The 133,481-nt window shown below is 28.5% G+C and overlaps 5 protein-coding genes across 7 annotated transcripts; all 5 read left to right on the top strand.

Annotated features, from left to right (window-relative positions):
* Window positions 1-26,594: 26,594 nt before the first annotated feature.
* Window positions 26,595-28,907, top strand: LOC100208151 (DIS3-like exonuclease 2). The gene has a single exon (XM_065809307.1). It carries the CDS (start codon window positions 26,595-26,597, stop codon window positions 28,905-28,907), a length of 2,313 nt encoding a protein of 770 aa, XP_065665379.1.
* LOC100211666 (DIS3-like exonuclease 2) lies at window positions 28,761-31,937 on the top strand. The gene is made up of 2 exons (XM_065809957.1): window positions 28,761-28,881; window positions 29,217-31,937. Exon 2 carries the CDS (start codon window positions 29,264-29,266, stop codon window positions 31,655-31,657), a length of 2,394 nt encoding a protein of 797 aa, XP_065666029.1. The 5' UTR covers window positions 28,761-28,881; window positions 29,217-29,263; the 3' UTR covers window positions 31,658-31,937.
* Window positions 31,938-32,803: 866 nt separating this feature from the next.
* On the top strand, window positions 32,804-65,169 carry LOC100215268 (splicing factor 3A subunit 1). Of its 2 annotated transcripts, none has more exons than XM_065809954.1 (17): window positions 32,804-33,045; window positions 33,586-33,624; window positions 38,065-38,202; window positions 38,290-38,330; window positions 38,603-38,700; window positions 41,853-41,931; window positions 44,196-44,276; window positions 44,364-44,426; window positions 45,198-45,288; window positions 49,471-49,542; window positions 49,618-49,694; window positions 49,932-50,057; window positions 57,937-58,255; window positions 60,494-60,731; window positions 63,563-64,268; window positions 64,902-64,973; window positions 65,062-65,169. In XM_065809954.1, exons 1-17 carry the CDS (start codon window positions 32,895-32,897, stop codon window positions 65,161-65,163), a joined length of 2,493 nt encoding a protein of 830 aa, XP_065666026.1. In that variant the 5' UTR covers window positions 32,804-32,894; the 3' UTR covers window positions 65,164-65,169. The 2 variants fall into 2 exon arrangements, with proteins under 2 accessions (XP_065666026.1, XP_065666027.1); XM_065809955.1 differs by having other exon boundaries at window positions 32,826-33,045; window positions 49,932-50,061; window positions 57,941-58,255.
* A 9,500-nt stretch (window positions 65,170-74,669) lies between these two features.
* Window positions 74,670-113,512, top strand: LOC100207385 (origin recognition complex subunit 4). The gene is made up of 11 exons (XM_065809953.1): window positions 74,670-74,892; window positions 75,612-75,702; window positions 75,835-75,904; window positions 81,454-81,539; window positions 81,873-81,921; window positions 84,122-84,374; window positions 100,578-100,647; window positions 108,911-108,997; window positions 109,832-109,940; window positions 110,544-110,639; window positions 113,225-113,512. Exons 1-11 carry the CDS (start codon window positions 74,714-74,716, stop codon window positions 113,476-113,478), a joined length of 1,344 nt encoding a protein of 447 aa, XP_065666025.1. The 5' UTR covers window positions 74,670-74,713; the 3' UTR covers window positions 113,479-113,512.
* Window positions 113,513-121,650: 8,138 nt separating this feature from the next.
* LOC136087372 (uncharacterized) lies at window positions 121,651-128,658 on the top strand. Of its 2 annotated transcripts, XR_010641752.1 has the most exons (3): window positions 121,651-121,933; window positions 122,497-122,581; window positions 126,794-128,658. XR_010641752.1 is itself a non-coding variant. In XM_065809952.1 (2 exons), exons 1-2 carry the CDS (start codon window positions 121,882-121,884, stop codon window positions 127,195-127,197), a joined length of 456 nt encoding a protein of 151 aa, XP_065666024.1. In that variant the 5' UTR covers window positions 121,808-121,881; the 3' UTR covers window positions 127,198-128,658. The 2 variants fall into 2 exon arrangements, 1 of the variants encoding a protein (XP_065666024.1); XM_065809952.1 differs by lacking the exon at window positions 122,497-122,581 and having other exon boundaries at window positions 121,808-121,933.
* Window positions 128,659-133,481: the final 4,823 nt, after the last annotated feature.

Genomic DNA, 133,481 nt, shown 5'->3' with positions numbered 1-133,481 from the left:
ATATATATATATATATATATATATATATATATATATATATATATATATATATATGTATGTAAATGTATTTATATATACACATACACACACACATATATATATATATATATATATATATATTTATTTAATAATAACTAAATATATGTGTGTTATTCTTAAATATATATATATATATATATATATATATTTAATAATAACTTAACTTCAATCTTATAACAGTAAATTAACGAAAAATGATAATAGCAAAATTTGTTTTATAAAATTCTAAACAAGTACTTATTAATCAAAACTGTTTTTGACTGACAGTTTACCAAGACAAAGATGAAAAATCAAGTAACATACGCCAGATTTTATTAAATAAAAGTGAATCTGTTTTATAATTACCATAATTAATTATCGTGTGCCAATAATCTGGCACATTCTTTTTTCGAGGCCCAAAAATCGGTTTGTGCCAACACTGGAATAAGGGATTCCTTAACGTATACAAGCGCAGCCTTGTCTAACATTTTAATCGGTGCTTTGCCTGCACTGGCCGGCCAACGATTGGTTAGCCAATACTGGCGCAGTACTTCGCCTGTTGTAAGTAAAGGCGTAACACAAAAATTTCCGATTGGGTAGTTCAAATAGATTCTAAAAAATTTCCATCGCTTTTATTCTCAATAGTTTGATTATTGCCTCTAAAAGCCAATCCTCGAGAAGCCTTAAACTTTGCATCTTTAACATTTCGTTGCAAATTTTTTTTTATAACATATTTTTGTTAAGCTCTATTACACAAACATTCTAAAACTATTTGCGTTAACTATTTAGTCAATTCGCATAAGGTTTGGTAATTTCTTGATGTTGAGCAGAGTTTTTGTGGTTTGCTAGTAAATCAGTATGTTTTCAATTGTTGAATCCATTGTTTAAAGGATTAGATTATAAACTGTTGTTTCAGATAATTTGCAATGGACGCAATAAACTTTTCCGGCTGAATTGGAATGTAACGGACAATTTTTTTTCTGCTTTCTTTTGTTTTTTGTTTTTTTTAATTTTATTAATTTTCATATTGGTCGACGTATTCCATTTTGCAGCACTAAGATGATCAAAGTATTTAAACTTTCATCCAATTTAGCTTCAACTGCTTACTTTGTTTGATCTATGCATTGATTAGATATCGACAATTCTAAATTCTGTGAACCACTTTCTTTTTCTACAACTTCTTGAAATTGTTGTGCAACAAATTCATGCTCCTCGTTTCTATTTAAATCTGAAGATCTACCTGATAAACTTGAAAATCAGTTTTTAAAGATGGAATGCTTGTTGATAAATCATTCTCTTTGCCTTTTTTTTTCCTGGGCTATTTTTCGGCTTTCATAACTAGACTTCATTTGCCTTAGTGAATTCATTTCTCTCAAGGGAATTTCAAAATATTGAAAATAATGTTCATATAAAAATTATCATTGTTGTTATCAAAATTTACAATATATTTGAATAAAAATCAAAACCTGTCAATGAATTTAAATTTAGTATAAGATAATAAAGTTGAAAATTTTACTTCTCCACTGCCCTCAGGTTTGGACAGGTGGGCAAACATTTTTGGGCTTTTTTATTTCCAGGCCTCCATCATCGCAATTTTTTGCAAAAAAAAAAAGCAAAGAGAATGATTTATTAACAAACATTTCATCTTTAAAAAATTAACATACTTGTACACTTTATCTTAACTTTAACTTTTAAAAGATTTAAACAGTTTTGACTTTTAATAAATTTTATTTTTAATTATTAGAGGCTAGAGCACGCTTCTTGTGGTGCAGGCTATAGGATTGATTATTATGAAGGCTTGTTAAGAAAACTTCCTCAATGCCCGAAGTTACTCTCGGTGGCACTGTGTATATATATATATATATATATATATATATATATATATATATATATATATATATATATATATATATATATATATATATATATATATATATATATATATATATATATATATATATATATATATATATATATGTATATATATATATATATATATATATAACACATATATATAACACATATATATAACACATATATATATATATATATATATATAACACATATATGTTTATAATAGCTAACAAATACAAACTCATATGGTTGTTAGCGGTTGCAAGTTCGAGCTTCGTTTAACATTGTGCATCTTACATAAATTATATTTCAACAAACCTAGATTGTATTTATTATTTTTTTATTCATGGCAGTGCACAGTGGGCCAGTAGGTGGACAAAATGGGAAAAATTTTAGTTGTCTAATCTTGAAAACCTATTTAATTTTAGTATCTACATATATTAGGAGAAATCTATTGATAATTTATTTATATTAAATCCCTTAGTTACCAGGACTCTAAGCATTTGAATATTGAGATAAAATAATAAAAAAAAAAAATTATAAATAAGTAATTAACGGTGACACCAACGTTGTGTTATATTTCAATTACATCTACGTTTTTGAAACAAAAAATTAGTACATGTTATTCTAGAGTATTTAGAGATAAGAAAAACCAATGTGTGAAATAAATTTGTCATAGCATGTTATCTCAGTTATACTTTGAAAATCACAGATTAAAAAAAAAAATTTCTTAAGAAACTTATTTTTTGCCGCACAATAACTAATAATTACCACAATTTGCCATGTGTTGTCTTATATTTATTTGAGCTAAATAATGCTTCAATCGAGTTTTAATTGATTGCTCGTCCCCTTAAATCCCCGTTCAGATATTATGTATGTTTTAACTTGGTTGCTATGGTACTAAATTTTGCATAGCAACAACTCATTTTTACATTAACGTTGTTTTAACAGTATTTTACTTGCGCTAAATACACAATATTGGGTTATGTATTAAAATGAGATTCAGAATTCTTATGAGGTTAACTTTTTTTGGTTACTATGGATACCTTACTTTGCATAACATAGCAACAACATATTTTCGGTAGTTGTTAGTAATTTAATTACTAACACTGACAGTAATTTAATTACTTTTAACTTTAATTACTAACACTTGTAGTAACTTAATTACTAACAAGTATTAGTAGTCCAGGCGGCATATATATTATAACATTTTACTTTTAAATACAAAATACTTGTTACAATAATTATTTAGATATGGTTTTGTTAAACTTAGACATTCATAACTTTCTCCAAAAAAACAATCTTAGTATTTCAAAACAAAATATTACTGAAGATATATTAAAATTTATTCAGCCAAAATTTGCTGATTTTAAAGACGTTGATTTTAGACATGCTGTTCAACGATTTGTTTACTTGTATAAAAAAAAGTGGAAATCTGCAAACTATACTGTGAAAAATTTTGAAAAGAAGTTTGTGAACTGGCTTAATGAATATTTAATTGTCAGAAAAAAAGACAATGAACCAACTGCAAGTAGACGTGGTCGAAAACCAGTTGCATTTGATAATAGTTCTAATAAAACTAAAAAACGGCGTGTATCTTGTTTAATTGAATCTCATTCATCCAATGAATTATTTTTTGCTGCTAATAAAAAATTTAGAGATGAATCTGTTGTTATTTTTGCCAAGAATGTTTTAAATATATCAAATACAGATAAAGCAACTAAATATTCAGCAGACGAAGCACTGGCTTTAATAATTGATGCAAGTCTGACAAAAGCTTCCTATCAATTGATTAGAAGCGGAGCCTTGAAGAAAGAATATAACATCTACCCCGCTTACAATGATGTCAGAGATGCAAAATTGAAATGTTATCCTGCAAACATAACAGTGGAGGACTATTCAGCTTCAGTTCCTTTAAAAGATTTAATGACTCATACTTTGCAAAGAATCTGTGCAGTTCAGGAACCTGTGCTAAGGCACTTGATATTGAACGACAAAGCAATAAAAACAATGACACTAACGTGTAAGGCTGGTTTTGATGGTGCTACTGGCCAAAGCATTTATAAATAAGTTTTATCAAAACCCGACATTAACAGAGATTTAAAGCGTGAAGAATCATTATTTATTACTTGTCTTGTCCCATTGGATTTGACTGGATTTAACAACAGCAACGAAAAGGTGCCTATTTGGAGAAATCAAAAGTCGTCCTCCACAGCCTATTGTAGACCCATAAGATTTGCATACAAAATGGAATCCAAGGAATCTGTGATTGAAGAAGATCAGTACATTAAAAGTGAGATAGAAAGCTTGGGTATGATTTTATTAGAGGTTTGCGGATCTTCTATTGAAGTGAATTGTATTATTGAACTTACAATGATTGATGGGAAGGTTCAAACAATATTATCTGAAAAAATAACTCATACCAATGCTGTTCAGTGTGTGGTGTCTCTCCAAAAAATATGAATAGTCTTGATATCCTTAATATGGATTATACTAACAGAGAATTCAAATATGGTCTTTCCAGTCTTCATGCATGGATTCGATTTTTTGAGATGTTATTGCACATTGCATATAAAAAAGAAACAAGAAAGTGGCAAGCAAGATCAAAAGAACACAAATAAAAGGCATCTGTAGCTAAACAAAAGATTCAGACTGATTTTATGAACAAAATGGGACTTGTTGTTGATTTCCCTAAAAGTGGTGGTTCTGGAACAAGTAATGATGGCAATACCTCAAGGCGTGCTTTTGCAGCATATGAACAAACAGCTGAAATTCTGGGTATTGACCAAAACCTTATATTCAGATTTTACATTATCTTGGTAACGCTCTCTTCAGGATATGAAATAGACTGCTTAAAGTTCAAGGATTATTGTTTTGACACTTTTAGACTATATGTGTCCCTTTATCCATGGTATTACATGGCTCAATCAGTTCACAAAGTATTGATACATGGACATGACATAATTAAAAGCCTTACATTACCCATCGGACTTATGTCAGAGGAAGCTCAAGAGGCTAGAAATAAAGACTTTAAATCTTATCGCGAAAGTTTCAGCCGAAAAACATCCAGAAAAGCAACAAATACTAATCATATCAATAGACTCCTAGTTTCCAGTGATCCTGTTATTTCACCATTGCGTAAATCAACATCACACCAAACAAATCATAAAGCATTTCCTTCAGATGTTTTACAATTACTTAAACAATCTTCAAACGATATTATTGTTTTATAATTTTTTGATGTAATTTAAAATTGATAACGTTTTCTTGCACTATTTTTTGCTTTTATTATTCCTAAAACATTATTTACCTAAATACTCAATTTTTATTCAATATAGGTGGGTCAAAAATCCGATAAGATATTCAAATATCAATTTACCACTTTGTTACTAAGGAAAGTATCCGGTAACTAAGCAATATAAGTATCCATAACAACTAAATTTAAAAAATTATCACTTTTGTAAGAATTGTGATCTCATATTGGTACTCATGCCAAATTTAGTGAATATAGCACTTATAAAATATCTGCAGATAACAAAAGTAGGTTGTTGCTAAGCAAAATAAAGGTATCCATAGCAACGAAATAAAAAAATATTACCTTCATAAAAAGCGCAGACATCATATTAGTACTCATACTAATTTTAGCGAATATAGCTCTAATATTAAATTAGTTATGAATTTTGTCCAGTAAAAGTGCATTCTGGCCCACTGTGCAGTGCACGTTTTCGATTTTTTCAATTTTTTATAGCCCTATCTTAACACGTGGTATATACTTTTTCGTTTTAGGGGGTTTTAAACACGCAATAAAAAATAGTGTTGTGACGGTACTGAAATTTTAATTTTTTATATCAATACCTATCGAAATAATCGGTACCAAATTCGGTACCTAAATGAAGGAAGAATTATACTGACCACAAATTGTAGGCGTGCAAAGTGCTCAACATCACAAATTCGCATTTTTAGTTAAAACTTCTATTTTTTGTATTTCTAGGCTGTTTTTCTTTAAGCTTTCTTAATAAATTTTATAAAAATATTATCTGACGCTTCCCAGTAAACACACATACGTCTATTAAACGTCAAACAACGTTTCGACAAAACGTTCAGATTTGGTCCGTTATTCGTTTAGAATAAAATCCAGATTAACGTTTAAAACAAACATCCATAAAACGTTTATATTCAAACGTATTTTAGACGTCTATTATAGGATTTTTATAACGTTATAAAGCGTTTAGATTTTGTCTAATTTACGTTTAAATCTAGTATAGTTAACGTATATAAAGCGTTTTGATTTAGTCTAAGTAAACGTATATTAAACTTTCAGATCTTGTCTAATAGTTTCTTCGATTTAGTTAACGTAATTTCAAATAATTTAAATTTTGAAACTAATATAAATCATAATTACGTTACTACTTTTTATTTTTATATAAGTAATAAGAGCTTTACAGGTCTTGAATTTTATAAATAAGATATAGTTATAAAAGTAATAAAACTTATAAATAAGATATAGTTATAAAAGACCTGGTCTTATTTTTTATATTTTTTACAACTATTATAATATGTTTATAAACTTTTATACTATACTACTTATACTATACTTTTAAGTTACTTATACTATACTTTTAAGTTTTACTTATACTATACTTTTAAGATTTAAAGAAAAAATGTTTGTGCACTATACTTGTTTATATTTCAGTAATTAAAAAAAATTTAATGATCAAGCTTTTTGCAGTGGAAATTTTATAGTAACAATTTTTATAGTACAACTTCAATAAATTTACATATTGTTACGTTACAACTACATGACATACTATCATGCAACGTAAAAAATAAAAAAATAAATATAACATAATATTACCTCGTATAACCTAAAAGTATAATATAAATAGGTATAATAAAAAGTGATTTAACAAGTATAACTAAGTATAACATAAACTAATAGTGTTTCTTATCATAAAAACTATCAGTATTTTTAAAAATAAAAGAATAAAAATAAGAAAAAAAAAAAGAAAAGACAAGAAATTTTTTTGTTACTTCAGATATATACTTCAGACATATGTTGTTGTAAAGGAAAACTCGTAGAAGTCTAAGAAGACTTATCATCGAGTACCTCTTTAAATGGTTAAATAAAGTCTATTTCATATTTATACAGTCAAAAGTGGTTAAACAGTATACAGTCATTGATACACATAAATATTTTAGTATAAATTTTGTTGTTAAGTTTAATGCATGTCAATATAACTGTTGATATTAAGTATAAGGTGTTTTAATTTATTTTTCAAGTTGGCAGGATTATTTAATACTTTAAGTTATATATTTTTTGATATAACTTTGTTATATAGGTACGTACAGTGGTAGAAAATAGAAAACCGTGAGAACTTTGTTGTTCTTTTAGGCAGTGTGAAGTTGCCTGTTGCTCTTGTTATATATCTGTTAGAGTTAACTTGAAAGAAGTTATCTAAAAAATGCGATGGGACTAGTCCAAGTTTGTATTTAAGCATGAATAGTACGTTTTGGTAAATTTTCATTTGGTATACATTAGTGCATTCAAGGTTTTTAGTAAGGGTTCAGCATGGGTGAGTTTGTCTTTATTATAAACTAATCTTGATGCATGTTTTTGACTTATATAAATAGTACTCAATTTGGATTTGTGTGTACTTGCCCATGTAATATTAGCGTACGTAAAATAACTTTGGATGTAAGAAAAATAAAGGGATTTAAGATTATGTTGGGACAACATGGTTGAACTATGTAGAGTATCCCAATATTTTTTGAAATTTTGGTGTTTGTGTTGTACATATATGGGCTCTCCAAGATATATTTTCGTCAATAAGGATCCCAAAAAATGTAGTTGTTTCTGTTCTTTCAATGTTTATCTTATCTATTTTTAGTGAGGGAAGGGTAGTTGGTATATTATTTTTTTGTTTTTTGGAATAAAACAGCATGTATTTTGTTTTTTCTGTATTTAGTGATAACTTATTTCAACCATATATTTAATCTTTTAGGCTCTTTGTTCATACATTCATAAAGGTCTTTGATTGAGTTCGAGGAATAAAATAAGTTTGTGTCATCGGCAAACGTAATTACATCAAGTTTATCCGAGGCTTTTGTAAGGTCGTTAATATATAGAAGAAACAGAAGTGGTCCAAGAACCGAACCTTGGGGGACACTGTACTCAACTCTTAGTAGTTTTGAATGTTTATAATTATCTGAAAAAATACATTGTTGTCTGTTGCTTAGATTTTTGAACCAGTCAAGAGTTATGTTTTTTATCCCATAGCTTTCCATTTTTTTAAGTACGATATTATGATTTACAGTATCAAACGCTTTTGACAGGTCTATAAAGATGCCTAGAACAAATTGTTTTTCACCAAATAAATCACATATATTGTTGACTAGATCTAGGATTGCGTGTTCAGTTGAATATTGTTTTTGAAAACCGAATTGCTTTTTATTTAGAATTTTATTTTGGATTAAATACTCATACAATCTGTTATAGATTACTCTTTCGAGAAGCTTAGAAAAGGTAGGGAGTGCCGAGATAGGTCTATAGTTATTAACTAAGTATGTTTCACCTGTTTTAAATTTTGGTACTACTTTAGCTCCTTTAAGCTTGTCCGGTACAACTCCTGTTTTAATCGATGACTTAAAAATTTCACATATAGGTTTATTTATCGTTGTAAAGACATTTGCCACTACCCCACTACAGATATTATCTATACCTGGAGTTTTATTTAATTTTAAAGAATTTAAAGCAACATGAAGTTCTTGGTAGTTTAGTTAGCTGATTTGTAACCGCAAAAAACTAGGGCAAAATAGTTAGCACTTTAAATGTACATTCAGAAATCCAAATTGGATTTAAACAGAACAACTTTACATATAGAGGATTTTTTGAATGGAAGTTTCCGAAATTTCATGAATCAAAATATAACTTATATATTTTAACATATCAACACATTAAAACATATACTTTTTAAACAATTAAGTGATGAACCTTGGTTACTTAACTGAATATTTTAGTGTAGACTGAACTAAACGTAAAAATATTCCAGTCTATATAATGATATATTATATAAACTAAATGTCTAACTTGCGGGATTTTATTGGACGAAAAGTGAAGCCGCTTTTTTGTGTTTAATATTTATAAAATACTTATTAAAAGTCTTTTTTATGAGCATATGTTTATTAAAAAGTGTTATAATTCATAAAAATGATTCAAAAGCGTCTGTTGTTTTACTTTGCTATTCAAAACTTGAATCCCTTTTTAATCGAAAATAAATTTACGAATCATAAATCATTATTTTCCAAGTATTCTAATTCCCTCTTAACGCTATTTTTATTTAAAATATATTGCCTTCATTTAAGAAAAGAAAAGTTAAATAATATTTGGTATTGATATAAATGCAAATTGACATTAGTATTATGCGAATTCACATGAGTGCGAAGCAGATGCAAAAACTCGCATAAATGCGAATCGGCATAAATGCGAACTGGAATAAGTGAGCCAAAAGAATTTGTTAACATTGGCATAAGTGCGATCTGGCATAAGCGCGAATTGGCATAAGTGAAAAATGCTAATTTGTACTTATGTTAACATTTGCAATTTTATTCAGCGCACTTATGCCAATTCGCATTTATGCTAGATCTCACTTATGCCAGTTTTTGTAACTGCTATACACTTACGACAGTTCGCACTCATATCAATGTTTGCAAATTTATTCGGCGCACTTATGCTAATTTGCACTCATGCCAGATTTTGCAACGCTTCGTACTGATGAAATTCGCGTTTATTCAGCCTCCCGAGTTTTAATAGTTGTACGAAAAATTTGCGCTAGGAGGTTTTTGGCCAAAAATTAACGCCGTTGCTAGGAATTTTCAAAACATTCAAAGTTAGGCTTTAAATGTAAGGCTTTAACGGTAGATGTTAGGCTTTAACGGTATTGGTGCCATCAAAAAAGAAATGATGCGTTTATTTCATAAAAAGTTTTAGTTCTAATATTATTCTAAAAAGTTGTAAGGTTGAATTATTTTATTCAAAAAAAGTCTGCTGAAATTAAACGCCTATGAGTTGGAGTTGTCGATTTATCTATAGTATATTTATATTTAGTTTCAAGAAAAAAATTAATTAAACTAAAAAAAAAAAAAAATCATCAATTTAACTCTAATAAAAACTTTATGTTCAAAAAAGTAAAAAAATAATTAAATTACTAAGAGTTGGTTATTTATTTATTGGTTATTTATTATTATTGATCATTTAGACTTAAAAAAGCGTCAGCATCTCATTGGTGTATGTAAATCCTAAAATGACGGTTATACTAAATTATTTAGGGTCAGGAAAACAAAATTAAAACAGGTCATAAAGAGTTTTTAAAATCACCAAAAAAAATAAAAATAGTATCATTTTTTTACAATTTCCGCGCGGAAAGGTACGATATTAACTATTCGCGATATTATTTTGGCAGTGTCTACGCAAAAGGCGACCGGACAAATATCGTCTGCACTATTTGTCCAGCGATGTATCACGTGACTAAACGAACCAATACCGACGAATATATTCGTCCGGCGAGCGTACCACGTGACCAACCGGACAAATAGTGATAGGGATATACGTCCGGCGAGTATTTACGTTAAGTTACGTCAAGCTACAGTTGCCAGATTACAAGCTTGACAGCTATTCTTCTGGCGGTTATAACACTGTCGGGCGGATACTGATATTATCCTAAATAAAAAATCTTCTGAATATAAAGCGCAGAATATAAAGAGTTAATGAAAAGCATTATTAAAAAAAAAAAACACCTCAAATCTGAAATTGATTTGCTTTTTTTCTTATTTATTGATTGCGTATAGACTCATTAAACATCATAACTTAAAGTTTAATTGAATAATTTTAGGGAAATTTTGTCTTACTCACAAAATTATTTAATCTATTAAATTGTATTATTTGTACATTTAAATAGACGCTGTCTACAAATTTAATAACGGTATGTCCTTTTGTAAACTGTATTTACTTTAAAATAGCTCTGGAATAATGTCTCATACAATATGTAAGTCTTGCCTATAAAATTGTATATAACTAAAGCCCTTGGACTATGATCAAACATTATTGTTGGCCTTACCTTTCCTGTCTCAGGTGAAATTTTAAAAACAAATAACATATATAGATGAAAATGATAGCCGATAAAGACTTAATTTGGTTCAGTTACTTAAATTTTCAGTATTTTGCTACGGAAGTTTTTATAACTAAAGGCGAGCAGACTAGCAATAAATGATAGTCGGAAATTCAAATTTGAAAGTTCTCAAATTTCTTTCAAAGATATTACAGAAGGTAATTATTACTAAGCTATCTATCTCAAAAAACAAGAGTAAGAGAATCTCTTTATTGCTTCATGAGATTTGTATTTCAAAAATATTATTATATCTTGCTACTTTATTTGGAAATGCAATAGACGACAAGTATAAACAAGCGCCATAGCGCATCAAAAGAATTTGTAGACACTGGCAAAAGAGCAAACGTAAAAATAAAGTACATTCAACAACTGATATATATACACTCGCAGAATAATGTTCACTAATGGGTGAACGCACTTACAGCAGCTCAAAAATTACTAAAATTGAATTCTTTAACGATTGTTGTATTGTACATTATTGCAAACTTGTAATCTTAACTTGTTTAAAAAAGGGATTTATTTGATCAAAAAATTAAATAAATAAGCATGTGCACACTTTAGCATTAGCTGTAATGAGCATAGTTTACATCAACACAATTACACACATAAAAACCATAACAAAAGCAACCCTTAGGATGTGTGTGTTCACATTGCCTAGTTAATGGATCATACGGAATTTACACAATATGCCGTTCACCATACAACTATGTTACAAGGGGTCTTTTCATGTTGTAGAGGATGATTAAAGATCCAAAAGGTGTCATATAGATTTTTTTGACAAATACCATGAAACCGATCTTCATGGCCTTGACAAATACCATGAAACCGATCTTCACAGTTGTTACACTGTACTATATCCCTAAATCTATTAATATCAGTTTTCTATTATAATCATTATTTCATATTTAAAATCAATCATAATAAATTTTAATTCAATAATTATTCTATTAATAATAGTTAGTTCATAATGAGACAGTCATTTAAAAAAAAACATTAAACCATGCATGAGACTTAAATGACTGATTAAGCAGACTTTAGATTAATTACCAACTGACTTACCTTTTTTTGTCAAATTTGTCTAAAGGCACCCACAACTGCCTACAAATACAATGTAAAGAAAACACTTTTTCCATGCAAAACTTTACTGATTTTGTAGTCTTAGGAAAATCATATAAATGATTTTCTGTAATGCTCTGAAGTAAATGCTTTCTCATCGTATATGAATCAAATGCAACAAAGGAAGGATTTAAGCTAGTACAAGCAAATGTACTGCGCAAAAGCTAATGGAAATAAACCACAATCGACACCATTTATTGGCTGCTGCACTGGCAAAACACGTACCATTAAAATATCCTTTGAACAGTTCACAATTGAACAAATTTGTCTGATAACATGCTTTTTTATGTTTCCATGAAACATACTAAAACACATACCTCATCTTTAGCACATTCAAAAGTGCTGATTGTCACACAGTGTAAAGTGCCATCATGCAAAACTTGTATAAATGATTCATTAACAACTTTAAATGAGTAATTTTATCTAGGACTGAATCTTGTAACCCACAAACATTTCTTATCATTTTGTGAACTGTATGAATCACGTTGTCTGATAACACTTGTTTGGCTGAAATATCTTGCAAATCAGCTGCAGAAAGCTTGGATGTTAACAAAATGTCACAATTTTGTGTAAAAAATTGATCCTCATTACTAGATGAAAGTTCAGCTGGATAGATAGTGCTAGATAAAAGATAAAACTTAAAAAACTTTGAAAATACAAAAAAGAAACACGAAATTATGGATATAACACTTGCAAGGAAACATTTAATTTCAAAATAGGAAACTCGTTAAAAAACAAATATTCAACTGCACATCATTGAACAGTTTTTTTACATAAAACTTGATTAACTTTGATTGAGTATTAAACTCATAGACTTCTTATTTAAACAGCTTTTGCAAAACCAAGCTTTGCTCTTTGGAGCAGCCTTTAAACCGACACACTTTCTGTCAAACCAATTTAGACAATGATCACAACATATCACAAATGTGTCACAGAGTTCGTTGTCACAAGTTTGGCACAGCCAAAGGTTCCTTTGCTTGATTATTTCAAGAAACCGAAGAAAAATACTTTCTTACACTTTATTTCAACTCATATGTCACTTTTGTTCGAATTTTTAGCCAAGGTAGAATATAAACAATCTCAACAACTTGCTCCCCACTAAGGACTGATACCAAGATATATGGCTTTATTAACCACCCAAACAGCACTGAAACAGAATTAAAAAATTATAAAAGCAATATGTAAATAAGTATAAAATATTTAGTTTATATACAATATTGAAAAAACTTTAAGGATTACCATATTTAGGTAATATAAATCTTTTTATTAATTAGGTAATGTAAATCTCAGGCCTTGTTAAGAAGCGTTGTTAAGCTCGCATTTTGCCTGCGAAAAGGCCTACGCGTTCATCAGTTTTGCGCTACGCAAAAACTTTTATCTTTTAGAATATTTAAATTATCTTTTGATGTCGTTAACGTGACGTTTATTTAGAAGAAATAAAGTCGTAAGTAAAAGCATTTAACCGCAATTGTAAACTAATAGATTTTTTGTTAAAGAAACAGTTTGTTTAATAATTTTTTTTTGTTGTTGTTAAAAATTAGTTAAAAAAAATAAAGTGTTTTGAGTTTTATCTTAAGGAATTAAATATATAATTCCTTTTAAATATAAAATTATTTTTAGTCATAATAGTTTAAAAAATGCACGATTTATTTTGATGTAAATATTTTATTAATAAGATATTTTGTTTATTGTTAATTCAATAACGTCAAGTTTTAATGACGTTCGTTTAATTTATGAAAATAAATTATGATAACTGATAAATAACAAAAAAAAACTATTGTTTAAAAACATTATTAAAAAGAGTTTTTCAAATTAAATAAGAAAAAATTTATTAACAGTTAATAAAATAACCAAAAACCAATTGTAAAATTATAAGAAAATAAACAAACATTATTTTACGTTTCATGAAAAAAATATTTTTTTCAAAATAAAATTTTTCAAAATAAAATTTAGTTCATATTTGAAAAAAATAATAAAAATGATTTTTTAAATAAGAACTTAGATTTTATTTGTAACTTTTGTTATAGTGAGAAAAAAAAAACTGTATGATTTTTAACGCGTTAATAAAATTAATTAGGCGATACTTGAAATAGGCCTACAATGCGATACTTGAAACGACGCTAGTGACGCAATATAACTTCTAACAAATGCAAAATATATTTGCTTAGTTGAGTTACTTAGAAATGCGTCACGCGTTTTCGCTACCCAGCGAAATCTCGTAACAAGGCCTGAAATCTTATAGGATTATTTATTCTACACTGCGCGACATAATGATAAGACACCCCATAAATATTTATGAAACTCTACTAAACATTTATATTTAAAAACTAATTTTTATAGTAAATAAGAGCAAAAGGATTACAAGACTAAACAACATTTTAAAAAATTTATTTTAAACCTAGCTCACATTTTATTAAAAAAAACAACCGTTTTTTAAGTGCGACAAAATTATAAGTCACTTTTGGAAAAAATTATTATAAATTGTTATTTATATAAAAAGACGTCTCAATTTTAAACAATCAATAGTGGGTACTTTTACCATTTTTTTGAATCACTTCAATCATTCTAGAAGGCAAAGAATCATAACTTTTTATGTGCGAAATGTCAATTGCGCCCCATGCAAATGCGATGGATGGTTTCAAGTCAGCTAGTGAACTATATTATTTACCACCTTTAAACACTATATGTGACAGCTGTGCCCAAGCATTCTTAATAATGTTCAGGTCTGGAGATCTAGCTGGCCACTTCAATTTTTCAATTTTACAGCTGTTGAAATATTCCTTTTCTATCTTAGCTGTATGAATGCTAGCATTATCTTGCTGAAAAACAAAATTTTCACCACCTATTACAGATGCTTTATGTCTTAAAAATTCTTGAACAGTTAAAAGATAGTCCTTAGCCTTCATTTTTCTGTCAATAAAATAAATTTTTGATTTACCATGATACCAAATCGCACACATAATCATTACACCACCACCATCCATTTGACGTCGTTGCTGTGTTACTGGTTTTTTACGCAAATCGTGAAATAATAATTCCATCTATCCAGCTCATCAAGATAAAATCGTTTTTCGTCAGAAAATACTACTTGTAGACACTCTTCTTTCCATGTTACGTGGTCCTTTGCATAAGTTATTCGATTGTTTATGTGATTTGTTGTCAAAGGTAGTTTTCGCTACAGTTTTTTGCACAAAAGGTAAAAAGCGTCATGAATAGCTTTTTTTTTTTTTTTAAATATGTGAGTTACGTTAAAAATAAATTTGTTTAAATGTTGTTTAGTGTTGTAAACCCTTTGCTTTCATTAACAATAAAAGTTGATTTTTAAATATAAATGTATAGTAGAGTTTTATAAATCTTTTTGGGATGTCTTATCATTATGTCGCACAATGTATCATATATTTTTTATTAGTACTTGTATCCTTATCTGTTGGGGACATCTTTAAAAATGACAACAACTTAAAAGTGGCCACTCTCTTCTTGTTGGGTAATCCAATAACTGTTGTTTCAGATCCTTTTGGTCGCCCACGCCTGGGTATATGTGATGGCATCTTAATTAGCTTGAGATCTAACAGAAAAATAAATCAATTCTAAAAAATTAACAATTTTAAATTTTAATAATGTAATAAGGAAAAATACTCACCTAGAATAGACTCATCAAGTGATAGTGAGTTAGCTTCAGTGATGTTATTCAATAACGGAGTTGTAAATGTAAATGAAGAAGCACATTTACTTTTGACTCATTGGCTGATAGGCTGACTTTTATGCTTTGACTCACGGATGGAGATTGTGTAAGAGGTTGAATTCTCTGAAATATCAAGAATGCTTTTCTATATTTTGCCTGTTGTGACAAAGGTTTTCTACAATCTTGCTGAATAGATGAAACACTAATAAAATTTGACTGCAAATACTCAGTGAACTTCGTTAAATTCTGGGTCATTTGAAAAAAATAAATAAGCTCTCTCCACTATTCAATCGGAATCTAAAGTGAAATAAAAATGTTTTCATGGCAGTAGCAAAATTTGAAATAGCAGTTTCCATTAAAGTAGCAAAACTACAGTTGCATGAAATACTGGTAGTTTCCTGCTGAATTAAATCAGACTCCTCTGCAGCTAATAACTGTGAATTTATGTGAACCATGGCGAAAGGTGCATTAAAATAGTCTATGACAGGCTCCAATTTAAGTGCCTTAAGGTCATCATAATGCATATCATAGGCAACCTCATTATCAGAGTAAACTAATTGTTGCAGAATTTCTAAGACAAGAAGTCTCTGCTCTGCCTTTATACCCATTTTTTCAACAGTTATTTCCTTGCGAAATGTGCACAAAGTGTGAAAAAGTTATAATTGAAGAGAAGCATTTGGAATTTTGTCACTAATCACATCTCTCTTAACCATATCTTTGTCTGTCACAACAACTTGAACACCACTGGTATCGTTGTATTTTTTAAATATGTTTGTTAAATCTTCTATGGTTACTCTCTCCTCACTAGCAACAATCCAGAGTGCAACAATCCAGAGTGCAAAAATTACTTCTTCACCATTTCCATAGACACACATTAAAACATAAAGTGGCATACGCAAGTTGTTAAGCTTGTATATTGCATCAAGGAGAAGTTGTTCAGGATAATATGCAAATAACTTCATCACCTTGTTTCCTGATAATAGAATGCCTGAAGTTGATTGCCATCATTAATAACAACCTCTGTCAGAGAATCCTTCTGTTTAAGCATTTCACTTAACAGAGTTGCTAAATTGATATCATCCTGATTTTTAAGAGCTTGATTTACATTTTGAATATCCTTAAGTGTAATAACTTTCCCAATAGATTTCATCATATGTTGCTGTATTAACTTTTTGTTAGCTTTTACAACAAGCATATGAGTCATTTCATTTTTTTCATCTACATCCAATTGACGCTGACATGAGAGATGCATAAATGATTCCTGCGACAAATCTATTTAAAATTATTTTGTAATACATTATATCACGATTTTATAAAATTATTACAAGTACATTACCTTTGTGATACAATGAAAGTAAATTACCTTTGTGATACAATGAGAGTAAATTACTTCTCATAATATCTGTATCTTTTCACTCTACTTTCCTAAACCACATTAATCTTTCCTGATGCATCCTATCAGTTACACTTACTATTTCTAATATTTGTCTAGATCATCACTTCTTTTCTTATCATTTAGATTCACATCAAAAATTAATCATTAGCTTTGTTTGTTCCAGACACTATTCAACATCAACCTTCATGACCAGTGTTTCACTATCACTTATCTTAATACTCTGGATTTATATAGTATATAACTTTCTTTTAATTTGTAATAATGCACCTTATACTGTAAGAAACATAGATAGTTTTGTAAACTTAGCCCATACTCTTCTCATTGAAATCATTTCTTCACCGGCTGATCTAATTTTATCTCTAAGATTGAAAAAAACTTTCCAACAAACTTTATCTTTCCTTCACTATTTTTTTTTCAATCTATTTTCTAACTTTTACATTATGCTAACATCCATTATAATATGATGACCACTTTGAAAATAATACAGGGGGCACATTGTGTTCTTAATATTTAGAAACCAAAATAAGTTCTCTAACACTCTTTCTACACACTTCATATGGTCACTCTTCAGTATTTTTTACTTGCTCATTCTTCACTTTAAATGCATTAATTTCTCTTATTTATCTAATCTAAAACCTTTAGCTCTCATTCTATCTTTGCAATAATGTAATCCCAGTATTAATTCTAATTTGTCTCTGAAATCAAGCATGAATCATTTATGAAAAAATTTAATAAAAAGCAATTTATGTTTATATAATTGAGTATAAAATAAACTTTAATTAATACCGAGCTTTACTGTAAATAATTTATTAAATTTAAGTAAACTAAGGTAATATTAATGATAAATTATCACTGATGAAATTGTTATTTAATACATAAAAGTAGATATAAAATTAATTAAGTTAAGTTAGTATAACTTGACTTATTTAATTTTATATAAACTATATTAGGTTGTATATAGAAAAAAGTTTTGTTGCTTTAGTTGTAATATAATCAATTGACTTACCTTGATAATCTTAATTTCTTTCTAGACATCTGTCTAATTTTTTATTACCTTTTATAATTCTATAGCTTTAATTTTATATTTCCTAGTAAGGTTAACGAAATTTTTCTTCTTATCACCATATGAGAAGTATATAACCCTACCATGTTATGGGTTAGGTAGATGCAACAGGACCAATAACTTTTTCTGACAAATAATAATGACAAGTACAAAATTTTTAACAAAATATGTTGTTTGTCTCTTTATTTTCTCTTTAATTTTAACATAACTTTTATTTTTATTTTGAGTCTTACAAATAACCAATCTTAACCGTATTAGAATAACATATAGAAAGTTTAAATTTATGATCTGCTATGTTTTATTACTGATTTACCAGAGTTCAATATTAGGTTGTATATTGAAAAAAGTTTTATTGTTTTTAGTTGTGACATAATCAATTGACTCACCTTTATAATATTGATTTTTTTCCAGACATCCGTCAAATTTTTTATATATACCTTTTAAAATCCTGTAGCTTTAATTCTATTTTTCCTATTTTTCATCTGAGGTTGACGAGTTCGTGTTGAATGAAGGTAAACAGACTTTTTCTATTCATCACCATATGTGAGTTTAATACATAAAGGTAGATATAAAATTAAATAAGTTAAGCATACCTTTGCGTTAGTCTTATAACAGCAGTTGATTTAAACTTCTTCCCACCGTGGATGCAATTAAATCCTATTTCTCCATACTAGGTACGTGACATGAAATTTTTAAATTAATTAAACACTAAATTGTTATATATCATTCGAAAGGTTTTTAATTCAGTATTTTTAAGGTGAAAAAATTATCAAAATTGAACAATTCTACAAAATGTTATGGCATTTTGAGTACCGAATTTTTGATATATGGACTTCTTGAAAAAACTGTGATCAAATTTGAGGTTTTTTTAACTTAAAACGTCGTAACTTGGTCAATTCTTATTGAAATACATACAACTTGGTATCAAAAGATAGGTCTAACAAAGGGCAATATATATATACTAAGGGTGTACAAAGGGCGCTAGAGGGGCGTCTACAAAACTCTTTATTATATTGAAAAATGTAGATTTTTTAAAAGAAAATATTATTTAATTGAAATTCATAATTTTTATTTGCATTTTTTAATATTATAACAGGGTACCATCAAATATGGTTTGGATATTTTAGGTTGATAGGCTAGAAGTCCTTTTGGCTTCGGGCGCACACTCTGACCCAATATCAAGATTATTACTTTGTATCTTCATATAAAAATGCATGCAATTTAGTATCAAAAGAAAGAAAGGTTTAAGGGATAAATAAGTAAAAAGGGTGCAAGAGGGTATTATTCGAAAGCTCTACATCTCTCACACCTTGGTTAGGGTGGGTTAAAACTTAAATATTATTTTTTTGTAATAATAGATTTATTTAAAACACAAATTTTTCATAAAAAAATCAAACTCAACTATATACAAAAATTAATATACAAAAAGATTTTATACAAGTATCAACTTAATAAATATATACATACACACTATACATACATCTATCAAGAAGCGTATATAGATTCAGCTAAGTGAATCTATATAAACTTATTAATAAGTATATTTATAGTTGTTAATAACTACATTACTGAATTCTCTGCCATCCCTCTTCCATAATCAGGCCCATCTGCGGAAGGCCCTTTTTGATTTAGGCCCTGGGTGGCTTTGGCACCAAACCAAGAAATCACTCCTAGACAAGTCTATATTTAAAACAAAAATATTAAATGAGTGTTCGAAAAATTAAAATGAAAAACAAAAATTAAAACACAGTAAACAACTTACCAAGGAGGTTTTGGTATTCACTCTGGGTGCCAGACGGCAGTGATGACGTGGTTGAAGCTGGTAAATTAAATTTTTAAAATTTTTAATATGAAATAAGTTTAATTAAAATTATAAAAAATAGTGTTCATTTAGTAAAAAACCATTTAAAAAAACAAATTTACAACATCATTAAGATATATCTACCAAGTTCCTCCCTTTTGTGCCTCTTACCTCCTTTAGTGTCTAGAGTGTAATAGAAAGTGAGAAATACCTTTTATATCGTCGCTTCAAGACAACTTGCACGGCATCAAGACAAGCAAAAGTCATTTTTTAAAGCTGTTTATCAATGAAGCTTATACGAGTGTTAGTAGTTAGCAATGGAGCATATATTGATTTTAAAATGTTAGGGGCAAGAGTATTCCCAAAAAAATCTGTTCTTCTGCAAAACTGAGCAGCTGGATTAGATTTACTACTTGTAATTATTAGCAAAACTTTTTTTCACTAACTGACTACCAGAAACATGATCAAAAGTTGCATCCTCACCTAAAACATTAAACTTTTTCATTCAAGGCTCAGTAGGGAGTTTTCCAAACAATGCAAGTGCGCACATTTCTTTTATTGCAGTTTTATTACAAAATGCCTCCCTTAGAATTTCAAAAATTTACATTTTACTGTTCCAACAGTGAGGAAATGTTTAAACTCACTGTAATGCTTGATAAAAATGAAACAATTATGAAAAAGAATATGAAGCCTATTTCCATGATATCTATGAATAATACTTCGTAGTTGATCGTTTTCATTTAAAAAATTTACAAATCCTTTCGGATCACCTTTGACATCTATAAACCTTATTTTGTTCATGGCAAAAACAATTTTAACTGCCATTCAATCATTTCCAAATAACTAACAACTCTCACACTCAAGAGAACATTCAAGCGACATGAAACTGCAAATTCAAGCGACATGAAACTGCAAATTCAAGCGACATGAAACAGCAATTGTGTCAAGAGGGTGCAAATGGCAGTTCAGCCCATCCAAATTCTTGCCCCAGGTTGCACAAACTTTGCTTATAGTAAGATGGTTGACTGTCTGACATTGTGTTAGATATATTTTCAATAATCGAGTTATGACATTCATTAAAGCTACTTTGGTAAAAATCTGAATAAACAAATGCCATATAATCAATTGAAGGGCATCCATGACTTTCATAATCAAATGCTGTTCCTCCTGGTAACTGATCTAGAGCAAACACAAGACATTTATCTTATGATGTTAAGTTAATGCTATTAATATGGACACTTTCTTGTGTTGTAGCATCAAACCCAAGAGTAGGATTATTATTATGCATAGCCCACTCTGCTGCTTGCAAATCTGGAATACTGCCAAGTTCGCGAGCTCTTTGCTCAACAGTACTTCGATGAGGAATATTATTAAAAATAACATCCATATAATACCCTATTTTGCTCATAAGATATGGAATGTTACTTGTTGGTTATATTACACAACAGCATATTATAAATTATTACTCTTATTTGTAATAAATATGTTTTTTCATCTTCTGGCTTAAATACATTTCTTTCCTCCTTAATCTGAAGCAAATCATTCTCCAAACTAGCAATTACCATGTTACTTGTAAAAAACAGCAGCATTATGCTTAGTTTTGAGTTGCCTTAACTTATGCTTTTCATTTATTTTTCAAAGCTTTTTTTTCAGCTTTAAAGTGACGAATCTGCTCACTGTAATTTTATTTTTTTGTGTGTGTTTTTTCAGATCTGGTATTTCTGCCCTTAAAGCTTAAAAAACGTAATTGGTTTGGCATGCTGTTTAATTCAGCTTTTAAAAGTGCTATCTTGTTCCAACATTATTTGTAAAAGTTAGCTTTTTTTGTTTTATAGGGCCTAATTTCTCTCTAAATATATGTTTAATTACGTCTCATTCGCTATAACCTGCAGATGTTGAGGTTCAACTATTCAAGAGATAAAACATTCATATTAATATATGAAACATCTGAGAAGCCTGATGATAATACAATATTAGGCAAATTTGATATATGGCTTAAAAAAGGTTTATTGCAAAATTCATAAAAACGCTTACTGTCCTCAGCCCTGTTATAATTTCTAAACCAATTCAATGGTTTATTTATGAGACTTCTAACCTGATTTTTACATGTTTCTATCTTAAAATGTCTAGTGACTTGTTGAGATGTTTTGAGAAACGAATCACTATTTTTTGTAAATAATAAAAAAATATGCCAATTTCTACAATCTGTATTACACTCTGTATTAGAGTCAATGCCTATTTGTGACAATTCAAAATTAGCAGTTAAATACTTTTTGCATTCACTATGAAACACAAACTTTGTTTTTGGCCCCATGATAGCAAGAAAAAGTTTAATCTTTATAAACAAAATATAACATATTTAAATAATGGTAAATATAATGACATTAAAATCCTCCTTACTGCGAGTGTATTACATTATTGAAGCTTAAAAAGTTATCTAATTAGAGTATAATGTTAAGATGTCTGAGTATGTGTTTTTTTCAATGAAATTTGGCAGGTAGTAAGAAAAAAGGTTATTAAGAGTGAGAAAATATATTAGAAAAATGAATCAGTATTCCTTTGATATACACTTGATGTCCAAACAACAACAAAACTTTACCTAATTGGAGTAGAGTTTTAAAGTGTCTGAGTAAGCTTTTTTTTCAATGAAATTTGGCAGGTAGTAAGAAAAATTTTTATAAAAGGTGAGAGAATATATTAGAAAAATGAAACAGCATTTCTTCGATATATACTTGATGTCCAAAAAACTAGCAAATTTTTAACAACAATAAATTCATAATAAATAAAATTTTAACACAAAGAAATCCATTTAAAATTAAAGTTCCATAATTCTAGTATTCAAAAAATATCTATGCTGATACATATTTCTAAAAAATAACAGAGCAAAACAAGTTCATACCATGCAACTTTTCAACTAACTTGAAAAAGCGTGTCACAGAATTTGGCCGAAAAAACGGCTTTGTAAAATCCGGATTTACGCGTTCCTATCCATACGTAAGGCAGTCAGGAATATCAAGATGTTTCTTTGATGGAAAATGTTTTTTTTTTTTTTTTTTTTTTTTGGTTTACATTTGTTAATCGTTGTACAGCTTAAAATAAAAAATAGTAAAAATAATAATATAAACTTACAATGATAAAAAAATAACAAATATAAACAAGGTATCTGAAAGAAGATCACAAGGATCTTGTCGTCAGAACCTCAAATAAGCATTTAACAAAGATAAGATAAAAAAAAAAGTTAATAAACTTTTATAAAACTACAAGGTAAATAATCTGATCTGAAGAAAGATCAAGATGATCTTGTCATTAGAATTGTATACAAGAGTAAACCAATGTGGAAGTTAAAAAGTAAAAAGTATATGAACAATAAATAAAATTAGTAGGAATAAAATTCTATAAACGTAAACATGTATATAAACAATAAAAAAGTAGACCAAAAAATATTTTTAACTTTTACTACTAATAATAACTCAAAATATAATCTAATGAAAGAATGAGATTTTTTAGTTTTTTTTTAAAAAGGCAAAAAGTAATAGGTACTTTAAAATTAAAATTCGGCAAAACAAGTTTATTCCAAAGGTGTGGCGCTCGATAGGTAATACAAAATTGGTTAAAGTTTGTTTGACTAAAAGGTTCATTTAAAAAGTTATTATTTCTCAAAGTATATTTACTGATTGGTTTATGAGAAAAAAGATCTTTGAAAACGGCTACGGATAAGTTATTTATCCACATACATACAAAACATAAAGTATTAAATACATTTAACTGGAATATATTCAAAATTCTCATTTCCATAAAATAATGCTTCGAATGAGAGAAGCGATTTGCATAATTGATTATACGGATTGCGCGTTTCTGACGGAGATAAAGACGTTGCAACTTACTTTTTTCAGTACTTCCCCAAGCAATATTGGCATAATTTAAATAACTATGTATAAATGAGTAATAAAGTTGTATTAAGACTTTCTTATTGAGATAGATTCGTAATTTATATAGGATCCCCACGTTTTTAGAAATTTTTGTGCTTATATAATCAATATGGTGATTCCAAGTAATATTTTCATCAAGATAAACACCTAAAAATTTTGTAACAGAATCTCTTTTGATTTCCTTTTGATCGATAAAAATTTGAGGTAAATTTGTAGGGAGAAATCGTTTTTTTGTAATCGAATGAAATAAAACCCATTTTGTTTTATTAATATTTAAGGTTAACTTATTACACTTAAACCAATTAGATATATGTCTAAGTTCTTCGTTCATTGTTTTAAAAAGTTCAGCGATATCATAGTTAGAAAGGAATAGGTTTGTATCATCTGCATACATAATGCTCATTAGTTTTGAAGCTTTATTTAAGTCATTTATATAAATTAAAAAAAGGAGAGGTCCAAGAATTGAACCTTGTGGAACTCCACAAGTATTAAGAAAAGTGGATTGATAATCATTGTTAAATAATACAAACTGTTTTCGATTAGATAGATAACTTTTAAACCATTTTAAAATTTTATTTTTTATTCCGTAGTATTTGAGTTTATGAATCAAAATATGGTGATCGACCGTATCAAAAGCTTTTGATAGGTCAATAAAAATTCCTAGTGTATATTGTGATTTTTCAAATGATTTTGAGATTTCACGTACAAATTGGATAATAGCATGTTCAGTTGAGTTATCTTTCCTGAAACCAAATTGGTTAATGTAAAGTAGATTATTATCATGAAAGTATTTGTATAATCTGTTGAACATAATTTTTTCTAGGATTTTCGAAAATGTGGAGAGAACAGAGATGGGGCGATAATTACTGATTTCAGATTTGTCCCCTTCTTTAAAAATAGAAATAATTTTGGCAATTTTTAATTGTTCTGGGAATACTCCTTGATGGATAGAAGCCTTAAAGATTTTAAATAGAACATCTTTAATTTGTTCAAAGCAATCTATAATCACGTTTCCATTAATTTGATCTGCTCCAATTGCCTTATTTTTTTTAACAGATTTGAAGGCTCTTTTGAACTCATTATAACTTAATTCGGAAGATAACTCATCTGAACAAATGCAATTATCCAGGGATTCTAAATAATCAGTAAACAAAGATTTGGTTTTATGGATTTTTTCAGACAGTGTTGGTCCTATATGAGTGAAGTATTTGTTAAATTCTTGAGCTATAGTTTTTGGTTCATGTAGACTTTTGTTATCGACTCTAACCATTTGTGGCAGGAAACCGGAGCATGATTTTTTTTTTGCCAATAATTTCCTTCATTATTTGCCATGTGCGCTTTGTGTCGTTTTTAAATGTATTGAATAATTGGGAGTAATAATTTTTCTTCAAGTTTTTGCGAATTTTTTCAAATAAGTTTTTGTAGTTCTTATAAATTGTTTTTAAAAAATTTATATATAATTTTTGTTTTATTCTGGATGATTTTTTAAAACCTTTAGTAATCCAGGGTGTATTGATATTCTTTGTTGTTATTGCTTTTTCTGTGATTGGGAAATTAACTTCATAAACAGAAAAAAAAGTTTTGAAAAAAGTTTCATAAATATTATTAGCGTTATCATCAAAATTTATATTTTTCCAATGCAGTAATGATAGTTGGTCTTTAAATAACTTAATATTAGTCTCATTATAAATGCGTTTTCTTATTACTTTTTTGGTATTGATGTTTCTTTCTGAGTATGTTTTATTAAGTTTCAGAAATAGAGGAAAATGATCTGATATATCAGTTTTTATAATACCTAATTGTATATTATTATTGAGAATATTATATTTTGTATATTATTAATTGTATATTATTATTAATAGTAAATTGTATATTATTATCGAGAATTTTTGAAACCGGATATAGTCCTTGTATTTCTTTTATAATATTGGACATGATATTTTTTCATAAAATTTTCTAAAGTATCCTGGATTTCTAAAAGTGAAGTAAATTGGTCACCCAAAAGAAATTCTGATGCCATCTTTAGAAATACTAACGCGGCGTATAACACAAATTAAACTTTTTACGGCGATCACGTGGTACGGTCGCCGGACGTCTTTGAATTATTTTTTGACAAAACCAAAGTAGATACCGACGTTGGTTTTGTCAAAAAATAAGAATCGACGAAAAAAATCCTTCACAAAAAAAAAAGTATCGTTAATTTAATGCGTTATCGTAGACGTATAATAAAAGGCAATGCGGTTAGATTTTAAAACTCGAGAGAATTGTTATACAAAACATGTTAAATAATAACTAAAGTTTTTATGCATGCATAAAAACTTTAGTTATTTTAATATACGAGTATATTAAAGTAATATTATTTAATATACGATGTTAATATACATTTTTGATATACGAGTAAACATGTTTACTAAAATTAGCTCTCTATATATATGATAAATGAATATGTTTGTTGAAATTATATATGTATATATACATAATTTTTTTTTATAGCTGGCTTATTCGAAAAATTTCATTATAAGATGGCTTATTAAGCAACTTTACGTAACCAAATGAATGGTTAATTGCAAAATGAATGGATTGTTGGTTAAACAACAAACACTAACTTCAAACAAATACTTGATAAAAATACTTCTTCAACAAAAAAAATTTCTAAAAACAGAAAAAGTTAACCCAAAATATTCAAAAGTTCCTAAAATACATTTTAAGCCATATTTATCCAATAATGAATGTGAAATTTTATTAGAACAAGGAAAGCTTTTAAAAGGATCAATTCAAGTGTTTTCACGTTTAGATTCATTTGTCAAAATTGGAGAGGGTGTTAAAGATTTATATATTCAAGGTCTTGAATCAAGAAACCGTGCATTGAATGGTGATATTGTTGCAGTACAGCTTTTGCCAGATCAAGAAGAAAAAACACGACAAAAAAAAGCAGAAGTTGTTAAAATAATTGAAGAAAAGCATCCTAGAATTGTCCCTGGTCAAGTTAAGCCCTATTATGGACATAGATATGGCTATGCATTAATGTTTCCTACAGATAGTTCATTTCCTATTATTATGCTACCTTTGAAAAATTTTCCTAAAGATTTTATTGATCGACCTCTAGATTTTGAAAAATCTCTTTTTTTAGCAAAAATAACTAATTGGGATCAAAATTTGTATTATGCATCTGGTAAACTTGTAAGCTTTCTTGGTGAATCTGGTTCAGTAGAAGCAGAGACAGAGGCTATAATTAAAAAAAATTTAATTTGTGATGCCTCATTTCAAAAAAATGTTCTAAAAACCCTCCCTCAAAAAAATGCCTGGTGTATCCCTTCTGAAGAATTAGATAAAAGAAGTGATCTACGAAAAGAATGTATCTTTACAATTGACCCTTCAACTGCCAGAGATTTAGATGATGCTCTATCATGTAAGAAGATTGCAGATGATCTTTATGAAGTAGGTGTTCACATAGCAGATGTAAGTTATTTTGTTAAAGAAAATAGTGCTCTTGATAAAGTTGCACAATTACGAGCAACTAGTGTTTACTTAACACAAAAAGTCATTCCTATGTTGCCTTCAATTCTTAGTGAGGATCTATGCAGTTTAAATCCTGGTGTTGATCGTCTTGCCTACTCAATTATATTTAATTTAAAATCAGATGGAACAATTATGAATGAAAAGTTTGTTCGCAGTGTGATTTGTTCACAAGTTAAGTTGACTTACTGTCAAGCTCAGCAGTTAATTGAAAATCAGTTAACTGATGATTTAAGTACTAATGACTTTCCAAAGATTTATGGTGGGTTTACCTTGGAAAATATAAAAGATTCACTGTATACTTTGTTTCAAATTTCAAAGAACCTTCGAAAACAGCGACATAATGCAGGAGCAATAAGTTATAACTTACCTGAAATAGTTTTTAACTTGAATGAAGAAAAAGATAAACCTATTGGTTTATCTCTTTATAAATATAAAGATAGCAATAAGTTAATTGAAGAGTTTATGCTTCTTGCAAACATGTCAGTTGCACAGAAAATATTTGAGGCTCATCCAAAAAAAGCAGTTTTAAGGCGTCATCCTCCTCCAAATCAAATAATGATGGAAGACCTTGCAAAATTATTTCAGTTGTACGAATTAGATTTTGATCTTGGTAGCAACCAAAGTATAAACAAGTCTCTTGAGAAATTATCTGACCTTGAAAATGAATCAAGAAATTTTTTAGAGCCAGCCATTGTTTTAATGTTGACAAAGCCATTTTTGCTTGCTAGTTATTTCTGCAGTGGAGCTGTTACAAATGAACAAGATTTTCATCACTATGGTTTAAATGTTCCACTTTATACTCACTTTACATCACCGATTCGAAGATATCCTGACATTTTAGTGCATCGGTGTTTAACAGCAGCTCTAGATAGTAAATTTACTGTAAATAAAAGTGTTGAAGATATAAAACGTATTACTGATCATTGTAATGTTAAAAAATATAATGCAGACAAAGCTTCGGAAGAAAGTTCTGAGTTATTTTTTTGTCTATTTTTAATGCAATCTGGTTCTTTACAAGAAAAAGGAGTTGTTGTTGCAGTTCTGAATAACAGAGTTGACGTTCTATGTACAAGATTAGGTTTTGTAAAGCGAGTTTATTATCAGGATTTACCGTGTAAACATACGTATGAATTGGATGAAAAAATGAGACCGAAGTTATCCTTAAAATGGACAAAAGACGATAAAAAAGTATTTGAAATAGATGAAGATAATCTAATTATTGAACAATCTGAAGTAAGTGTGCAACATTTGCAAATGTTTGCATCTGTTGATGTTATTTTGAAGGTAGATAAAAATTATCCAACAAAAGCTACATTAGTTCTGAAAAATCCATTTGCAGGTAAAATGACAACATTAGATTTATAACACATTTTAAAATGAATTTTTAATCTTTTTAGTTCTGCTGCTTTTGTTTTTAGTTTATGTTGATATATTAAAGTTGAGTTTAAAAACAGTTATTTTTATATTTTTAATTTCATAATTTTATGTTTGCATAGTTTGACAAATATTTTACATATTTTATCATTTAGTTGTTTAATTGTTGTTATATAAAATTCAGCTGAAATTTATTAGAAAATATTAAAGTAGATAATTAAATTAATTTGAAGTAATTATAATTGTTAAATAACTTATGCTAAATGTTAGTCAAAGCTTGTTAACAAAATTTTTTTTTAGATTTTAAAATATAATTTAACTAAAACTGGATTTCTAGAACTTTTTTTATGGCTCATAATAATTCACAAAACATAGCAGTTTCTTCTTTTAAAATCACTTCTCATCAAAAGAAAAACTTACCAAAAGGTGATTTTGAGCCTTATATAACAAAGGAAAAATGCTCAGATGGTTTAAAAAGAGGTGTATTAATTAAAGGTGTTTTACGTATAAACCCTAAGAAATTTACAGATGCCTTTATAAGTGCAGATTACAATGAGCGTGATATACTACTTGAAGGTGTCTCTTCAAGAAATCGAGCTTTACCTGGTGATGTTGTTGCAGTTGAGTTGATTCCACAATGTCTAACAAAAGTTCCTCATGAAAACAATGCTGAAAACAATACTTCTGAAATACTTGTCAATGAAACTAATAATGTTAAACGTGGAAAGGTTGTGTTTATAATTGAAAAAAAACACCCACGGGTTGCTACTGGATACATCATGAATTACCGAAGCAATAAATTTGGTTTTGCTTATATGTCACCTGTTGATAGTCGTCTTCCCAGAGTTATAATTCCTCTTCAGCAATGTCCTCCTTTGTTTCTTACTAGACCTCAAGATTTTTGTAAAACTCTTTTTGTTGCTAGAATAATTGAATGGGAAATCGATATGGGGTTTGCTTATGGAGAATTGATGCGCAGCCTTGGTGAGGCTGGTAATATTGAAGCAGAGACAGAATCCATTATTGCAGCCAATGCAATTGACAGTTCACCATTCAGTGAAGATATTATTGCTTGTTTACCAAATGGGGATACCTGGAGCATAAAACCTGAAGAGCTTAAAAAACGTAAAGATTTAAGAGAAGAATGTATCTTTACAATTGATCCAGCAACTGCTAGGGACCTTGATGATGCTGTTTCCTGTAAAAAAATAAGCGATGATTTGTTTGAAGTAGGGGTTCACATTGCTGATGTCAGTTTTTTCATAGAAGAAGAAAGTAAACTTGATATTGCTGCTAAGAGTCGGGCAACAAGTGTTTATCTTTCTCAAAAGGTTATTCCAATGTTACCTGCAGTATTATGTGAAAGATTATGCAGTTTGAATCCTGGAGTAGAAAGACTTGCTTATTCAGTGATTTGGAATATGCGGTCTGATGGCACTGTCTTAACTGAGTGGTTTGGTCGATCTGTTATTCGCTCTTGTGTGAAACTATCATATACTCATGCTCAGCAATTAATTGAAACTGGCACTGACTCGGATATAAAAAAAGAAGAGTTTCCTATTGTTGAAGGTTTTTCCCTTGAAAAAGTTAGAGATGTAATACATTACCTATTTAAGATTTCTCAGAATCTTAGAAAGAGGCGCTTTGATTCTGGTGCACTTAGAATCGATCAACCAAAACTTTCATTTAATCTTGATTCAGAAACTGGTTTGCCCAATGGCTGCAGTGTTTATGAATACAAAGATAGTAATCGACTTATAGAGGAATTAATGTTACTTGCAAATATGGCTGTTGGTAGAAAAATTTATGCTGCTCATCCAGATCAAGCCATTTTAAGAAATCATCCAGCACCACACCCTATTATGCTACAGGAAGTCCAAAAGATTTGTTCAGCATATAGCATTTTTTTTGACATAAGTGACAGTAGTAGTATCAGTAAATCACTTACAAATTTATCTCAGTTAGAGTCAGATTCACGAATCTATATTGAAGCAGCTGTTACAATGCTATGTGCAAAACCATTTCAAAATGCAACTTACTTTTGTACAGGCACCATTGATGATGAATCTTTATATTATCATTATGCTTTGAATGTTCCAATATACACTCATTTTACATCACCTATACGTCGCTATCCAGATATTTTAGTTCATCGTCTGTTAACAGCAGCTTTAGATAGCACATTTAAAGTCAAAGGTCGTCCAAAACAACTTCAAGCGATTGCTGAACATTGCAATGAAAGAAAGTGGACTGCCAAAAAAGCTTCTGAGCAAAGTTCTGATGTTTTTTTTGCAATTTATGTCAAGGAATGTGGACCCTTTGAAGAAAAAGGTGTTGTTGTTGCAGTTCTTGATAAATCTATTGATGTTTTATGCATTAGATTAGGTGTTGTTAAACGTGTATACTGTGACAAGTTATTATTATCAGGTCATAAATATGAGTATAATATATTGAAACCAAAGTTGACATTGTTTTGGAAAAAAAATGAAGATCTCCCTAATGGAAACATTGATGAAAAATTAGAAAACCTAAAAAAACAGTTTGAAGCAAAGTGGGCACTTCAGGAAAAGTTAGCAAATTCACCAATTATAATGGAAATTCCAGATGATGCGATTAAACAAGAACTGGAAATGTTTTCACCTGTAGAAGTTATATTAAGTGTTGATCCAAAGTTTCCAACACGTATTGATGTTGTATTAAAGAATCCATTTTTAGTATATGCTCCAGAACTGAATTTATAATTTTATTGTCAAGGATCAAATTCAAGCATTTATCTTATTAAAATTTTTTATACTATTAGATTTTAAAATAGGATTTGGTTGTTATTTTTTAAGTATATTTGGTTTTTATTTAATAAATACCAATTTTTTATCAAATGATTTTAGTTTCTACAGGTTTATTTTCATTGATTTTGTTTTTCTTTATTGGTTTTATTTATTTTTAGTTTTAAATAAAGAATTTTTACTAAATAGTTTTACTAGTAACCAACAAAAAGTTGTAAAAATATATAAATTTAATGTACTATTTTTTTTTAATTTAGTTTGGGAATGCTTTTGTTTATATATATATATATATATATATATATATATATATATATATATATATATATATATATATATATATATATATATATATATATATATATATATATATATATATATATATATACACAACCCTCAGATTTAGGAAAAACGAGGTCCACAATATTTTTCCAACCTCAATCTTAAAAGTGTTTGAGGTCAGCAAATAATTGCCGACTGATGTTTCTATGTTTTATGGTAAGACTTGGTATCATTTTTTTTTTACCAGCCTGATGCCAACCTCTAAAATATTAAGGTTGGCATCAGGTCAAATTATTGCAGACCTTGTTATTCCTATTTCCGAAGGTTGATATATATATATATATATATATATATATATATATATATATATATATATATATATATATATATATATATATATATATGTATATACACACAGATCTATGTTTTAACCTATTCCAATGATTAACGTATAGAGAAAATTTTTTTTTTTTTCAAACTTAAATTTATTTTGAAAAGCTATTAAAGTTCTATTGTTCTTAGTTTTTTTTTTAACAGTTTTTTCAATATGGTTTTTAATGAAATTGATTATTGCAGACCATGTCATTTTTATGATATTCATTTTTAAAAAATTTTACAATATATAAATATCGTAAAAAGAAATGAAAATATTGTGTCGTATATTTTTAAATATGATGTTTGATGTTATGTTTATGGTTACTAATTTATTAAGTTGTTTTTTTAAGCTATTTATATTTGTGATATTTATAACAAATATTAATGATATTTATATTTTTGTGTGTTGTCTATACAGTTTATCATGTTGATTTTTTTAAATACCTTTTTAGTTTATTTAAACTACTTGTGCAATCAAATAAAAATTTTAAAACGTTTTAAATAAATAAACAGTGATTTAAGTATTAGTTTAGTATAAATTATGCCACCAGCAGTCTTAGGTGTAGATAATAATGCAGAACACGAAATTGTTGAAGATGAATCTGGAAAATTACTTGAGCGATCCCAACAAGATGGAGAACTTTATTCAAAGCCTACGGTTGGGATAATTTACCCACCTCCTGAAGTTAGAAGTATCTTTTCATTTAGGAAGTTATGCAGTTTTATACATTATTTTTATTTCAGTAAACGAATCGATATTTATATAACTTTTTAATTTTTTATATTATTTATATAAAAATATATATAAATTTTTTATATTATTTTTTAATTTTTTACCAATGTCTTAAAAACTTTTTAACATAATAAACCTTCGAAAGTTGTTACATATCCAGTTTAATTTTGTTGTTGTTGTTAATAACTGCTGCAACAAACTTGTGGTTATTTGATCTCAACCTATAGTTAATCTTAAATGATTACTTACTAGTTATTGCTGATGTTGGTTCTTATTGGTTCCATGATATATGTATTATCAAATTATTATTACATAGTTCTTAAATTTGTTTTGTTATTGTTTTGCTTACTTTTTAAACAATTTTCAAAATACTTTGGAATGTATTTTTTTTAGTAATAAAATGAATGTTTATGTTAATAACTGTTATCTATGATCAAAACAATTTCTTGTTTTTGAATCATAGGTTAATTGAATGTTTCCTTAATGTATTTTTAAATAGATATTGTGGACAGAACTGCAAATTTCGTTGCAAGAAACGGTTTGTGTTTGTATTTGTAAAAGTAAATTGAATATTTAAAGAAAGTTAACATTATTTTTAAAATATTTATTAAATTAGTGAAATGAAGTTTTTAATTTTTATAAAAGTTATTGAAAATTTTAACTTACAAAAATCCCTGGAAATTACATGGTCATCCACATCTTTGTATCTTGAAAATTTGACCATTTAATCTTTGAATCCTAAAAGTTCTTGGATTTTATTAGAATTAAAATGTTATCCCTGGATTCTAAAGTATTTATCATGTCATTTTGGAATCCTTGTATATTGATCGCATATTCCTTAGATCTTGATTGATTGATGACATAATGCTTAGATTTTAAAAGATTTATTTTACTTTTTTGCAATCAACAGTTTATACTTTCGTTAAAACAATATTTTTTCTTAAACTTTGTTTCTTTTATTAATATATTTTTCAATATTAGGCCTATCATCTTATTAATTTATAACTTTTTCTTGAAATTTTTTTTTTTTTTTTTTTAAACATCTTCGCTTCCAACAAGGCTGCAAGCAGCCACTAATTAAAGTTGGAAGTTACTGAAAGAGATAAGATGAAGATTGTAGAGCAAAATAACGATTGACAGACAACTTAAAAGATTGCAAATTATGAGTCAGGAGAGCAAGATGAAGGAAGCGAATTCCAAAGAGCTGATGTTCGAGGAAAAAAACTAGGCAAATAAGCGTTTTTGGAGCACTTAGGAACAGTCACAGAAAATGACACTTAATTAAATGACGAGTAACACGAGAATGAATGAAAATAGATGGCACAAGAGACGCTAGCTCTTTAGAGCAGTGCCCATTAGAGTATTTGTAGAAAAGAGAAAGAGAAGCAACATTACGACGATAGGATAATGGCTGGAGGTTGGCTGCAAGAGCAGGTCCAACTATGTTTACAATGCGTTTTTGCACCTTGTCTAAAAGAGAAAGGGCATCATTAGAAGATCCGCCCCAGATATGGCAGCAATATTCCATACAAGGCCGGATTTGAGATTTATAGAGGTAGAGAATAGAATCCGAAGTAAGAAAGTGACGAGCTCGATAAAGAGATGCAACCTTAGCAGATGCTAATTTTGCAACCGATTTGATATATGGTTTCCAAGAAAGATTGGAAGTAAGAGTTAATCCTAGAAGATAAAGAGTAGGTGACTCATCGAGTACATCGCCGTTCATAAATATAGGAAGATCTAAACTATTGCGATAACGATTGGCTGAAAAAAATTGAGTTTTATCTGAATTAAAGTTCACCAGCCACTGAGAGCCCCATGCTGTAGCAGAAGTAAGATCCTTTTCAAGCTCAAATCCCCCCTCCAAGCAATCAGAGGGTGTTGGTTTTTTATCACGACAAGAATAAATGGTAGTGTCATCAGCAAACAATGCCACCATAAAAGATGTGAGAATATCTGGAAGATCGTTAATGTAAATTAAAAAGAGTATAGGGTTAAGGATAGAACCTTGAGGAACCCCTGAAGTTACAGAATAAGAAGAATAGTGTTGTCCATTGAGGACAACTTTTATGCTACGATTGGAAAGGAAGGATTCAATGATCTTAAAGATGTTGCCGGATACACCATAAGAAGAAAGCTTATGGAGAAGACCAGCATGCCAAACTTCATCAAAAGCTTTAGAAATGTCAAGAGCAATGTCCTTAACCTCTCCACCTTCATCTAATGAACGATAAAACCTGTCAGTTGTTACTGTTACCGAATCAGCTATAGAACGAGAAGATCGAAATCCATATTGATGATCAGAAAGTAAGTGATTAGATTCAAGATGAGAAATTAAGTGTTTGTTAATTAAAGATTCAAAAACCTTGCTTATGATAGGAAGAAGACTAATGGGACGGTAGTTGGACGAATCAGATCGCTCTCCAGATTTTTTGAAGATAGGGATAACAGATGCCGCTTTCCAGTAGGCTATAAAGCAAGACTCTGATAAGCACTTGTTGAATAGTTTTGAGAGTATAGACGACAGCTCCGGAGAACACTTCTGCAAGACAATAACAGGTATGTTGTCCAGGCCACAAGCTGTAGAAGAGTCTAGGCATGAAATCACTTTAGATACAGATGCTGGAGTGATATGAATGTCAAGCAATGGACCAACCTGTTTGTTGGCAATATCAGATAGAAAGCAGCTAGTGGAATCAAGAGATGATATTGATGAAAAGTTTTTAGCAAACAATTCAGCTTTGTCTTTAGGTGAGGTGACAAAGTCTGAACCATTCAAGAGAGGTGGAATTATAGATTTGCCCTTATTATTGATATTAATAAAGATTCTCCAGAAGTCACGAGAGCCTAATTTTTGAGATGAGATACGAGATTTTATGACCTGAGAATAGCGGGTTTTGGCGTTAGACAAAACCTTTTTACAATTGTTTCTTGTATTAATAAACAGATGTCTGTTTTCTGGAGAATTGTTTTGCTGATAAATATGGAAGTAACGGTTAAGATTGGCAATCGCAGCACCACAGTGTGAGGAAAACCATGGAGGAGAGTGAGGCTTGACCTGGAATCTTCGAGAGGGAATAAAAGATTCCATGCCAGCCTGAATCCACGAAGTTATGTAAGAAGCACATTTGTCAACAGGAAGATGAAAGATTTCTACCCAAGGGCCATCACAAAGAAAATCACGGAAAGAATCCCAGTCAGCTTTACTGCAGTTGTAAGAGGTTCGATAATAGGGGGATTCAGGTGATGAAGAAGAATGAGATAATAGTTTTAGAGAGATCAAACTGTGATCAGAAGCACCTTAGGGTGAATGTGGAGAAAATGAGCACTGACTAGGATCAGAAACAAGACATAAGTCGAGTAGAGAAAGTAAATGATTCGGGTTGTCTGGAAAGCGAGTTGGAAAGTTGATTATTTGAATTAGGGATTGAGAAAGGCAAAAGTTGAGGGCTTTAATGCCTGCCAAATCACTGACACTAGAGCCAAGCCATTCAGAGTGGTGAGCATTAAAGTCACCGACAACAACTATATTAGCTGATGGATAAAGAGAGAGGGCTTGGTCAATATGATCAGAAATAACGTCAGAAAGTGTGCAGTCTTGAGATGAAGGAGAGCAATATAGAACAAAGTGAAAGGCAATAGAGTGAAGTGGTGCTAAACGAAAGCACATAAAATAATAGTCTGTGGTTTCAAACCTAGTTTCATGACAAATGGGTGAATTCTTACGAATGTAAATGCCCAGGCCAAGCATGTGACTATTGGAGTCTTTATGATTTAGAGGAAGATAACCATCAACACTAAGATCACAAGATGAGACAGCCGAACTCAAGTTAGTCTCACAAAGAGCAAGTAGGTCTGGTGAACTTTTCAAGAGATAAGACTCAACAGAAGAAAAGTTACTTCGAAGATCACGAATATTAGTGAATGATAGGTTTAGAGAACTTGGTGATGATGATGGTTTTTTGTGTTTTATAGTTTTTGGTACTTTATTCATTTTTAAATTAGATTGAAGAACTTGACTTAAAGCATAGATAGTACTCAGAACACTGTTCAATCGCCCAAACAATTGTCTCATTAACACTAATAAACCCTAAGCCGTAACAAAGGGCTTCAAATGTGGCCTCCGCAATGCACACCAAAAGTACAAACAAGGATACTATCCATGTGCAACATGGCACTGTTAATACTTTGATATTTTTCAGCTGTTGATGGAATCAGCCTTTCTGAGAGCTACCACAGAGTTCGGGAAACCTGACTACCAGCCGGCCTCAGAACCTTAAAACTGAGTTTTAGAGCTGTACCCTCATTAGGAGATAATGGAATGAGTTGCCTAGTTATAAAAACAGAGACACAAGCAAAACCCATGCATTGAGTCAAGAAGATCCAGCATTGAACGTCCTAAACCTGAAACAATGTATTAAAAATACATCTGCGCCAGCCTAATAGATGAAGAAGGGGTGCAAGGCTGGTCAACAGATAGAATCTGTTTACCCCTTAAGTCTTTGCCTAGTAGGCCTTCTACAAGACAGTAGCCGGGTGCATTTAGCATCTGCCCAAGATATTCAATAAAAATTAATAAATTCATTTTGTGTATATGCTATAAATACAATAGATAATACAGCTTTCTATAAATACATTTTTTCATTGCACTAACTATAAAATTAAATATGCAGTTAGCTATTGGAAAAATTAAAACATTTCTCACAAAAAGAAAAAGGCTGACAACATATATCTGCAGCAAAAACTTATCATGACTTATGCTCACTCAAGATTTAATTTAATAGTAAATAGAACAGATTCATTGGAGATTAATTCCACATGTTGCATATTCTCCTGATGTGATGCTGACTTATTCCATATGTTACATTTTTTGATGTGATGCTGACTCATTCCATACGTTACAGATTTATTTCATGATTTTTATTCTTTGAGAATTTTTTTTTTTAATTTGTTGCATTTTTGTAAATTGTTTGTTTAGGTCCTGAGTTTGAAGACAGAATTCGAAGTAATGAAGCTACTAACCCTAAGTTTAATTTCTTGAACCCAAATGATCCATATTATGCCTACTACTTACATAAACTTAAAGAATATCGCGAAGGAGATCTTACAGAACTGCGTTAGTATTTTTTTAAATTTTTTTTTCATCAAATCCAAACATTGAGTTTCAATTTTCAAACTTTTTTATTTAATTTTTTATATTTAGCTTCTGTTGCTCAAACCAAAGAAGTAAAAGCTGCTCAAAAGGTTTTTCTTATTTTTTTTTTAAAGACTATTAATCATCATTATTTATTTTTATTTTTCCCTTCTCTTATATTTACAACTCTTTTTGTCTTTTCCTTTATAATCTCACACATATTATTCTCACTTTGAATCTTAAACTTATATAAATTTGATAGATTTAAATAACTTATGTTTGTATGGATGTGGCCATAAAAATATACTCTAATATTAAATAGATATTGAATGTTTTTTTGTTTTTTTTTTAATTATAAGTTGCTATAAAAAATTTTTTGCAGCAAAAAGTTACACAAGTTTTTGAAACCATTATTCCAAAAGATCCACCTCCAAACTATGAATTTATGATTGATCCTCCTACAATATCTGCTATTGATCTGTAAGTAAATTTGATAGGATCATAATATGTTTCAAATAAGTATGAAGTAGCACATTGAGTTTTTTTTTTTTTGAGAGGATAAGGTAGGGAGGAGGCAGAGTCAAAGACAAAATAACATTGTTTCCATTTCATCATTTCTGTTTCTCATTTTTTCATTGGATAACATTAAGAATGTTTGAGTGCTTAAATTTTATAAACCACGTCTTAACTACTGTAATATTTCACACATTCGTGGAATATGTTGGCACTATAATAAAAGGAATTCTTTGGAATTATTTGATTCTGCTTTTTTATTCAAATATATTTCATATATAAGGGGTATTTGTTATGGTTATTTTTTTGAGCTCACTTATTTTTACATTTTTTAAAAGAAATTTGTTTTCATGCCTGCATTGAGAAATCTTTATTTAATAAACATTCTTGGTTTGCATGTGTACTTATTTCAACTTTTTCTCTTAGACAATATACTTTTTTTAGAAATATTATTATATGCAGCTGCTGTTTTAAGGATGAACCAATTCAATATATACTCATCATTTTTTTATTGTTCAATTCCCATATGTATTTAGACAGCATGGTGTCTTGAATATTTTTAAAGGATTGTTAATAACTGACAAAACATTTTCATTCACTCTCTGTTAAGCCAATATATTGCTTATCAGATACATTCTTAATTAATTGTATTTCTATTTAAAACATTATGTAACTTGTCAAAGACAAGTAAGTGTTTACCCATCAATTTTGAAAACACTTTTTCTATGTTAGTGGAATTATTTTTGCTTTATGTTGTACCGAATTATGTTGCTAGTTCTCTTTTGCTTTTTGGCATTATTTTTTCAGGGTCAAATTTTAGTTCAAAATTTTAAAATCCATTTTATTAAGGGCATATTCATAAATACGTTTAGAAGAATTACATACATTTTTATCAAAGGAGATTTTTTAGATGTTTTTTTCTTTTGTTTAGGATGTTTTTTTGACAATTAGCCTCTTATTAATGGAAATTGGGACTTGTTTTAGAATTTGGGGTGGATGGAGGTTGGTGGGTAGTTCGGATAGTTTGAGTTAAAATTAATAATTAATTATTTTGGTTTTTTGAAAGACTTGATGAAATATGAATTTGCAGAGATGTTTAATGTAAAACCAAGAAAATTTACAATTTTTAAATATATGCTTATTTCAATTTGAAAGTCAATATTTTTAAAAATTATCTTTTTTAATTTTTTATTTTTTCTAATTTTATTAGTTAAATTCTGGCTGTGGGACAAAATTTGTATGTAATACTACTAAACCATCATTGCCATAAAGACCTAATTCATTAATATTGGTTATTTTATTTAATAAATCTAAAGTAAAATTCTGCTCCATTTTAACTCTAAATCTAATTCTAAAATTCTGCTCCATTATAACTCCCCATTGTTACATCAAAGCAGTAATGTATGTTAAACCAAACCTTCTTTTTGTGTTTCCCCTACATCAACCAATGTATGTACTGAAGCCCTCGCAGCCTCTAAATCATCAGTAGTGGAGTTTGAACATTTTTAAATCCTGTCATGTAGTCTCCTTAATGGATGTCCTTTAGTCTTATGTATAGCAGATTTAAAACAAGAGTGAAAGAGCATGGATATAAAGCAAGAGTTCTACGCATTCAAGGATTAGTACACTGTAGATCTGTAGGCATACTAGGTTTGATGGAGTGTCACCTGGGATTTTTTTACTGATAAAGTATTGTTTTTATTATACTAACATGATTTAATCATATTTAAAATTAGTTTTTCTTGCTAAGAGTGGGAAAAACACAAAACTCTGAACCCCCTCCCCCATCAACAAAAATGAGGGGGTTGTTAATTTTATATGTCCACAAATCCTGAATGCCAAAGTATTTTTGGATGAAATTTGAAATCTATTGATTAATTTTGATTTAGTTTAGGTCAGTAAAAAAGTTTTTTTTTTAAACCTATTTAACACAGGTGGGCATGGGGTGTCTTAAATTGTGGGTTATATTTTTCTCTTTGCTCCAATCCCAAAAGAAAAGCACCTTTAAACAATTATATTTTGTGTTCTCAGTCAGAATCAAGATTTCTTCCAAAACAAGTTTCTTTTACAGATTTAAAAGTTCTTAAGTTTTCTAAGAGTTCCTTTATCATGCGTACATTCACCACTACACCACAAGCAAGTTTTTATACTTGCGTGTGATGAAAGACCAAATAATACATTAGCACATTTAAAATCAAGAGCAATATAATAGTTTATATTCTCAAGACTGAGTTTCTCAAGTACTAATCTAAGGTTTTCATATTTTTCAGGAATATCTTCAACAATTGCTATAATAAGAACTTTTTGAACGCCACTATTAATAAATTTATTTTCAGATTCTTGTTCTTCAAAAATATTCACAACAACTTTAAGAAAGCCTCTTCCACCATCTAAAGAGACACATGGATTTATACCTCTTTCTTTAATAATATGCAGGATTAAATCAGAAGGATTTTTAATATATACTAAATCTCTTATGATAGCTTCATTCTGGTTAGAAATAAATTCAACTTGCTCTACACTATAAAATTCATCTAGTTGTTCTTTAAGATTATCTAGTTTTTGAACTATATTTTTTTCCACAGTCTTTTCTATTTAATCCAGTTCTAATTGTAGAACAAAGTTTTTTAGTAGCATTATCAGAAAGTGAGACTTGCAGTTCCATGACTGTTTGAAGAGAAAGTTGTTTACTGCTTCTGCTACTCTTTAAATTGGGAGCTTCAACTCTAATAGAGATAGACGTTCCTTGTGTTTTTAGTTTAAAAAATGTCCCTTTTTCTATACCTTCACTCTCCTTTTTTTTTTAATAATAGCGCTGGCTATTTGTTGTGCATATTCTCCTAATTTTAAACAGTGACCAATTAAGTTGTCTGCAGCAGCAGCTTGTATACACTGATGAGAGATGCCCTGTCCAGTAACAAGAAAACAAGTACTGCATACATTTTTAGCTACTTTCGGTTCACTAAATGTTGGAACAGTGACACCCAAACATGGATAATTAAAATTTTTTTTATCTGTTATCTTTTATATCTTACCTTGTATAATTTATTATTTTACTATTGTTTTTCATGTTTTTTAATTTTTAATGACATTGTAAAATCTTTTAATTTTAATTTTAGTGACATTGTAAAATTAACAGCACAATTTGTTGCGAAAAATGGCAAAGGCTTTCTTACGAATTTGATGACAAGAGAACAAGTGAGTTTATTAAAAATTTCTTGAAGAGCTCTTTAAGAAATTTCTTTGCAAAGTTCTTTGAGAAGTTCTTAGGAAATCCTTTAAAAATTTCAAAGATCTCGTACATATATTTAAAGTATTACATATATGTAATATATATATATATATATATAAATATATATATATATATATATATATATATATATATATATATATATATATATATATATATATATATATATATATATATATATATATATAGTTTATTAATAGAAATTAAATATTACATATTTAATTTATTAAAATTCTCAATAAATCTTTATATTTTTTCTTGTATAAACCATTTTTCAAAGTCATCTTATACAGAATTTTCTCTTAATTTTGCTTATTTATCTTGAAATAAGATTTTTGTGGTTTAGTTTTCAAAAGCTAAATCTTATTATTGGTATTTAATATAATGAACTTAAAATCTTTATTGTGAAAACAGAGTAAACAATTTTTGTGTTTTTAGAATTTTCTTGAAAAATCAATTTCTCTGCTTCTTATTGATTTCTGATATTTTGTTTCATTCTTGGTGTTTTTATGAAAATTAGTATTTTGTTTATTTATTTTTCCTTTAGTTTTAATATATATAATTTTACTTTAAAGTTTTGGTTGTCGGGTGTTAGTGATGGTATTTTAATAACAACGCACTTTCTAATAAAATGTTCATGTTATTCATTCTTGTAAAATGTATTATTTTGTAGATGGCTACCTATGACTTTTTCGACAGATGAATTTTTTATGCTAAGCTAACTTTCCTACTTCTATTAAATGGTATAAGTGTAAACTAGCAATTTCAAAAGCTTCCTGCCTTAGTATTGAATACTTGATCTTCTTAACTAAGTTTTTGTGGTGTGGCTATATAACTCTTCATGTTATCTTATGTTTAAGTTATATTTGTCTTGTGTATAGCAGTAAAATAGTAACAGTGCTATATTGTATATGTTTTCTCTGAGGTTTTGGGAGATATTTTCTCTGATGTTTCTGATGTGTATTTTAAGGCCTGATTAAAAGTGCATGAAAAAAATCTTGATTGATGTATCCAAAATGTGAACTATTAAAAGGAACATAATTATGGTAATAATGCTAAAATTTTCTGCAATCAAACTATGTACAGGAACTTTTTGAAAATTCTGTGTATCTGGATTCTTTTCACAAATTAAACAATTCTTTTGGGGATGCTTTGGGTATTTCAGCTGATGTTTTGAAATATACAAATGATTTTTAAGTCATAAGTGTCTTCTTTCAGATAGAGGTTTTTGTCTTCTTTCAGATAAAGTAGAAATAAATTGCTAGTATCACTTATCAAACTTTTTATTATGTTCCAAGTGATAGATAAATTTTGAGAATTTGTTTAAAAAATTTGTCATGTTTTTATTATTTAATTGTAATAAAAAAAAAAATTTTGAACAAAAAAGTAGATAAAGTTGTAACATTAAAAAATTTTGATCATCAAAATGACCAAAGATCAAAAATCAAAATCTGACCAAAGATCATCAATCAAAAACTTAGATTGCTTGATCAACAAGCAATCTAAGATTTTAATCAGGCAAAGTTTAATGTCTGACTGTTAAAATGCACCCTATTATTAAAATAAATTTTATCAGGATACAATTTGCACCTTTAACTTTAACATAAAATTGCTTTCAACTAATAATTTATGCTATTTAATTAGTTTAGTATTAAAATGGCTTAAAACTAAATTTAACATGATTAAAACAATTTGTAAAGAGATTAATAATGTTACACGGTAACTTTTATTTAAATATATATATATAAACCATAAGTCTGAACTCAATATTGTTTCCTAAATATAATATTATTACAACATATACATATAATAAAATAGTACAATGTGGCCGTTCCTCGAGCACCACTATGCAACTTTCATATCTCTCTCTTTTTAACTTAACTGACTGTCACTCTACTCCAACTCTACTGCTTTATATATTTCTAGGACGCTAGATGCGTCCCAGTTCGTAAACAAGTTATTTGGTAACCATTGTTTCTTGGCATTTGTTGAATGAATTGTTAGTTTATATCTTCTTATTGTGCACGCTTGAGTGAGTATGGTTGTTTTCTTTGCAATAGTTGCACACTTGAGTGACTAAGAGTGACAAAATCCTTATTATTGTTACCTTCGTAACAATAATAAGGATTTTGAAGTTAGTAAAGTTTTTAAGAGTTCTCTTCTAAAGAACAGCAAATAAATTGAAAAGCAAAAAAAAAAAAATTTATTTTAGAGAAACTATCAATTTGATTTCTTACGACCTCAACACAGTTTGTTTCAATATTTCACCAGATTGGTGGAGCAGTACACTAAAGTAAGATTTTTATTGGTTTTTTGTGTTATTTAATGATATAACACGAAAAATCATCTTATAAACTATTCACTATATTTTCTTTAAAAGGTATTGCTACCTCCAGCTGACATATGTAAAACATTAGCAAATGATGTAATGGATTGTTGGAAGGTAACTTGTTATCTATTCTAATAATAACTTACTTATAATACTTAGATTTAATTAAATCAAACTAGTTAATATCTACACAATATTTTTTATAGTGCAAATCAAATTTTGTTTTTGTTTGATAAAAAATAAAAGGAGTACAGGTGGGGGGGGGGGGGTTCTAGTCAAAATAGGAGAATTTAGTAGAAACTAAAATTGTATTAGATATGAGTCATTTCTATTCAGTTACTCTTTAAATTATTATTAGAAGTTAGATTATTATTATTATTGTTAGAAGTTGTTAGATATTGTTTATTAACTCAGCTTGTTATTATTGTTGAAATTGTTAGATATTGTTTATTAACTCTGCTTAAAAGTCTTTAAAATAAAGTTTAAGAAATAGTTTGACTAAATTTATTTACTGAATGTTAAGCAGGGTAAAAAAATTTTTTTGATTGTTTCACTGGGTTGACTGTTAGACTGGTTTAATAAAAAATGTTGCTGACTATTAGGCAGGGTGAATCTGTTTTGTTTTTTTTAATTGTTACACTGGGTGAAAATTTTATGTAATTTTATGAAAATGTGGATTTACTTATCTTGTTATGTTTTTTTTTAATTTTATTTGTCAGTTTTTAAATTATCTAAAGTGTTAATTGAAGATTTTAGACAGAGTAAAGTATCAGGTTGAATGGCAGTGTTTTTTTGATTATTTAAAATGTTAATTGAAGTATTTAGACAGTAAAGTATCAGGTTGAATGACAGTGTTTTTTTAATTATTTAAAATTTTAATTGAAGATTTTAGACAGAGTAAAGTATCGGGTTGAATGGCAGCGTTATCAAGACAGAGAAAAAAGAAAAGAAGAAGATGTTAAAGAAAGAGAAAGGAGTAAGTTTATATTTTGTCATATTTTTGTTGTTTTTTTCATTTTTGTTTTAAACTCATTAAAATTAATCTAAGCCAATTTATTCCTCACATTTACTTTATAGTAATTCATTCATCAAAACTGGTTGATGGTTATTGACAATTTGGTCTCATTAGGCTGTCAAAAATTGTGAAAATTGTAAAGTCTCAAATTAAACTACTGCATTTATTAATTTTAACATTAACTAACTCACAGTGCAGTGGAGCATACTTCAAGACTATGGTAGACATCCCAAACAATTTTTTTTTTTTATAATGAACAGGGACCGTTTCCCGATTCCAAAAACGTATTAAACAAAATCATCCATTAGGGGCTTTTTGAGAAATTAGGTATTTTAGATTTTTGAGAGGTTGCGTGATAAAAAAAATCACATGAAGTCTGATTTTGACGTTTTTTGTGTCAAAATGACCGTCTTTTAAAATCAAGAAGGTTTGTTTTTCTTCAACAATACTATCCGAGGTCGTATTCATTGTCAAATTGTCTTATACACATGAAACATGATTATTCCTTAAAATGAACTATTTCTTTTTATTTCCGAAAAAATGGATAACCTAATTTATATCTAAAACATATTTTTAGAGTCAATTTGGTATTTTTGGTTTAGTTAGGAGGTATGTTAGGTTTTAGAAATGTGTCAATGAATTAAAAAATTAAAGGAGTTGCAAAAAATTAAATTTATTAGATCAAAAATGTTTAAAGTTATAAGCAACAATTGCTTTTTTCAGTGCTGTAAGATAATTTGGACTATGCTGCCCAACTTTTAGACTTTCCCAAAACTGCTTGAAGTCTTGATAAATAGACTCCAAGGCCTGCTCTATCCAGTAACCTAATTCTAAACATCATATATATCTTGTATAAGGAAATAGGATTGACAAATAAAAAATTAAATGTATTGTATTGTATTTATATTCAATATTATTAAATTTACTAAATAAACAATGTAGAAATCTTACTAAACTGTCCTTCCTTCATTTTGATGAACTCCTTAATATGTTATTCTACTATGTGTACTTTTAAAGGTACTGTGGCTCCCAGGTCCCTGTAGCTTGAAGAGAATTCCTTTATGTCGTCAGTATATGTACGACTAACAGATTTGCCAAAACATCCTTAAACTATTTTGTTGAAGTCTCATAAAACTTTTATATACTTGGCTGATTGAATACCCAGGCCTTTCTGTTGGAAAAATACTTCCAAGCTCTCGATTTTTTTCAGGAAAAGGTTACAAGCATTGCCTTCCAGCAATGCTGCCCTTGGTAAGATACCCAGTTGAGATTAATAGATCCCAAAAAAAAACTTATAGATATAAATCCCTCCTCCTTGGTTTCAAATAACTTCTTTTCCATTTGTGAGATTAACTTGTCCACTACACCTAGCAGTATATGTAGACCTGGTATATTAACTATTTCAATTATCTTCTTGGTTGGGTCCCCAGTTAATAGAGGTGGATGTACAATATTACTAAACTCTTTTGCATTTCCTAATTTTTCACCGTCCACCATCCAATCATCGTACAGTTTGCAAAGAGAAGACAACGTATAATGTTCAGATTTCATCATTTTGGGAGATGAGGTTTTACAGAATGGGCAAGAATGTTTAGATGCTGCTGTCTGTTTGCCAACCATCTGGAGCAAAACTTTCAGATCTTCTGATACAGTGTAGTCCAAAGAATTTATCTTCAATTTATCAAGGATCATTTTTAAATTTACATAGCTTTCATTCATTGAGGGCAAAATGGCAAGAATGAGAGTTTTGTGAACACTTGAATCCTTAAAATCTTGGCTTAAATATCCTTCCCCATTTCGATTTTTTTCTCTGGGACAGTATGTGTCTTCATTTCTGGTTTTAATGTAATTGACAAAGTCACTTTAAGGTACCCTTGCCCCCCATCTACGCCAAGCTTGATATCAACATCATTAGGGACCTGATTTCTGTGTTGAAGGACCAGGGCCACAAGCTCTTCAACATCATTACAATACTCCAGGAACCTCTTTCTCAACCATCTAAACATGCAAAATCAAAAATTAGTTACCTAGCCACTTGTGTTATACTAATTAAATGTTAATACTCAACTTGTCTATAACTTGATGAAAAATATTTATGTACATATTAAAAATACTTACATAAAATGTGTTCTCTGTTAGAGATTAGTAAAGAAAAAAGATTTTAATTTATTTTTACCTCTTTTTCCCCTGCATTACTCGTTTCCTTCATAAAAATAGAAAGCTTTTCTCCATTAAAAAGGTCTAGAATAGCATTATTATTGCTTGTCAATTTCTTACTGAATCTTGGTTCAACATTAAGACCCTCAGACCGAAGAAACTGATTTATCTTTTACGATCACTGCAGTGAAGTTTCAGTTGAAATAGATCAAGTTTTTCTGATGTAAAATATGGTTTTCGGCTCAGTTCCAATTTTGACAACCATCTTATTCGGGCCAAAAGTGTTTAGAATTATTTCCTTATCTGAACTAAGATCTTTCAAAGATCTTGAAAGAACTCTTTTAGTCACATGGGATGCTGACTGTACAATAGCTGACAAATTCTTTTGTCTCTCTAATTTGGTGCAAGGATGAGACTTTCCTTTTCCAATTTGGGCATAGCATGTATTGCATAAATTTCTCTCTACTAACTGGTTTTCAGGACTTCGAGCAACTGAATTTCCTGTAAAGCATTCTACCATTGGGACTGTAACTTCAATTTTCCCATTCTTTCTTCCATTTTCACAGATAAAACATTCACATTTGCCCCCACTAACAATTCTAGTGTTCAAATCTAAAAGAAAAAAATATTCTTGGCATGAATATGCAACATATTTATATATCACCTAATTGTTTAATGAAAATTGTACTAATATTTGGCATTTACCTTCATAACTTGGTCTGGATTTAAAGGTTGGATCTACACTCAACAACTTTTTTCTACATTTTGAGCAAATCATAAAAGGAAGATCTGGGTTTTGGCTCGCATAATCTTGCCAAAAGTGCATTTTGAGAAGCTGGCAGTAATCATGTTTTCTATTTGATAAATTAGTTTTCACTTTGCAGTTAATAAATCTTAAATCTTTTGACTTCTGAAAACAGCAAATGCAGAACAACTTTACAAACTCATCATGTGTTTTTGCCTCATGAGGCATTTTCTTAACTAATTAATATATCTGAAAAAAAATTTCTTACTTGAATAAACTCTTTGTAAAATATAACAATGTCGACTTAAACACAAGTAGTGCTGCACAATTTCACATAAGTTGATATTAATTATGTAAACATTTACTAAAATCAGCTGATTAATTGGTAAACAGCTGTTATTTGTAAACAAAGTATTTAAAATAATGTTTATTAAAAAAACTGGTTATTTTATAAACTTTTATTAGTCAAAAGTATATACATAAAGTACATATATTAAGTACATACATTAAGTATATATATTAATCAAAAGTTAATCAATATAAAATATTTTAAATTTTTTAGCTTGTTCTGAACACAGTGCAGTGGGGCATACTTCAAGACCATGGTAGACATCCCAAACAATTTTTTCCACTCAAAACCTCTCAAAAATCTGAAATACCTAATTTCTCAAAAAGCCAATGGATGATTTTGTTTAATACGTTTTTGGAATCGGGAAATGGTCCCTGTTCATTATCAATTGTTTGGGATGTCTACCATGGTCTTGAAGTATGCTCCACTGCACTGTGAACTTGTTATTTCAAGTCGTCAGTTTTTCTTGTAGTTGTTTTAACTCAAACAAAGTTCACTGCTAGTGAATAATTCTTCATATTTTCTAGACTCATACAGTTTACAGTTTTTTATGTCTTCTGTCAACCATTTTTTGCTCTTTAATAATATTCTTTGTTTTCTGGTAACTTACATCTTAAATAATAGTAGCTTTGTTTGGAGTAAACAAATTTAAAATTAAAAAATATATTTTATTATTGAAATTTACTTGTTACTCTTTAAAGATTTATAAACATTTGCATAAATATATTTGATGTGTGTTGTAATTGTTTTTAACTTGCTCAAACTCTCCAAATGAAATAAAGTTGTTTGGTTTTAATGTTGAGAATAATTAGTATACTAGTTATTATTATAATAATTTATTTATAAATAAAAAATTTGTATATATACTTATAAAAAAATATATATTTTTTAGTTGCATTTGCGCAAATTGATTGGCATGATTTTGTTGTTGTTGAAACTGTTAATTTCAGAGAAGATGAAACCTGTAAGTATGTCATAAAATAAATGTTTTTTGAAGCTATTAAAGTATGATTTACTTATATTTTTATTGTTTTCATAGCCAATCTTCCACCACCTGTTACTAAAGATCAATTAGGCGCACGTTTGTTGGCACAAGAAAGATTTGAGAAATCACAAGTTAGTTCACTGAATGTTAATTTGTTTCTAAAATTTCATATTTTTTATTTATTTTTAGGTTAACAATAATACAAAAAGCAACTTTGTAGTTTTGTATTCATGGTTTTAATATAAAAAAAATCTTTTTTATTTTTATGCATGTGTGGTATAATGTTTATATGTGTGTATACAAACGAGTTTCTTAAAAAAATGATATATTTTTTTGAATTACCATTTTATGAGGTATTTTTTAAAAAGGACTCAAGCGAACCACCAGCTGAAGTAAATGATGAAATGGATGTCGAGGAAGATGCTGAAGAAGAGTTGTATCAACCATTCCAGCAGGAAGAAAAGCCAGCAGATGAAAAAGAAGGATCTGATATGGCAAGTTATTTTACCAATATTTTCTAACTAATTATTATTATAAAGTACAAAAAATACATCTTGAATTTCTTAAATATTGACACATCTGAACTAGAATTTTTTTTGGTAAAACAGTTAAAGCAAGGTGAGAATTTTTTTAATATTTTATATGATTATGAGTCAACAAAATTGCAATGTAATACATATGATTGCAATGTAATTGCAATCATATGCAATCATAAAATTGCAATGTAATACATTGAGCATAATGTTATAGTCTATAATTGCTCTTATAGATTATAATTCATAAATCCTTTAAAAAATTTTATCAAGACATTATTTTTTGTTGTTTTTTTATAGTAACATAGACTATAAAATGAAATGGTTGTTTATAAACAATCATCAGAGTGTGTTTTGTAACAACACCGTAAATTAATAAATAACAACCTTGTGACATTCCTTTTTATTTTTGAAAATTTAATAAAATTATAAAATATAGTTTAAAATTTCTATTAAAATTAATAGTTAAAAATGAAAGATAAAAAAAAAGTATAGTAATTTAAATAACATGCACATTTTTTGAATAAAATGCACAGTTTTTGAAAACACTAGCAACATCATGGTACAATATTAAGGCTAGAGAAATATAGTATTTTATAAAAACTAATTACTGTATAATAGTATAATTATAGATAGATATAAAAGTGACAGAATAAAAGCTAATGCTGTGATATCTCATTTGAATGAAACTAATTTTCCTAAATTTATGTATTTATAAGATATATTTACATAAATAATAATTACTTAAGAGTTTAACCCATATAAAAAGTGTAATATGTAAAAAATTGAACTTATAATATAAAAGTTCTTGCTTTTTTTTAGTATGAAGCTGAAATCGATTAGGTACTATCAAATAATCTATTTACAATGTTTATTTATTTTTGTGGTCTATTTCTAAATAATTTCTTGATGGTTAGGTGTTAAATAAGTTTAAATTATGCCTGATAAAAGATGATTTTGGGCGAGCATTCAATATACATTGATTTTGAAATTTTTGAAAAAGTCAAAATGATTTTTGTATCTTAAAAACTAGTTATTAACATATTCAGAGTACACAGTATCATTATCAACTATTGTATCACATACAGAGTATCATTTTCTAACCAAGCGCATCCTACAGATGCGTTTTGCAATGATAAGCCCCACATCAGCCTGATAATGTGATGCGGAAGGTGTGTAAACACACCAGCTCGCCTTATAGGCAGATTAATGATACTTGTGGTGCTACAAAACAAGTCATAAACTAGTAAGTCTCTCCATCATAATTAAAAATTTGTGAAAGCAAATTAAAAACTTTTTTTTTTAAAAAAAAAAGGAGAAGTGTTTTTTTTTAAGAAAATTCTTCACACAAATGGATTTAAAATTTTTTGTTTCTTATTAATTCTATACCATGTAAAGTTCTTTACATGGTGTAGAATTGATAAAAAACAAAATTATATTTACATAAATTATATTTACAAATATCTTACTGGTAACTTATAAAATTCATCTATAAATTGTTTATTATCTTTGTTTAAAATAGTTCATTAAATATGTAAAAAATATATATAAAATAAATAAATTGTGGTAAGCTAATAAAAGATTATCTATAAGATTGTTTTAAGAAATTAATTATAAGGAAATTTAATCTATTTCAAATACCAAATTTTGGTTTTATTAGTAATTTTTGTATATTTGTTTAAATGATTTTTAAATGCAGTTTAAAATTAAATATAATCACAATGCAGTACTTTTTTACCCATTTTGCTTATCTTTATGCCATATGCCTTTTTCAGAAAAAAATGAAGAATAATGAAAGGAAAATTGCTGCTTTATCCCAAACCCTTTGTCGATTTAGCAGCACCTCTTTGTGGGAGCAGGCTATAAGATAGTAAATGTTTGTATTAAAGCCCCAGACAGCAGGCTAATTCAGTATGGTGTCAAACATGTTATCTAAACACACATTTATACTATTTGATAAAAAATATTTTGAAGTTCTATAAAATTAAAAAAGTTAGTGGTATTAACTCATTTCTTTTTGTTGAAAAAAACAGATTTTGAGGATCAATAATTGTTAGCTTATGGTACTTTAAAGTAAATAGGCACATAAATATTCACAGTATGTCCCATTAAAATGTTTAGAGCAGCTGATGTTTTTGTTGTACAGGCTTATAGCCTACAGGTATAATGATATCAGCCATCTACTGTGACTATATTCCCATGTACTCTAAATTTCATTAAATTGACTGGAAATCAACACTGATGTAACTCTTTACCTATATTTCTGGTTGCTAGATAAGTCATATCGAACTTTGTCTGGAAATTTATGTAGAGGCTGAGAATGATTAAAGCATTTGTATCTGATAACAGGGTAATTCATGACATCTAATAGTGCTTGTCAAATAGGTCCAGAAAGTATGTTGGCAAATGTTGTTGACCCAATCAATTTAGTAATGATGTTTCTTAATGGCGATACATTTGCATACAGGCGGCAAACATTCCATTGAAATGGACATTTCAATGGAATAGTCCCATCACATGCTAATGCTTTAATTCTGTCAATATTTTTTTCTTTAAGAAACTGTATGAGAGCCGTAGAAACAGTTTTATCCTCTGCAATGTACCAAGCTCTGTAATGTTGTGTACCAAGAGTAGCATTGACAATAGAAGCAGTTGCTCCATCTAAAATCAAATTTTGCACCTTTACTTCTGCTATATGCTGAAAATTCACAAAACAGCCAGACCTCACCAGCAGTGCTTTAGGTTGATTTACTTGGTGTCATTTGAAAGTTCAGGTTTCAATTATGTTCAAGACTCTTAGAACCTCTATTTTCCTCTATCCTCACCAGTCTCCCCACTGGTAAAGAATAATTTCTTGTTTGTTTGGTAATAAATGATTCTTGTTGTTGTTCTGGTGCATCTCTGGTGTCTTTCTTAGTTAACTTATTTTAGTGTCGTTTCCTTGTAGTCTTTTTAACCACTGTACTACTTATTTGCACCTTTCAACTGGATTAATTAACTACAAGAAAATCTTTCCATCTTGGGCACATTCTCATTCAACAACATCAAACAAAACTGAAATTTATTTGCAAAACTTATCTTGAGTTTTAAAAAATCCAAGAGACATTGGAACTAGAAGTCATTGTATTTTTATAGTTTTTGTCAGCTGACATACAGATTTTTTTTGTTGCTTTTCATAGAATTTGAGAACACAGGGCTTGATTAAGTATTATTGAACTGTTGGTAAACAGTTCAATAATACTTTGAATTTGTGACACAGCATTTTCTGCATTAGTAGAATTTTCTGGTTCTTTTCTTTGCAGAAGTTTCTATCATCAATTTTTGTTTTTCATAAAAGAAGCTTTTAGCAAGGTCTAATTCGATTGGAAGTATGAAAATAAAATATATGAATATATATTGAATATATAATGAAACCTTTTTGCTAGTTAACTATTTTTTATTTAATTTGGTTTACAATCAGCTGCATAATCTAATTGGCATAACAAGTATCTTCACCAAATTTAAAAATTGAAGTTTTTATATGTCAATTAAAGATGCTGAATTTTAATGCATAACAACTTTTTTTGATGTTAATTTTACTCATAACTTTAAATGTTATTATAATATCATAGGATACCTTTAAATGTTATTATAATAAATACTATAACTGATGCATACATCAAATTGCAATTTAAACTCCATAAATCAAATAAAATGCATTCTTTATTTTTTATTTGAAATCTATAAAAAAATGTATCAGTGACTTTTGTTTATGTTTTTTAAACCATTTTCTTGTAAGCGAATGCTAAAAATTTCAATTCGATAGAAAAACGTGTAGACAGAAGCCAGTTTTTATAAAATTTCAAATATTTATTTGTTTATTTATTTATATAGTTATTGTGTACTATTAACTTGTATACTATTAACTTATATTATAAATTTGTGAACTAATTAAAGTCAACTAACACTTTTGGAGCAGACATTAAAAAAAAATGTTTTTACAACCCACCCTAATATACATTTATACTTATAATATATATTAGGTAATATATAGGAATATTATAATACTAGCAGTAAGCAACCCGTAATATGGGTTAATAGTAATCACTGCTTATAGACAAAAAAATACTACATTAACATCGTTAAGTTTTTTTTTAAATCTGTTACACACAGCAGGTACCATAAAAAGAAAGCCAAGTAAAGTAAAGAAAGCCAACACCTAAAAAAAGAAAAGAAAAATAATTACAAAAGTATTATTTGCATTTTATTATTAGTAGAATATAACAGATAATAATATAACAAAAAATATAAAGAATTAAAAAAATAGCTATAACAGCCCAGCTCTATCAACACAAAACACAGAAACAATAGCGCATAGCATAAGATATTTGTAAGCACACATTACAGATATTACTGTCTCTCCAAAATAATTAAAAAAGAAAAAATTATGAAAAGGCTAGACAACTTAACGTAAAAACACGGCTGAATAACACCACAAATTAATAAGATGTTTTATCAACTAAAATACTTGAACTAAAAAGATTTTATTTGTTTCAATATTTAATAATTATGGTTAAACAATTTGAATAATTATATCATAAAATAGCAAGCAACTCGTAAAATATTTTATATATATGGTCATTATCAATTATGGTATTAGGAAATACGTAAGAGCTCAGTAATTACATGTTTTATTGATGCTCCATGTACTAATTCTCATTTAACTCTCATCTAAGAGAGAGAGAGAGAAAGAAAGTGTTTCCAAAGCAGCATATTAAAAAAAGTAAAAGACACGCAATAAATAATATTAACTGGTTTTATTAAGTTACCAGTAAACAAAACTATTTTTACCCTTATTATTTGAAGTTCCAGCTTCTCTCTAACTGTTGACTAATGACTAATAGAGTAAATTTCATATCATTAAATTTACAAAATTAAAACCATGTTTCAACAGTAAGCAAACTAATCAAGTGATGACAAAGGCAACTAAAAAAAAGAACATGTTTGTGTAAGGCATCATACTGCTTGCTTCTCTGTTTAGGTTAATTGTCTAATTAAAAGTCTATAATTGTAATACTGAGATAATGTAGCATGATTTATAACCAATGTAGCACATTCAGGGTGGTGAACCAATTGATAATGCCAACCACCATCTCCCCTTGGAATAAATAGAGAATAAACCATAGGATCTAAGTCGGTAGACATACTTGATATATTTTTAAAAGGATGACCTCTTGGGTAAATAACAACTTTCCTGGAAGCAGGTGGAGCACCATCTTTGCCAACAAATACAACTGCAACATCATGTGAAAGGAGATAATAGTATTGTCTATCTGGCCCTTCAAGTAAAGTCATTTTTATAACCGATACTGAGCAACCTTCTCTAGCTGTTCGGCAAATTTCTTCATCTTCCACTTCAGCTATGTTTTTAAATGCAGGAGAAATTGGGTTCTCTTCACTAGTAAAATTTTGCAATCGAAACATTTAACCATTTAAGCAAAGATCATTACCCCATTCTAAAATTTACTGCTGAAAGTGCTTCATAGATGTATAGTTGACAATATGTCGGCAGAACATCTTGATTTGGCCTAAGATTACATATACAATACAATATTCTTATGAGTTTAAAAAAATATATATATCAGCTAGGAGATGTTTGAAAAAAAAATAACTTAGCTTTAGATTTATCAGATTATGTATTATGTACAACATAAATACATAATCTGATAAATCTAAAATAAAATATCTAGTGAATAAGTAAATAAATAAGAAAAACATTACATACAAAAAATGAGAGTCAATGTACCTTATAGAGAAAAACTGTTGTGATTTACCAGAGTAGTATTTGTTAAATATTATTATTTCATGTTACCTTTTAGAAAATAATTTATGCTAGTACATCATGATTCCAAAATATTTATAGCAAAATCATGTAGTAAACAGCGCTCAAGACAAAAAATCAAATTGAGATAAAATAAATTGCATATGACAAAATAATTTGTCTAGGCTTTTAGCGAATGATTCAAGGCAGTGATTTTTAATAATAAAATTACCTGTTTATCCTTTTTAACAATAGACACCAAATGAAGGTAAGCCAAATGTCTATCAACTCAAAAGATAACAAAAAAACAACATCACAGCAACAACACACAATAGCACACATCATAAGTTAATATTATGCATATAACATAACTTTCATTTATCAGAACATAAGAAACAACATTACGCAAAGTGTTATTAAAATACATTATGTATTTTTAGAATAGTTAATAATAAAGGCTTGAAAACACCCAAACCTAAAGCAGTAACAGGTTGACACTAAACACTGCTGTGTAACTCTCTGTTATAAGTACATCACTTGGCTGGCAAGGTCGACAAATCTTGCTCTACACATTTACCATGCCGTAGCACTTTGAAAACATGGGAACAACATAATATAAACATATATACCAATTATAAACACAACAAATGTGTTTAAATATGTTAAAGGTTAAATATATACCTTATATACATATTTAAACACATTTATGTATTTATACCACACCACATACATGTATTTATCAAAAACTTTTTAACTTTGAGCATAATATAAACATATACGCAAACCTTTAACAACTATAAAACAACATTTATTAGCATCAATTATTTTTAATGTAACAAAGAATGCAGACTACAATTCACATCATTGTAATGAAAAAATTGAAACCATTTAAGAACAAAATTAAAAATTTCTAATAAATACATATTCAGATACCTTAAAATAAAGCGTAACACAACATTCTTTTGACAAATTCCAGAAGAATTTTTTTTAACTTTTCTATTCCTTATTATTTTTCCTAAGAATATAAAATATTACATATAGGTATAGAGAAATATAAAATAGATTGAAATAAACGCAAACTTATGTATATAAACTTACATGACCACAAACAACAGTCTTACTTTATTTAACTTTTCATATTAAATACATAAATAAAATTTTATTCTCATTATTCTTTCTACAAAAAATAATCTTAATCTATAAATAAGAAAATGAATTGAACTTACTAAAAAAGCCATCAGCTCCTCTTAACTGCTCTAAAAATAAAACAATATTTGCTTAAAATGTTCTAAAAAGACTAACGACAAAACTGAAACAGTTTACTAAAAAAGAAACATTGTACTCAAAAAACTATTTTACCAGTCATTTTAGTTTTAACTTCTTTTAAAAAATGAAAACAGGCAATAAAAATTAGAAAAATAAAAACAACCAACAACAAACAAACAATTATTTAAATTTTTATTTTAAACAATGAACAACATCAATTCTTCTTGAAAATAAGAAAATATTAGCTCTAATTTGCTTGTTGACCTTACTCGAGAGACCGCATGGAACATATATCCGCGCATATAAAAGTCTAGAAACTACTTAAAAATTAAGAATTAGTGTATTTTACAGAATACAGAACCGTAATTAACAATACGAACAATAGGCGTAACTATGCGCACTAATAATATTCATTAGCGTATTAATATTTAGATAATAGATATTGCAAATTTTTAATTTAGCAAATAATAATATATATTATGCCAAGTAGTCTTTATTTAACTTTAATGGCACACAAATTAGTATCTAGATTTCATTAAACACTGTTGAAAACAGTCTAGAATAGAACAGTGTCCTGCACACTATCAATGTACCACACATTACAGTAAGTTACAGTGTGGTACATTGATAGTGTCCTTGCTGCACACTGTAAGTTACAGTGTGGTACATTAATAGTGTTCTTGCATTAACTGTTTTTAAAGTAGCAGTTTAATCATAATTTGAACTTTTTAGGGAATTAAATCAATTTTTTAAATCAATTTTTTTTATTTAAAGGAAGAAGAAAGTGATGCTGATGAAGATGAGGTTGAAGAAGACCCTGAAAAAGAGTCACAAATGCCTCCACCTGTTGCTCCTCCTCCAATGATACCCTCAAATGTAACAATTCGTAAAAATTATGATCCTAAAGTAAAACCTTCTACATTGCTTTCTTCACTGGCAGATCAGTTCCTAATATCACCACTTACTGGAGAAAAAGTTCCTGTTGAATCAATGGCTTCCCACATGAAAATAAATTTACTTGATCCAAGATGGAAAGAGCAGAAAGAAAAGGCAATTGAAGAAAAACGTCAACAAGAGCAAGTGTTTGCAGAAGGTTTTTACAAAATATTATTACTCATAAGTTTATTTGTTTTTATAAAAAAAAATTAAACCACAACATTGAGAAGGAATTGAAAATAACATAGCATTAAAAGTTATAAAACTTAAAAGTCATGACAACAATATCACAGTCGGATGATTTTAGATTTTTTAAGACATTATAATCTTAACATTAACACAGACTAGGGATTTTAGTATTTAACATTCACTTCACACATTGATTAGTTTTCTTTTTATATTTAATTTGATTTTTTTGATATTTTGTTTATTATTAAAGTTTTATTATTTCATTTTTACTATTTCAAAGTTTACATTTCCCCAATTACAACAGCAAAGTAAACGTTTTTTTTTTCCTCATGAAGATCAATTTTTTTTTTAAATATTTTCAATTTTTATATATTTATATAGTGCAAAAAGTTCTCTATAAAATACTTTAAGTTAAAAAAAAATTGAATTTGAAGCTCTTATTCCAATTTTCTTTATATAACCAAATCAAAAGAAATAAAATATGTGTTTGTAGCAGAAGCTGCTAACCAACAAATGTTCATCACATTTAAACAGCTCTACTGCAGAGTAGCAGAGACTGTTTAAATGTGATGAATTTTTATTTTTGTGATTATTGAAAGGGTCAAAAATTTGTTATAAATTTTACCACCATTTTCATCATTAATTGTTGCAGTATGCATAGAGTATTAAAAAAAAAATTTTTGTAGTTTTATTTATAAAATTTTTCCACAAGTTTTAAATCTACAGCATATTTATGATTTCATACAAAAAAGAAATCAACTTAAATCATCAATTGTTTTTGTTTTACACCACGAAAGTAAAGTAGGTTTGTTTAAAAAAAAATTTGCCTGTCGTGTTTAATCATATATTCTCATCAATCTTAAAAACTCTATTAACCCCCCCTTAAGGACCAGGCCCGAGATATCTCGGGTATATAGCATGTATATGGTCCAAAAACACCAAACCCGAGATAACTCGGGCGGTTATATATTTTACGCTTCATTATCTATTAGCCCGAAATAATTTGTGAAAATAATCTTTTAACAATATTATTATATTGATTATTTTCTTTTCTTTATGTCTTATATATTTTTTTATTATTACATTTTCTCAGTTATATATTATTTTTTTTCCTTTATGTATCTAAAAAATTGATTTTTTTGGTGCATTTATTTGAAAAAATATTGGTCTTTAAGGGGTTAAAAACTATGATTTTAATTGTAGCAACTTAAATGAACATTCTAACTTATGAAAAAAAGGCACAAAAAATGTAGCTCGTGGAGGTTTTCCAGAGATAAATAAAAAATATGTTTTTTTGCTATATTTAAAAAAAAAAAATTTTCTTAGAAGGACAACTATATGATTTCTAATTATTTAAGAATTTTCTTTCAGGGAATTATTATTGCTTAGTAATGGAGGTCAAAATAGTAATATAGAAGATATTTGAGCATTTTTATATAGATAGATTTTATACAGTATTATATAGTTGTAGAGTATTTTTATATAGATAGATTTTATATAGTAATATAGAAGATATTTGAGCATCTTTGAATTTAAAAAGATATTTTTGGACAGAAATAAAATCTTTGCATAATTTTGTCAAAATTATAATATTGATAATGTGATTATGTGGGTTGTGTGGGCACGCCCTGGATTAAGTTTATTTAATTATGCCAATAATTAAAGTCTTCCTGATTATCTCCTAAATTCTAATTTTAAATACCCTAATTCTAAATTTAAATCAAATCTGCTAAATATTAAAAACATATTACTTATTACCACAGTCTTCTGTCTTTTTATCATTAAATTTTCACTTAATTACAATATTTCTTGATTTTTGTAAATATGTGTTATTTTTTGTTGTTGTTATAATCAATTTTAATGTCACAAATCTTGTTAAAATTTAATGTTAAAATGCTGATGTGTAATGTTACAATGTTATTATGTTAATATATAGTGTTATTACATTGTGTTGTTATGTTTGTACGCAATGTTATTATATATGTTGTTATGTTCATATATAATGCTATAATGTAATGTTGATATGTTGGTATGTAGTGTCGTAATATGTTATTATGTTAATATGTAATGTTATAATATAATGTTATTTATGATAATCTTACTGATCATACTTAGCATTACTATGAAAATTAAAAAATGTTACTATAGTAACATTTTTTAATTTTCTATTTTAAAGTTTATAATTTTTAAATCTGTCATGATCTAGGTGTGCATATTGGAGATACATTAAAACAACTTGCTGAGCGTCGTTCTGATATATTTGGTGTTGGTGCTGAAGAAACTTACATTGGTAAAAAACTTGGTGAAGAAGAAGGACCTAAAAAATCTGGATTGGAGATTTGGGATGGTCATACTGCAAGCATGGAACGTACAACCAAGCTTGCACACTCTAACATTACGTTTGAGGACCAAATCAAAGCTATCCATAGATCGAAAGGTTTGCTGTAAGTGTTATTGTTGTTGTGTTTTTAACATTTTAAAAATATTTTCATTTTTATTATAATATATTGTTATTGTGTTTTTAATACAATTTAAATTTTTTAATAAAATTTTCGTTTGTTTGCAAACATACAAAAATAATGATAAAATATTAAAATATTCCACATAAACAATGAAAACAAAGTTTACTAATTAGAAATTAAAAACATTTTTATATCATTAAGCTAAATAACCAATGATAACACTCTGTTAAGTTTGTTGTCTTTCTTATATTTTATATATTTAAGCATAACACTCTGTTTTCAAGAGTTTTTTTTAACTTACTTAAGATTAACTAATTATCCAATGATAATGCTCTGTTTACATGAGTTACTTAAATTTTCTACAATGAATTGTTTACCCAATGATAACATTCTGTCAATATGAATTCATATCCAATGATAACACTCTGTCATAAATAATAACTGTTGCTGCAAGAGTATTTTGCAGTGATCTCTTACCAAACTCTGTTACAACAAAACTAGTTATAATGTTAAACTGAGTGCATGTAAGGCTGTTTAGTCATTTTGAAAGCAACTCACCTAAGAGAAACCTAAACCTAAAAACCTTAATTTAGTTTTGCGTTGGAGAAGCTTTGAATGATAATCCTTCTAGTGGAGTCCTAATTTTCTTAAATCATTTTTTTAGGAAGACCTCATTAAATTAGAAATTTTTTAAGTTATTCGAAAATTATTAATATTTTTAAAATTTTTAAGGGATATAAAATTATAATATTATTTAACTTATTGATACTTAAACTTATTTGTAGATTAGTTCCAATAATAATAGTAGACTAATTTCAAATAATATATTAATATATAATACTATATATATATATATATATACAACCCTCGGAATTAAGACCTCTAAAAGATTGAGGTCGGCAATAATTAGCCGACCTCAATCTTTTAGAGGTCGGCATCAGGTCAGCAAAAATTATTTGATACAAAGGTCTTACCATAAAACATAGAAACGAGGTCGGCAAAAAATTGCCGACCTCAAACACTTTCAGGTCAACATTGCCGATGCTGACCCTAATTCCGAGGGTTGTATATATATATATATATATATATATATATATATATATATATACATACATACATACATACATACATACATACATACATACATACATACATACATACATACATACATACATACATACATACATACATACATACATACATACATACTCTTGCATGGTTGTTTTTAATTTTTTACCATAAAATGTCAGTTTTAAGTTGTTTTTTTTCAAAAAAAATTATTTTAAAGACTGTAAAAAATTAAAAAAAAATTTTCAAAATATTTTTTTATTATTTCATAGACTGCCTGCCCAAACCAAACCCTCAGTTAGTGTAGCGGCACTCCATTGTGAGTCAGACTATAAGATGTAACAGTAGTCGATGTAGCAGTACTCCCTTGTAGCATCAGGCTTTAAGAATGTTTTTAACAACATTCAGAATGTTTTTAACAACATTCAGAATGTTTTTAACAACATTCAGAATGTTTTTAACAACATTCAGAATGTTTTTAACAACATTCAGAATGTTTTTAACAACATTCAGAATGTTTTTAAAAACATTCAGAATGTGTTTAAAAATATTTTACAAATATTATCATAGTCTAGCATACATAACAAATTAGTTTCTTAATTATATGGGCTGATAAAATGGTGAATAAATTGCATATCAAAATTTTCAATTGTTGTTAAATTGTTATAAAATATGTTTTTTTCCTCAACTTGTATCAAATTCGGTAGCTAAAAATATCAACCACACTAAAAAAAAAATGTTTGTTTATTTAATTGAAATTTGATATTTTGTTACAATTTTTTTTTTTTAATTTAGTATTGGTTTTTTTTTCTCAGTAGATAAGTTTAGCTTTTTTCCACGGATAATGGAAATACTTTAAAAGTTAAAAGATGCTAACTGCCGAGGTCAGTGAGTCTTACAAAATTTCTTTAATGTGGAAAAACAAGGCGTGCAACCGCACACGTTTCCTGGTTCCTGGGTAGGCTTATATATTTATATATACAACCCTCAGAATTAGGGGTGGCATTCGGCAATGCTGACCTAAAAGTGTTTGAGCTCGGCAAAAAATTGCTGACCTCATTTCTATTTTTTATGGTGAAACCTTTGTATCAAATTTTTTTTGCTGACCTAATGCCGACCTCAAAAAGATTGAGGTTGGCCAATTATTGCCGACCTCATTTTTCCTAATTCCAAGGGTTGTGCACATATATATATATATATATATATATATATATATATATATATATATATATATATATATATATATATATATATATATATTTTCTACTAATTTATAATTGCTCTGTTCTTTTAAGAACATTAAGCACTCTATTTCGTAGAATACATTTTAAAATTGTTTAAATATATTTATATATATATATATGTATATATGTATTTATATATACATATATATATATTTATACATATATATATTTATATATATACATGTATATATATATATATATATATATATATATATATATATATATATATATATATATATATATATATATATATATATGTATATATACATATACTTATATATGTATATTATTATATATGTATATGTATATGTATATGTATATATATATATATATATATATATATATATATATATATATATATGTATATATGTAAATGTATATATATATATATGTATATGTATATATATATGTATATATATGTGTATGTATATATATATGTATATGTATATATAAGGGTCTTCAGTTACGATATTTAAACTTTTTTTTTTAAACTATTTACAGACCATCAGAAGATGCTGAAAAAATTGGACCTGCAATACCTAACAGCACTGCTTCTAATACTGAACCATCCAAGTCTTTTGTACAACAAACTCCTGTATCCAAACCATTTCTTTTACCACAAGCTCCTGTTCCAGTTACTATTCAAAGTACTATTTCGCAACCAATATTTAACCAATCTGCCCAATCAGGATTTAACCAAACTACACAACCAGAAAATACATCTATAACCACTTCAATTCCTTCAACTCTTTCAATACCCCCTCCAGCAACTCAACTTATTCAACCCATCAGTGTTACACCTCAACTTCCACCACAACCTCCTGTTGTTCCTGGTATTCCAGCTCCTCAGCCACAATCCATTCGCATGGCTCCTCCGACACTTATTCCTCTTCCTCATACAATGATGATGCCTCCACCAAGATTAATGGTTCCTCCACTTGGTTCAATTTTTCCTGCTCCACCAATATTACAACCTGTTCGAGAGGAAGCACCTTTAATCCTTCCTCCTCCAAAAGATGATGATGAGCCTCAATCTAAAAAATCTAAACTTGATGAAACAGATACAGAGTTAGTTTCTGAGGCTGAGTTTCTACAAAATAATAAACTTCCTGTTACATTCAGAGTACAAGTTCCTGAAATTCCTGAAAAACCAGAATGGCAGTGCCAAGGCCAAGTAATATCAATAACCCTGCCTCTTACAACACAAGTAAGTAATTTGATGTTAAAAGAGTTTCTCTAATGGATTATACTTATATTATTATAACAGTTGTAAATATCTAAATATCTGTTTTAAAAAGTCAGAAAATTTAAAATAGTCTTGATTAAGTTAATTAAAAAAAAATGGTATACATAGTTTCGTATTAACATAAATTCAGATCCTAATATCTTTCAGAAAACTTTCTTTTTATTTTTTTATGGGTGAAAATTTCTCTTTAGTGTAATTGAATATTTAGCATTTTTCTTTAAATAAAGCAAACTATAAATATAATAATATAAATAATAAACTAACTTTGCTTTATTTATAAAAAAAATAGAACTTTCCTATTTTAGTTAATTTGTAACACTTTCAAATTTTAACTTTTTTTAGTTTTAATAAAGGATGTATTAAAGTGTACTGAAATTTATTTAGTATTGAAAGATATTGTACTTACCAGAGTACAATATCTTTCAATAATTTACTTAGAAATTTAGTTTATTTAAGCCTACAATGTATATTTTGGGCCTACAAACCAGAGGTTTATTTAGTAATTGGTATTTTAAACTTGCATACCAGAGGTTTATTTAGTAATTGATATTTTAAGCCTGCATACAGTATAAAACAATATAAAATATGTTTTAGTGCTCTGTTATAAAGACAAAGATAAATGACATGATTGGCATGCCTGCTGGTAAACAAAAATTGCAAATAGGGGTACGTACTTTTTAAACTTTAATTTGTTCTTCAGCTGTTGTTTTTTACAGAGTTTTTTTTATATTCACATATAAATTTATGTTTTTAGAACTTTTTCATTAAAGATTCAAACACCCTTGCATATTACAACTTTTCATCTACAAGTCTTGTTCAGTTGCAAGTAAAAGAACGTGGAGGCAGAAAAAAATAATAAAAAGATCGAAATAGGTTATTACTTGAAATGTTATAGAATGCAGGTCAACAAATCTAATTTATGAACAGACAATTTTAATTGGTTTATTATTGTAAGAACCATAGTGATTTTTGATAACAAATGATTTTTATCAAAAAATAGATTTTTTTTTTAAATTCCTTTATCAATATATAAGTTTTTGACAAAAGAATAAAGGCATTAATGTTTATAAATTTGTTAACAATAGCAATAGTTAATTAGAAAATGTAAATTGACAGACATGTAAAAATATTCAGAAAAATTCTGTTTATATCCAGGATTTCAAACTTTTCTATAATTTTAAGTATTTTATGCACATTTAACACTTTCTCTATTTATTTTTGCTATTTTTTCTATTTTAAGCTCAAAAAGTTTTGAATGTAAAAAAAACTTACAAATTTAAAAATGAAGCAGAATTTATCCAAAATTTATTGAAATTTGATGAATGTGATTTAAAAATCACATTCACCAAAGCAGAAAAGTTTTAAAGCTTTATTGTAATCTTAAATTGTTTGTCATATTGTTTGAAGCATGAAGCATAAATTATTAAATTTTTAATAAACCTGTAGCTGAAAAGAGTTTCTATTCAAATTTTTGCGTGCCTGTGTGACTTATTTATAATTTCAATTTAAAATAAAACACTGTAGTTGTTGGAACCCAATTAATTTTAGGGAGGTATTTAAGTTGTTGGAACCCAATTAATTTTAGGGAGGTATTTAAGTAGGGGTATTCTTAGCAGATCCTATTTAAGATCAACAGTTAAAATCTTTTCTTAATATTTGTTTTGCACTGCCACAAAATTGTTAATAAATTTTCAAATGTATGATGATATGGTTGAAATAGTTGCATGTGGTAAAATTTTGATCCGTTAGATCAAAGCATTGTAACCTACAGAAAAATTTTAAAAAATTGAAGAACAAATTTAAAATCAGTCAAAATCAAAAAAAGTCTAGTCAAGTTTTATCAGAAACAACAAAAAAACAGAACTGAATTAGGGGTCCTCTATAAAGTATGTATGCATGTGTGGGGGAGGGGTTACTCAAAAACATACAGTGTGTACAAAAGAAGGGCGTTGTTAAAGAGACCAAGTATGTACCCAGTTTGACTCTCTCATTCTGTCTCTACTAAAACTTGATTTCTTTTTTTTCTTTAAACCAAACTTCATGAGTTTAAAAAATAAGTATTATGTTATGCAGCATAGATAAGTTGAATCAACTAATAGTTTTTTTGTTTTGCTTTTAATGTTTTAAAAATTTTATGCGTTAGGAGGAGGTTGGTTTTGTAATAAATAATGTGTATATACAAAGCAGGAGGGTTGTTGAAAGCATATAGTTGCATATATAGGGGAATAAAGGTCTCAAATCAGTGGTTTTACTGCATACGTACTTTATGGATGCCACTAATAATAATAAGTACATCAAGAAGGTCTGATGCAGATGTTTTGAAGAAGGTGCTGTGTTTCGAAGATATAAAAACCAAGAGTACTTATCCAAAAAGTTGTTTGGTGTTGATTATTTTAAACTAGTTAATTAAAATTGAAATTATTTTAAATTACATTAATTTGGTGTTACTATTATTTTTGTTTTTGTTATTACTTTAATTTAATGCAGTGTAGGTTAAAACACTGTTCTTAATATTACAGTAATGTGTTATTATATTATTATAAGTATTTTTTACATTTACTGTTCTGTTTCTTACTGTTTTTGTTTTATTTTTTATCGTGTTTTATTTTTTCTAATTATTACTTTGTTTTTGTTTTATATTGATCAACATTTATAAAAAAGTTTATAAACATAAAGTAATTCACATTTTATGGAATTTTTATAGCACCATTAGCATGAGAGATGATATGCTTTGATAACACCAATAGTATGAAAAATAATGTTTTAATATCTATAATTATTTTAAGAACATAAACTCTTTTTTAAAAAAGTTTGTTTTCAGATTATTTGTTTTTAATTTAAATTTAGAGATAACATATATTTATGTTTTGTTAGAATTTTCTTTGTTATTTTTGTTTGCTATAATCAGGGATGCGGAGTCCCAAAAAAGACTCCAGATTTGAAAGTCACAAAAAGATTACTTTATCCTAGTTTTTGATATCCTGGAGATCTGAAAATATAAATAAGTTTATGGACTACTAATAGGAAAAAAATTAATACTTTTAGATTAGAGGAACAATTGTTTTTTAAGCCCAGAGTCCTTAGGTATAATGGCGACAAGGACTCCAGGACTCTGGGCTTAAAAACAATAAGTTTCAAGTCATTAAATCTCATGAATTTTTTTATTATAGCAGATAATAAGTCAACAATCATGTTTAGAGCTTCTGGACACTACAAACTTGAAAAAAGTAAAGATATAAAGCCGGAGTCCTTTTGTGACTCCACATCCCTTGCTATAATTATATATATATATAATTTGTTTGCTATATATATATTGGTTGTCAGGTCAGGTTATCCTGCTACTGGTAACATGTAACCCAGTACAATCTGTTTCATGTCCTGCTGCCTTGTAGGATACGCCTTTTTAGGCAAAGACTAGGAGATGCCAACTCCGACTTAAAACACCCCCTGCCTTGGGGCTCTTGGTTGAGTAGAGATGGTGTCTCGATAAAAATACTCATCTTGGGCAGATGTTAAATGCATCCGGCTACTGTCTTGTAGGAGGCCTCCTAGGCAAAGACTTAAGGGGTAAACAGATACTATCTGTTGCCCAGCCTCGCACCGTATTACCCATTCTTCATCTATTAGGCTGGCGCAGATGTATTTTTAATAAATTGTTTCCAGTTTAGGATATTGAATGCTGGATCTTCTTGACTCAATGCATGGGTTTTACTTGTGTTTCTGTTTTTATGACTAGGCAACTCATTCTATTATCTCCTAATGAGGGTACAGCTCTAAAACTCAGTTTTATTGTTCTGAAGCCAGCTGGTAATCAGGTTTACCGAACTCTGTGCACAGTGGGCCAAACAGCTGTTTTCACGAACATTGGATCATAACTTTTGAAAGAAAATTGCTATGGGGTTGATTAAAGACTTTTTGGAAAGGTTTTTATGTTTAAATTTTGTAAAAACTAAAAAATAATTTTGTTGCAGAATATTTAGGTCATAATTTAAAAGAACAAAATATTGAAAATTTCTCAAAACTTGCTTTTTTATTGGTTATAACAAAAATACGTATAAATGTTTATAAATACATATGTATATTTTGTAATACAAAAAATACATAGGTACATCAATGACAAAAACAATAAAAATTATCAAAAGAAGTATTAAAATACGTTATTTATTCATATGTTAACATTTTAAAATATGTGTCATCTTTAGATAAAATGTTATTAGAGACATTTTGTTTGACATGACAATATTTATCATCTTATATCCTCTTTCATACCAAAATTTGAAGGATACTTTTAACTTTTATCTCTTGTCAAAAATAATTTGATCAGATCATATCCACATTCTGTTAATGGCGTCTGTTAAATTGACAATTTTGGAGTTTTTTCTTGAGAGTCTAGTATGTATCAATCTTAATGTTTTATTACCTTTTAACCCTGAATCATAAAGATTTCTTAAACTGCTTTCCTAATTATTCAAAATTAGCCCCCAATAATAACCACTCAGTTTGTGAAGTGATAGTGTTATACTAATCCATGGTCCAGGTAAATTTATTTTTGTTTCAGGTGGAAACTTAACCTTGCTCAACTTGTTTCTACAGCGCTCTAATTGTTTCTCTGCGCAGCGGCCTTGTTTGTCAAGGTTCGTATTTTGAAGATATAGAGTTGAGAGAGGGTTATAACCATAATTAAGTAGCCTCCTCGCCTGTAGTCCCCTTCACGGCCTTGAGGAGGTGAATCAACAACAAAAAAAAAAAAAATTCATTAAATAGGAATAGAAAATAGCTTTTATATTGATCCTAATAATTTTTTTTTTTTTTTTTGAGGACTTTGAGACTTAAAGAATTAAAAGAAAGTATCAATTCAAACTTTTGAAACACTGCATGATATTGAGCAGGCAATTGTGCAATAATTAAATCCCTGTTTAATTTTTTGTGCAATAGTGCAGTAATTATATAAGCTGTTGTTATTCTTCTTCTTTTTACAATTTCATCAGAGTAGTCCCATTCTGTACCAGTTTTTTTTAATATCTCTGTTTGTTATGAAGTCTCTGCTTGCTTCAGAAATCTATTAGAAACACTGAAAGGGTACTCAGACCAATCAAAAACACCAGTTTTCACATGTACAACAATCTCTTTGAAAAGGTCTAACGTACTCAATAAGACATAAAAAATCTATAGAAATATCATTAATTTTAAATATAATAGTTTTAATATCATAGGTTGGAATTGGTTTGGGGGTTTGTCCAGTCCTTGTAATATAATCAGGGTTTTTTTAAGTAAAGAACTGTCTTCTTGTGCAAGTTGGTTAAATATTTTATTCATAGTTATAGTTTTTCAATTGACTACAAAACCATTTTCAATTCATTCAATATTCAAACATCTTTTGAGCATGTGCACAGATTACAAAATGCACCTTTAACTCCTAAAAAAAGATTCACTGCTTTCATATACCTCATATATGACTGCACTATCATCTTTACATTAAATTGTTTTCCCTCTTTATACATAAGGAAACCTTTATTTTTTAACTCTTCAATGTCAAAATTAAAGACAAACAATGATTGAAGAGTTTCTCTTGGTTCTTTCATACAAAATGATTTGAACTTCAAATAAGTATTCAAATAAATATTCAAAATATAAACAAGTTAACGTGATAAGTAAAAATATTATATTGTTACAATATACACCACAATGCACTCAGTTTTGATTTTAACTCTTGCAATTGGCTCATTTTAAAACAAATTTAAATGCTGCAATATTTTTTGTTATTAATAATTCTACTAACTAGATTAAATTTGGTTGAAAATAAAAGTCCAATCGAAAAGAGCAAAAGAATGGGGGAGGGGGGGGTTGAGGTGTTGGTCAAAAATTGGTTTTAATCCTTTTTTTAATTTCTAGACACTTTTACTGAACACAATTTCGTCTCTAAAAAATATGTACAAAATAATGTAAAACTATTTGCACTAACTAGGGTCATTCTTTTACTTTTTTTTATTTAAAAGTGCTAAGTTGGCTCAATTTAGTTAAAAAGCATTTTATTCCTCTTTGTCATAGGAGTTTAAAAATATATGGGTTTACTAGTGCCAACTTAGCACTTTTTGAGATTTATTAATTATTTTTTGAGATTTATTAATTAATTATTTTTTCTGATAAAATAAATTTCTAATAAAAAATTAAGTTAAAAAACACTAAAATTTTGTTTCACTAAAAGTTGTTTCATTACTAAACACTAAAAGTTGTTTCATTAGGTATTACATGTAAAAAAAATTGTGTGCAATAATCTATGAAGTTAAAATTCACATTTCCATAAACTGCAATCTAAGATTGTTTCTACATAAAATTATCACATTAGCACTGCTTATATAGCAACATTTTTTCTTATATAACGCCAACAATGACTTTAATGTATCATTTATACCTATTACCTAAATTTTGTAACAAATTTAGGTTTTTCAAACTAGTATATTTTCTGAACAAATCATGCTTTTGAAATAATTTTTTTTTTTTAATGAACTGGAAGTTTATTTGGCTTTCAATAACAATTAACTGAAATTTATATTGGTAACATTGATTTTTGAGCAATGTGTCCACTGTTTGGCCCACTGTGCTATGGTAGCTCTCAGACAGGTTGATTCCATTAACAGATGAAAAATATCTAAGTATTAACAGTACCATGTTGTGCATGGATGGTGTCCCTGTTTGTACTTTAGGTGTGCATTGCCAAGGCCACATTTAGAGCCCTTTGTTACGGCTTAGGATTTATTAATAGTAATGAGGCAATTGCTTGAGCTATTAAACAGTGTACTGAGTACTATTTCTGCCTTGAGTCAAGTTCTTTAACAAATTCAAAAATGAAATTCAGAAAAGTACCGAAAACTATAAAACACAAAAAACCATTGTCATCACCAAGTTCTCTAAACCTATCATTCACAAATATTCACGGTACTCAAAGTAACTTTTCTTCTGTTGAGTCTTATCTCTTGCAAAGTTCACCAGACCTACTTGCTCTTTGTGAGACTATTTTGAGTTCAGCTGTCTCATCTTGTGATCTTAGTGTTGATGGTTATCTTCCCCTAATTCGTAAAGATTCCAATAGTCACATGCTTGGCCTGGGCATTTACATTCATAAGAATTCACCCATTTGTCGAGAAACTAGGTTTGAATCCACAGACTATTCTTTTATGTGCTTTTGTTTAGCACCACTAAACTCTATTGCCTTTCTCTTTGTTCTATATCGCTCTCCCTCATCTCAAAACTGCACTCTTTTCAATGTTGTTTCTGATCAAATTGACCAAGCCCTCTCTCTTTATCCATCAGGCAAAATCGTTGTTGTTGATGACTTTAATGCTCATCACACTGAATGGCTTGGCTCTAGTGTTAGTGACTCTGCTGGAGTTAAGGCCCTCAAATTTTTTTTCACTCTAAAGTGCTTCTGATCACTGTTTGATCCCTCTAAAACTATTATCTCATCATTATTTATCATCTGAATCCACCTATAATTGCACCTCTTACAACTACCTTAAAGCTGACTGGGACTCTTTCCATGTTTTTCTTCATGATGGCCCTTGGGTAAAAATCTTTCATCTTCCTGTTGATAAATGTGCTTATTACATAACTTCGTGGATTCAGGCTGGCATGGAATCTTTTGTTCCATCTCGACGATTCCAGGTCAAGCCTCACTCTTCTCCATGGTTTTCCTCACATTGTGCTGCTGCAATTACCAATCGAAACCGTTACTTCCATACCTATCAGCAAAACAGTTCTCCAGAAAACAGACATCTGTTTATTACTGCTCAAAATCATTGTAAAAAGGTTTTGTCTAACGTTCTTCTCAGGTCATGAAATCTTTTATTTCATCACAAAAATTCTCGTGACTTCTGGAGAATTTTAAATAGTATCAATAATAAGGGCAAATCTGTAGTTCCACCTTACTTGTATGGTTCAGACTTAGTCACTTAACCTAAAGACAAAACTAAATTATTTGCTAAGAACCTTTCATCAATATCATCTCTTGATTCCACTAGTTGCATTCTACCTGATATTGCCGTCAAACAGGTTGATCCATTGCTTGACATTCGTATCACTCCCGCTTCTGTATCTAAAGTGATTTCCTGCTTAGACTCTTTTACAGTTTGTGGCCCAGACATCATACCTGTTATTGTCTTGCAGAAGTGTTCTCCAGAGCTGTCGTCTATACTTTCAAAACTATTCAACAAGTGCTTATCAGAGTCTTGTTTTCTAGCCTTCTGGAAAGCGGCATCTGTCATCCCTATTTTTAAAAATTTTGGATAGCAATCTGATTTGTCTAACTACCGTCCCATTAGTCTTCTTCCTATCATAAGCAAGGTTTTTGAATCTTTAATTAACAAACACTTTATCTTTTATCTTGAATCTAATAGCTTACTTTCTGATCATCAATATGGATTTCGATCTTCTCGATCTACAGTTGTTTTGCTAACAGTAATAACCGATAAGTTTTATTGTGCATTAGATAAAGGTAATGAGGTTAAGGCCATTGCTCTTGACATTTCTAAAGCTTTTGATAAAGTTTGGCATGCTGGTCTTCTCCATAAGTTTTATTCTTACGGTGTATCTGGTAATATCTTTAAGACTATCGAATCCTTCCTCTCCAATCATAGTATAAAAGTTGTCCTTGATGGAAAGCACTCTTCTTATTCTATAATTTCAGGGGTTCCTTAAGGTTCAATCCTTGGCCCTATACTCTTATTAATTTACATTAACGATCTTCCAGATATTCTCACATCTAAGATGGCATTGTTCGCTGATGATACTACCATTTATTTTTGTCTTGATAAGAAGCCAACACTCTCTGATTGCTTGGAGAGGGAATTTGAGCTTGAAAAGGATCTCACTTCTGCTACAGCATGAAGCTCACAGTGGCTGGTGAACTTTAATTTAGATAATACTCAATTTTTTTCAGCCAATCGTTATCGCAATAGTTTAGATCTTCCTATATTTATGAACGGTAATGTACTCGATGAGTCATCTACCCTTCAACTTTTAGGATTAACTCTTACTTCCGATCTTTATTTTGAAACCATATATCAAATCAGTTGCAAAATTAGCATCTGCTAAGGTTGCATCTCTTTATCGAGCTTGACACTTTCTTACTTCGGATTCTATTCTCTATCTCTATAAATCTCTAATTCGTCCTTGTATGAAATACTGTTGCCTTATCTGGGGCGGATCTTCTAATGATGCCCTTTCTCTTTTAGAACAGATGCAAAAATGCATTGTAAATATAGTTGGACCTGCTCTTGCAGCCAACCTCCAACCATTATCGCTTTGTTGTAATGTTGCTTCACTTTTTTTTTTCTACAGATACTATAATGGGCACTGCTCTAAAGAGTTAGCGTCTCTTGTGCTATCTACTAAAAGTCATTCTCATGTGACTCGTCATTCAAAAGTGTCATCCTTTTTCTGTGACTGTTCCTAAGTGCTCCAAAAACTCTTATTCGTCTAGTTTTTTTCCTTGAACATCAGCTCTTTGGAATTTGCTTCCATCATCTTGCTTTCCTGATTCATATAATTTGCAATCCTTTAAGTCGTCTGTTAATCGTTATCTTGTTCTACAATCTTTATCTTTTTTCTTCTAGTAACTTCCAACTCTAATTAGTAGTTGCTTGCGGCTTTGTTGGAAGTAAAGATGTTTTAAAATATATATATATATGTATATATATATATATATGTATATATATATATATGTATATATATATATATATATATATATATATATATATATATATATATATATATATATATATGTATATATATATATATATATATATAATTTTTACATATGGAAATGATTCCTCATATGTTTGTTTTATGTAAGTTACTTATCTGACTCTGATTCTATATGTTTTTTTTTTGTTTTGTTTTTTTAAATCAATAAATTTTGTTAAAGAAGTTAAAAACGTTTGTTATTTTCCTGCAAAACATTTTTTACCCTCTCAGCAGGTTACAAACAGTTAAGTATGTTTGGTTATATATATATACACATACACACATGATACATTTGTACCTAATCTTGATACAATAAACAGCAATATATATACATATATATATATATATATATATATATATATATATATATATATATATATATATATATATATATATATTAATGTTTTTTACATCTCATAGCTTGTATATAAGTGTGATCTTGGCATTATATATAAATGTTTTTAATTACTCTCGTATAGCACAAATTTATGTAATAACACAAATCTGGTATAACACAAATTTATGTAATAATTTTTTCTTCATAGTTTTGTATTAATAGTTGTAATATTATTATTAATTATATTTATATTTATGTATATTTATATAGTTATGTATATTTTAACCACTTTAGTATGTAAATATATTAGTTTTAGTTTTTATAAGTTATGCCGAAAAAAAATATTATCAGAAAATCTGAAGTTACAAAGTTAAGTGACAATGAAACTATCCAATGTTGTATTGATGGTCAGGCGTGTCCCCTGCAAGTATCTAATTTGTTAAAGAAGAGACTCTTCAAAAATAAAAATAATTTTTACTTGGAAAATTTTCTAACAGAACAGTTTATGTAAGTTTTTTTTTTAAGTTCAAATACAGATAAGATAGGAAATAGAGATAACAAGCATGTTCATGTGATTGTTTATTTGCAGACAGATTATATTGAATTACATTTCAAATATTTCAAAAATATGCATACACATAAGTACAGACTACATATTGACAATAAAAAGTTTTTATTTAACTGTTTTTTATTTTTAATAAGAATAAAATCAGATATTTCATGCTGAATGGCCTCAATGAGCTCAATGCATATTTCTCTTCATTGAATTTTATATTCTCTAAAAGTCTACTTTTTACTTATTACTTAAAACTAATTTGTTTTTACAAGTTTTCTTAGTTCTTTTGTCTTTTTTAAGAAATTTTTGAAACAAATAATTACCATTAACTCTTATGTTACCATCCATTTAATATCATTATCTTTTTTTGTATTTTCATTTTCTCTATATTGCCATTTTGTGTGTGTGTTTTTTTTTTGTTTGTTTTTTTTATTTTCTATACATTGTTATTTTGTGTCATGTTTTTTTTGTTTGTTTTTTTTGTATTTTTATAATCAATGTACTGTCATTTTGTGTCATTGTTTTTTATCTTTTTCTTTCTTTTTTCGTTATTATCTTATTTAAACACTTGAAAATAAGTAATAAAGATTTTTTTTATTTATAAGCTGTTTTGAATGAAATATTTTGCTGTTGTTGTTTGTTTTTTTGTTGTTGTTTTTTTTCACTTTAGCCAATTAAAAGCTGTTTTAAATCAATGTATTAATGTAGGGGAAAGTAACTCAGTTCTAGTTATTGGACCGCGAGGTAGTGGAAAATCTAAGGTAACATAAACTACACTAAAAGTTTACATAACAAAAAAAATCAAAAGTTTTTGTTTTGTTTTATTTTTTTGAAAAAAACAACTGGTTTAAAAACAGCTCAACTTTAACTTCATAAAAATTAATTTATTTCAGTTAGTTGAAAAAGTTTTGGCAGAATTGCACAATGAAAATGTTGAAAGTTTTTATTATGTGTATTTGAGTGGTAAACCTTTCTTTTATATGCTTATTGTTGTCTTTGTGTCATTTCTTTACAGTAGTCTCTCGCTTAATTGCGCACCCAATTAGTTGCGCATCCCAGTTAATTGCGCGTTTAGGCTCAAAATATTTGTGTTTCAATTTTTTACTGAGTTTTTTGTTAAAAGCGTAATTAGAAAACTTAACTATTATTTTCCTGTGTTAAGTTAAAAACTAGTTTTTATCATTAATATTTTGAGATAATGATTTTATCAGAATGTAAATAGATAAATAATTCGAATTCAAATTGAAGTAAATGATAAATCTTGTTTTAAACAAATAATGATTTTTAACGATTTATCAGTCAAGTCTCATTGAAAAAACTTTAATAAAAAACTTCATTTTAAATTTATCTGTCTATTCACAGTTCTCTTATTCCAACTTTTTTATCCTTACTTCTTATGGCTAAAGGCAAAGGAAAAAGATTATCAGAAGATCAACAAGTCGAAATTATAACTAAACTTAAAAAGTGATGCGCCAAACAAACGAGCGATTGCAAGAAAATATGATGTAGCTGAAAATTCAATTTGATCTCTCAAAGATGATCCTGTTCTTCTTCAGCAACTTGAGGGCTTTTACTCAGTTATTAAAATGTACAGAATATTGACGAAACTGAACTTTTTTTTTCACTTGCTACCTAGATATTCTCTGTTAATGCCTACTGAAAACTTAGTAACTACAAGAGGTAAAAAAAGTGTAAAGAAAGAGTGACTTTAGTTGTTTGCTTCAACGCAACAGGATCTCACAAAATACCCTGTTCTATAATTGGAAAAGCTGGATGACCTGCTTGTATAGTCAGTAGAACATGGCCTATACCGTATTTTTGTCAAAAAAATGCATGGATGGATGTCTCTATATGTTGGAAATGGTTCAATGAAGTCTTTTATCCTGAAGTTAAACGCAAAACTGGCTTGCCTGTTCTTTTATTATTATATTTCGCTTCCAACAAGGCTGCAAGCAGCCACTAATTAAAGCTGGAAGTTACTGAAAGAGATAAGATAAAGATTATAGAGCAAAATAACGATTGACAGATGACTTAAAAGATTGCAAATTATATGAATCAGGAAAGCAAGATGATGGAAGCAAATTCCATAGTGCTGATGTTCAAGGAAAAAAACTAGACGAATAAGAGTTTTTGGAGCACTTAGGAACAGTCACAGAAAAAGGATGACACTTAATTGAATGACGAGTAACACAAGAATGAATTTTAGTAGATGGCACAAGAGGCGCTAGCTCTTGAGAGCAGTGCCCATTATAGTATTTGTAGAAAAGAGAAAGAGAAGCAACATTACGACGATAGGATAATGGTTGGAGGTTGGCTGCAAGAGCAGGTCCAACTATGTTTACAATGCGTTTTTGCACCTTGTCTAAAAGAGAAAAGGTATCATTAGAAGATCCGCCCCAGATTTGGCAAGAGTATTCCATACAAGGCCGGATTTGAGATTTATAGAGATATTATAGAGAATAGAATCCGAAGTAAGAAAGTGACGAGCTCGATAAAGAGATGCAACCTTAGCAGATGCTAATTTTGCAACTGATTTGATATATGGTTTCCAAGAAAGATTGGAAGTAAGAGTTTTTCCTAGAAGATGAAGAGTAGGTGACTCATTTTTGTACATCACCGTTCATAAATATAGGAAGATCTAAACTATTGCGATAACGATTGGCTGAAAAAAATTGAGTATTATCTAAATTAAAGTTCACCAGCCACTGTGAGCTTCATGCTGTAGCAGAAGTGAGATCCTTTTCAAGCTCAAATTCCCTCTCCAAGCAATCAGAGAGTGTTGGCTTCTTATCAAGACAAAAATAAATGGTAGTATCATCAGCGAACAATGCCATCTTAGATGTGAGAATATCTGGAAGATCGTTAATGTAAGTTAATAAGAGTATAGGGCCAAGGATTGAACCTTAAGGAACCCCTGAAATTATAGAATAAGAAGAGTGCTTTCCATCAAGGACAACTTTTATACTATGATTGGAGAGGAAGGATTCGATAGTCTTAAAGATATTACCAGATACACCGTAAGAATAAAACTTATGGAGAAGACCAGCATGCCAAACTTTATCAAAAGCTTTTGAAATGTCAAGAGCGATGGCCTTAACCTCTCCACCTTCATCTAATGCACAATAAAACCTGTCAGTTATTACTGTTAGCAAATCAACTGTAGAACGAGAAGATCGAAATCCATATTGATGGTCAAAAAGTAAGTTATTCAATTCAAGATGAGAAATTAAGTGTTTGTTAATTAAAGATTCATGATAGGAAGAAGACTAATGGGACGGTAGTTAGACGAATCAGATTGCTCTCCAGAATTTTTGAAGATAATGATAACAGATGTCGCTTTCCAGTAGGCTGGAAAACAAGACTCTGATAAGCACTTGTTGAATAGTTTTGAGAGTATAGATGACAGCTTCGGGGAACACTTCTGCAAGACAATAACAGGTATGTTGTCTGGGCCACAAGCTGTAGAAGAGTCTAACCAGGAAATCACTTTAGATACAGATGCTGGAGTGATATGAATGTCAAGCAATGGATCAACCTGTTTTTTGGCAATATCAGGTAGAATGCAACTAGTGGAATCAAGAGATGATATTGATGAAAAGTTTTTAGCAAACAATTCAGCTTTGTCTTTAGGTGAGGTGACAAAGTCTGAACCATACAAGAGAGGTGGAATTACAGATTTGCCCTTATTATTGATATTATTAAAGATTTTCCAGATGTCATGAGAGCCTAATTTTTGAGATGAGATACGAGATTTCATGACCTGAGAATAGCAGGTTTTGACGTTAGACAAAACTTTTTTACAATTGTTTCTAGCAGTAATAAACAGATGTCTGTTTTCTGGAGAATTGTTTTGCTGATAAATATGGAAGTAACGGTTTCGATTGGCAATCGCAGCAGCACAGTGTGAGGAAAACCATGGAGGAGAGTGAGGCTTGACCTGGAATCGTCGAGAGGGAATAAAAGATTCCATGCCAGCCTGAATCCACAAAGTTATGTAAGAAGCACATTTGTCGACAGGAAGATGAAAGATTTCTACCCAAGGGCCATCACAAAGAAAATCACGGAAAGAATCCCAGTCAGCTTTACTGCAGTTGTAAGAGGTTCGATAATAGGGGGATTCAGGTGATGAAGAAGAATGAGATAATAGTTTTAGAGAGATCAAACTGTGATCAGAAGCACCTTAGGGTGAATGTGGAGAAACTGAGCTCTGACTAGGATCAGAAACAAGACATAAGTCGAGTAGAGAAGGTAAATGATTCGGGTTGTCAGGAAAGCGAATTGGAAAGTTGACTATTTGAGTTAGGGATTGAGAAAGGCAAAAGTTGTGGGCTTTAATGCCTGCAGAATCACTGACACTAGAGCCAAGCTATTCAGTGTGATGAGCATTAAAGTCACTGACAACAACAATATAGGCTGATGAATAAAGAGAGAGGGCTTGGTCAATATGATCAGAAATAACATCAAAAAGAGTGCAGTCTTGAGATGAAGGAGAGCGATATAGAACAAAGAGAAAGGCAATGGACTGAAGTGGTGCTAAAGGCAAACACATAAAAGAATAGTCTGTGGATTCAAACCTAGTTTCACGACAATTGGGTGAATTCTTACGAATGTAAATGCCGAGGCTAAGCATGTGACTATTGGAGTCTTTACGAATTAGAGGAAGATAACCATCAACACTAAGATCACAAGAAGAGACAGCTGAACTCAAGTTAGTCTCACAAAGAACAAGTAGGTCTGGTGATCTTTTCAAGAGATAAGACTCAACACAAGAAAAGTTACTTCGAAGACCACGAATATTAGTGAATGATAGGTTTAGAGAACTTGGTGATGATGATGGTTTTTTGTGTTTTATAGTTTTTGGTACTTTATTCATTTTAAAATTAGATTAAAGAACTTGACTCAAAGCATAGATAGTACTCAGAACACTGTTTAATAGCCCAAGCAATTGCCTCATTACCACTAGTAAACTCTAAGCCGTAACAAAGGGCTCCAAATGTGGTTTCCGCAATGCACATCAGAAGTACAAACAGGGACACCATCCATGCGCATCATGGCACTGTTAATGCCTTGATATTTTTCAGCTGTTGATGGAATCAGCCTCTCTGCGAGCTACCACAGAGTTCGGGAAACCTGACTACCAGCTGGCCTCAGAACCTTAAAACTGAGTTTTAGAGCTGTACCCTCATTAGGAGATAATAGAATGAGTTGCCTAGTCATAAAAACGGAGACATATGCAAAATCCATGCATTGAGTCAAGAAGATCCAGCATTGAACATCCTAAACTGGAAACAATGTATTAAAAATACATCTGCGCCAGCCTAATAGATGAAGAAGGGGTGCGAGGCTGGTCAACAGATAAAATCTGTTTACCCCTTAAGTCTTTGACTAGGAGGCCTTCTTCAAGACAGTAGCCGGGTGCATTTAACATCTGCACAAGATGAGTATTTTTATCGAGACACCTCTAGCCTTTACTCAATCAGGGGCCCCATTTTTGAGGCATTTGAGCGAAATCTTTTAAAAGTTGTTTTCTTCCCTCCAAATTGCACAAGTTGGAAGCAACCATGTGATATGGGGATTTTTGCAGCTCTCAAGAAGCAATATAAATATCTATATCTCTTAGACATATTGTCATATTACAGCCTCGATGTAAATACAAAGGAATGTCTGAAAGTAGTCTTTTATGCAAAAGAGGTGCTGCAGGAGTTGAATAGGGGAAGCCTGCACATCTCCTTGACGCTGCTAAGTATGTTGATTTGGCTTGGAAATCAATTCAACCTTCATCTCTCAAAAATTGCTTCGACAAGGCAGAATTATTTCAGATTTTCAGTCTTGTTAACACTGAACTATGCTCTGAGGAGGCTTAATTCGCATCTTTTAATATGCTCTTGCTGCTGAACGAAATTGAAGGAATAGGGAATATGATCAGTTTGGAAGATATCAGCAATTGACTGTGAAGATTCTCTAACGTATATTGACGCAATCAAGGAAGATGTTGAAGATTGTTTGTCTCTCGAAGAAAAGAATGATCATGTAGTTGCTATGGATAACAATTCTGATTAAGAAGAAGCTAATAATGATGAGATAGACGATGGTACAGACTTCTTAGGTATTGAATTTATACATTTATCGCTGATAGATATTGGCAAGCAATTAAAATATCAAAAAGCTAAAGCAATTTTAAAAGACGACAACAACAAATTAATGAATAGCTACAAACAACTATCATCAAACATACGGTCAGTAATTATGAAAATTAAACAAAAAAAGCTGCAGAATGCATATCAGCCTACAATTCATGACTTTTTCCGTCATGCATAATATATTTCTTAATAAAGATTTGTTTGTATAGTTAATAATTTAGTTTACTAAATTTTTTCTTATCTTTTTCTTATTTGCGCACTCCTAGTTAATTGTGCACTGCAGTGCCTGTTTTAATTTGCGCAATTAAGCGAGAGACTACTGTACATAGGCATTTACTTTGCATTGTTATTCATACAGTGTATTTTTCCCAGGTATTATACATACTGATGATAAATTGTCATTGCAAGATATGACCAGGCAGTTACAACTAGAAAATGTTACAAAAGATAAAGTCTTTGTACGTTTATAAAAAATTTATAAAAAAATAAAGTATTTGTATGATTTTTGTTATATAATTTTTCATTTGTTCAGCATAAAAAGACAGTAGTTGCGATTTAAAAATTTTATAAATGAAACTTCTGAATTTTTTAAATCTCAAGAGAGTGTGTTAGAGATCCTTGTTACATTGTGTGTATTGAAATATACACTGAATACGTTTTAGACGTATTCAGTGTATATACTCATATAGACTTGTCTTATATAAATTTTAAATTTTTTTATAAAATATAAATTATTTTTTTATTTTAAATATTGTTTTTTTATTTTAAACTTTATCTTATTTTTAATGCAGGGCTCATTTTCAGATAACTTGGCATTTGTTTTGGAAGCATTAAAAAATGGCAAGTGTTTTATTTTCCAAATTTAAAATGATTTTGTTTTTTCAAATTATAAAATATAAAGATTAAAATAGAACTTTTTAGACAAAATATTAAATGCTAAAAAATACATTTGCCATTTAAATTTTGTTATTAATTTAATTAAATGTTTGTTTAAACTCATTTAACTTCAAAATAATTAAGTTCTACAAAAGCTGCAGTGAAAATTTACAATATCAAAATATAATATAAATTTTTTTACTGTTTTTTTACTGTTATTGTGTTGATAAATTTTTAATTAGTATACAAAGATTATGTTTCTATAAACCTTTTTTTTTTTTTGATCATTTTCTGAATCCAGAATTCTGGTTATTTTTTTAAATGTGGTAGTGGTGGTATGTGGTATGGTAGTGGCGGTATGTGGTAGTGGTGTAGTGGTAGAGCGCTCGCTTCATAAGCGAGAGGTTCCGAGTTCGATTCCCACCACATCCCTGGTAGTACCGCACTCAACTTGTTTCTCCGCGCAGCGGCCTTGTTTGTGTCTCGGAGTTATAGAGTTGGTTATAACCACAAGTAGCCTCCTCATCTGTGGCCTTCTCGGCCTTGGGGGAGGTGAATTACAAAAATAAAAAAATAAAAAATTCCAGGGCTCGAATTAACGCAAAAAAAATTTTCATTTAAGTTGTTTTGCAATAAAAAGTGTAATAAATAAAGTTTGATTTAACCAAATAAATCAAATTATATTTCCTTAAGTTTAAGAAGTAAAATAATTTATTAACTTTTTTTTTAATTTTTTATAACTTAATTTTTATTTTAACTTTGGCAATCACTGGTTTAATGTTTGCAATAGAATGTTTCTACTTTAAAAACTATTTTCAAGAAACAAATTATTAACTATTCAAAACGTTTACTATTTAAATAAAACTTTAAATAAATAAAACTTCTTCAATCCATAAATTCCCTGGTAGTACCGCGCTCAACTTGTTTCTCCGCGCAGCGGTCTTGTTCGTCAAGGTTCATGTTTCGGAGTTATAGAGTTGAGAGAGGGTGATAACCACAAGTAGCCTCCTCATCTGTAGTGGCCTTCTCGGCTTTGGGGAGGTGAATTATTAAAAAAAAAATTACACAATTTTGGACGCCACTGAGTTAAATTTAAAATTATTGAGCGTTGAAAATTTTTCCAATTTTTTTTTTTAAACTTCAATTTTCAATTGCAAAATTATTTGAATAAGAGAATTTTAGAGGACTAAAGTTCTTTTGTTCAAATAGATTTTTTTTTAAATAAAATTCAGAAAAACAACCTGCATGTTTATAGAAAATGTTTGATCTTGATAACGCCTTATATAAAATAAAATAAAAAATGGTATCGCGTTTTTTACATTCTATTCGAGATTTCTTTTTAAAATAGTTTTTTAGTTAGAAGCTTATACTGTGGGTAGTCTCTCTTTTCAAACTCCTATTCCGAACTTGAGCATTCTTGACGCCCAAAAACCTGGATTTTAGGGGATAGGCAAATTGGGATATATAGTAATAGGCGCATCGCAGTGTACATACATTGACTGATTTATATAGCCATAGGCAAGTGAATGTGCGTACATCGACTGAGGGTTTGAGTTTGGGCAGGTTGTCTTGAACTGAAAGAATAATATTTTTAATGTTTGCGGACTTAAAGGAGACCTTTGGAATAGAGTTTTGATAAGAGAGCTTACCTATATTGTGTTAACAACATATCGATTAAGTCGCTCTGGCGTCAAATGAAAACAATCGCATCGGCAATCATGTTTAATAAGGTGATAATATTGTGAAAAATAAAATAAAATTCTTAAAGAATTTAAATAATTGCTTTATGTTGAATAAAAAAAGAGATTTAAAGTAATTGCTTTATGTTGAATAAAATCTCTGTGCAAGAGAGCAAAGATCACACTTCTATTCAAAAGATAAATTTAGCGTGACGTATTTTATGACTCCTAATAAAAAACTTAGAAAAAAACATTACTTTTAATAATGGCCAAAAAAAATGCTAAATTAGGAAAGAAAAAAAAATTAACAAAAAAAACAAACAAATTGCGAAAAAAAAAATTTTAAGAAAAAACTAATCACAATGGTGTGAAAAGCAAATGCGATTCGCAATCATGATACGCTTAATTTGAGCTCTGAATTCCCTCCAGTATAATGTTTTTAGTTCTATTTATTATAGTTCTTTTTTTCATATTTTGTTTTTTAGGCACTGCAAAGTCTAAATCAATTGTAATAGTTTTGGATGAATTTGATTGTTTTGCTTCTCACAAAAATCAAACACTACTTTATAATTTGTTTGACATCACAATGAGTCAACAAAATCCAATGTGTGTTATTGGAATTACTTGTCGATTGGACGTTGTTGAGTTGTTGGAAAAGAGAGTTAAGTCGCGTTATTCTCATCGATCAATTTTAACATTCCCAGCATATGACTTTTCTACTTACACAGACTATTTTAAGTAAGCACTCTTACTTGTTTTATCTAAATTTCTACTCTACACATGCAGTGGAGTTCAAAAAAAGGCTAAAAAAATTTTACTAGTTGTTAATACTTTATACTTCACTAAATACATACACATATTTTATACCTTACTAAATACATACACATATTTTATACTTCACTAAATTCATACACATACTTCACTAAAGATAACTTATATATACCAAAGTTTTTATGTTTATTATGTTTTAAATGAATATTGATTATTTATTTAACATTTTTTTAATTGATTGGAAAAGTAATCATTTTGCGACAAGTTCAAAAATTTGAGGACAAACTAAACTTTTCAAAAAGTTCCTAATTTATTAATATTGTAAATAAATTCTTGATGAAAATAATTGGAGGCTTTATTTATAATAGATGGAAATCACAGGATATAAGAAATGCATCTTTTTTCCAGTAAAAAAAGTTTGAAATCAGTTCAAAATGGAGATTCATTTTATAAGACATTTGTTTTGGTTAGTCTGCTGACAGAATAATTATGAAGAGATATGAACTTACTGGATCCAAAAGAAAATCCCCATTTAACAGCTGTTGATTTAAATTTACAAATAAGACATTTCTATGAATGAGTTGTGTTTCTACTGCAAAATGTCATGCTAATTTATTTGGAAGATCTTCAGCAAAAAATTCATTGCTTTTGTTGAAATTCCAAAACGCCAGTGAAGAATTTGCATCATAGCATCTTTTTTTTAAGTAATTAAAACAAGATTATGCTGTTCAGATCAAATGAAATCAAAGTGTTTGACACTTAATAGGTACAAGATATCATCGTAAATACCAACTGCCTACCATAAAACATGGAAGAGGTAACTTGATACTTTAGGGATTTTTAAGTTAAGAGAATGTTGCTTCACTCTATTGTAATACTAAAACAATATATATATATATATATATATATATATATATATATATATATATATATATATATATATATATATATATATATATATATATATATATATATATATATATATATACATACATATACATATACAGGCTTGGTCTGGAAGCGGGAGCAATCGCTCTCGATATCTGACCACAGGAATAATATTTAGTTGCGAAAAGCCGGCCAGATTTTTTAGTCGTTTTGAGAACATTTTAAAAAACAAAAAAAAAGCGCAAAAAAGAATAATTGGACCGATGAGAGACAATTACGTAAAAAAATAATATAGAAAAAGAAAATAACATTTAATGCAAAAAAAATTAAAGCAAAATAAATTACGTTTAGAACAAATATTATCGAAACATCGTTCTTTTATAATTTTTTTTATAAAATTAAGCGACATTTTTTATGAAGTAACATCTTAAGATTGCTTAATAAGGAAACAAATGTTATTTTATTTATTAAATTTTTAATATAATTTTTATTTATATACTCGTGTCTTATTTCCAGTGCTGGATTAAGGAGGGTTAAGATTAAAGGGGATTATAGCCCCGGGCCCCGAAATAGTCAAAAGACTTTTTTTTATCATTTTCAAGCTCTGGCACATAAAAAGGCCTCCAATATAAAAATAGCCCCCAGCCCCAAAAAGTCTAACAAGATTCTAATAAAACTAACGCTAGCTTTAGTTATATTTAAGCTAAATTATTTTTTAAATAATAAAGTTAATTTTTTTAATAACAATTTTATGTTTTGCATGAAAATTTTAACACATTTGAAGCAATTCTTAGATGAATAAATCAAATAATTAAATCATTGAGTTACTGTAGAAATTAAATTAATTAGATAGAAATCAACTAAAAAAGTTAAAAATGCTTTATGAGGAGGAAGCGGAACTGATTCACAATATCGCTGATGATGTTTAGTAAATGGGTTTTTTAATTTTAATTAGTATTTAAAACAGAAAAAAGTAACCTTAAGTATAACGAATTTGTAAGAATGACAACTGAAGCAAAAATATTTAGAGCTAGTAAACCAATATCTAAGAACTTCAAAACTTTCCTTTATATTTAATAACTTTCAATATATATATATATATATATATATATATATATATATATATATATATATATATATATATATATATATATATATATATATATATATATATATATATATATATATATATATATATATATATATATAATGTCCAAATAGCAAACACCTATTTGATTTTTTTTTAAAAAGATTTATCAAAAAATGTGATGTAATAAGAAATTTAGTTAAATTTTTTTGCAGCATTTCTTTAAAAAAAGTAACAACACTATGTCTAAATGTAATTGCACTTTTTTTTCAAGTGAAATTTTAAGCAATGTGCCTTGAAGTCAAATTTTGAGCAACTTGATTACATGGAAACATGTAAAAAAACAACTATTTATTTTACAAATTATTAAAATTTTACGTAAAGCTTTAAAACTTCATATTACATTCAACAAATTGTTAATGTAAGTTGTTACATTCATATGTAACAACTTACATTAACAATTTTAAGTTTCAATTTAATTGTACTTAAAGAGCATTTAAGTAAATTTAAAAATTGATATATATATATATATATATATATATATAGGGAGAGTTACTTCGTATATATGTTTACGTTTAGTAACCAGAAACTTCTTTTATGTTTATTTTATAATACGTTTTAATAACTTCGTTGATTATTAACCATTTCATTGAAAACGCAATTATTGTTGAAAGTCTTTTTGTTTACAAAATAGGTTGTAAAAATTGCTTTAAAAGATTACATTAGAATAAAAAACAGATACACAAAATTACATTTACTTAAAAAATACATACTTTTTAAAGAAAAATAAGAATATACTAATAAAAATTAATAATACATAGTAAACATTCAAAAATTTTGACAATTTAAAAAATATATATTTAAAACATTTATTTTTGTAAACAAATAATATTAGTGTTAAAGATTTACGGCTTTGCAGGTGTGGCTCCGAAAATGAGCCATAGTATTAAAGTAATAGTTCGTTTGATATCCTTATAACAATTATTGCTAGAAATATATATACACAACAAATTTCGAATAACACAATTTTTAAAACAATTCAACAGAAAACTCAAGAACTTTATTTCGCTTAGCGTATTTTTTGAACCAATAGAATTTGTTTGTTTGTAGATATGGCGGGTTTTTAGTGTTCACGAATATTCTTTTTATTCTTCCGCACCAAGAATTTTGAGAACATTCAAGTTTATATATGTTTCAATGTATGTCCGTAAAGCAAAAAATTTTTTTGGACATGCATAAACTTAAATGTTCTCAAAACGACTACAAAACCTGGCCAGTTTTTCGCAACTAAATATTATTTCCGTGGTCAGTAATCGAGAGCGATCGCTCCCGCTTCCCGACCAAGCCTGCATATATATATGTATATATTATATATATATATATATATATATTATATTTATATATATATGTATATATATCATATAGTATATATTATATAAGTAAGAGGGGGTGGTAAATATTTTGCATCAACTCTAAATGTTTAAGATGCTTTTTAATTATCAAAAAAATTTTTTACTTTTAAAAATTAGCTTTTAAATTGAGCTTAATCAGGAAAAAGTTCCTTTTTATTAAGATTATCAACAAGTTTTGAGCAGACTAAAATACAAAAGTTATAGAAAAGACTTGTCTTTTTTGACTTTGGGCAAACCAAATAACAAAAATTTTGAAAAGTGCATGTCTACGAAAAAATATAATCCTTTACACATAAGAATGCAAACGATTAAAAAAAGAAGATAAAATAGAAAAAAACATTTTTGAGTGCTGCCGAAATTGATTTGATCATTTTTTTTTTTTTAAGCCTAAAGTATGTCAAAATTAGGATTTTGTAGGAAAGTCCAAAGAGATAAAGATTTTTACACTAATTGGAAATATTTGTTATGAACAATATTTTTTTTCAGTAAAATAACTCTTGTTACTCATAAAAGAGGCTTATAAATTATTTGTATTGTGCTAAATCAACAAATAATTTTTGACCACTTTAAAAATTGTGTTTTGCGTAGCCATCCCTAAAGATAAGAAATTTTATTTGAATTTGTTCTATATGTTTATTTATATGTATATATTTCGAACCTAAAGTAAATGCAGTTTTCGTTTGCATTTTTTTTAGAAAGACTTTTCCAGTTTTACAAAAAAAAAGTTTACCAAAATGACCCGAAGAATAATTTAAAAATATGATGATGGCATGATAGCCAGAGAGGAGTTTTCAATAGATTTTGAATCTCAGAATTTCAAGTGAAAAAGAATTTTTACAAATTATCTATCCTTCCTATTCAACTAGTTTCAACTCTATCTTGCCTATTTATCTAGTTTCAACTTTTGATAGCTGCAAACTAGACAATGTCTTATTCTGAATCAGTCGGAAAATGAATATAAAAAATATTATATCTTGATTGTTTGAACAAGTAAATTTCTTTTTTTAAATCATTATTTTATTCATTCATACTTTCTCTGTTGCATAAGAGAAACAATTGTCAAAATAGTTTGAATTTATATTATTAATGTATATGGCTAATATAAACCACTACCAGTGCGGTAGTGGTATAATGATAGAGGGCTCCCTTGAAAGCAAAAAGTTCTGAGTTCTAACCCATTACATCCCTAGTTGTACTGCACTCAATTTGTTTCTCCAGGAAGCAATCTTGTTTGTCAAGGTTCGTATTTCAAAGTTAAAGCTTTGTGAGAGGATTATAATCACAATTTTTTTAAAAAAAACTAGTTTTCTTGACTGTAGTGGCCTCCTCAGCCTTAGGGAGACGAATTCATTAAATAAATAAAAAAAATATATGAAAGTATTAGAATGTAAAACATGTTGATTTTTAAAACAAATGGAAAAATTAAATAATTGTTAGAACAATAAGTTTTTAATTTCATTATTAGGTAATTTAATCCATAAAAATTTTGTGCTTTACCTTTTACTTTTATAACAGTGCTTGAAAAAGAAAAGAAAAAACATAACGGGGTTGTTTTCAGTATTTTCAAAATACCACCTTATCATTGCTATATATATTTATATTTTAAAAGGTCACCCCATCCTGTCTTACTTGGAGTACTAGTTTTAAGTATTTAGTAGCGGCTATTGTTTGATGAAAAAACAGCAAAGTATAAAATAAAATACAGTAAGCACCACGCAGTAAATTAGTATTCCAGTTCTCTAGTGTAAACAGGATATAAAAGTGTGTTTAAAAATAATGATTGCATAAGATTTAAACCTTAAAAAGTATAAAAAAATGAAAATACACTAACTTCTTCACCTAACCTAAGAATTACAACTACCCAATCAATGAATTTTCATTATTAAATGCTCTTCCTAGCTATTTAACTCTTGCCTACAACTATATAAGCGAGAGTAGATTTTATAGTTTTATTCAATTAATTCAGACTAAAAATGAATTTCGGCAGAACTTAGAGATGAGCTACATAAACACTTTCATAACATAAAATGATTTTTATAGTAAAAGGAACAATATTTTATGCAGCCATCAGTAAAATTGATTTATTGAAAAATTTATGTGGTACTTTGGCCTGCCCTTATATATATATATATATATATATGTATATATATATATATGTATATATATATATATGTATATATATATATATATATATATATATATATATATATATATATATATATATATATATATATATATATATATATATATATATATATATATATATATGTATATATATATATATATATATATATATATATATATATATATATATATATATATATATATATATATATATATATATAGTTTGTTGCATTTGGGAAGCACGGAAGGAAAACACTTTCATAACATAAAATAATTTTTATAGTAAAAGGAACAATATTTTATGCAGCCATCAGTAAAATTGATTTATTGAAAAATTTATGTGGTACTTTGGCCTGCCCTAATATATATATATATATATATATATATATATATATATATATATATATATATATATATATATATATATATATATATATATATATATACATAGTTCTATAGTTTGTTGCATTTGGGAAGCACGGAAGGAAAAAATGATTCTTATGTAAATGTAATTGTGATTATGTAAATGGAATGTCACAAAAAAGTATTTGTGATAAACATTGCGTGAAAAAATGGACCGTATCAAGACTATGTTCCAAATATTGTTCCACGTGGAAGTTGGCAGCAGATAACAAAGGTGGAAGACAGCATTCCACAACTTCTAGAGAGGATTCGTGAACGTCAGATCCGTCAAGAAGGATCCCTGGATATCATCAGTCGAGATACAAAAGCAGTTAGAGCTGCCTGTATCAGACTGAACAATCAGACGATGTGCTGTTAAAGCCGGATTGTTTTCTCAACGCCCTGCAAAGAAACCGCTGATTTCACTAAAAAACCAGAAGAAAAGACTCCTGTATGCTACATCTCATATTGACTGGAATGTGCAGAAATGGTGAACTGTCCTGTTCAGTGATGAATTGAAGTTCAACATCATTGGGAGCAATGGCATTTGCCGTGTACGTCGACCGGCCGGAAAACGCCTCAATTTACGTTACTGCCATAAGACCATAAAGCATGGTGGAGGCAATGTAATGATCTGGGAGTGTTTTTCTGCTAACGGTCTAGGTCCAATACATCGAAACGATGGAATAATGGACCGTTTCATGTATAAAAATATCCTGAAAGATGTTATGTTACCTCATGCTGAATGGAATATGCCAATAAAATGGGTTTTTCAGCAAGACAACGATCCGAAACACACTGCAAAAGTAGTCAAGCAGTGGTTTCAAGACAACCACCTATCGATGATGGATTGGCTGCCTCAATCTCCGGATCTCAACCCTATCGAGAACCTGTGGGAGATCGTCAACCGCAGAATTAATCGTGAAGGTGGTCGTAATAAAGATCAACTGTTTGAACAAATCCAAAAGGCCTAAGCAGCGATTCCACAAAGTTTCATCGATCACCTGATCGAATCTATGCCTCGAAGATGCAAGGCTGTGATCGACAATAAAGGATTCGCCATGAAATATTGATAGCGAAATACAGCTTGGTCAACATTTTGTCGAGTTGCACTTGTTTTGTCCAGAAGGAAATCAACTTTTTTTAACACTTTTGATTAATTTATTTATTTTCGTGTACAAATAATGAACTTTGTGATGAATAAAACTTGAAGAACTTTGTCTCTAAACAGTTACATAGTTATTTCTCTAAATTGAAAAAATGCAGCACTTTTATATAAAGAAACTAAATTAGCATTATTTGGTTGCACTCGTTTTGTCCGATACTATATATATATATATATATATATATATATATATATATATATATATATATATATATATATATATATATATATATATATATATATATATATATATATATATATATACATATATATATATATATATACATATATATATATATATATATATATATATATATATATATATATATATATATATATATTAGGGTGTTCCAAAATTTCAAAAATATTTGAATTTTAACTTGTAGTTTTTTCCATTCTCCTTTACCCTAGAAGTCCAAAAATCACAAAAAAATGTTTGTATCTGCATTAAAACAGACAGATGTAAATATTGGTTTTTGACAGAAATCAAGCAAATAATATATAATGGAAAAAAATCTTTATTTAACAAGTAATTAAAGTGCGGTAGTGGTGTAGTGGTAGAGCGCTTGCTTCATAAGCGAGAGGTTCCAAGTTCGATTCCCACCACGTCCCTGGTAGTACCGCGCTCAGCTTGTTTCTCCGCGCAGCGGCCTTGTTCGTCAAGGTTCGTGTTTCGGAGTTATAGAGTTGAGAGAGGGTGATAACCACAAGTAGCCTCCTCATCTGTAGTGGCCTTCTCGGCTTTGGGGAGGTGAATTATTAAAGAATAAAAAAAAAATTCATACAGTTTTAAGTTGTTTCTTTGTCATCTCCTTTGTGAGCTTTTTTCTGTTGTCTTTTGCAACTAGCATTACATTTTGCTTCATGTCCTCAGATTAGTGGGAGTTCACAAAATCTTGAATTAACCGAATATTTCGCTCTGCACAGTCATTGACTCGCATACTGTTTTTCGCAAATGATATGAAACTTTCAAGACTAGGGGTGTTTTGGTCCTCAACCCAACTCCACTTCAGTGGTGTCTATGTCTGCAACCTTCACTATAACCTAACTCTGAGGCCCAACAAGATCAAACAGCTCAGTTGATTCTTGTATTGTTAGAAGTTGGGGTTTGCCGACTTTGAACTTTTTTAGCACATCAAACTCCAACAGTCTATTAAACATCTTTACCTTTACTTCATAGTCTAACTTAGCATCAGCCAGAGCCAATAAAATCAGCTCCTCAGTAAGATACCATGTATGTCTTTGCATACTTTTGAGTAGAGCATGTCCCACCTCTGCTCTTTAATATGAAACACTTTTTTAAAAGCATTAAGATCATTGTTTGGAGCATTATTAGTAAGATATGCTTTCAAAAACCATGGAGTATAGCAGGTTGCAACAAAGAAACAAGCAGTTTCCACCATGGTTTTCTCTTCTTCATTCATGACTTTAGATAACTTTGAAGTCATTGTGAGTTTAGGAAGACACAATGCATCTGCCATGAATCTTGCTTCATGGCAGGCTCCTGGTTGGTGAAGAGAGAAGTTAGGAACTTCTCCACCTATGTAAAATACCATTAACTCACACAGCTCTTTGTAATCACCTCTTGAAAAAGTACCCAACATAGCTTGCTCTCCAAACTCCAGGGCTGCTCTGGCTGTGGTATGCAGAGGAGAACCAACTTCTAGTTTACTCCAATCAAATTTCACTAAATCATATATATTCAGAGATTCTTTAACATCTTGCCATCCTTTTTGCAGTCTTGCGTACAAACCTCTTCTTGGACCCTTTGTTTTTTTACCTGTCAAAGCCTCCATGAAGTGTGAAATATGGACTTCCAACATATGCGTCCTGCACATAAACCATAAAAGTGGAACATCTAGACTGGAGGCAAGATTGGCAACAGCTCCAGAAAATATTTCAGTATTTGATGGTGTAGTGTCACAACATATAGCATAAACTTGATCTGTAATACCATAGTATCCAAGCATGTTAAGGATAACTTCAACTTGATCACAACCTTTGGAGTTCTTGGCTTGAACCACTCCCAAGAGTATGTCATCTGTATCTTCTATGTCTTGGGAAGTGACACCTACAGTTATTCTTTCAACTGTGACAGTTATGTTCAGCTGTTCTTCTATCTGCTTCACTTGTTTTCCATCAAAATAAAGTCTCTTTCCTTTCAATGTGTCAAATATGTCCTGCCTTATCTGATCACCTAGGAATAGAAATATCAAAGAGACAGTTACTTTCCTCAATAAAATCTTTTCAAATCTATCTTGACTTGAATCCCAGTTTAAACTGCGTAATCTTTTTTTACTTCTAATCTAGCTTTAGAATCTTTTCTCTTACAGAAGCTTCCTTCGATATGAAATCACCAAAACCAGCTTTTTTTCAGATTTCTATTACAGATAAAGAAACGCATTTTATACTTGTTGTAGAACAAAGTACATCTCTACAAATTAATTCAAACCCTGCATGAGCTTGTGGATATGCAGGGTTTGAAAACCAACCAACCAGTTGCTAGATTTTAAAAAGGCAAACATGAGAAAGTTCAATTCTTTTGTTATTCTGTCACCTCGTTGAGCGGACATACTCCAGATGTCTCAACACACTGCCAACACTTGGAAGTTGATTCTGTGGAAGCTCATTCAGTGGGTATTTAAGAAGGTAAATCAGCCTTCTTGGATTTGTCTGTATAGAATTCTTCCTCTTTTCTCCACTTGCTTTTCTTTTACACTTAGTTCTTCCCATTTTATCAAAATCGTATTTAATAATACTTAAGCTAATATAAATTAAATGAAGTTAGTAAATATTATTTCACAGTGATGAAATTTGAAAAAAATATAACACAAATCTTAAACAAAAAACTTTAAGAACAAACACAGCTCTAATTTGAAATCTCAGCATGCACCAGACCAGATATTGCAAACTGTGTACATTCATACTATAAACTGTGTACACTTGTATGTGTTGTGTATACAGTAAAAACTGAATGCCTACTCCAATAAGCGCAAGAAAATGTTAAATGTAATGATCACAATCTTTCTTACTAGGAGTAATATTCATATTGTAACAACAATTGAGATTTTACAAATATGTATATTTTATATTTTTAAAATCAGGCCATCATGTAGAATGGGAAAAAACACCAATTAAAGTTTTTTTGAAATTTTGGGACACCCTAATATATATATATATATATATATATATATATATATATATATATATATATATATATGTTTATGCTTCCTAAATACTTATGTTTACAGTTTATGCTTCCTAAATTCTTAGTGGATGTAACGGCACTCCCTTGCATGTTTTCTCTAGATAGCCAGATGATGTATTTGCTGAAGCCCTCACAGCTTTTTATTTCAGCATGACATCACATTGCTTAGTCAAGTATGCAAAATTATATATATATACATATATATATATATATATATATATTTATATATATATATATATATATTTTCATACATTTCTTATCATATCCATGTTGCACCATTTACAGTAATTTTACCAACTTGAATAAGAGCACTAATTGCCAAAGAACTAACGTCAACCCACACATATGAGAATAATAGGATTCTTCCTGATGATACACATATGAGAATAATAGGACTCTTCCTGATGATCCAGCAATGGTGAAACTTCAAGTCGAAGATAAAAGTTAGATAAGTGTTTTTTACTAATTTATTATTGCTCTGTTCTTTAAGAACATTGAGCACTCTATTTGTAAAATACACTAACATAATTTACATATATATATATATATATATATATATATATATATATATATATATATATATATATATATATATATATATATATATATATATATATATATTAGGAGCTGTTCTAGACCATTTTCGACAGCACCAACCATATTTGGGTGCTGATAAAAATATCTTTTTCACAAAAAAATGCCTACATACCGCAAATTTCCTTATGGAAAAGTGGCATATCTAGATAAGCAAATGCTAACTAGTTTTGCTTATGTTTATAGCATAAGGCTTTTTCAGAAAAAGAAGAAAAAAACAAAGAATAATAAAAGAAAAGATTTTTGCCCCCTGTTAAACCCTCAGTTAATGCAGCTGCACTCCTTTGTGGCAGCAGGTTGTAAGATAGTCAATCTATGCACTGAAGCAGGCTATTTCAGTGTTGTGTCACAGTGCTTATCTAAAAACTCATTTATAGCTGAGAAACTATAAATCCGTTAAAGTTTAGAAATTAAGTAGTAAATATTTGAATTTAAACTTTATTATTATTGATTATTATTATTTATTGTTATTTTTATAAAAGAAAAACATTTTTCATTTATACTGTGTAAAATTTTACAGTGTAAAATAAAAAAAGAATAAAAAGTGATTTTCTACTAATTTATTATTGCTCTGTTATTTTAAGAACATAGAGTGCTTTTTTATCTATTTGATTGATTTATAATGGTATGAAGTAATTATGATATGAAATGTTGAAGTAATTATGATATGAAATGAATTATGATAAGAATTAATTTTGATATGAAATGATTAATTATGGTATGAAATAATTATGATGTAAAATGATTATTTATGATATGAAGTAATTATGATTTGAAATGCTTAATTATGATATGAAGTAAAGTAACAAGTATTCATTTAATCATAAAATCCCAATTAAAAGAATTAAAAAAACAATAATTATACTTCTTCTAAAATTATGGCAAGAAACAATTTTTTTTATAACCATGTGTTTATATATTTTTTGTTAAGAAAACAAAACAAGAATCTTTTTCATTCTTCAGCAATTGAAGACTGTTACTGTGAACCACAGTAACTGTTAGTTTAAAATGCGATTTTGGATATTGTCCAAGAGAGGTAGGGTCTAATTAGAAGAGCCTGCCGAAAAAAAAGAACTGTGTTCCATACTAGGGCAAATAACAGAGTTGAAGAATAGAATCAGAAGTAGGAAAAATGAGGAGCACAATAAAGCAATGCAACCATAACAGATGTTAACTTTGCAATGGGTTGTATATATCTTTTCTATGTGAGGTCAGTAATGAAGAGTAATCAGAGAAGATGTAATGCAGAGGACTCAGTAAGATTGTTGCCATTCATCAAAATATAGGGGTACCAACAACACTTAGATAATCACTAGCAATAAACATTTGATTTTCTTTGGGTTAAAATTTACTAAAAGGCACTACAGTCATACAGTCACATAAGAGCGATTGCATTTAAGGTTGCAATTAAGATTGGCTGCTTGATTTAAGTAATTAAAAAAATGACTATTTGTAAGTAGTTGTAAATACTTTTTCAGGAATAAAGTTTCACAAGAATAACTAAAAATATTTAGTTATTTTTGTGAAAAAGATAAAACAAGTAATAATCAGCTGCATCTAAAGTAGGCGGTTAGGGATCTCAAGTATGTGGTTATATTATAAGCTTATATTATAGGATTATTTAGAAAACAAGCGACAAATTAACTAAGTAAGTGTTTGAGAAATACTTTTTTTTTGAGCCAGCAAGGTCAGTGGTACAAGCCAATTAGTCACCAGTAAGGAAAATACTGGCTGAGGGATGATGAGATAGTGCTTTTTCAATTTGATTAGAAATAACATCGAAAAAAGTAGAGTCTTAAGGAGAAAGAGAATGACAAAGAATAAAAAGAAACATGATTGAAGTGCTGAATGTAAGCAAAGAAAAAAATATTCTAAGAACTTGAACCTGGTTTCACAATAATAGGTGAATTGATATGTAAGTGTATCTCCACACCATGTCTTTATTGGAGTACGTACGTTGGTACGTCTTCATTGCAGTTGTTGGGAATAAAAAGATAATAGCCACCAACATTGAAATTCAAAAGTAAACAGCAAACTTAAATTTACCAGATAAACTGGTCTTACAAAGACCAGTTCGTCTGGTGAATTTTGAGGTAAAATTCAACAAATCAAAAAGTTCACACACACATATATAGCTTATTTTCAAAATGCGGTACAAGCATTTTTATTTTTATGTGCCAACTTAAACAAAAAAACTTAACAAAGCCTAAAAAATAACACATGATTAATAAAAATGAATAGTTATGTTAAAAAAAAACAACTTAATATTATAAATAAACTAAAAAATATTAATAAAGTGCACTGATTATTTTTAATTAAATAATATTTAAAGCGGCACATAAAATCAAAGTTGCACATATCTCATTTTGAAAGTAAACTCTTCATATATATAAATATATATATATATATATATATATATATATATATATATATATATATATATATATATATACAGTATGTCAAAAAAGTCTATCACCCCCTGATGGTTTTTCAATAAAAACAAATTTTTATATGCTTAAATATAGATTTTTGACCCAAATTTTTTTTTTAAATATTGAATTTATATCAAAAAACATTTTTATTACAAGAAGTTAATATTCTTATACTTAAAACAAAAATTATCCACTAAATTAAAAAAAGTGTAAGTCAAAAAAGTGTATCACCCCTTAAATAATTATTTTGCTAATATAAAATTAATAGTCTATTTGTGCGCCTTTTGCCTTGATGACTGCAAGACATCTTTTAGGCATTGAATTTACTAAGTTTTTAAGCCATTGTGTGTCAAATTTTTCCCACTCCTCAATGAGAATTGCCTTTAATTGCGACAAACTGGATGGTTTTTGATCAGCTACTTTAATTTTAAAAAGATTCCATAAATTTTCAATGGGATTTAGGTCTGGTGACTGAGGAACCCAATCTAACATCTTAATACTATTTTTCTTTAACCACTCAGTAGCTAACTTTGATGTGTGTTTAGGATCTCCATCCTGTTGAAAGATAAAATTACGAGATAAGCCAGCACTTCTGGCGCTTGATCTCAGTTTTCGCTTCAGAATGTCAGTATAAACCTCTTTTGTCATTATTCCATCAATAAATTCGAGTTCGCCAACACCACTCCAAGCAAAAGAGCCCCAAACCATCATTTGACCTATGATAAGAGGAAAAAATAAGTTAGAAGTATATATTATATTGAAATTTTATAATAAAGCTTAATGTCAACTCCCCCATGCTTGACATTTGGTCTCATACATTTAGGATTTAGGCGTTCACCATTTTTTCTCCATTTGCGTATGATACCATCAGAACCAAACAAACATATTTTTGTTTCATCGGACCATAAAACTTTTTGCCATTGGTCATTAGTCCAATTTGAATGTTTCTTAGCCCAAGCCAATCTTTTCTTTTGATTCTTTTTACTCAAAAAAGGCTTTTTTGGAGCAACTCTACCTACAAAACCTCGATTTTTCAAGCGATTGCGAACAGTTTGAGGATTTACAGTTATACCATGATCTGTTTGTAAATCTTTTGCAAGCTTTGGTGCAGATAATCCTCGATCTTGTTCAACTTTTCGAATAATTTCTCTATCAATGCGTTGGGTAGTCTTAGCTGGGCGTCCTTTTCTTGGCAAATTTTTAACAGTACCCATTTTTTTATATTTTCTAATGATATTTCCTACACTATTAGGCTTAATATGGACTATTTTAGAAATAGTTTTATATCCTTTTCCACTTTTATAGTGTCTCAGGATCAGTTTTTTTACTGATTCATGAATTTCATATCTTTTCGCCATAATTTTCTTATTAAGAACCTAAAAAGAAAACAAACTTTGCTAAAAAATTAGTTAGAATAACTTCTATCAACCAAATTTGATTGTTTTTGGCTTATTTTCTGCAATTTTACTAATTTAAACAACAGAAAAGTTAAAAAATCATAAGGGGGTGATACACTTTTTTGACTTACACTTTTTCTAATTTAGTGGATAATTTTTGCTTCAAGTATAGGAATATTAATTTCTTGTTATAAAAATGTTTTTTGATATAAATTCAATATAAAAAAAAAAAATTAAGGTCAAAAATCTAAATTTAAGCATATTAAATTTTGTTTTTATTGAAAAAACAACAGGGGGTGATAGACTTTTTTGACATACTGTATATATATATATATATATATATATATATATATATATATATATATATATATATATATATATATATATATATATATATATATATATATATATATATATATATATACACACACATATATACTTTTATATATATTTGTTTCATAATAAGCATACTTATGTTCAGAAAAGAGAAACAAAAATGATTTTTCTTTAAATAATTAGGCTGCATCCACAAATAAAGTAAAAAAACATAAACAAAATTTAGTCAGTGTTTTTTAAAAAACAACTTTCATTAGTTACTCAATTAACTCTCATGGTTTTTTACTTTAGTAACTTAAATTGTAAACTTCAATCATCAAGATAAGCAAAGGGGTTGTGTTATTAAGCATTTGCAACTTAAGCTATCAGTGCATATATAAACTATCTTATAGCTTGCTGAGGAGTGCCAAACTGAGGAAAAAGGAGTGCTGCTACATTGACTGAAGGTTTGGCATGGGGCAACAATCTTTTTTTTCATTCTATAACTTTGTTTTTTCTCTTCTTTTTCTGAAAATGCAGTATGCTATAAAAGTAGAAAAACCAATAACAATTTATCTTGTATTTATCTAGTTATTTATATATGCTATAGAAGATATATATATATATATATATTTAAACAACTTTAAAAAGTATTCTACACAATAGAACGCTCAATGTTCTTAAAAGAACAGAGCAATTATATTAGTAGTAGAAAATCACTTAACAAAAATTTTTTCCATTTAACACTGTGTTTCATCAACAAAGATTCATTAGAAATGGATGATCAAATTAATAAAACTTCAATTTATACCAAAAATTAAATTACAGGAAGTTGCAAATGTCTTAACTACTGTAAATTTTCACACATTTGTGGAATTTGCTGACACTATTATATATATATATATATATATATATATATATATATATATATATATATATATATATATATATATATATATATATATATATATATATATATATATATATATATATATATATATATATATACACAAATATATATATATATACACAAATATATATATATACACAAATATATATATATATATATACACAAATATATATATATATATATATATATATATATATATATACACAAATATATATATATATTCTTTTTGTAATTAGACAGTTGTTGGCTCTACCAGATTCTTTTGATTGTCCAATTTTTAAATATCGCTGGAACACTCATGTTAAAGTAAGTTTTATATTTTAATACATATACATAAATATATATATATGTAAAAATGAAAAAGTGTATTTTACAAAATTAGTATAAATTACAAAGCTTAGATATTTGCGTGGAATTTCCATTCCCCTTGAACATTCTCTATCAACTTACTGTAAAATCATCCGCTTAAATCGTACCCTGGTTAAGTCAGACCATTCGCTAACTTGTGCTGTTTTTTGAGGTCCTTTTGGCAAAAAACTTCGCTTAACTAGAACTTATTTTGAATTGCATAAGTGCATATAATAACAAAACTTCCAAACGCTCGAAAATAAAATACTTTTGCGTCAAATATAATTAAACATAGCTAAACATTTTCACAAAGATCTTTCGATTCAGTTAAGCTTCGAATGAATTCTATTTGCTAATAACTATTATCTTCAAAATTCAAAAATGTTAATTAAAGTTCAAAACTTATAGCGTTAAAAAATTAGCTACCTTTGCGTCAAACATAATTTTAACGAACTAAACATTTTCACTGATATCTTCAATTCGGTTATACTTCGATCAAGTTTTATTTACTAAATATGTGGAAGGCTGCTAAAAGAAAACTAGTAGAAGTACTTTTCTGTTATAGTTCAAGTAGAACTATAACAGAAAAGTACAAAATACTAAAAGTACTCAACAAAGGAGAATCATCTGTATCTATATGAAAGAATTATGGCATTCCAAAGGAAACATTATCTGGATGGTCGAAAGAAAAAAACACAATATTGAAAAATATTGTGTTTTTTTCTTTCGACCAAAAAAATAGCGAAAAGAGTGCGGATGCGTGTCTCCTTAAATGAGGATTTGGATAAAGCATGTTATATGTAACTTTTAAACACCCGACACCAAACATTCCTTTTATTCCATTCATTGTGTCTGGAATCGTTTTTAAAGTCAAAGCTTTTCATTTAGCAAAAGAACTTAGTTGTGACAACTTTCAAGCATCCGATGGATTGTTAGATAGATGGAAAAAAAAAAACAATGTATCGTTTAAAACAATATCAGGTATTTTATCATTTTATTTTTTCATTGATATTTACATTTTTTTCAGTCACTTGTCTAAAAAATAATAATAAGCATGGAACTCTCATTTCTATTCCCTCGCCCATAAACCAATAAATTATCAATCCAATTCTTTTGTTTTAATTTGTTTAAAGTCATTACCGCGTGGCTTATTACCACACACCGAATGAAAAGCCAATAAATTACTCAACCGTAGCTAATAAAATTTATGCAGATTTTAAAGTTGCTTTTCTTATTTTTTATAGGTAAAAGTGAAGATGTTACTACTGAAATGACCGCAACTTGGAGAAAAACAATTTTGTTGACAATATCGCCATGTTATAACTCGCATGATATATTCAATGCAGATGAGTTTGGTTTGTTTTATAAAGCACTTCCAGAAAAAAGTATGCATTTGAAAGGTGAGGAATGTAGGGGAAGTAAGAATTGCAAGATACAGCTGACTGGGCTTGCTGCAGTTAACATGTGTGCAGAAAAACTTCCAATGTTTATTATTGGGAATTCAAACAAACCCCGTTGCTTTAAAGGAATTAGAAGCACTCTATGTCGTTACTGTGCGCAAAAAAAAAACTGGATGACCTCTGAACTATTTGAGGAGTGGGTTAGAGAAAACGAAAGAAAGTTTGCATTAGAAGGCTGTAAGGTAGCATTGGTTATTGATAATTGCACCGCCCACCCAATTATTGAAAATCTGAAATCAGTCATACTCTACTTTTTTCCCCCGAACACAATTTCATGTTTTCAGCCGATGGATCAAGGAGTCATTCGATCATTGAAGTGTAAGTACCGAACTAATTTAATTAACAAGATCATAAATGCTATTGATAAGGGAAAACAAATGCCTTCAATCTCCGTACCTGATGCTATGTAAATGCTTGTTTAATCTTGGAATGAAGTTTCAGAAACCACTATTATTAACTGCTTCCGCAAAGCAGGATTTAAGTATAGAGTAGGAGTACCAGACAAAGATGAAGAATACTTCCCTGCATTAAAAAATTCAACTTATCAGTTACATCAGCGTGATGATGGTCTTGTTCGGGAATATTATGTTTACAAAGATATGTTAACAATTGATGATAACGTTTCGGTTATGGGAGGAGTGATGACAGATGAAGATATTGTTCAAGATATCATTGAGGTAGATGAAGAAGAAATGCAAGAAGAAGGAAACGAAATGTCAGATGAAACGGTGTCTAAGCCAACAACTAAAGAAGTTCATAAAGCAATTGATACCCTTTTTAATTTTCCAATGTTTACTCAGAGTGGTGAAATTGGTAATGTAGCTTTGAATGCTTTAAAGCTGTTTGAAAAATAATTGTGCGAGTTACTGAAACAAAAATCAATTTCGGAGTTTTTTTGAATATAGTACAAATTATATATACAAAAATATATATTTCACATAAGATTATATTTTTCTATATACATGTACATAATATTTATATATCAAATCATTCATTTATATATCAAAACAACAATGCGGCTGCGCGGAGAAACAAGTTGAGAGCAGTACTACCAGGGGCGTGGTGGAGATCAGATTCAGAACCTCATGCTTATAAAGCGAGCACTCTACCACTACACCACTACCACATATATTTGCGACATATATATATATCGCATATATATATATATATATATATATGTATAAAACCTGTCAGTGTGACAGATTAGATTTGTTGATCTCCGAGTGTCTTTGAATAAATACATACTCCTAATTTTTATCAAACCCATTGATTATCACTAATTAAGTAAGGAAAACTTTATAGTTTCAATCAAGGAAAGTTATTTAAAAAAAACTATTTTGTTACATCACAGCATTTACATGCTTGCAGCAACTTATAAAGTAAGTTTATGCAATTACTTGAATTTTAAATCCCAGCGCATTAAACACAAAAAATCATATAATCCACACTGGTGTAGTTTACCCGCTGCAATCAATATGACAGAGGTGATTGTCAAAGTGTTGTAGCACATTAAAAACATATTATATTAGTATTTCCCTATTTATATGTTAGCAAGTGTTATACATTAAAACATAAACTCTTATCATTAAAAGTTTAAAAAATCTCAAAATTGGCAAATACGCTATATAAATAAGGGAGAGTTGTTGAAATTGCAACAGCACTTTAGTTGGAAAACTTCCATTTATTTTGGAACTAAAATATATTATATTATTTTTCATTCTAGTTAAATATCTTATTTTCTATGTTTTGTGATATTTTGAAAGTTATCCCTCAAAAAATACACATACACCATCAGTTTTAGGGGTCTTTTTTTTTTTTAGGTGATCTAATTTTGAATTCACACTATATTGGTTGCACTGGGTAAACTATGCTCCTTTGGGTTGGGTTAAATAGTTTTTGTGTTTAATGTAATGTGATTTAAAATGCAAGCAATAACAAATTTTTTATAAGTTGCTGCAAGCATGATATTTCAGTGATACAATAGAATATTTAAAGGTTTCTATAATTTTAACTATAAATCCATTGTAACTATAAAATTTTCTTATTTAATCAGTGATAAAATCAAAGAATTAAAGAGAGTTCATGGGCAATTTTAAAATAAACAGTTACAACCATAAACTTTAAAAATAATACTTTATTATAATTAATAAAATAAATGGACATCATAGTGTTATAGCTTTTGTACAATTTATTGTTTGTAGAATTTCATTTTTTAATTCTATTATAAGTTTTAAATGAATTTTTTAAATTGTCACAAATGTAAAGATAAAATAATTTTTAGTTGATTTTTGTTGGTATTTTTTAAAAGAACTGAGCTGTTTTGATTGAGAAATCAAGTTATTTTAATTTAGGAAACCGGTTGCTATGCTTAAATCAAAATGGTGCCTTGAAATAACCAAATTTATTTCCAATAGCAATGCAATCAATTAAGTCAAATTATGGTTAAATATTATAAAAATTATGGTTATATAAGTGTTGTCTGCTTGTATTAATCAAATCATAAATGTTTTTGTGGTTAAACCATCTTCAGTTAAAAAATATTTATTTCTTAGGTGTTCTAATTTTTGACAATTCTTCCTAACTAAAGTTCGCATATAGGTCTAAGGATATTGTATGCCAGTATGTAAATAAAACATATATGTTTATATCCATATCTAACCATATTGCAAGTATTTAATAAATAGTATTTAATAATTTATTAATGTAAAAAATTTTTCTAGTTATCAATCTGGCTATCAATCCCTGCTAAATCTTATAATTTTGCTTGGGCCGCACAGTGGCTCAAAATCCTTAAAAAGTAGCAAAAAAGGAAAAAAATTTAAGTTTTTAGTTTCTAAATACAAATAACTTTTAATGATGGTAAGGCCAGATGCATAACAATTTTAACCTCTTTTTGAAGCCATTGCAAGGCTGTGTATTAGTTTGAAGTATTTTATTAATGCTTTTTTTATGACGGAAAAAACTGGAAATGTTCGATAAAATAGTCAGTTTTAGAAATTTATTTTATGGAGACATACTAGTTAAAGTGTTAGTATTTTTTATTAATTTATTTAAATTGTGTCAATTCACAATGTAAATGAAAGATTTTTTTCTAAAGATTATTAGGTTTATGCTATTACTCAGCATGAAGAAAAACATTATTAAAAAAAAATTTTTTTTGTTAGTAACATTACTTGTGGTACAAGAACAAAAATGTTTCACATAACTCCACGCTGATTTTAGTGTTTTTGAGTACTGTCAGCAATATGCTATTTAATGGAATAAAATTTACCTGCTCCTATCTAAAATAGAGCTTTTATCATTTACTCTCTAAATATTATATTAAGCGAGTATATGATAAAAGATTGGAGTAAATTGAAGCAGGTAAATTTTATTTAATTATTTTAAGTATAAACTCTTTTAAAAAAAGAGTATCAGCCTTACCTAATATTTTTAGTTTATATATATATATATATATATATATATATATATATATATATATATTTATATTTATATTTATATATATATATATGTACAAATAGTTTAATTGTATTCTACAAAAAAGAACTCAATGTTCTTAAAAAAACATAGCTATTATAAATTAGTAGAAAATCGCTTATCAAATTTTTTTTATTACTGATGAGTCTTTAAATTTAACAGTGTTAAATATAAAAAAAATTGATAAGTAATTTTTTACTAATTCATATATATATATATATATATATATATATATATATATATATATATATATATATATATATATATATATATACATACACATATGGATTTTCAAAATACTTGTAGCTATTAAGCTATAATGTAAATGCCAATAAGGTTGTTAAACTTTTGATAATTTTTGTGTGTTATGTCATAGATAGTATATAAAACATGAAAAGAATTGATCTTCAAAAAATTAAAGAGCTAGGTTTCAATAAAGTTAATCTGCTTGAATCTTTGTTTAAAGAAATTTTAAATATTTATAACCTTCATGAAGATGACTTCAATAAATCAGAGCTTACCTACTTAAAGAATAAGTTTTCTGTTTTTAAAGCAAAAGTGAGAGCTAAGTTAGATAAGCATGATAGAAACTAATAGAACAGATTGATTTTAAAAGAGTGTTTTTGGCTGCAGGTAAAGAAACAGAGTTATTTGTTAATGATTTTCTTTATGCAATCATTTTATTTAATTAAGTTTCTATTTACAGGAAGAGTTTTTTCCTGATCTTGTTAAAAGAATTAACTTTAAAGAAGGTCCAGGTAGAAAAAATAAAGTTTGGGAAAATCTTGGTGAAAGAAGCAAAAGAGCTAAAATTACCCATTTAGCTGAAAACAATCACGAAGCATTGGCCTTGGCTTTTTTTTAAATGTGCAGCAACTGAATCCAACATTAGTAGAAACAGTTTTATCTTTATAGTAAAAAAGGCTTTGGACCCAGATAAAGCAAATGAAATTAGGAAAAACATGTCTATGTTTGAACCTGTTAAAATAAAAGTTGAAGATGCTCTCAGCCTAAAAATTCAATGTGATCTGTCCAATGAACAATACCAGATAATTAGAAATAGCTCCTTATTACAAAATGCAAACATCTATCCTTCTTCATAAAATTTTAATTGATAAAAAGAAATGCTATCCTGATAATATGAGTTTTTCAGAAGCATCTGCTGTTTGCTCCCTTCAATCTTTTTTAATTACACACTGTGTAGAATTTTGAGTCTAAATAGTTGCAACAAAATATTTTCTGAATTATTGGTTAAAGATATCAATCAACATGGAATTATGCATTTCAAAGGTGGTTTTGATGGAGTGTCTAGCCAGAGTCTGTATAAACAAAAATATTTAGATACAACTTTAGATGAAGTTATTTAAAATGGAGAGAGTATTTTCCAAACATCTATTGTGTCTTTTAAACTGACTGTTAATGATACAGTAATATGGTACAACACAAAGCCATCTAGTACACATTTCTGCAGACCAGTATGTTTGCAGTAAAAAAAAGAAACAGATGTGCTAATTAAAGAAGAAGAGGAATGATTACGAGTTAAGATTCAGAAACTTGAATCATTTGTAGTAAGTTTAGAGTCAGAACTGACCGAGTCATCTATGATGACAGCAATTATAAAGTATAATTTGGTTTTGACTATGTTTGATGGAAAGGTTGTTAATGCACTGACAAGTACTACCTCTTCTCAAAGCTGTAATGTATTTTTAGCTAAGCCAAAAGAGATGAATGACATTAAATTGATTAGATCTAAAACTGTAAATAAAGATGCTTTGAGTACATTCTTCACCTTGGATATAAATTGAAAATTAGGTCATTTTATACTAAAACCTCTGAGCAGAAAGAATCAGTTAAAGAAAGAAAAGTATTTATCCAAAAGAAGTTTAGGGAAGAATTAAGTCTTATTGTTGACATGCCAAAACAAGGTTTTGGAAACACTGATGATGGTAATACTTCCAGAAGAGCCTTTGAGGAATAGAATACCTTCTCTGAGATAACTGGTGTAAATGTTGACATCATTTCTAGACTTAAAACAATTTTAAAAAGCAGTTTGTTCAGGATATGATTTAGATCCAAGCTCTTTTTAAAATTATTGTAATGATGCAGCAGATAAAATTCTTTCTGAATATAAATGGTATGTTATTTCTCCAAGCGTTCACAAACTTTCAGAACATGGTTTACAGATAGTCAATGCATTAGAACTTCCCATTGGAGTTTATTCAGAAGAATCACTAAAGGCTCTTAACAAAGAGATTAGAAATGCAAGATTAAACCATTCGTGCAAAATTTCAAGGATGAATGTTATGAAAAACCAATTTAACTACCTTATGATAAGGAGTGATCCAGTTATATCAAGCAATTCACTAACCATAGATGTGAAAATGAGAAATTGCTTCCAATAGAAATTCTCTTCTTAAACAGTCGTGACTCTTTTGTGAAATTTTTTATTTATAGTTAAATTTGCCATTAAAAATTAAATTTTTCTATGAATTAAAATTTAAAATAGTTATAATAGTAATGCTCAGAGTATAACTATTATATACTCTTTGTTGATGTCTGAATTTTTTTTTTATTGAAGATAATTTTTCAATCAAAAGAGGCGGGTAACAATTAATGACTTAAATTTGAAAAAATTAAAATTTTCTATGAATTAAAGTTTAAAATATGTATAATAGTAATGCTCAGAGCACTCTATTATATACTCTTTGTTGATGACTGAATAATTATTATTATTTTTATTTTAAATTCTTTTAATCATTAATTTTAGCAAAAGAGGAGGGGCCCGGTAATAATTATAACTTAAATTTGGATGGTAGTGTACCAAGTGATCACGCCTGATTACAAGTTGGAGTGAGTTAAAAAGAGATTTAAAAATAAATTTTGTATTATGCAAACTATTACTTGATTCGAGTAGTAAAATTTTAAAAAAATCTGCTTGCAAGTGTAAGATTTCATACTCGCTTGTTTTTTAAATACGCACACGTTTTGCTGGTTGTTGCGCGTAAAAATAACTTAAAATCACATAATTGATTTTTAGACAAAAAAAAACAATACCTATTCATTTAATACATTTTAAAATGCGATGGTTATATAAATTTTGCTGTTTTTTCTTCATTTTGAGTCACTGTAGAATAAGTTTCATACTTAGCTAGGACCGGGCAGGGGATGCGAGTTTTGAGGGTGTGAAGTGTAAGGACCAGTCTAACTTTAAATTTTCCAGTATTTGTTAATTCAGTTATTGTTAGCACAGCAAAGCATAATTAAATTGTTTTTTATGTTTTTAGGATTTATTCAACAGTTCTAATTTTAATGACATTCTTAAAAAGCAGTTTCACATAACAAAACATATTGGAGGAATCATACAGTTGTTGGTACTTTATTGATGCTTTTTTATTGGTTGTTTTATCTTTGATATTCTGTTGTTTTTTGTTTTTGTGTTTTGTAATCTTATGTTTTTATTTTTTTTTTTTTTTTTGTGATTTGTGGTCATGGAGAGAATTTGTGATTTGTGGTCATGGAGAGATTAAACCATATAAATTCAGTTTTTAAATCATCTTTATAAAACTTTTTTTTTTTTGTTTTTAAATAATTTTTATCAAAGTAATAAAAATTGGAGTTCAACTATCTTGGAGAAAATTAAAGTAAATTTTGCATAATTTCTCTATGTAATTTTTGTAGACTAATAATAAATTTGTTTTCAAACCAGAAGGTATTATCTTAGTTTTGGTATAATAATTAGTTATTGTAAATACCTGAAATCTGCTTCTTTTTGTTTGGGTAAAATGCAATATCAAAGTGTAAATATCATCATACAAAAAGAAAACTATATTTTTACATATTTTCATCAATTTGGGGGGCGGATAGGAGGAGGGAAGATAGGAATAAAATATTTTTTGTTTGCTTCTGATAGACTACAGATTTATCCTATACAAACAAATAATTTATCAAACCATTGGTTTTTTATTTAAGAACTGTTTGGGAGGAAGAAGTTAAACGTAATAAATTTTTTTGTCCATTAAAAATAATTTTTAAATGTAGTTAATCTTGGTTTTGTTTTCTTTAATGTTTTTTTACTGTTTGATAAATGATAGACAATTTTTAGTTTTACTTTAAACACAATTTAAAGCTATTTTATATACCAATGTATAAAGCCCAATTTCTTTGTGGAGAGTTGCATATTTTTAGTTATTTTAAAATGTTTTTAGACAATGCCAATCTGTAATTTGTCTTATGCACATCCTTTTGTTACTGTTGATGACATCATTACTTCATACAACTCTCTTCATGCAGATAGTAAAGCATTTCTTATGCAAGGTATAAGTTTTAATAATGGTAAAAACTCTTTAGAGCACAAAATGTGTAAACGATTAGTTGTAGTTAAAATAGTTTTACATAATTTTAAATGCTATCAACAATAATAAGTTTAAAGTTACATAATTTTAAATGCTATCAACAATAATAAGTTTAAAGTTACATAATTTTAAATGCTATTAACAACAATAAGTTTAAAGTATGAATGGCATAGCATAAAAAAATTTTTATGAATAGCATAGTATAAATATTTTTTTTCGTTTTGACACTCTAAAAAAAAGATAGAAGTTTCTACCTTAGGGTATAATATTATATACCCTTAGTAAGGTCTAATTTTCTACTTTTAAGGTAGAATATTGTATGACAGATCATTAATATTATTTTCCACTTTAGAAGGTAGAAAATTATACCTTACTAAGGGAATACCACATATCCTACCCTTAGATAGAAATTTTGACCTTTTTATTCTAAAGTATTAATCTTTATCTTTTTTTTTTAATTAATTACAAGATTAAATAATTTAAATTAATTAAATAATAATTAAAAAAAAAATAGTTTTTTATAAACATTAAAAATAAATTTTCACGAATTTTTTTTTATTGTTAGGACTTGCAATATTGGAACTTTGTTTAATAGTTGCTGCAAAGCATGTGCAAGAAAAAAGAATAGGACAGCCTTTTAACTTTGAAATGGTTTACAATGGTAGGTACTTACAGTTTAATTGAAGTTTAAAACTTTTTAATGCATTTATAAGTTTCAAACAGTATTTAATTGAAATCGATTTTAAAGAATCAAAAGATTTTATTAGAATAAAGATTTTAAATTGCTTTTAGGGATCCCCCATTAATTATGCAACACTAAATATAACTAATAGACAAAACAAAAAAGATCAAAACTTTTTCCTTGCAGAGTTTTTAAGTAAACCAAGTAAGACATGTACCAGAAAAAATCTGCGCAGACATTTTAAAAGAAATTTTTTTAACTATTGTATTTCGATATTGAATGTTATATATATTTTGAAAGTACATGTATTAATATTCTTAAATTTCACTTAAAAAAAGTTTGTAAAGTTTTGTACGTGAGAACGCACGCACTCTGCGTTTTACACTCGGCATCAGCTTTTGCACGGTTTTCGGCTAGACTTTCTTGGTAGCTCTAATCCATTTATTTTTGAAATCTTTAATGTTTCTGGCTTCTTTTACATTGAACCTTAGTTTTCTTTTGACAAGAGCCCAATATCTTTCGATAGGACGTAGTTCGGGACAATTTGGTGGATTGCAGTACTTTTCAACGAAATCTACTTTATGTTCTCTAAGCCATTTTAAAGTTGTCCCAGAGTAATGGCATGATGCTAAATCAGGCCAAAATAACGGGTTACCCGTGTGTGTTCTTAAAAACGGCAAAAGATGCTTCTTGAGGCATTCTTTTATGTATATTTTGGTGTTGTTGTTTTTCTATATAATTTTGTAATTGTTCCCGTAGTCATAAAACAAGCGCTTTTTTCACCACATTCACAAATTGCTTGCCAAACTGAGAATTGTTTTAGCAAATTTTTGCAATAATCAAACAAGATTTTTTGGCACATATTTTTTTATAGAGCAGCTTTGGACAACGAATTGCAACATTTTTTTGCTTTTCTTCACGACGAGGAACTTTTTTTCTTTTTGTAAGATTTATAACCACAATTTCTCTTCACTCTTTGTTTAGTGGAAACACTTGTTTTGAATTTATTCGCTAAAGTTCGAACAGAAATCTCCGGTTTTCTGCTCAGGCATCTTTCACTTTTTTACCAAGGTCTCGTCTAACAAAACATTTTTTTCTTAAACTTCCTGATTTCCTTTTGTCCTGTGAACCAGTGTCCTGAAATCGTTTCACAACGCTCTGCACTGTTTTCAAAGCAACCTGCAACTTTTTAGAAATTGTTTCGTTTGATACACCAGGATTTTCAACGAGAAAATACAAAATTTTGAATAATACTAATACAACGACATTTTAAAACAATAAGCTATTTAAAATGATGCACGGTTTCCGTAAACACCACATCAGAAAACGCACAGATTTTTTCTGATACATGTCTTAAAATAGGCCTTTAAGTCTAGGGAAAATCGCTGTGCAAAAGGGCAAATTATCTCCTACTCCTATTTTTTAAATAAGTTTAGCATTGCGTAATTTATAGACGATCCCTTATTCCCAATCTACTTGCACTAGTTTAATTGCACAATAAAGGGTACTTTATGGCATAAGTGTACTTTTGTGGGACAATAAAGTATACATTGTTTACACATAACAAGTATACACATAACACAAAATGATATACATTGGCTGAGATTCTGGTTCAGGTTAGCTTATCATAATGCCTTTCATGTTCTTAATTAAATCAGTCTGGTGTAGTCTTAGCATGTTTCTAATTAAATCAGTCAACCTCTGGTGTAGTCTTAACTCAGTCACAAAATAGCAATTGCAACTGATAAGATACTTTTCACCTTAGTTTCCAGTATTCCTTTAAATGTTTTAAGAGTTTACATTGTTTTCTGTCTAGGATGACGATTACTGGATCTTCTTGACTCTACTCGGGTTTTGCTTGTGTCTCCTTAGTAGTGGCTATGCAACTCTTCCTGTTATCTAATGAGGGTACTGTTCTAAAACTCAGTTTAATAGTCCTGAGACCGGCTGTTAGTAAGGTTTCCTGAACTCTGTGGTAGCTCTCTGAGAGGCTGATTCCATCAATAGTTGTAAAATATCAGAGTGATAACAGTCCCATGTTGCGCATAGATGATGTCTCTTTTATTGCTTTTGGTGTGTATTCTTGCGGCCACATAGAGAGCCCTTAATTACGACTTTAGCAGAATGAAGGCAACTGCATAGCTCATTGCTAGAGATGCCATGCTCTATTTATACATGAGTCAATTCTCTTTAACTTAAATCATAACCAAAGTACCCGAAAATAATAAACATAAAAAACCATATAATCTAACCGTTTCAATACATCTTTTACAAATATTCGTTGTCTTCGAAGAAATTTTCCATCAGTTGAAATCTTTTGCAAAATATTACAGACTTACTTGCACTTTGTGAGACTAATTCGAATTCGACTGAACACAAGTAGTAAAGAACTGAACAACTAACACAAGTAGTAAAGAACTGAAAAAAAAAATATGTTATGTAGTAGTAAGTTAGCAAAGGTTTTTTTATAATTACAGTATTAATTTAAATTAAAAAACAAAAGAAAGTTTTTTCTATGTCATTTATTTGAACATTTTGATCTGATTTTCATTTTGGTTCTTTAGAATACGAAAACTTTTCAAAAAGCAGTTTAACGGGAGTGCATATTTCAAAGGCAGTCGCAATGAAAGCCTACGAACATCTTCTGACTTTAGAGCTTATTCGAAGTACAGAAAATCAAACTGGTAATTCTTTAGCCAAAGAGTTTAAGCCGATGTTATTATACGTGGATGCATCTCAAATTCGTGAGACTTTAGCGAACTTTACAGATTGCCCTACAGAACTTAAAAATTGGGGTGATAGTATGTTTGTTTCATAGTTATATAATATAATCAATAATTTTTTTTTTTTAATTTTTTGAATTTATTTGGTACACACCGTAACGGAAATAATTTCTTTGAAAAAAATGTCCACCAGAAACGGTTTGCATTTTTGAAGCCACGATACTTCATACAATTATAACCTAAATTCAGTCCTAAAAAAAATTAAGGGGTTGAACGGGTATCTCATGGATTTTTGATGTTCAAGATAGGTAACTAATGATACTGCTATCAAATAATGTTTTACAAAACATTAAAGTGAACGGAGCCTGGGAACAATATAAGCTTAAAAAATCGTAATCCCAAATGTGGAAAGAAAAAAAAAACTTTTTTTTGTAAAGTTGACAATCCCCTCTGTAAGAGGTCTTAACTTTTACACATTAAAATATTTTTTTTACTCAATGAGAATTCTATAGACAAATTTTAGTCCCGTTTATAATGGTAGAGTTTTTTTTTAATGATTATACTGCCCTTTCCCCTTACATATTTTCGGACCTTGGAACCCTAATTTAATAAATCAATGTAATGTAATATTTGGACCAAAGTAACTTTGTAATACTCTGATAACCGTGATTTCTTTTTTAAGCATTAATTGTATTAGTATAAAAATCTGGATGTTACTTATCTTTAACATAGATATCTGGACAAGGTTTATGGCACTCAGGGAAAAATTTGTAAAATTAAGAAAATCAGGAATTGGGAAAAGTCCTTGAAAACTGGGGGAAATCAGGAAATACTCAGGGAAAATGGATTTCTAAAACTGTCATGAACCCTGCTGGAGGTTACTTATCTTTAACAACAAAAAACCTTGAAATTATTTATTTTCATTTACAACTAATAATAGTTTCCAATAGATAAATATATATTATAATATATTTTATTAAAACTGTTTTAAAGAAGGTATGTCGGGAGTTGTACGTAGCCGTGGCTTTAAGCAGGCATTGCAGATAATTTTTAAGGCTACTAGAAACTTTGTATCCACTCTCCCAAAACAGATAAGACACTCACAATAAACAGATTCAGAAGCTTATTCAGGCTAAAAGCATTTTCTCTTTTTTTTGCGAGAGTGCAAGGATGGGATAGTATCTATTTTAGTACCTACTGTCTAGAGATTTTATTTTCTGTGTTTAAAATGTTGATTTTTCGATGTCGATTTTCTCGAAATATTACGTTTGTTCTTTTTATAATAAGCTATAAGATAGTTTTGTAAATAAAGTAAATTTAGTTTTATTGATATTTAAACATGACGTACAGTCTTTTAGATGTAATAGTCTTTAAGATGTTTTAACTCCTAATTTAAAGTATTAAATATATTTTTTTTTAACTTGAATGGCAAAAGATGTCACCTTGATAACCACTACCTTCGGAAATACAGTGCTCCACCTGTTAGTGCTAATAAAATTACAAAGATTTTATTGACACATGTTTTATAATATACAGTCAAATTAACAAACGTGTCAATTTTATTGACACGTTTGTTAATCTGACTGAATTAAGTAGTTAAAGTAGCTGGGTCCACAGATATAGAATTCGAAACTTTTATGCAAATTTCATCAGGCATGCGAAGCCTTCAAATGCATATAAAGTTCGTTGACTTTGTTCAACCACTCTTCTCATTTACATTAGAGAAGGTTTTGAAAAACTGATATCTTCGAACATGACAACTTCACTAACATAGGTAAGTTCGCAGTTTCCGGAAAAAAAGGCTTTAGGAGTTTTAGGAATATGTACCATTGTTTCTTTGATTATTTTATATTTAGGCATTTTTAAGCGGCTCATTGAAATTTTGCTCAACGGTTACTTAGTGGACCATTAGTAGCAACGGCTGTAAATGGCAAGCTGATAACTTTCTGACATGTTATTAGTGGCTATTAATTGGCTCGCCACTTTTGGCAGCTGCCACTAAAGTTGCCAACAAATGTTGTATCAAAGCTTCCCAGCAAACATTAGTTGCAAATGATGTCATCTCTATGCACAGTGTTTCCCTCTGTATACCGGCTAGATTGGCTAAATCCTGCCGGTATACAGTGGGAAACACTAAATTGGCTAAATGAAAAATATAGTCGTATGGCCGCGCAAAATGAAAGATATAGTCATTATGGTCATACAAAGATGGAAAGTTTAAAAGATCCAGACGAGCAATATCCCCTAAGATTTCAACATCATTTCCTTTGAAATGGTCTTTGATTGCTGTAGTGGCAGTATCTACAATAACATAGAATACGTTAACCTTAAACCGCTTTATTAGGTTCTAAAATTTTTGCATCATGGCTTGAGTCAACCTGAATTCCAAATTTTCCAGACTCTTAAACTTCTTTAACAATAGATTTCTTGATAAGTTCTTTAATAACAATAATAATTTTGTTAACAGTTGTCTAGCTCAAAAAAGTAATCAAGGAATCTCAACCTTTCATGCCCTTTTTATTCTTGTTCTTTCTACTAACTTCTTCTAAATGAGTTTTTACTATGGGATCATATTTGCTGAGTAACATCACAAGTGCCAGAAGATTACCGCACAGATTATCTCAGGAGCCTTGTCCACATTATCACCCATAACCACAACTCATTCATGTTTACCCCCGATAAGCAATACCTTGTTTTCCAATAAACAAAATGATGTCATTTACTTTATCTAAAAGAAGCATTCTTGTTCCACTTCACTTAGTCTTTTACTGTTAAACAGGTGATCAATTTCCTTCTTATTCCCAACTGCAAACAGGTAATCAGTTTCTTTCTTATTCTCGGCTGCAAACAGTTGATCAATTTCTTTCTTATTCTGAGCTGCAAAGTGGAATATGATTTCTTTGAACTTGTTCACCGTTAGGCATATCTCTGTTATATAAACGTTTTTTCATTGAAGTTTGAGACATTTGATGGCTGTAATGGATGCAACTTCATGAAAAGAAGTTTTTCACTTAAGGATAAAGTCTTTGACGAAATAAAAGAAGTCATACCTGTTGCTAATTCTTCATCAGTCTTATTTGGCTCATATAGTTCACCATCTGTATCTCCTTCTTTAGATACATCATCCTCCGGAACAACCAAGCCATCTCTATCCTCATTTTGAACATTAACTTCTGGAACAACCAATTCTTCTTTATCCCCATTATTATGAACAATAACTTGTGGAACAATCAATTCTTCTTACTCAGGGTCCTCAATAATATGTGGAAAATAACTTGAATTCAGTTTACTATTAGCTGCAATAATCGGCTTCCGTAGTATTTGTATGTTCCCTTTACCAAATGATAGTTTGTTTGCTTTTGTTTTTTTAAAGGATTGGCCAGTTCGGATTTTTTCTTTTCAGCTTTCTTCTGTGCATCAGACTTTATTTTTTAAATTCCATCATCTGTCTACTACCTATAAAATTTATGAAACATTTATTTATTAGAATTCAAATAAAGATTATATTAGCTTAAATTATAATATATTAAGAATGAACTTTATACTTAGATAATATGTACTTAGATAATATATAAGAGAATTCCGAAATTGAACGTGATAAGACGTGTTTTGTAATTGTGGAAAAAATTAAATATGGTGAAATATACTGTAGTGCAAATTAAAGATTTATTAGAGATACATGAAAACACATTATTAAAAATTTTTAACGAAAAGTTTGAAAAATTAGAAAGCAAGTTAGTGAATTTGCAGGAAGAAAATACATATTTAAAAAAAGAAGTATACGAGTTAAAGAAATCTGTTGAATTTGTAAGTGAGAAATATGAAGCAGTAAACATCAAACTCACCGAGCAAAAAAATGCAAAAGCAAGCACAGTCGCAAATATTAACTCAACCACAAGTTTTGAAAATGAAAACAATAATGAGATTAAAGACAAAATTGCGGAATTAGAAGATCGAAGTAGGCGGAGTAATCTAAGATTTTCAGGAATTGTAGAAGATGAAAATGAGACATGGGAAGTAAGTGAAAAAAAAATTCAGGACTTTTTAAAATCAAAACTTGGATTTAAAAAAAATGTTGAAATAGAAAGAGCACATCGAACGGGAAGAAAAGTTTCTGATGGAAAAAAGATTAACAGAACAATCGTAGCAAAGTTTTTAAATTTTAAAGATAAATCGGCAGTGTTGGACAACTTTATTAAACGAAAGCTATGGAACGAAAAGTTATATGTAAACGAAGATTACAGTGAACGAACGATTGAAGTAAGAAAAAGATTATTTAAAGAAGCAAACGAGTTAAAAGCAAAAGGTAAATTTACCAAAGTAATCTATAATAAACTTATTAATCGTGATTTTTAAATTTTAAAATGAAATTCTTTTATTCAATTGCTATAAAAATATAAATGGATTCAAATTACCACAAAAAATTTGACTCAATGTCATGTAATTTATTTCAAACAAATGAATTAGTCATTGATATTGAGTCAGATCCAGATTTAAATTATTTTCATGAATCAGTTGCACTGCAAACTAAATGCTTGTATTTTTACAACAAAGAAATAAAAGAATTTCTAGAGCGGGATCATTTTAATGTTGTTCATATTAATATTAGGAGTTTGAAAAAAAACTTTGAAAATTTATTTATTTTTATAGAAGAAAATTTAAATATTTTTAACTTAATTTGTTTAACTGAAACGTGGTGCGATTCTGATGATGTTCAACTCAACTCTAATCTCTGTCTTACAGGTTTTAACATGATCCTGCTAGCGCGAAAAATAAACGCGGCGGTGGTGTACTTATTTATATAAAAGAAAACATGTGTTTCATTATTAGGCCTGATATGAGTATCTCTGACGACAATATTGAGGTTTTAACAATAGAAATTAAAACCGGTAATTCTAAAAATATACTTTTAAGTTGCTGTTATCGCCCGCCATCTGGTAAAACCGAAAGCTTCGCATCATTTTTGTGTAACGACATTTTAAAAAAAGGTTTAAAGGAAAAAAAGTTTCACTATTTAATAGGTGACGTAAATTTAAACTGTTTTAAATATCACACTAATAACAACATAAAAAAATTGTATGATAATTTATTTCAAAACGGTGCGGTTCCATTAATTAGCAGACCAACAAGAGTGACAGCTACGTCAGCTTCTATAATTGATAACATTATAACTACTGATATTTTCAATAAATTTCTTAAAATTGGTATTATAAAAAATGACATTTCTGACCATTTCCCGATTTTCTTCTCAATAAATATTGTCCCTAAATTACTACCACAACAAAAACAAATTTTTACCAAACGTTTTTTTAATGAACAAGTTTGAAATCATTTAATGAACAGTTATCCTTAATTAGATGGACAAATATCGACTTTAAAAGTGACGCAAACATAGTCTATGACACATTCTACAAAACCTTTTTTGATATCTACGACGCAAATTTTCCAAAAAAAGAAATATGTAAATCTAATAAAAGTTTAAAATCACCGTGGATAATTAAGGACATAAGGAAGTCTTCTAAAATAAAACAAAAACTGTATGTAAAATACTAAAAAACAAAAACAGATGAAAGCAAAATTTTATACAAAAAATACGCTAAACAATTCGAAAGTCAAAAAAAAGCTGCAAAAAAAAATTATTATTTAAATATGTTAGAAAAGCATAAGTTTAATTCAAAACGCACGTGGCAAATTTTAGCAGAAATTACAGGTAATCGCAAATTAAAATCGTGTTCTTTGCCTAAAAGTTTAAAAATTAATGGTAATAATGTTGATGACCCAAAAGAAATAGCTAGTGAGTTAAATAAATTTTTTGTATCTGTTGGCCCAAATTTATCTAAAAACATTCCAGACATGCTAAATCCTATAATTAATTGTGTTTTTCCACTTAAAACAAATTTAAATGCTTTTGAAGTATCATTTTCAGAATTTGAAAGTGCCTTTAAAATGCTAAAATCTAATAAAGCAGTAGGTCCAGACGACATCAGTGGAAACATAGTCATTAGTTCATATAACAACATAAAAGATATTTTATTTAAGGTTTTTAAATGTTCAATAAATCAGGGAATTTTTCCTGAACAACTGAAAGTAGCTAAAGTTACTCCTATATTCAAAGGAGGTGAACTAAAAAATGTAAATAATTATCGTCCAATCTCAGTTCTTTCTGCTTTTTCTAAAATATTTGAAAGAATTTTATTTAACAAAATATTTAATCATCTCTCTGTTAATAATATACTTTATAACAATCAGTATGGTTTTAAAAAGAATAACTCAACTGAACACGCAGTAATTCAACTCACTCGATGCATTACAAATTCCTTTGTAAAATTACAGTTTACTTTAGGCGTTTTTATAGATTTATCTAAAGCCTTTGATACCATCAATAACGTCATTCTCATAAAAAAACTAAAACAATATGGTATCACCGGTGAAGTCTTGACAGTATTAAAAAACTACTTAAAAAATCGTAAACAATTTGTTTACATTGATGAATCTACCCCTTCAAATGTTTTAGAAATAGCCTGTGGAGTTCCACAGGGTTCAGGGAACAGGGTTCCATACTTGGACCACTATTATTTCTTATTTATATAAATGATCTATATAGAGCCTCTAACTTAATGACAATAATGTTTGCGGATGATACCAATCTTTTTCTATACAACAAAAACATCAATCATGTGTTTCATGATATGAATATTGAACTGAAAAAAATTTCAGACTGGTTCAAATCAAATAAACTTTCGCTAAACATTGAAAAAACCAAATATATTCTCTTTCATCCAGTTTCAAAAAAGCATATTCTACCATGCAAAACGCCTGTGCTTATTCTTGATAACATTCCTATAAAAAGAATCACGTACACAAAATTTTTAGGTATCATTATAGATGAAAATCTTTCGTGGAAGTACCATATCGATAACTTATGCCATAAAATATCCAAAAGTATTGGAATTCTTTATAAATCAAGAAATATTTTAATGAGACATACTTTAATTAAGTTATATTACTCTTTGATACACTGTCATATTAGTTATGGCAATGTCGCGTGGGGGAGTACGCACAAAAGTAAGTTAAAACCTCTCCATTGTCAACAGAAGCATGTAGTACGTCTTATAAATTTAAAAGATCGTTTTACTCATGCAAAGCCTCTTTTATTTAACATGAACATTCTTAATATTTATGAGGTTGATATTTTCAACGTTCTTTGTTTTATGTTTAAATGTAAAATTAATTTATGTCCAGTTTCTTTTAGTGATTTATATTCATGTAAAGAAAAAAACAAATATATACTCCGAAATAATAATTTTATAACCAAACAAAATGTAAAACAAATATCGGCAAATCCTGCATTCCATTCCGTGGAGCAATTTTATGGAACAAAATAGTCTTAAAAAATTTTGATTTTACTCATGAATGGAGTTATCCAGTATTTAAAAAAAAACTAAAAGAAATAATTTTTAAAATTGATGACATATTTCTTTATTTTTAAATGCTTGGTTTTGATGGCTTCATAAGATAGCTTTATATTTTAGTTTTGAATATATTTGACCACTAACGATATTTATATTTTTGTCAAGTCAAGAGTTTTTATCTTGTAACTTTATTTTATTGTATTTAACGTTCTAGCGGTTCTCGATGACAAGACCTAGTAGTCTTCTGCGAGTCTCCGCGTTCTTTATATTAAAAAAAATATATATATTTTAGTATTTATATAATATATTTTAACGATTTATTTTAGCATGTAACACGAGTTTTATTCAGATTGCAAAAAAAACAAAAAAAAAAAAAAAAAAAAAAAGAAAAAAAAAAATATATATATATATACAAAAATTAAAAATGGTAACATTGCGCTGCAAGTAGCGCAATGTTACCATTTTTAAGGAACCAAAACATAAACTTGGTTGCTGCATGCAACAACCACGTTTTTGTTTTGATTTTTTAGAATACAAATTAGCCACTAAGTTATGGTAAAATACGGTTAATAAATACCATTTGTAGTTATGGTAACCAAATACGATTTGTATTTTATTGTTTATTGAACATAGCCATTAATACAAAATTAAAAAACCAAAGATTTTAATTTTAGTTTTATAACATAATGTTATATATTTTATTTTATTATAACATAAATTAAAAAAAAAAAAGTTTTCTTAGAAAATGTTAAATTTTTTAGATTAACCCATTTTACCTATTTAAAGCTGAACTCCAGTTGCATTTCACTATATATTTTTTATAAATATATATCATATAAATATATCGCGAGGTTAGAATTATTTTGTTCTATCTCCACAAATCAAAAAATTTGAGTTAAATAAATTTTTTTTCTTTTTATAGTTAAAATATTTATTTTTTACTACCAAATCAGTAAAAAATAAATTATTTCTTAATATACCTGACATTGCATTTTGTTCCACCTCCTTAATGCAGTTTATAAATTAAAATTATAATGTGCTATCTCCGTTTTATCTGTTTTATATTTGAAAGTCGTTAAAATCAAAATGGCAGCCGCGGTAGATTTTTTTGTTGAAAAATTACAACAAAACGTTGAAGGTAAAATATGTATATATATATATAATATATATATATATATATATATATATATATATATATATATATATATATATATATATATATATATATATATATATATATATATGTATGTATATATATATGTATGTATATTATATACATACATATATATATACATATATATATATATATACTATATATATATATATACATATATATATATATATACTATATATATATATATATATATATATATATATATATATATATATATATATATATATATATATATATATATATATATATATATGTATATATATATATATATATATATGTATATATATATATATATATATATATATATATATATATATATATATTAAAATATATATATATATATATTAGTATTTATATAATATATTTTAACGATTTATTTTAACATGTAACACGAGTTTTATTCAGATTGTAATAAAAAGAACAAAAAAAAAAAAATTTTTTTAATATATATATATATATATATATATATATATATATATATATATATATATATATATATATATATATCTATATATATATATATATAGGTACGCGTAAATCCTGATTTTACAAAACCGTTTTTTCGGCCAACTTCTGTGACACGCTTTTTCAAGTTAGTTGAAAAGTTGCATGGTATGAACTTGTTTTGCTCTGTTATTTTTTAGAAAGATTATCAGCATAGATATTTTTTGAATACAAGAATTATGGAACTTTAATTTTACATGATTTTTTTTGAGTTAAAATTTTATTTATTATGAATTTATTGTTGTTAAAAATTTGCTTATTTTTTGGACATCAAGTATGTATCGAAGGAATGCTGGTTCATTTATCTAATATATTCTCTCACCTTTAATAACCTTTTTTCTTACTACCTGCCAAATTTCATTGAAAAAAAAGCATACTCAGACACTTTAAAACTCTACTCCAATTAGGTAAAAATTTGTTGTTGTTTGGCAATCAAGTATATATCAAAGGAATGCTGGCTCATTTTTCTAATATATTCTCTCACCATTAATAACCTTTTTTCTTACTATCTGCCAAATTTCATTGAAAAAAAAGCATACTCAGACACTTTAAAACTCTACTCCAATTAGGTAAAATTTTGTTGATGTTTGGACATCAAGTATACATCGAAGGAATGCTGGTTCATTTTTCTAATATATTCTCTCACCTTTAAAACCCTTTTTTTTATAATACCTGCCAAATTTCATTGAAAAAAAAGCATACTCAGACACTTTAACATTATTCTCTAATTAGATAACTTTTCAAGCTTCAATTTTTATATTTTATTTATAAAAATTAAACTTTTTTCTGCTATCATGGGGCCAAAAAACAAAGTTTGGGTTTTATAGTGAATGCAAAAAGTATTTAACTGCTAATTTTGAATTGTCGCAAATATGCATTGAGTCTAATACAGAGTGTAATACAGTTTGTAGAAATGGACATATTCTTTTATTATTTACAAAAAATAGTGATTCGTTTCTCAAAACATCTCAACAAGTCACTAGACATTTTAAGATAGAAACATGTAAAAATCAGGTTAGAAGTCTCATGAATAAATCATTGAAATGGTCTAGAAATTATAGCAGGGCTGAGGACAGTAAGCGTTTTTATGAATTTTGCAATAAACCTTTTTAAAGCCATATATCAAGTTTGCCTAATATTGTATTATCATCAGGCTTCTCAGATGTTTCATATACCAATATGAATGTTTTATCTTCTTTAAATAGTTGAACATCAACATCTGCAGGTTATAGAAAATGAGACATTATAATATACTACACTAAACATATATTTAGAGAAAAATTAGGCCTTATAAAAAAAAAAAAAGCTAACTCTTACAAATAATGTTGGAACAAGTTAGCACTTTTAAAAGCTGAATTAAACAGCATACCAAACCAATTACGTGTTCTAAAACAAAATGTTAAACAAAAAGTAAAAATTATTAAAGCTTTAAGGGCAGAAATACCAGATCTGAAAAAACACACACAAAAAAATAAAATTACAGTGAGCAGATTCGTCACTTTAAAGCTGAAAAAAAAGCTTTGAAAAATAAATGAAAAGCATAAGTTAAGGCAACTCAAAACTAAGCATAATGCTGCTGTTTTTTACAAGTAACATGGTAATTGCTAGTTTGGAGAATGATTTGCTTCAGATTAAGGAGGAAAGAAATGTATTTAAGCCAGAAGATGAAAAAACATATTTATTACAAATAAGAGTAATAATTTATAATATGCTGTTGTGTAGTATAACCAACAAGTAACATTCCATATCTTATGAGCAAAATAGGGTATTATATGGATGTTATTTTTAATAATATTCCTTATCGAAGTACTGTTGAGCAAAGAGCTCGCGAACTTGGCAGTATTCCAGATTTGCAAGCAGCAGAGTGGGCTATGCATAATAATAATCCTACTCTTGGGTTTGATGCTACAACACAAGAAAGTGTCCATATTAATAGCATTAACTTAACATCATAAGATAAATGTCTTGTGTTTGCTCTAGATCAGTTACCAGGAGGAACAGCATTTGATTATGAAAGTCATGGATGCCCTTCAATTGATTATATGGCATTTGTTTATTCAGATTTTTACCAAAGTAGTTTTAATGAATGTCATAACTCGATTATTGAAAATATATCCAACACAATTTCAGACAGTCAACCATCTTACTATAAGCAAAGTTTGTGCAACCTGGGGCAAGAATTTGAATGAGCTGAACTGCCATTTGCACCGTCTTGACACAATTGCAGTTTCATATCGTTTGAGTGTGCAGTTTCATGTCGCTTGAATGTTCTCTTGAGTGTGAGAGTTGTTAGTTATTTGGAAATGATTGAATGGCAGTTAAAATTGTTTTAGCCATGAACAAAATGAGGTTTATAGATGTCAAAGGTGATCAAAAGGATTTGTAAATTTTTTAAATGAAAACGATCTACTACAAAGTATTATTCCTAGATATCATGGAAATCGGCTTCATCTTCTTTTCATAATTGTTTCATTTTTATCAAGCATTACAGTGAGTTTAAACATTTCCTCACTGTTGGAACAGTAAAATGTAAAATTTTGCAATTCTTAGAGACGCATTTTGTAATAAAACTGCAATAAAAGAAATGTGCACACTTGCATTGTTTGGAAAACTCCCTAACGAGCTTTGAATGGAAAAGTTTTATGTTTTAGGTGAGGATGCAACTTTTGATCATGTTTCTGGTAGTCAGTTAGTGAAAAAAAGTTTTGCTAACAATTACAAATAGTAAATCTAATACAGCTGCTCAGTTTTGCAGAAGAACAGATTTTTTTGGGAATACTCTTGCCCCTAACATTTTAAAATCAATATATGCTCCATTGCTAACCACTAGCACTCGTATAAGCTTCATTGGTAATCAGCTTAAAAAAATGACTTCTGCTTGTCATGATGCTGGGCAAGTTGTCTTGAAGCAACAATATATAATATATTTCTCACTTTCTATTACACTCTAGACACTAAAGGAGGTAAGAGGTGCAAAAGAGAGGAGCTTGGTAGATGTATCTTAATGATGTTGTAAATTTGCTTTTTTAAATGATTTTTTACTAAATGAACACTATTTTTTATAATTTTTATTAAACTTATTTTACATTAAAAATTTTAAAAGTTAAATTTACCAGCTTTATCCACGTCATCACTGCTATCTTGCACCCAGAGTGAAAACCAAGACCTCATTGTTAAGATTTTTACTGTGTTTTAATTTTTGTTTTTCATTCTAATTTTTCGAACACTCATTTAATGTTTTTGTTTTAAATATAGACTTGTCTAGGAGTGATTTCTTGGTTTAGCGCCAAAGCCACCCTGGGCCTAAATCAAAAAGGGTCTTTTGCATATGGGCCTGATGATGGAAGAGGTTTTTGAAGAGGAGATTTTTGTATATTAATTTTTGTATATAGTTGAGTTTGATTTTTTTATGAAAAATTTGTGTTTTATATAAATACTATTTATTATTACAAAAAAATAGTATTTAAGTTTTAACCCACCCTACCCAAAGTGTGAGAGGTGTTGAGCTTCCGAATAATACCCTCTTGCACCCTTTTCACGCATTTATCCTTAAAACCTTTCTTTCTTTTGATACTAAATTGCATGCATTTTATATAAAGATACAAAGTGATAATCTTGATATTGGATCAGAGTGTGCGCCGAAGCCAAAAGGACTTTTAACCTATCAACCTAAAGTATCCAAATCATATTTGATGGTACCCTGTTATAATATTAAAAAATACAAATAAAAATTATGAATTTCAATTAAATAATAACATTTTCTTTTAAAAAATCTACAATTTTCAATATAATAAAAAGTTTTGTAGACACCCCTCTAGCGCTCTTTGTACACCCTTTGCATATATATATTGCCCTTTGTTAGACCTATCTTTTGATACCAAGTTGTATGTATTTCGATAAGAATTGACCAAGTTATGACGTTTTAAGTTAAAAAAACCTCAAATTTGATCACAGTTTCTTCAAGAAGTCCATATATCAAAAATTCGGTACTCAAAATGCCATAACCTTTTGTAGAATTGTTCAATTTTCATAATTTTTTCACCTTTAAAATACTGAATTAAAAACCTTTCGAATGATATATAACAATCTAGTATTCGATTAATTTAAAAATTTCATGTCACGTATCTAATATATATATATATATATATATATATATATATATATATATATATATATATATATATATATATATATATATATATAATGTTTTTTTTTCATAGATCATAGTTATTACATATGAACTTTCTTATATATATATATTGTTCATGGTTTGGGTATTATTGTTATTTGTTTATTATTATGTATATTTTTTTTTTATAGAAACTGATTTGACTGTTCATGGATATCCTAATGGTGCACTTGTAATAGCATCAGCTAGTCGTCTGCCCCCACATGGAGGCCAAACTAGGAAACGAAAGTCAGCACCTAAAACTTGGATACAGAATGTGAGAAAGCAGTTGAGACAATCTGGTCAAGCTTATAAAAATAGAAAAGGAGAAAATGTTCCATGCAAGTCTGTAACCACAAGAAAAGACTGTTTAAATTCTTGTAAATTTAAATGTAGACAACATATCAGTGATGAAGAACGAGCACATATATTTTCTGATTTTTGGTCTATGGATGATACCCAAAAAAAGCATTTCTACAGTAGAACTACTGAACGACTCCAGAAGAAACGTCATCGAACCATGAATGAAAATTCGCTAAAAATATATTCATTTTAATACAGCTTTTTTGTTGGTGATTTGCAAACTCGAGTTTGTAAAGAATTTTACCTCACTACTTTAAATATAAGTAGTAGAAGAGTTTATTATCATCATGAAAACAAGAATGATGCTACTAGAAGCCCAGCCTTTTCAAAATGGGGGAAACACACCAAAAAGGTTGTTGATCAAAGATCAAAACAAAGTGTTAAAGATCATATCAATGAATTTCCCTGTGTACCATCACACTACTGTCGTAAAAGAACAAAAAAAGAATACTTTGAAGCTTTTTTAAATCTTAATAAAATGTATGAACTTTACTCTACCTATTGCAAAGAAAAGAATATTGCCCCTGTTAAGAAGCATATGCATAGATTCATATTTGAGCATGACTTTAACATCGAATTTTAAAATCCAAAAACTGATTTATGTGATACATGTTATGAATACCATAATGTAGTAAATCCAACTGAGGAGCAAACCCAAAAATTTTCTAAACGTGTAATGTTGAAGAATAAAAATCGAGCGGAATGTGAAAAAGACCGCAAACTTAAGGATAAAAATGTAGCTGTAGTATGCATTGACCTTAAAAATGTAATAAGTTTACCAAAATCAAACATAGGAGCATTTTTTTACAAACGTAAACTCTCAGCTTATAATTTAACTGGGCATTGCTCCCTAAATAAAAAAGGTTATTGTATGCTTTGGCATGAAGGCATTTCAGGTCGTGCAGGATGTGACCTTGCAAGTAGTGTAACATGCTTGCTAGAGAAGATAATTGCTGACCACCCAGATGTTAATAAACTCATACTATGGTTTGATTCCTGCGTGCCTCAAAATAGAAATAGTCACATGTCCATTGCCTTACGTGAGTTTTTGATACGTTACCCAAAAATCAGGGTAATAGAGCAAAAGTTCTGTGAATCAGGGCATTCTAGTATACAAGAGGTTGACAATATACATAGTCAAATTGATAGAGCACTAGCTCCTCTTGAAATATTTAGTCCACTTGGTTTAATCAGAGCAATTGCTAGTATTCAAAAGAGAAATCCTTTTTCTGTCTACCAAATGAAAAGATTGGATTTTAAGCATTTTTCAGCTATTGCAGGCTATTTTAATTATAACCTTGTTCCCTAAACCCAAATAAAGCATCTGGTTTACAGGGCAGAGTTTTCAGATCATATATACTACAGAAAGTCATTTACTGATGTTTGTTCAGAAGTACGAATTAAGCGTCTTCCTAACAATCCACGATCTTCATTAGCTGTGGCAAGACCTCTTGCAGTTGTACCAATGGCTTCTGTCTTAAACCAGTGTGCTCAATTTTCTAATAATAAAGCTAAGGACCTTCAAAGTATGTTCAAGTATATGCCTGCTGTAGACATAACATTTTATAATAGTATTTTAAAATAATTTATTTTAATGTCAAAATATTTATGTCTTATGTTTATGTTATGATGTTAAATGGGCTTCTTATTGAAATTGTTGTTTTTAATGAATTAACCAGATGTGCTTACCTTGCTGAATTTAATCTTTGAAATTCATTTCACTGTGAAATGTATTTTGGATAATATGTTCTTGGAGCTTATTTCAACCAAAGTTTTTTTTTTTTGTAAAAATCTTGGTACATACTTTAGATAATTAAACTTTATAAATATTGCATTTATAAAGTTTTTTTACTAGTTAAAGTAAGATTTTATTCCAATAAAACAGAGATATGCCAAACAGTTCTTTATCTTGCTACAATATATACAATATATATACAAAATACTAATTTGTATTATATTTTTATATAAAAAATGGAGATTGCTACAATATATACAATATATATACAAAATACTAATTTGTATTATATTTTTATATAAAAAATGGAGATAAAACAAAATAATATTGTATTTTATAAAATAAGTGTGTATTATATTGTTAACAACCATAACAATCAAAATATTCATTTAAAATCTATTTACTTTATTTTAATAACAATTTTTATTGTGAAGGTGGAAAAAAGCTTATCAAAATATTTAAACGGAATATCAAGCAATATAATCATTTTAAAGAAAAGAAAAGCATAATAAAACCTTTAATTTATATTTTGAAACTTTCGATAAGTACAAGAATACTTCTTAATAGATTAAAATCAGCTAAAGTTTGTTCAATCTATAAAGGTGATGATAGTAATGGGACAATCATAGTTATCCGATACCCTTAACTACACATTTTAGGAACATAAGGCTTATAAATGTACTTAAGCTCAGTTTAAATTAGGATATATTTTTAAATAAGGCATATTTTGAGAAAGACATTTTTCAGCCTCAATTTTTCTTTTATTACTTTTTATTTCTTCCCAATATTAAGAAGTGTACAGAATAGTGTCACACAAAAGAAAAATATTTATATGAAAACTTTATGACACAAGATTAAAGATAGGGAATATAGGTCGTTTTTTTTCGAGGTAGTATTGCTAGTTTCGAGGTAGTATATAGAGCATATAGTATATATACGTATATAGCATATAGTATATATAGCATATAGTATATATAGTATATAGTATATATAGTATAGGGGAGAAGGGAACACATTAGGACACATTTGAAATAGATACTATAACTTTTGTACCGTTTGAAAAAAGGTTGAAATTTTAGCTGAAAAAGATAATTTAGTTATTATTTCTTAATATAAAAAGCAAAACCCAGCTAGTTCAAATAAATTATAGTTGCTTTTTTTTCTTAAAAACTAGTCTACTCATTGTCCAAAATTAACTCACAAAAGGGGGTAGTTTTGGACGACATTGGGGCAGTTAAGAAAATATAATTAAAAAACAAGAAATATTTCTTTTATTCAGCAGTAATTATAAACAATAAAAGAATTAAAAAAATTATTACCAATAAAATAATTATTTTTATAAAGATCTCGAACCGTTAAATAACTTTCTTGTATATTAAATTCAAACAAACTTAAATGAAAATACTATTCAATACCTTTTCAATCTTATAAATACAAAAATATTAAATTAAAAAAAAATATTATTATATTAAATTAAATAAAAAATAACAAAGGGTGAATGTAAAATAGGGATGGCTCTTTTACTTTTTTTTTTTACTTACACGAGTAAGTTAATTTTTATTAAAAGGTAAATTACATAAGTAATTTTAAACGTTTTATGTAAATTTACATTTCCGTATAAGTAATTAATTTTTTTGAAACGACTTTTACTTTATAATAAGTTTTTTTACTTTCAAAAGTAAGTTATGTAAAAAAAGATTACATCAAAAAGTAATTTACTTTTACATGTAAAAGTAAGTCACATGAAAAAGCTATTTACTTTTACATTTAAAAGTTAATTGCTTTTGAAAATTACATTGCATAATATAAAAAATCCTCAAACTGTAATTTATATTTACTTTTAAAAGTAACTAATTAAAAAAAATTATACTAAAAAGTAAATTACATAAAAGTAATATGCTACCAAATGTAAATTAAATTTACAAATAAAATAATATTTAGTAGGAATTTTTTTATTTTAAAAGTATTAACAAATCTTTATTAAAAATAAATTATATAAAATAAAATTTAAATTACATAAGCTTACATTTTATATAATTTGTAAAGTAAATTAAAAGTAATTTATATAAAGTAAGTAAATAAATTTACTTATTTTTTACAATAACTTTGACAGGATCTTGTACAAAAGTAATGGAAAAAAGTAAAACTTTTTTGCATTACTTTTGTACAAAAAAAAAAGTAAAAAAAAAAGTCACTAAGACTTAGTTTTTAGATTTGCGCGGTTTTTGGTATTTCTTCCCTGTAAAGTTTGAAAATATCAACAATAGGTTTCTGCCCATGATTAAAATCCTGTCTAGTTCCGGTCCATGAGTTTTAGCAATAATAACCATTCTCTGAATCAATCCGTCTCAAAAATATTCACTCTCTAACCAACCATTCGAAAGGTCTGGAGTTTAATTAAAGCTGAAATGAGGCAGTTAGCAGAAGGCGCTAATACCCATTGGGAGGCTCAAAAAGGGTAGTTTATTTGAAAGGAAAATAATTGGCATAATTGTTAGTTCTTTTTTACAGGTTTTTTGCGTAAATGTATTTATTATTTAAAAGCTAAGAAGAGAAAGTTTAAACCTTTCCTGGATTATGGGGGCTATAACACTATGCCCTAAAGATTAAGGAGCCTCAAACTTTTTAAGATGACGCTTTATTTTTGTAAAGATTTTTTGTCACTTTGATACGAAAAAGGTCCACCTGCTCAAGAATATCCTTTGACTGTAAAAGTCTTGGTTAAAACAACTACCGTACTTTTATATGGGCATGGAAAATTTAGAATTTTTCACGTAAATATCTGTATCTGCGTGTAGTATCATTGGCCTAGCTACCGCAAGGCCAGTATAAGCAAAACTTACGGTCCCACAAGCAACTGAACCTTGAGCCGCAAGGTTTAGGAGCCCTAAAATATATTTTACCTTTTGGTAAATACAACATACTTAAGTGCCAAAAAAGAACATACTTAAGTTTGCCACTTAAGTATGTTGTATTTACCAAAAGTGTATTTATTAACCAAAATTATTGGTTTTTTATAATTATATTAATAATAGCCTGGGTGAATAAAAAAAAGCAATTGCTTTTATTCAGTAATTGGTCAATTTTACTTTAACAATTATGAACAAATTTTTATTTACGTAAAGCTGACAAATTTGGAGTAAAAGCAATTGCTTTTTTTTATTCACCCAGCCTATTACATCTCAAAATTTACGCAAGTAGACATCATTATATTATTGGTTACCATAAAGTCTTTAAATGTGTTTAATATAGTTTTTAACAACACATTAAATGACCTCATTTGTACGTAACTAATAATAATACTATTAGTTAAAGATGTTGTTGATTAAGTAATTCTAATCGGTTTGGTGATAAAAGGAATCGCCGTATTTTCAAATTATGAAACCTTTTTACATTGCTTTTAACATGGTATAATATTAAAAAAATCAATTTCTTATAATATAATTAGATTTTTTTTTATATATTCTCACCTATTGCACCTTCTAACATCGCGTGCAATCCTGTCCGCTGTCTTTATGCTATCTTTCTAAATCGACTACTTCTATCTTTCAATATAACATATCTTCGTTCTTCCTTAAATCACTTTACTCTTGGACCGTAGAGCGGGTTATGACGCTCCTTTTGGAGCCGAACTTGTCTTTGCAGTCCTTGGTAATATATATTAATTTTTTAGATATATTCCCAAAAAATACAAAGCTATAATTGTCAACTAAAATAAACTTGTTAAACTCAAACTTCAGAATTACACAATGATCGTCAATTTTTAATGACAAGTTTTTAATGACTTTATTATGTACGGATATTTAGGGGCTTGGCAATAAGATTATTGTTGTCTTCTTCTTGCCCCCGCCATTCGTATATTTTACAAAAGAAAAGTAATAATTTGTAACCGCAAATTTAGAAAAATTAAAAATTATAAAATTAAAAATCAACCACTACATTAAAGAGTGTCTTTATGTAATTAAAAAAAAAAATCGATGACGAAATTAAATTTGAAAAAAAATTGATTTGATAATTATCAAATTTATAATAATAAAAAAAAAATTATGTTAACAATATTATAATATTGTTTTAAAAATACAAATGAACTTGTCACTTATAAAAACTCAATTTTCTTCGTTATTCTTCGACAAATTTAAAGTCCGCGTCATTTGATTACTTATTCACGAAAAAAGAGCTAAATTTTTTTCGCTCCGAACTTTTGAATGAGGAACAGTATTTGATGGTCAGAAGAACTTATAACTTAATTCAATATAATATTTTAAATCCCCCAAAAATTGGGGAAGTTGCTCAAAATTTATATGATCATAGTTTTTAAACACTAAGAGATTATTGCATGACATTAGAGACTTGTTAATGAACTTAAATTTAGTTTAAAATGTGAAAAAAAGTATATATAAATGTTATAAACTCATCGCTCTCGCATTAATGGCATGAAAGGAAAGTTAATATTTTAGGGTTTATTGTTAACAGACTCCGATTATCGCAATACTTTTGAAAATAAACATGAATATATATATGTTTGGAATTTGCTCCATGTCGTTACATACAGACGCGGACGTACCATTAAGGCAAAGGTAGGCGGCTGCCTGGGGCCCCCAATCAGTAAGGGCCCCGGGACCCCGCTAGTTATCTACACCCCTAACATTTCCCCAGCATTGTTAACGTACGTTTGAAATCAAAATAACTATAGTTACAATGAAATCTATAAATCACAAACGCAATATAATGTAAGATCAATT

This window comes from Hydra vulgaris, chromosome 11 (genome assembly GCF_038396675.1).
Source record: "Hydra vulgaris chromosome 11, alternate assembly HydraT2T_AEP".
NCBI lineage: Eukaryota > Metazoa > Cnidaria > Hydrozoa > Anthoathecata > Hydridae > Hydra > Hydra vulgaris.
The sequence above is the reverse complement of the archived record's forward strand: the minus strand, read 5'-3'. Positions and strand labels throughout refer to the sequence as shown.

Excerpts from the sequence above, each read along its gene's own strand:
- LOC100208151 (XM_065809307.1), top strand. The coding sequence starts at position 26,595 with ATGAATGGATTGTTGGTTAAACAACAAACACTAACTTCAAACAAATAC.
- LOC100211666 (XM_065809957.1), top strand. The coding sequence starts at position 29,264 with ATGGCTCATAATAATTCACAAAACATAGCAGTTTCTTCTTTTAAAATC.
- LOC100215268 (XM_065809954.1), top strand. The coding sequence starts at position 32,895 with ATGCCACCAGCAGTCTTAGGTGTAGATAATAATGCAGAACACGAAATT. Across the intron at positions 33,625-38,064 it reads AAATTTCGTTGCAAGAAACG|GTCCTGAGTTTGAAGACAGA; the intron begins GTTTGTGTTTGT and ends TTGTTTGTTTAG. Across the intron at positions 41,932-44,195 it reads ATTTGATGACAAGAGAACAA|AGAAACTATCAATTTGATTT; the intron begins GTGAGTTTATTA and ends AATTTATTTTAG.
- LOC100207385 (XM_065809953.1), top strand. The coding sequence starts at position 74,714 with ATGCCGAAAAAAAATATTATCAGAAAATCTGAAGTTACAAAGTTAAGT. Across the intron at positions 74,893-75,611 it reads TTTCTAACAGAACAGTTTAT|CCAATTAAAAGCTGTTTTAA; the intron begins GTAAGTTTTTTT and ends TTTTCACTTTAG. Across the intron at positions 84,375-100,577 it reads ACTTACACAGACTATTTTAA|ACAGTTGTTGGCTCTACCAG; the intron begins GTAAGCACTCTT and ends TTTTGTAATTAG.
- LOC136087372 (XM_065809952.1), top strand. The coding sequence starts at position 121,882 with ATGGCAGCCGCGGTAGATTTTTTTGTTGAAAAATTACAACAAAACGTT. Across the intron at positions 121,934-126,793 it reads ATTACAACAAAACGTTGAAG|AAACTGATTTGACTGTTCAT; the intron begins GTAAAATATGTA and ends TTTTTTTTATAG.